The sequence below is a fragment of the Chiloscyllium punctatum genome, chromosome 41 (genome assembly GCF_047496795.1).
Source record: "Chiloscyllium punctatum isolate Juve2018m chromosome 41, sChiPun1.3, whole genome shotgun sequence".
In the NCBI taxonomy this organism is placed as follows: Eukaryota; Metazoa; Chordata; class Chondrichthyes; order Orectolobiformes; family Hemiscylliidae; genus Chiloscyllium; species Chiloscyllium punctatum.
The window spans coordinates 47,893,954-47,998,209 of NC_092779.1; the positions used below are offsets into that span (position 1 = coordinate 47,893,954).

General features: G+C 41.8%; 1 protein-coding gene across 2 annotated transcripts; it reads right to left on the bottom strand.

Annotated features, from left to right (window-relative positions):
- Positions 1-218: 218 nt before the first annotated feature.
- On the bottom strand, positions 219-57,720 carry LOC140465042 (probable 2-ketogluconate reductase). 2 transcript variants are annotated; one of them, XM_072560866.1, is made up of 7 exons: positions 57,655-57,712; positions 48,042-48,091; positions 16,634-17,012; positions 13,679-13,850; positions 7,565-7,743; positions 5,409-5,505; positions 219-5,299 (listed from the first exon to the last, which is right to left on the bottom strand). In XM_072560866.1, the coding sequence occupies exons 3-7, from the start codon at positions 17,007-17,009 to the stop codon at positions 5,143-5,145; spliced, it is 981 nt and encodes a 326-aa protein (XP_072416967.1). In that variant the 5' UTR covers positions 17,010-17,012; positions 48,042-48,091; positions 57,655-57,712; the 3' UTR covers positions 219-5,142. The 2 variants fall into 2 exon arrangements, with proteins under 2 accessions (XP_072416967.1, XP_072416966.1); XM_072560865.1 differs by lacking the exon at positions 48,042-48,091 and having other exon boundaries at positions 57,655-57,720.
- Positions 57,721-104,256: the final 46,536 nt, after the last annotated feature.

The following is a 104,256-nucleotide window of genomic DNA, read 5'->3' on the forward strand; positions in this document are numbered from 1 at the left end:
GGCTCGAGGGGCTGAGTGGCCCTTCCTGTTCCTGATCCTGTGTTTTAATCTACATCGACCTGCTGATCTAAGGGTCCAGCTGGATTTCCAAGCCATTATTATCCAGGATTCCTGTTTCTACTGAACTTCGAGGTTATAACCTTTGTGGATTTTAATGAGAAGATATTGGAACTGTGGTATTGCACTTGTAAGGGGGGGGGGGGGGGGGCGGGGTGGTGAATAACTTAGTTGGTTGGACAGCTGGTTTACAATTTACAATAATACTAACAGTATGGGTTCAGCTGCACCAGCTGAGGTTATAATAAAGGATTGTCCTTCTCAACCTCTCCCCTTGCCTGAGGTGTGGTGACCCTCAGGTTATACCATTACCAGTCATCTCTCTCTCATTAGAGAGCAGCCCTATGGTCCAGTAGGACTGTGGAAACTTTATCTTTACCTGTAAGTTGCTCCCTGCAAATTGTTTCCACAGGCTTCTGAACAGTTTGGACTGCAAAGTATTTATCAAACGAATATCGTGGAACCTCAAGATGCCAAATACCCATGCCAGCATTTCACTTTCAGTATTGGAATTATTTTCCTGTGCCATTGTGATGGGTTTTGGATCTGAATGTGACACATTAGTTGTCCTGCAGCAGACCCATACCAAGATCTTTTTGAGAGGTGTCTATTTTCAGAATGGTAAGGTTAGAGAGTTTACCGAAGTACACGTTGTCTCTTGATGTAAGACACAGCATTCTTGAGTGAAACAATATGTAGAGATGACCAAAATAAGGTGTTTTTTTCTCCAGTTATGAAACCAGCTGAGCAATGTTCAAGCATAGTGCTGTACCCAAACCTAGCAAATTTGTGTAGATCTTTCACTGCTCAACAGAGAGATGTCAAGAGGAATCCACCGAATGTCTACCTGAGTTAATGAGAGTTCAACAAAATTATCCAAAAGTGTGTTTCTCATGAACCTCAATGCATTTTGCCAGGTGCAATTGGTCACCAATAGAGATTGCGGCACGGTGGCACAGTGGCACTGTGGTTAGCACTGCTGCCTCACAACACCAGAGACCCGGGTTCAATTCCCACCTCAGGCGACTGACTGTGTGGAGTTTGCACATTCTCCCTGTGTCTGCGTGGGTTTCCTCTGGGTGCTCCGGTTTCCTCCCACAGTCCAAAAACGTGCAGGTTAAGTGAATTGGCCATGCTAAATTGCCCGTAGTGTTAGGTGAAGGGGTAAATGTAGGGGAATGGGTTTGGGTGGGTTGCGCTTTGGCGGGTCGGTGTGGACTTGTTGTGCCGAAGGGCCTGTTTCCACACTGTAAGTAATCTAATCTAATTGCTTGCCACATTCATTTGGAAAGTTTTGCTTCACCAGATTAACATTGGGATCACTTTGGTCCTCATCATTTTCCAAAGGAATACGTCCAATATCGTATAATGTCTTCAAATAGTCATATGCCACATGGTAACATATTGATACTTGGAAAACAAGGGGACACGATCAGAGTCCTAAAGCAATTACCTGTGGAAGGGCTCATCCAAAATGTGTATTTTCAAAAGAATGTATTTTCTTCTTGCAACATAATCAACAATGATGGTAGACCTAAAGAAGACTAAAGTCCTTTCAGGATTTTGCTACTTCCAACTCAGTTCATGACTCCCGAGATCTTAGAAGATGGTAAACCAGTTGGTGATTGCTTTTGTCTCACTTTGCAACTACCATAGAACCCTGACACATTCTGCAAGAAAGTGCATGAAAGAGGCTGCATCAATTGAATGCTTTTCACAGGATCAATGACATGTCGTCTTGTAGATGTCCTAGCTTAATACAAGTTGTCCTTTCCAATCATTACAGCATCTGAGGCTTTAGTTGCAGTCTTAGGAGCAGTGCTTTTCCAGTAGAAACCAGTTGATTGTCATAAACTGGTCGATTATACATTATAAGCATTATCAGTCACGGTAAATTGTGCGGGGCCACTTCTGTGGTTCTGGCACCTAACATCATCCTCTGAAGTAAACTGTCTCTCTTGCTTAGAGTAAACAGGTGGCCTGCATTTGCATTCCTACTGGTTCCAATCACCACACTCCTTTTCTTCTCTCTCTCTCTCTCTCTCTCTCTCTCTCCTCTCTCTCTGTCCCCCTTTCCCCTTTCTTCTGTTGGGGCCTTTCTCTCCTTTAGCTTCTGCTTTTAATCATAATTCAAAGTTCCATTTCCTTTTCTCTTCCTTTTTGTTCTGATCTGGCTATTATTTCCTTTCTTTTTCCCTTTCCATTGCCTTTAATTCCAGCTGCTTCACTTGCAATCAAATATTAGCCATTTCCAAAGATTCTGATTGTATTCCTGACAATTGTAAATCCTGTGCAATTGCCACAAACATCTCCACTTTCCTCACAGGTCCAGACAACCCCACCTCCAGCTTTTTTGCCAATTCTGGAAGCTTTGCCTTGCTCACTTTCTGTAAAACTTTTGAACTGACTTCTTCCACCCTGAGGAAACCCTTAGTGACTGAAAGAGCCATTATTACACAAGGCACACCCTGTTTAAACCAACGAAATACAATGCTTGAAATGAAAAAACGTCAATACTTACTACTCACTGCCTTTGAGTCCCATAATCTTAAATCCAATCTAGAAATAGAGATTTTGATCCCAACAAGAGTCACTAATTTGTTATGGATCACAATATATTTTGAATTTATATATTAAGAAAGTAGACTAGACTGTACCCTTTTCTTACTTTAAAGGCATTGTGTTCTGGGTGCAATTTGATTGGTCAAATTACCAGTGTTGAAGCAAAATGCACTTGACTCATACATGATAGTTAAAATACATTAGAAGACAAATTGTAATAATTTAACTCTAACAGAAAACTTAACAGAACAATATATTACTTAATGAATAAACAGTAACTGTTCCAATATAGTAACATCCCATAAACACACCCCCAATAAAGGTAAATTCAGCAAAATAGATTGTCTTACAGGCAATTGTCTAGTCTAGGAGGAAAGAAAAAAAACAAGAAGACTCTGTGTGTGTCTGTGTGTGTGTGTGTGTGTGTGTGTCTGTGTGTGTGTCTGTGTGTGTGAGAGTAGCAGGGAGAAATGTATTGCAGCTTCCACCCAGCTTCAAGAACCTAACAACTGCCACTGAAGCATTAACACTAAAAACAGTGCTGGTTCTGTGGAAACCTGACCCCACTCATTTCGGCTGCCTCCATTGCTCCAGCTTAAAAAAATTACCCAAAGCCTCATAAGCTCTTTACTTTACTGGATTCAAATAGCCAGCTTGTTGTCTCTGTCTTGAAACCTCTCTTCAAAAAAACACAGGACAATATGTACTTCTTAAAGCCACAGTATCATCACATTATCACCCTGTTTACCTCCCACTCCACTAACTGTGCACCTGCACCCTTTGGTCTCTTTTTTTCAGCCACACTCTCCAGGACTGTATCATTAACTGTATAAGTTCTGCCCTGATTTGCCATACCAAAAGGCAACACCTCACATTTGTCTAAATTACACTCCATCTGCCATATCCCTTTATTGTGAATAGCCTCTCCCAATCAACTTGTGAAAGTTCTTGCCTAATACTATCAAAATTGGCCTTACTCCAACTTAGGACTTCAACTTTTACATCAGGTCTGTCTTTTCCATAACCATTTTAAAACTAACAATAGAATTACGTCTGTTTCTAATACAGTGAGTGATGATGCAGCTTATTTCAGAAATGGTTTGGAGATGTCGGTGTTGGACTAGGGTGTACAACGTTAAAAATCAGACATCACCAGGCTATAGTCTAACAGGTTTAATTGGAAGCACTAGCTTTCTGAGCACTGCTCCTTCGTCAGGTGGTTGTGACAACCCCCTGGTAAGGAGCAGCGCTCCGAAAGCTAGTGCTTCCAAATAAACCTATTGGACTATAGCCTGGTGTTGTGTGATTTTTAACTTATTTCAGAAATGTGAGTGACTGCTAAACACTGTGTTTGCTAGCCTGTCAACCTCTGATATCTGGCAAGCTGATAAAGGAATGAAAATGATTGCGAAAATAGAAAATTTTGAGATGTATTGGAGTACATCATCCATGGATAAAATGCTAATCTGGCTTGTACAACAGTTCTACTCCCTTGACTGACCAAGGGAATCTAATGTTATCCAGTTGGTGGGAATGTGGAGTTGAGGCCACAATCAGATCCCCCACGATATAGTGGATGGTGAAGCAGCTTTTAAGGGGCCTACTCTTGCTCCTGCTTCATATATAGAATGTTGAAGTTTGGATCTAACAGTGTGAAATGTACCCATAACTTTGATGGTTTCCTTGAAGTTTAGTTCATCCATTTGCTTGGTTTTCAAACTTTGGCAGAAGGCTCGGCATCTGATTATCTTCAAATGCTTTACTAAATTAAGCCAAGGAGAGTTTGTTGACCCAGTTCTTCAATGGAATCTTGTTATGAATAGTTGGCTGACTTTCAAAACAACTGTTTGATTCTGCTCTGGAAGGTTAGTTCACATAGTGGTCAAACAGAATATGAACTTTCTTATTTTGACAGATTTTGACTTGGTCTGAGATCATGGTTTTCAAGTGAAATTCAAGTAATGTTTATTTATTTTGTCAGATTTATCACCTTCCCAAGGATTTGCAATTGTTAGTATAGAGCTTGTGAGTTATTTTTACCATGGATATTGGATGACGGCTCGGGGTTACACAGAGACGAGGGATGTCTTGAGGGCATGGGGTAGTAAAAGAGTGAATGTCAAGGAGCTGTACACATCACCAGACTGGGCTGTTATTTCAATGAACAGAGGTGGGCCTCAGTATTGATCAGCCCCTGTTCCTGTGCTGGGTCTGATGAATATAGTGTTGGTGGGCAGAAGTAGAATCACAATGTTTTACTTGTTAAGTCAATTCATTATTCATCTTGTCATATCTGCACGAAGATTCTTGTGCTTGAGTGTGAGAGCTGGCCTGAATTTTATAAATTAATATGAAAGGAGGGAAAAGGAAAATTCCAGTATTATTTTGGCTGACAACAGGATATAAAACCTTATTTCTTCACTAAAATGTTGACATTCTTGTTTTGAATGAACTGATGTTGAGGTGGTCATTCCTACAGTGTATTAGTATCAAAGCATCACAAATCTCTACTGCTTATACCCATCATGACAGCAGCACTTCGTCAGGCATCGGAAATCCACGAACAGCAGCCACAGCATTTTCAATCATTTTCTCCAGCATTTCATGAGTGGTCTTTTCAGTAGCACCTCCAATGTGGGGAGTCAGAATGACATTTGGTAATTGTAGTATAGGATGATTCCTTTTAGGAAAAGCACGAGATGGTTGTGATGTTAAATGGGTGTCTGTGCCAAGATTATTGATTGTTATTTTTGAAATGATAATATGAATAAATGTACGTGACAACATACCTCGGAAGGGGCTCTGGTTCAGAGACATCTAGTGCTGCTGCACGAATAACCCCGTTCTGAAGCGCTTTCACTAAAGCATCCTGATCAATCACTCCACCTTGAGATATCAAGCAAACTATGTTAGCTTGGTCTCATAGTCTTCTGTATATGGAACAAAGATTTGTAATATGCAGGCAAAGTAAAAGTTATATCATTTTAGCAACATTTATTTTGGGGAAATTTATCCCAAAAATGTTTTATTGCAGTTGTGGAGGCCATATCATTCATTTTACTTGAAATTAATGTCAGTTAGGGAAAAGTATTGCATCTAACATATAACTGTAATGTTAACTTTACAAAGACTTCATTAACTCAAAAATGATTGGTTGAGGTAACCACTATCTCCTGTTTTCTTGATTACTGTTCATTATGTTTCTCCATGGACAAGGCATTCTGGTTTAATAGCAGCACTGTTACAATGGTTAGAACAAGTCAGTAGTGGCTTGAAGACATAGGGACATGAATGACAAAACCAGACATGTTCACCTCATGTGCCTGGGCCTGAGTGGCTGCTGTGGGTAAATGTAGATGGGTTAGTTTTAGACTTGTGCAAGTGCAATTCCTTCTAGGTTGATGGGATAGACCACTGGTAAGTGGCTGTGGATATTTGAGGAGTCATGTTGAGGCTGGGAGAATATTGCAATAATGACGAGGAGGAAGAGTGCTTACTATTGCCTTCCATCTGGAAATTGTAAGTGCAGGCTAAGTGACTGGGCCTGTGAGGGAGGAAACTGCAGCATACACATCAGAGGGCTTTTAGAGGGAACCAACAAAGGTTACAAGCATGTGAAAGGTCAAGTGCAAAAGCCTGTATGATGTATACTCCCTGGTCATTCTCCAGAATTGACTGTCTCTGAAGGTGGCACCTCTCTGGCACAGCCACTGGTGGATAACTCTTTGACTGCTAAACTTCGTGCACAAAGGTATTTAGATTAGATTAGATTCCCTACAGTGTGGAAATCGGCCCTTCGGCCCAACCAGTCTACACCCACCCTCCGAAGAGTAACCCACCCAGACCCATGCCCCTCTGACTAATGCACCTAACACTAAGGGAAATTTAGCATTGTCAAGCCACCTAACCTGCACATATTTGGACAGTGGGAGGAAACCAGAGCACCCGGGGGAAACCCACTCAGACACGGGGAGAATGTGCAAATTCCACACAGACAGACGCCCGAGGCTGGAATCAAACCTGGGACCCTGGTGCAGTGCTAACCACTGAGCCACCATGCTGCCACCCTAAACAATTGGGATCTTCATCCAGAAGGGCCAAAGGTGTCAGCAGCATATAAAGCAATGTGCACACATTGTTCCCTCTGATTATAAGTGATGCTGTCAGCTCTGAGCACAAACCTCAATCCATGAAGCCCCTTCTTTGGTTATGAACTTCTGCTGGATGATATGACCAAGTATCATCACTTGCCTCTGCCACTACTTCAATGCATCTTCACCTGAAACTTATGCAGGATTTATTTTTCTCCAGACTCATTCTAAAACTCTTTCAATGGCTTCCAATTCTCCACTTAGCTTCAGGTCATCCTGAAGCAGATCCTGCTTACACATCACCACAACCAAGCTTTCTTATACTGATTTATAGTCCTTTTCTCAATATTTCATGCACTATAGATGAAAATTTCATACAGTTTATATACCAGCAGTACTGCTCTAATCTTGACCTTCGAGTTGACTTTGGGTAGTCCACTTTGTGAGGTGGTGAATGAGTTTAACTACCGCATGGAAAGCTCTGTTATATGTTCTTATATACAAGAAGTGTCTTGCCCAGTCCTGTTTGATCCTTACTATTTAGCTGACATAACTACATAAGTATTTAGGCTGCTCCCTGGAGATGCAATGCTGAAACCATCCATCAGTGGAATTCACAAGTGCTCCTGTGAAGAAGAGTATAAACTATGGAATCTTGGAAAACCCGTCCAAAAAAATTAGTTTTAATAATTTTCTGTGTTAGAAATGTGTCACTTTTATAAAAGATTTAATAGAATTACAAAATCAGAAACCTCTTAAATAAGGAACTTAGTCATAGCAAACAGATGGTGAAAACATTTTTGCAAACGACATCTATATTTGTAAAATAAGCAATCACATATATATTTTCTTACCACGGGAGATATTAATAAGAATAGCGTTGGGTTTCATTAGACTGAGCTCTCTTTCCCCAATCATTTTGGAAGTTTGAGGAGTCAAGCTTACTACAATCATCACAAAATCTGACTTCAGGAGGAGATCATCAATTTTTGCACAGTAACAAGCCCCAACCAGCCTCTCTTCTTCCTCAGTCCTAAAAATAGATGAAACAAGTGTTATGATAAAGATAGAGAATTTTTAGTACCTGGTATCCAGTTTAGTTTAGTATGCTGTTTTGGAAAATGTAGGGGATGATGGACTCTCAGGAGAGTGTAGCATGAAATGCCAAGTTTCTGGTATCGAGATTGGCTCTAATGTAATCAGGGGACATTGGGTTCCAAGCGATTGATTGTGATAGGGTACTCTGCAGTCAGAGGGACAGACAGACGTTTCTGCAGCCGACAGCAAGAAATCAGTATGGTGTGTTGTCTCTCTGGTGCCAAGTTCAAAGACATCTCTGAGAGGGTGCAGAATGATCTCAAAGGGGAGAGACACATTGGAACTAACAACATAGAAAGGGAAAATCATGAGATTCCGAAGGGAGATAAAAAAAGTTAGGCATGAATTTAAAAAGGAGGTCTTTGAGAGTAGTAATATCTGGATTACTCCCAGTGCTATGAGCTAGTGAGGATAGGAATAGGAGGATAGATCTGATGAATGTGTGATTGAGGAGCTGGTGCAGGGGAGAAGGGTTCACATTTTTGGATCATTGGAATCTCTTCTGGGGTAGAAGTTACCTGTACAAGAAGGACAGATTGCACCTGAATTAGAAGGGGACTAATATACTGGCAGGGAAATTTACTCAAGCTACTTGGGAATATTTTAAACTGGTAAGGTGGGTCAAGGGGTTGGGGGGGTTGGACCCAGGGAAATAGTGATGAAAGAGATCAATCTGAGACTGGTACAGTTGGGAAAATGAGTGAGTCAAACAGTCAGGACAGGCAGGGCCAAAGCAGAGAAGAAGGTAGGACTGATAAATTAAACTACATTTATTTCAATGCAAAAGCCTAGAAGGGAAGGCAGATGAACTCAGAGCATGGTTAGGAACATGGGACTGGGGTATCATGGCAATTATAGAGATGTGGCTCAGGGATGGACAGGACGAGCAGCTTAATGCTCCTGGAAACAGATGCTATAGGAAGGATAGAAAGTGGGAGGTGGGGCAAGAGAGGAGGGGAGTGGCGTTTTTGATAAGGGATAGCATTACTGCTGTACTTAGGGAGGATATTCCTGGGAATACACCCAGGGAAGTTATTTGAGTGGAACTGAGAAATAAGAAAGGGATGATCACCTTATTGGGATTGTATTGTAGATTGCATAATAGTCAGTGGGAAATTGAGAAATAAATTTGAAAGGAGATTTCAGTTACGTGTAAAAATAATAGGGTGGTTATGGTTGGGGATTTTAACTTTCCAAATGTAGATTGGGTTGCCGTGGCATTAAGGGTTTAGAAGTAGAGGAATTTATTAAATGTGTACAAGAAAATTTTCTGATTCAGTATGTGGAAGTACCTAGTGGAGAAGGTGCAAAACTAAGTGTGATTTGAAAGTGTGATGCCAACAGTGTGGGTTCAATTCCCATTACTGGTTTGAGGTTACCATGGTGGACTCTCCTTCTCAACCTCTTCCCTGGCCTGAGGTCTGGTGACCCTCAGGTTAAATCACCAATGAAGAGAGCGGCCACTATGGTCTGGTAAGAAAATGGCAACACAACAATGCCAAAAATGGCCTCAACAATATCTGTGCAGCTGCAACATGACCTCCCAACTCCTATACTCAATGCACTGACCAATAAAGGTAAGTGTACCAAATGCATTCTTCACTATCCTAACTATCTGTGGCTCTACTTTCAAGGAAATATAAACCTGCACTCCAAGGTCTCTTTGTTCAGCAACACTCCTCAGGACCTTGCCATTAGGTGTATAAATCCTGCCCTGATTTGCCTTTCCAAAATGCAGCACCTCACATTTATCTAAATTAAACTCCATCTGCCACTCCTCAGCCCATCGACCCATCTTATCAAGGTCCTGTTGTACTCTGAGGTAACCTTCTTGGCTATCCACTATATCAACAATTTTGGTGTCATCTGCAAATTTACTAACTATACCTTCTATTTTCATATCCAAATCATTTACATAAATGACAAAAAGCACTGAACCCACCACCAAATCCTTGTGACATCTCCTGGTCATAGGTCTCCATTCTGAAAAGCAACCCTCCACCACCACCCTCTGTATTCTACCTTTTGAGCCAGTTCTGTATCCAATTGGCTAGTTCTCCCTAATTTCCAACCTTGCTAACCAGTCTACCACGAGAAACTTTTTTTGAACGCCTTACTGAAGTCAGTATAGGTCATGTCCATTGCTCTGTCTTCATCAATCCTCTTTGTTACTTCTTCAAAAAAATCAATTAAGTTCATGAGACACGATTTCCCATGGTCAAAGTCATGTTGATTATCCCTAATCAGTCCTTTCCTTTCCAAATACATGGAAATCCTGTCCCTCAGGATCGCATCCAAAAGCTTGCCGACCACTGATGTCAGAATCACTGGTCTGTAGTTCCCTGGCTTTCCCCGTCGTCCAGCATCTCACCTGTGGCTATTGATGATTCAAATATCTGAGCAAAGGGCCCAACAATCATCCCTCTCGCTTCCAAAATGTTAGGGTACACTTGATTTATCCATCTTCAATCATTCTAAGACAGTCAGCACATCATCTTCTGTAATAGGGACATTTTTCAAAATGAAACCATTTATTTCCTCATGTTCTCTAGCTTCCATATCATTCTCCACAGGATTCACTGATGTAAAATACTCGTGTGGTATATTACCCCCATCTACTGCGGTTCCATATGTAGGCAGTCTTGCTGATCTTTAAGGGGTCCTGTTCTCTCCCTAGTTACCCTTTTGTCCTTCATTTATTTATAAAGTCCTTTTGGATTCTCCTTAACCCTATTTGCTAAAGCCCCTTTTTGCCATCCTGATTTCCCTCTTTAAGTATACTTCTATGGCCTTTATATTCTTCGAGGGAATCATTCAATTTCTGCTGTCTGTATTTGCCGTATGCCTCCTTTATCTTGACGAATACGTCAATTTCTCTTGTCGTCCAGCATTCCCTGTACCGAATAAGCGTACCCTTCACCCTCACAAGAACATACTCTCTGTGAACTCTCATTAAATCATTTTTGATGGCTTCCAACTTTCCAGTGGTCCCTTTACCTGCAGATACCCACCCCCAATCTACATTTGAAAGATTTTGCTTAATTCTATCAAAATTGTTCTACCTCCAGTTTAGAACTTGAAATTTAGATCTGGTCCATCATTTTTCTATCACTATTTTGAAAGCAAGAGAATTATGATCACTAGCCCCAAAGTGCTCCCCCACTGACACCTCAGTCACCTGCACTGCCTTATTTCCCAAGAGTAGGTCAAGTTTTGCTCCTTTTCTTGTGGGTACATTCACATACTGAATCAGAAAATATTCTTGTACATGTGTAGCAAATTCCTGTCCGTCCAAGCCCTTAACACTATGGCAGTGTCAGTCTGTTTGGAATGTTCAAATTCCCTAACATTACCACCCTATAATTCTTACCGATAACTGAGATCTCTTTACAAATTTGCTTCTCAATTTCCTACTGACTACTGAGGAGTCTGTAGTACAATCCCAATAAGGTGATCATCTCTTCCTTATTTCTGAGTTCAGCCCAAATAAATTTCCTGGATGGACTCCCAGAATATCCTCCCGAAGTACAGCTGTTATGATATTCCTAATCAAAAGCACCACTCGCCTTCCTTTCATGCCCCCCTTTCTATCCTTCCTATCGCATCTATACCCTGGAACATTAAGCTGCCAGTCCTGTCCATCCCTGAGCCATGTTTTTGTAATTGCTATGATATCCCAGTCCTATGTTCCCAAACATGGCCTGAGTTCATCTGCCTTACCTATTGGGCTTCTTGCATTGAAATAAATGTATTTGAATTCATCAGTCCAACCTGTTCTCTGCTTTATTCCTGCCTGCCTTAACTGAGGTACTCCATTTTCCAGTTGCAGCAGTCTCAGACTGATCTCTTTTCTCATTATCTCCCTGGGTCCATCCTCCCGAGCATCCCTCGCGAATCTCCCCAACAGTGTATTAGTCCCCTTCCAATTCAGGTGCTATCGTCCTTCTTATACAGGTCACTTTTTTACCCAGAAGAGATTACCATGATCCAAAAATGTGCATCCTTCTCCCCCACACCAGCTCCTCAGCCACACATTCATCTGTTCTATCCTCATATTCCAACTCTCACTCGCTCATGGTAGAGAGTCAATCCAGATTTTACTACCTTTGAGGAACTACTTTTCAAATTCCTGCCTAATTTCCTATATTGTCTCCTCAGAACCAAGTCGTTTACTCTTCCTATGTCATTGATTCTGCATAATCCAAGATGGAAGACAGGAAAACATTGTGGATGTAAGAGCTGCTCCTTATTTGAAATGTATTAGGTGTTGGAGGTGATTTCCTTGAATTCCAGGAGCAGCAATTACTGTTGTATTTACTGTTATGTTGATTTGGAACTTAGGGGGGAACAACAGATCAAAACATCAGCACTTTAAAAAGGAGGAAGACAGAGAAAAGCATTGACCACATGGTTAAAGAAAGAAACCTATACTGCTGTCTGACACAGCAGTGAATCTGCACAGTTACTACCTTTGCTGTTAAGTTCAAGTATGTCTGGACATCAGAGTGTGTCCATGAAAAATTAACAAACAGCGAAATTCAGAGCTGAACCTGGAGGAACCTCTGTGGGAGAGCTCACAGCATAGGAACGGATAAGTGCTTAGTTTTTAAGTGTAGCCTTACTGTAAATCAACAACAGTAAGTACAGTGGGTTATTTCTTGATTATATTAATTCCGATCTGTCTCCTGATTAAATTTTAAAAATATAAGCTATAAGTATTAAGTTAGCCTGGAGCAGTATTTTTATTAGAGTGGTACTGGAAAAGCACAGCAGGTCATGCAGCATCTGAGGAGCAGCAAAATTGATGTTTCGGGCAGGAGCCCTTCATCATTCCTGATTTTCCTGCTCCTTGGATGCTGCCTGACCTGCTGTGCCTTTCCAGCACCACTCTAATCTTGATTCTAATCTCTAGCATCTGCAGCCCTCAGTTTCTCCCAAAGTTTTTATTTAAGAACAATAAGACGGTGCTATTTTTTGGGCTAGTAGATTGTGAAGGAGCAAAGATGGCCTTTAGTAGAGTGATGTGCTCTTCCTGTCAGGTGTGGGAGTTGAGGGAGAGTTGCCATGTTACTGATGATTACGTCCATGGGAAGAGTCTTTGGTTGCAAATCCTATCCGAGCGCATGTGTCAGTTGGAGCAGCAGTTAGAGGCAATAAGGAATTTTCAGGAGCTAAGGAGTGTGATCAATGACAGTTATAGGAAGGGAGAAAAGCCACAGTTAGAGCCGGGATGATGAGTTAACTCATCATGGACTAATGTGCTAGTATGTCAATGTGGACCTCATGATTTAGAGGAGTCGGTGTGGACTGGGGTGGACAAAGTCAAAACTCACACAACACCAGATTATAGTCCAACAAGTTTATTTGGAAGCACTAGCTTTCAAGGCACTGCCTCTTTATCAGGTGTTGTGGAACATGATCATATAACACAGAAATTATAGCAAAAAGGTTACAGTGTCATGGCGTTGTAATGATATATTAAACAACTTCAGTTAAAAATCACACCATAAGACCATAAGAAATAGAAGTGGAAGTAAGGCCATTCAGCCCATCGAGTCCACTCCACCATTCAATCATAGCTGATGGGCATCTATCCACACTCTCCATGTAACTGTCTGAGCTGAGATTACACCTATTATTAAATAAGCTGACGTCACCTTGAGAATGTAATTCTGGGATTTACATACTAAAGAACCTAAACCACCATATCCCAATCTAAAAGATGAAAGATTTAATCTAAATTTGTTTAAGAAGTATAACCTGCTGTGGTGTGATTTTTTTAATAATGTGCACCTCAATATACTATTAACAGATAATATCTATGCACTGTTACAAAATGATCTTTATTTGGAACCTCCAATAAATCCTACCTCCTGTTTCTGTTGTAATACAGAATTTTCATCTCAAATCCTTTGGCTCTTTGAGCAACTTTGTATCCGATCCGTCCCATTCCAATGATCCCAAGAGTGGCTCCAGTCACTTCGACTCCGTACCAACTCAAAGGGTACATTTTAGTGTCTGGACAAGTTGTAATCTTCTGACCTAAAATTTTAAAATCAAACTAGTCAAGAGCAGACTAATAAATGTGTTTCAGAAATAAAAATATAAAACTGCTGGAAATATTCAGCGGGTCAGGCAGCATCTGTGGAGAGAGAAACAGAGTTACCATTTCAGGGTGATGACATTCACAAAGAATGTTTTTCAGAAGCTGGAAGAAGGTGAAAATTGAAGGCCAATATTGTCCAATATCCTCGTTGTCTGGCAATAAATAGGTCAACAATCTGTTGCAGTACTGCTTGCAGATTAGCAGATTATCTTGAGATGTCACTACAGTGCTATTTGGGTTATTTAACTTTTATACCTGCAACTATTAAACTTAGAAGCCTTGTGCACATCTTCAGCACTGTAGCACCAACAAAATAGTTGGTTTCATATGAAAACCAGGGAAGAAGTGTGCACAAATCTGATATTACCAATTGAGGCTCATGTGCTAAATTGAAAATCAATTTTCAGTCATTTTGGTGGGGGGCTTATGTAAAGACTTTCCTTTTATAACCCATACATCATAAATGCCCACTGTTTATGTAAAATACCACATCCACAAGAGAAACAATTCATATTGTGAAATGTAGTATCCCCATATGGTAAGACGTGGAGTCCCTGAGTGAACTGCATGGTTAAACTGAGATCAATTCTGTTGAATTCAGTTTTCAGATATTATTTTTATGAAGACTAGAACACTCAGAAGTTAATAATTTTAATCAGATAAAGCAACCAAATCTTTTCATAGTTTATATATTTTTACAAGGTACATTCCTTTTCCTGTCCATAAGACATAGGAGCAAAAATTAGGCCATTCAGCCCATCACGTTTGCTCTGCTACTCAATCATAACTGATAAGTTTCTCAACCCCATTCTGCTTTCTCCCCATAACACTTGACCCCCTTGACAATCAAGAACCTATCTATCTCTGTCTAAAATATACTTAATCATCTGACCTCCACAGCCTTCTGTGGCAGTGAATTCCATAGATTCACACTCTCTGGCTAAAGGGGTTTCTCCTTATCTCCGTTATAAAAGGCTGTGCCCTCGGGTCCTAATCTCTCCTAGCAGTAGAAACATCTTCCCAACATCCACTCTGTCCAGCCATTCAGTATTTTAGAAGTTTCAGTTCGATACCCCCTCATCCTTCCAAACTCCATTGCGTATTGAGCCAGAGTCCTCAAAAATTCCTCATACGTTAAGCTTTTCATTCCTGGGACCATTCTCCTGAACCTCCTCTGAACATGCTCCAGAGCCAGTACATCTTCCTGAGATATGGAGTCCAAAACTACACACAATACTCCAAATGCAGCCTGACCAGAGCCTTATTGAGCCTCAGAAGTACATCCCTGTCTTTCTAGTCAGGTCCTCTCAAAAGAAGTGCCATCATTGCATTTGCCTTCCTATCTACTGACTCAACTTGCAAGTTTACTTGAAAGAATCCTAGACTAGAACTCCCAATTCTCTTTGCACTTCAGATTTCTGAATTTTCTCCCCATTTAGAAAATAGTCCATGCCTCTATTCTTCCTACCAACGCGCATGACCTTACACTTTCCCAGGTTTTACTCCATATGCCACTTCTTTGTCCACTCCCTTAACTTGTCCAAATCTTCTGCAGCCTCCCCATCTCCTCAATGCTGCCTGTCCCTACTTTTGTATTGTCTGCAAACTGAACCAGAATGCCCTCAGTTCCTTCATCTAGATCATTAATGCATGAAATGAAAGTTGTAGTGCCAACACTGAGCCTTGTGGAACACTATTTGTCACCGGCTGCCATCCTGAGAAAGATGTTTTTATCCTCATTCTCTGCTTCCTGCCAGACAGCCAGGTTTCTATTTCTGGTAGCACCTTGCCTCTAACACCATGAGCCCTTATCTTACTCAGCCTGCTGTGCGGCACCTTGTCAAAGGCCTTCTTGGAGTCCAAATAGATATATCCATTGGTTCTTCTTGGTCTAACATGCTAGTTACTTCCTCAAAGTATTCAAACAGATTTGTCAGGCATGACTTCCCCTTGATGAAACCATGCTGACTTTGCCCTATTTTACCATGCTTTCCCAAGTTTTCAGAAATCTCATCCTTCACAGTGGACTCCATGACCAAGGCTAGGCTAATCGGTCTGTAATTTTCTGTCTTTTACCTTAAACTTAAGTTTGTGCCCTCTCGTTTTGATCCTTCTAGCTTTTTCCTTTGCCTATAAATTGGATACACAAGGGATGAGTGAAATTAAGTAATTCCTACAGGGTGAAAATGTGAAAAAAAGCCAAAGAAGCACCTCCTTCATCTAACTTCATCAATTCACCAAACTTCCAGCATCCCATTCAAGTTGCACTGAGGTGCTATGTGTAATAATTCTGAAACTGAACTCCAGTTACAGAAAGAAAGTTCAAACTAGCTTCCTTCATTTACTAACCTAGCTATCCTACAGTGATAATTTGCATACCTCTGCTTAGGCCCTGGTTCATAAATTTATGCATTAGCTTTTAGCTAACTGTTAGATATAAGCAAGTTTAAATTTTAAGAAAGAGATAAAAATACCCTCAACTCACCAACTCCAGCACACTGAGCTAGTTGTACTAACAGCCAGTAAATGCAGTTCGTCTATCTGACAGCATGTTTCTGTTGTGCATAATTTTATGATTTGAACCTCTGCTTTCTCTGATTATTATATGTTAATTTGAATGTTTATTACCACATGCTCTACTCCTTCCTTGGTTTTAAAGTTCAAAGTTATAGATTCCAAGTCATCATCTGTCTGTTTGCCAAAATAGTTTACATTTTACCTTCCAATATATTCCTGGCAGATGCCAACATTAACGCCATGCCCATTTCAGCAGTAGCATTGTCAACCACATGAGGAGTGTTGGCCACCTTCACCCCAAAACTGTTGATCATAGGTAAGTCGAGATGGTCCACACCGACTCCATAATTTATAATGGCCTTCAAATGAGGTAGAGATTTTAGAAGCTTTTCATCTATTTTGGGATAGTGTTTCCAACCAAAAATAAACTGGATTTTCTCAGCAAGTTCTTTTTCATTTTTCAGGAATTCTTCATAGTAGATGATGTTGAAATGTTTCTTGATGAGTTCTGCAAACCTTTCTGGAATACCTTCAGTTTCATGAAGCGCATAAGCTAAAACGTGAGGCTGATTGTTCATTGTCTGTGGAAGAGCAGAAATGAAAAGGCATTATTCTGTAAATTAGTTGCTACATTTTCTTCTCATAATCCTTCACTTCTGATGCATCATGTAGGCAAACACCACCGAGAGAGTTAAAATGGATTGAGCCACCAACATGTGGAAACCTCCTGGTCACACACACACAGGTTTGGAGACAAGTCAAAGGGCAGAATTGGAAATTTGCAACTCTGGTTGGCACAATTCCACCCTCAAGCACTCTTGCCAGAGGCAGCACTATTGTCACAGAGGTCTTCCATTTTAAAAAATATTCGACAGATTCTGAGAGCGCCTGCAGCTTGAGCCAAACTCACACTCTCTCATCTACCTCAACAACTCCACCTCAGCTGGTGGTACTTCTATTTTCCACTGCTGCAAGCCTCCCTAAAGGCTTTCCTGTCTTGGGAGCCCACCCATCGTCCTTCACTATATAGTGAATTTGAAGGTAGCCTATTCATTTGCTGCCTCCTGGAAGATTGCAACTGTCAGGTACCTCTGACCTGGACTGGGTTTGGGGCCCAGAAATAGATTTGATTCATGAAACTTTCCAAAAAGCAGGTGATCCCATCCAACGTGTGATTTGGTGACCAATTTGCTGAATTCATGACACATGGAGTGAGTCAACTAAGGGAAAATCCTTCTCTGTGATGGAAAAATTATTTCCCACAATACACTGCTGAACAAGCATCTGCATTTAACTAACTAATCCTGCAGAGTAAATTAGTTTTACTACCATTTTAATTTCACTGCTTTGTTCATTCAGTTTATTTCTACTTCTATTTAGTGTACTTACATTTTTCGCTCTCTTAACTCTATACAGGGCAAAGGAGTAAAGAAGTAACTTTTGAACAGAACCACAGGTTGGAAATTCGAAGAAAAATGAAAAACAATTTTTAAAAAATCTCCATGATTTTTCTCCAGGATTGTTTCAATTCTTTTAGGAGATTCATTTTTAGTTCCAGGACAATGCTGGAGGATTGATGTTCTGCACAAATTTGGATTATTAAAGTGAAAATCTAGAAAAATGAAAAGAAATATTATCGAAAAATAAGTGCAAACCCCTCTGAGTCATGCTTGTTGGAGATGCATGATAGGATAACATGGTATTCCATTGTATTATTGTAAGATCGTCTTGGTGTCTGTCAGCTAGCAAGATTAATTGGTTGACCAGCCATTATGTGGAAAGGTCAAAGAGAGTGGCTCATTCTGGTAATTGGAAGAGAACAGGACAGACAATACGTCTTCAGATTTGCAGTTGGGTGCACAGGTTTCGGAGTTATAGGTTTGAGGGAGGGTTTGTTTGATAACCAAAGAAACCTACTCGAGGAAACACGGACAACAGTCCTGATCCCCTGACTCGCCAGGGTGCATTTTTCTGCTCAATCAGGCTGCTACTATCTCTTTTTTGCTATTGGATTTATCAAGAATTAGGAAAGCGCACTTGCAGCCATGAAATCAGGCTTTCCGTCTCATTGAGGGAGCATAATGTAGTTATTATAGTGGAGTATTCCATTTTACAGGTTTGCTACACTGCATATTGATGCAAAATAGTGTGTATGCTGAGGGTTGGGTTACACCATTGTTTACTTTTACCTTCTTTTTCCTCCTCCCATACTTTCTTCCCTGTCATGATAAGGATTAAAATTTCCAATTCCACTTCCATGTAATCTTTTAAGTGGCCATGGTAAAAAGTTGAAGGTCGAGTGAAGAAGGCGTTTGGTATGCTTTCCTTTATTGGTCAGAGTATTGAGTACAGGAGTTGGGAGGTCGTGTTACAGCTGTACAGGACATTGGTTAGGCCACTGTTGAAATGTTGTGTGCAGTTCTGGTCTCCTTCCTATTGGAAAGATGTTGTGAAACTTGAAAGGGTTCAGAAAAGATTTATAAGGATGTTGCCAAGGTTGGACGATTTGAGCTATGGGGAGAGGCTAAACAGGCTGGGGCTGGTTTCCCTGGAGCGTCGGAGATTGAGGAGTGACCATATAGAGGTTTACAGAATTATGAGGGGCATGGATTGGGTAAACAGGCAAAGTCTTTTCCCTGGGGTTGGGGAGTCCAGAACTAGAGGACATAGGTTTAGGGTGAGAGGCGAAAGATATAAAAGCGACCTAAGGTTTTCATACAGAGGGTGGTATGTGTATGGAATGAGCTGCCAGAGGAAGTGGTGGAGGCTGGTACAATTGCAACATTTAAGAGGCATTTGGATGGGCATGTGAATAGGAAGGGATTAGAGGGACATGGACTGGGTGCTGGCAGGTGGGACTAGATTGGTTTGGGATATCTGGTCGGCATGGACGGGTTGGACCGAAGAGTCTGTTTCCATGCTGTACATCTCTACGACTGTGACTCTATCTATAAATAGCACACCTGATCCATGGTGCAAGTCACTTCCTGTTACTGCAACAGTTTGATTTGTTGTTTTGTAGCTTTGTTGGTTGTTCTTTGCTGTTAATGGATTTACAATCTATCTGGCAACAGCAATAATGAAACCATCAAATCTCAAATAAAGTCAGTAATGTGTGAAATTAAGAAGCCACATTGTGAGCTGACAGTGATCTAGGTTTTAATTGCATCCCAACTATATTCGCCACAGGGAGAGGACATATTCTGGTGTGAAGGAGAGACTGCTGAATTGTTGCAACTAATTTCTGCATTGCTGCAATCAGCTGCCAAGTTTATGGTCTTTGAAAGGGGAAATAAATGGTGGAAAATCAAAGCATTTATTTGCTTCCATGGTTTCTGTCAAGATCGTCTATTTAAGTGGCACTCAGAGGGATGTTTAGGGAGCGTGAAGTAAAGATTGTGCTTAAATTTGTAGTTGCAAGCAATGAAGCTGAACTGGATCTCTATGGATGGTTCCTCTCTCTGGTACACTATCCATCCTTAACTGGAACTCTCCAACCCCAGCAATATGCTTGTAAATCTTTACTGCACTTTTTCAAGCTTAATAGCATCTCTCCCACAGTAGGCAGACCAGAATTGAACACAATATTCCAAATGTGGCCTAACCAATATCTGCATAATGAATAATAAAATTCTCTTGTACACATATAACAAATTCCTTGCCATCCAAGTCCTTAACACTATGGCTGATCCAGTCTATGTTTGGAAAGTTAAAATTCCCTACCATTACAACCCTATTATTCTCACAGATACCGGAGATCTCCTTACAAATGTGTTTCTCAATTTCCCGCTGACTACTGGGGGCCTTCAGTACATCCTAGTAAGCGATCATCCCTTTCTTATTTCTCAGTTCTACCCAAATAATTTTACTGGATATACTCTCGGGAATATGCTCCCTCTAGTACAGCTGTAATGTTATCTCAAACCAAAACCACTCCCTTCTTCTCTTGCCGTCTTTCTATCCTTCCTGGAACATTAAGCTGCCAGACTGCCGTTCCCTGAGCCACATTTCTGTAATTGCTATGATATCCCAGTCCCATGTTCCCAACTATGCCCTGAGTTCATCTGCCTTACCTGTCAGGCCTCTTGCATTTTAGCTTATCAGTTTTACCTCATTCTCTGCCTTGCTCTTGCTACCTTGACTACTTGATTTGCTCGTCTTCTCAACTGAACCAGTCTCAGACTCACCTTTTTTCTGACTATCTCTTTCGGTCCCAGTCTCTTAATGGTTAAAGCCTCCGGAGTAGTGCTAAATCTCTCACCAGGATATTGGTCCTCTTCCAATCCAGAAGCAAACTGTCCTTCTGAAACAGGTCACTTCTATCCCAGAAGAGATTTCAATGATCTAAACATGTGAAAGCCTGCCCTTTGCACCAGTTCCTCAGCTACACCTTCATCTGGTCTATTCTCCTTGTCCTACTCTCACTAGCAGGTGTCACTGTGAGAAATCCAGATGTTATTATCTTTGAGGATCTTTTTAAGCTCCTGCCTAGTTTCACATATTCTGCCTTAAGAACCTAGTCACTTCCCATGTTGATTCCACTGTGTACAATGACCTTCTGCTGGTCATGCTCCCTTTTGAGAATATTTTGCACCCTCTCCAAGACATCTTTGACCTGGCACCAGGCAGGCAACACATTATTCTGTTATCATGTTGTTGGCCACAGAAACGTCTATCTGTGCTCCCAACTAGATAGTGTTGCAAAATAAAAAAAGGACATAGATTTAAAGTGAGGTGCAAATGAAACAAGTGAGGTGAGAAAAATGTTTATTGTACAGTGAGTATTTATAGAGTCAGACAGAATAGAAACAGACCCATCAGTCCAATTTGCCTGTGCTGCCCAGAGATCCCAATCTGATCTAGTCCTATTTGCCAGCAATTGGCCCACATCCGGGTAAATCCTGCCTATTCATATACCCATTTCTGCAGTGGTCATGAAAGCCAGGACTATGTACTATGCAGGATCCTTCCTTTATTTGTCCACATCCACCACTATGGTTAGTTTGTTAATTGTGAATCAACAATAACACTACCTCCTGTATGCATTTGTTATTTGGTGGTATCTACACAATCAGACTTTGTCATCTCCTACAGCACAGACCCACAAGCAAAAACACATTTCTGACTGAACTCCAATCGTCGTGTTCCACAATGTGGAGCAACCACAGCATCCGAGCTTCACCACTCAGTAGTTTCTTCCATTCATACCAAGTCATTAGTTATTAACAATTCACTCATTCCCCTCTACCTGCAACAAAATCAAAACAGTTGTTTGGTCATCTAAAATACTATCTGTACTACACCCATGGTCACTATGCTTCAGTCTCACCCTGCCCTATTAACCAATCAACACCTGTCTCCAATCTCTTTCCCATCATTTTGACCCTGCATGCACATTTTGAACATTTTTGTTGGTCTTCTGCTAAATATTAATAGGTATTTTATAGTGAACTTGATCTCCTAGCTCAGAGATAGGGACATTTCAGCCCTGAGACAAATGTCAATATAGCAAGTAGTCAAGCTAGTGTTTGAGAGTTAATTGACTGGTTAAATATTAAAGGGTGACAGGTGGAACAGTCTCTTGGTTTTTGGTTCATCAGCTGGCTTGGACTAACATTGCTATTGGCAGTAGGGAATGACTGTATAAATGTGAGGCTTGCAAACAAAAAGTTTTCTTTTCATACAGAAACTTGTTTTTAGAGTTTCTTTGGAGAAGAATGGCTGAATCCAAATGCAAAGAATTAATATGTGACTTCCTGTTGAAGCCAAACCTTATGATCGATGAGAAAATCAAGTGTATATGTGGAAGGGGTTGTTTCTTTACTAAGAAGACAACAAAGTCTGCTCCTGGTATTGTTGTTTACTGCTACAAGCAAGATCAGGTGTAATGTATTTTCAATTAGACATGGGTGGATGGCTTGAAACTTCTATTAATTTATAAGAAAAATGACACTAAAGCAATATGAAGCTTAATCAGATTCTGAATTTAGGAAAGCAGGATATTCTAAATAAGAATGCATAATGGGATTTAACAGAATATATGTAAGATTGCAAAAAACCTACACATTTCTAATTCTGTATTTGTCTTTAAACTGGACAATGCTGAATTTGTATAGACTTCTAGAATTGCCTAGAGTTAAGTTTTCAGTAAGAAACATGCTTTCTGAACAGATGTCAGAAGCGTGTGTGTGTTCTACAAACAAGTCGAAGTAAAGAATCTACACACTTCAACACTGGCACGCTGACAATAAAAATGTTCTCACACAATTTGAGGATGTAGTACATACAACTCCACCTAATGGGACAAACAATATCCACAATTCAGGACAGCTTTTCAGGAAGAAATTTCCTAGCTCAGAGATCCAGGATACTGTTAAGAACAAAAGAAAAATCCCCGTTCTAAAGAACTAAGATACTATTTTTTTAAAATCATTAGTACCACCTTCAAAAAGATATCTGACCTCTGAAGCAAATGCATGTGATTAATGGTCTCCAACAGACCAATGCTTGTTTTCAGCAGGAATTACTTTTGGTGAAGAAAATTCAAAGAGAGAAAAGGCATTCAGTTTAAAGGGCTTGGACCTTGTTCTGTCATAAACAGAATCAAAGTCAACAATCTTCAACACTGAGACTTACCAATCTTCCAAATTGAAACAGAACAGTTTCTGAGAAATAGAGATACTACAAGACTGTTTTCAAATATGAGGCATGGGGGGGGGGGGCGGAATGTGATTATACATTTTGTATGTATAATATTCTTATGATATTGGGTGAGGGGAAGCTTGGAGGGAGATATTGTAAAGCGTCTGAAAGGGTTCATGTTTAATTCATTAGGGTCTTTCAGCACTAATTAGAGTCCTAGAGCTATGCAGCATGAAACCAATCCTTCAGTCGAAATTGTCGATGCCAACCATATATCCTAAATTAGTCCCATTTGAGAGCATTTGGCTGTATCCCTCTTAATCTTTCCTATTCTTATACCCATTCCGATGCCTTTTAAAACTTGTAATTGTACCTGTCTTCGTCACTTCCTCAGGCAGCTCATTCCAGACCTGCACCACCCTCTGCATGAAAAAGTTGCTCCTTCGGACCCTTTTAAATCTTTCCCCTCTCGCACCTTAAACCTATCCCATCTAGGTTTGGACTCTGCTACCCTGGGGAAAAGATGCTGAAACTCGTTGGCAGGAATCCTAGTAACTTGCCTGCTTTGTAAGGTAAGTAGCTTGCATTTTTATATGAAATTTTGAAGTCCATCTCCGTCCTGCTCAGCAAAGCTAGAAAAAGAACATAATCCTCCCTCTGCTGAGCTCAGTCTCATTATTTAGTCCATGTGGGCTGCCATTGCCTGGAATGATGCTTGAGATAAAACATTTGGACAGGAGGAATTTCTTTCTCCAAGTACCTTCTTAAACAGAATTCAGATACTAACAAGGCCTTAATGGAAAAGAGACTGAACATTGGCAGGTAGGTCTTGGGAGTGTTACTGACTGAATATTTGCTGAGTGAATGTAGTGTAACAAGTAATGTGTAGATCCCTTGCTCAAATAAAACCAGTCCCTTCACTATTCCAAATACTCACCTTTTTTGGGCCTTAAAAATCCCTAATTCTTTTGGAATAGTTTTCCTCCTCTTCTACTATGTTTCAAATATATTGTTGCATTATTTTGTACTATGGTGCAGTGTATTCTGCTGAAGTGGAATTCTGTACCTCCGAGGCAATTGTGTCAAGTTATTTAGTTATTCAGAGAACATTATGATTTTTTTCCCCTGGGATCTTTAAAAATTGTGAAGTGCATAACAATTTTGGCTCTGGGCAAAGTATACTCAGCAATAAATAAATGGAATTTCCCCTTTTCTACAAGAGTTTTCATCTCGAAGTTGTGTAATGTTTGGAATGTGATGCTTGGGGCATGTTGATGTACTATTTCGAAGTTCCTAATTTTACTTTAAGGAAACTTGCCTTAAAGAATCAGAGACATTATAATTGCATTGACGCACTGGAGCAAACTTTTGCCCAAACTTGGGAAAACTCAACCAACTCACTTTTGTGTCTTTTTGCTCAGGGGTGTATTTGTTTGTAGTATATTTTGTGGATTATGATGGAGTGGACGAAGAATGTTGCTTGGTAGGTGGGCCGGTTAGAGACCGGGCTTTGTTCGTCTACAGAATATTGCAGCTCCTAAGATTGTTTAAAGGCCACCTTAGCCTCACTTCATGCCCCTTCACCCCTCGGTCCAATTTCCGTGCAACCCCTCTATGCCTCAATGCCACGTCTAGCCTTGCCACATTTCCCCAGGAAACCCATGTCCCCTGCTATTCCCCCATGCCACCTCTGTCCCCATGTAATAGTGTCACACAGTTTTTTTTTACAGAAGGAGCCCCTTGGCCCATCAGGTCCACGCCATGAAAAATCTATCCATTCTAATCACATTTTCCAGAACTTGGCCCATAATCTTCTATACTACACTATTTCAATTGTTCGTCTAAATAGTTGTCAACTGACTTGAGGGTTCCTTACCACCTCACATTTTCTATGCCATCTCATGCCACCTCTATGCCCATGTTTCCTCCAAAGCCACCTGCCTAGTCTGTGCAGTTTTCAAGAATCTCTGCATCACGCGCCATTCTTAGGAGATATGTGATAGTAATAACAGTTACTTTAAAATTACAAACCTCTAACAATCTCTGAAAACCATGAATTCAAACTCACTACCATTGACGTGGGACCAAAATAAAACCTTGAGAAAAGAAAATCCTGATCCTTTAAGCATCTATTAGATATGTAAACAGACAAGAAATCACACGTAAAAGATTCTGCAACTGAAAATTAATTCAGGTGACATACATATTCCAAAGGGATTCAACAAATGGATGGATATGGCAGAGGACTTATGAAGGTAGGCTAGCCAGTAATATTAGAGATAATAGTAAAAGTTTCTTTCAGTACATAAGAAACAAACGACAGGCAAAAGTAGACATTGGGCCACTTCAAACTGATGCAGGAACCCTAGTGATGGGAGATAAGGAAATAGCAGGAGAACTTAATAAGTACTTTGCGTCAGTTTTCACAGTGGAAGACATGAGTAATATCCCAAAAATTAGAGGGTGTCACGGGGCTGAGTTGAGTATGGTTGCCATTACGAAAGAGATAGTGCTAGAAAAGTTAAAAAGTCTTAAAATTGATAAATCTCCTGGCCCCGATGGGATACACCCTAGAGTTCTGAGAGAGGTGGCTGAGGAAATAGCAGAGGCATTGGTTGAGATCTTTCAAGAGTCACTGGAGTCAGGAAAGGTCCCGGATGATTGGAAGATGGCTGTTGTAACCCCCTTGTTCAAGAAAGGATCAAGGCAAAAGATGGAAAATTATAGGCCAATCAGCTTAACCTCGGTTGTTGGTAAAATTCCAGAATCCATCATTAAAGATGAAGTTTCTAAATTCTTGGAAGAGCAGAGTCTGATTAGAACAAGTCAACATGGATTTAGTAAAGGGAGGTCATGCCTGACAAACCTGTTGGAATTTTTTGAAGAGGTAACAAGTAGGTTAGACAAGGGAAACCCAGTGGATGTGGTCTATCTAGACTTTCAAAAGGCTTTTGATAAGGTGCCACACGGGAGGCTGCTGAGCAAGGTGAGGGCCCATGGTGTTCGAGGTGAGCTGCTGGGATGGATTGAGGATTGGCTGTCTAACAGAAGGCAGAGAGTTTGGATAAAAGGTTCTTTTTCAGAATGGCAGCCGGTGACGAGCGGTGTCCCGCAGGGTTCGGTGCTGGGGCCACAGCTGTTTGCATTATATATTAATGATTTGGATGAGGGAACCGGGGGCATTCTAGCGAAGTTTGCCGGTGATACGAAGTTAGGTGGACAGGCAGGTAGTACTGAGGAAGTGGGGAGGCTACAGAAGGATCTAGACAGGTTGGGAGAGTGGTCCAGGAAATGGCTGATGGAATTTAACGTGAGCAAGTGCGAGGTCTTGCACTTTGGCAAAAAGAATAAAAGCATAGACTACTTTCTAAATGGTGAGAAAATTAATAAAGCCAAAGCACAAAGGGATCTGGGAGTGCTAGTCGAGGATTCTCTAAAGGTAAACATGCAGGTTGAGTCTGTGATTAAGAAAGCGAATGCAATGTTGTCTCTTATCTCAAGAGGGTTGGAATATAAAAGCAGAGATGTACTACTAAGACTTTATAAAGCTCTGGTTAGGCCCCATTTGGAGTACTGTGTCCAGTTTTGGTCCCCACACCTCAGGAAGGACATACTGGCACTGGAACGTGTCCAGCGGAGATTCACAAGGATGATCCCTGGAATGACAGGTCTAGCATATGAGGAACGGCTGAGGATACTGGGATTGTATTCGTTGGAGTTTAGAAGATTAAGGGGAGACTTAATAGAGACGTACAAAATAATACATGGCTTGGAAAAGGTGGATGCTAGGAAATTGTTTCCGTTAGACGAGGAGACTAGGACCCGTGGACACAGCCTTAGAATTAGAGGGGGTCATTTCAGAACAGAAATGCGGAGACATTTCTTCAGCCAGAGAGTGGTGGGCCTGTGGAATTCATTGCCACGGAGTGCAGTGGAAGCCGGGACGCTAAATGTCTTCAAGGCCGAGATTGATAGATTCTTGTTGTATAGAGGAATTAAGGGCTTCGGGGAGAACGCTGGTAAGTGGAGCTGAAATGCGCATCAGCCATGATTGAATGGCGGAGTGGACTCGATGGGCCGAATGGCCTTACTTCCACTCCTATGTCTTATGGACTTGCAGAAGAACCTGTGAACAAATTGAGTGTTCATTGACTAATTCATTGAGTGTTCAGAATTATGGACAAGAAATGAGGTCAATGGATTAGTAAAATGGGATGAAACAGTGGGAATAAGAAAGCTGAGTGAAGATGACAATAGTAAATCTGGAAGTGACACTTACATTAGAAAACGATCACAAACTTGAGAAATAAACTTCAATACCATAAGATTGAGGATGGAGGAACTTCAGCAGGTCTAGAAATACTAGTATAAGCTGCAGCTTGAATCAATTAGATAAGAAATAGAGGCCACAGAACAGTCAGGAAACAGAACTAAAATCAGAATTCCTCACAATTATGAGAGTTTGATGGCTGCCAACAAGCTTGAGAATAGAGTAAATTTGATATTCGGACAGAGTTTGCACTTTATTCTGAGGCACTATTCATGGCCACCAACTTTGTCATGTTAGGGTATTTGTACTGAAAATGTTCTTTCAGGTTGGAGGGGGATGAATTGTTAGGGTTTTCAAGGATGACAGGATGAGATGGATGTTAGTGGATTCACCCACAGCTGGAAGGGAATCTATTAAAATTGTGTGTGTTCTTTTGGTCATATATATTCAAGGGTCATGGAAGTGGCATTTGTAAATTAATTCAGGTGACATACATTTTACAGAGGGACTAATAAATAGATGGATGTGGCAGTTAGAGGACTTGCAGAGAAAGATATGACTGACACTGCCTGAAGAGGCAATAGGTTCAGAAGGAAAATAAAAATACTAAACAAATGCATCTACAGCTTGAATAATGCTTCCAGAGAACAGAAGGATGCTTGATGGAGTGCAAGCCTGTGACTAGTGGAGTGCCTCAGGGTTTGGTGCTGGGCCCATTGCTGCTGGTTATCTACGTCAATGATTTGGATGAGAAATTACAAGGCATGATTAGTGAGTTTGCAGATGATACCAAAATAGGCGGTATCATGGACAGTGAGGAAAGTTATCAGAAATTGCAACAGGAATTTGATCATCTGGGGAAGTGGGCTGAGAAATGACAAATAGAGTTCAATATAGATAACTGTGAGGTGTTGCATTTTGATCGGGCCTTAAGGAGTGTAGTGCAACAGAGGGATCGTGGAGTTCAGGTGTATGGTTCTCGGAAAGTGGAGTCACAGGTACATAGAGCAGTGAAGGAGGTTTTTGGCCACAATGATCTTCATCAGCTCAGGAACTGAGTATAGAAGTTGAGAGGTTATGTTGCAGTCACATAGGACTTTGGTGAGGCTGTACTTGGAGTAGCATATTCAATTTTGGTCACCTTGCTATTAGAAGGATGCTATTAAACTGGAAAGAATGCAGAGGAAATTTACAAGGATATTGGAACTGATGGGACTGAGAGAAAGTAAGAGGTTGTACAAGCTAGGAATTTTTCTTTGCAGTGTAGGAAACTGAGGAGGGATCTTTTACAAGTGTATAAGATCATGAGAGGCATGGATTGGGTGAATGCACTCAGTCTTTTTCCCAAGGTTGGGGAAATCGATGAGCGGACATTGGTTTAAGGTAAGAGGGGAAAGAATAAATGGGAATCTGAGGGACAACTTTTATACACAGAGGATAGCAATCAAATAGAATAAGGTGCCAGCAGATGTGGTTAAGGTGGGTACATGAACAAAATTTCAAAGGTGTTTAGACAAATACATGGATAGGAAATGTTGAGAAGAACATGGGCCAAGTGCAGGGAAATGGGGTTAGCGTGGATGGACATTTTAACTGGCACGGACTAGTTTGGGCCAAAGGAACTGTCTCTGTGCTTTAGGACACTATGACTCTATGACTTCTTTACCCCCACTTAAAAAATGAACCATCAATTTGCAAAGATGGCTTCATTTTTAAAAACCTTTAGTCTTACATCATTAGACAGTACAATACATGTGTCATGTTGACTGTAATCACTTTCCACAATTATAGTCCATGTGTTTTTTTCCAACCACCAAACGCCTCCATCTTCCTTCATCAAAGTCGTGACAATGTGTCAGTAATTATATTCTCTCATCCTGCCATGCGTATAATTTTCAAATTGAATTGCTGCAATAATAAGTTCCACTCGAATAGTCTGGAATTTTTATCCTTAATTTTTCCAAAAACTTTTAATATGTTACAATCAGTATATACAATTGTGTCACTGGCAATATAAATGTTAAAATGTTCCAATGCTAACACCAAGCTCAAGGTCTCTTTCCGAATCATGGAATGTTTTTGAGTTCATGATTTTCGGTTTTTTGGAAAAATACCTAATAAGTCTTTCTATCTTCTTTTTGTCTTCTTGCAAGAATACAGCACTGACACCCACATCACTCGCATCGATAGCCACCGTGAATGGATTTACATAATTAGTTGTGGCTAATACTAGGGCAGTGGTTAACACTGCTTTCAGATTGTCAAATGCCTTTTGACAGTCCTCCATCCATCAAAGTTTTCTGCACTTCTTTAAGTCAGTCAGTGGAGCAACCACACTACTACAATTTGGTCCAAACATCCAATTAAAAACCACTCAGTCTGAGGACTCATAGTGCTTTCCTCTTCAATGGTATGGTATTCCAATGGATGTACCTTCCACGTGTGACTAAAAATCACCAGATTGTCAAATGTACTCCACAGGATTGGGTAATCTTGAAATCACTTTACGAGTTAGTCTTTGAAATGTGGCTGGTGCATTTTTTTCACATTAAATGGCATGACTTTAAACTGGTACAGACCATTTTGTGTCACAAAAGCCAAAATTTCCTTTGATTTTTCGGGTAAAGATATCTGCCAGTATCCTCTTAGTTGGTCTAATATTGAAATGTAAGTTGTTTTTCCCATCTTCTCAATACAGTCTTCCAAATGTGGAATTTGGTATGAATCAAATTTTGTAACTGGCTTTTGTGATAGTCCACACATAATTGTTGGGGATCATCTGGTTTTGGCACTATTAGTATGAATGAGCTTCATTTGCTGCAACTCACTTTCATTATATTGCCTTTGGGCATGTGTTCAACCGGAAGCGGCAGAGACAGGCCACTATAAATGCCGGAGGAAACAGCACAGAAGCGCTTCACAGGAGGCTCCCAAGCACTGAGGATGTCACCTAGACAGGGGACGAAACGTTTGCAAGACAAATTCCCAGCTCGGCGAACAGAACCACAACAAGCACCCGAGCTACAAATCTTCTCCCAAACTTTGAAAGAAAGAACAAATTGGAATAATAACTCCATTGGAAAATGTAACAGAATAGTGGATTATTTATAGGGTCATAGAGTTGTATAGCATAGTAACAGATCCTTCAGTCCAACTCATCCAGCCGCCCAGATATCCCAAATTAATCTAGTCCCAATGCATGTACCCATCCAAAATGCTATAGTTGTACCAGCATCCACCACTTCCATATACACACCACTCTCTGCAAGAAAAAGTTGCCCCTTTATTCCTTTTTAAATCTTTCGCCTCTGACTTTAAACCTATATCTTCTACTTTGGACTCCCCTACTCTGGGGAAAAAAGATCTTGACTATTCGATCTATCCATACCACTCGTGATTTTATAAACCTCTGTAAGGTCACCCCTCAGCCTCTGATACTCCAACTAAAATAGCACAGCCTGTTCAGCCTCTCCCTATACCTCAAGCCCTCCAACCCTGGCAACATCCTTGTAAATCTTTTCTGAACCCTTTCAAGTTTCACAACATCATTCCTATGGCAGAGACACAGTATTCAAAAAGTGGCCTCACCAATACCTGTATAGCCGCAACTTGACATCCCAACTCCTATACTAAATACACTGACCAATAAAGGCAAGCGTACCAAATGCCTTCTCCACTAGCCTGCTTACCTGCACCTCAAGCTTTCTTTGTTTGAGAACACTCCCCAGGACCCTGCCCAGATTTGCCTTACCAAAATGCAACATTTCACATTTATTAATTTAAACTCCATCTGCCATTCCTTGGCCTATCTGATCAAGGTTCCATTGTATTCAAATCATTATATAAATGACAAAAAGCATCAATCCTTGTGGCTCACCACTAGTCACAGGCCTCTGGTCCAAAACAAATTCTCCGCCATCAACGTTTATCTCCTACCTTCAAGCCAATTTTGTATGCAAATAGCTAGCCCTCTCTAGATTCCATGTAATCTAACCTTGCCAACCTGTCTACCATGTCAAATCTTGTTGAGTGCCTTGTTGAAGTCCATATTGACAATGTCCACCACTCTGCCTTCACCAATCTTCTTTCTCACTTCTTCAGGAAACTCAATCAAGTTAATGAGATGCCATTCCCCACGCACAAAATCATGTTGACTATTCCTAATCAGTCCTTGCCTTTCCAAATAAATGTAAATCCTATCCCTCAGAATACCCTATGTAATCTTACCCATCACTGACATCAGGCTAATTGGTCTATGGTTCCTGGCTTTTCCTTCAGACCTTTCTTGAATAATGGCACCACAATAGCTAACCTCCAGCTTTACAGCACCACACCCATGGCTATTCGTGATGAAAATATCTCAGCAAGGGGCCCAGCAATCACTTCCTTAGTTTCCCTCAAAGGTCTGGGATACACTGATCAGATCCTGGGGATTTATTCATTTTTATGTGTTGTAAAACATCCAGCACCTCTTTCTCTGTAATATGGATACTTTTCAAAATATCACTATTTATTTCTCCAAGTTCTTTAGCTTCCCTATCCTTCTCCACAGTAAATACTGTCATGAATTGCACGTTTAGTATCTCAGCCATTTCCTGCAGTTCCACACATAGATAGCCTTATTGATCTTTAAGAGGCCCTGCACACTCCTTCGTTATTCTTTTGCCCTTACTACATTTATGGAATCTCTTTGAATTCTCCTTAACGCTGTGTGCCAAGACTATCCCATGTCCCCTTTCTGCTGTCCTGATTTCCCTCTTGACTATATTCCTTCTGCCTTTATAACTGTCTATATCTGTTATCTGCCCCCTTTTCCTTGACCAGAACCTCAATTTGTAAAGTCATACAGCACAGAAACAGACCCTTCAGTCCAACCGGTCCATGCCGAACATAATCCCAAATTTACACTCGTCCTACCTGCCTGCTGCTATTCCATATCACTCCAAACCTTGCCTATTCATGTATTTATCTAAGTGACTTTCAAATGTTGTAAGGTGCCCATATTCACCAATTCCTCAGGAAGTTCATTCTAACTATGAACCTCCCTCTCATTTAGAAGCTCAGCCATATCCTCCACCATCTTTTTGGTCCTTAATTGGTGAAAAATCCCTTTGAATAAATTCTTCCGACCCGCAAATTACTAAGAGTGCTCTTGTGTTTCCTCTAAGACACCAGAACATCAGTTCTGATCCACACTTTGTCCTGTGTGTTTCATATTTCAGTTCCTCTATTATTTGTATTCAGTTTGGTTTTCTACTGAACAATGAGTCTAACATTTATCACACTATAACACATACAGTCATACATCATGGAAACCGACATTTCGGTCCAACCAGTCCATGCAGAACATAATCCCAAACTAAACTACTCTTCACCTGCATGCTTCTTGCCCATGTCCCTCAAAGCCTTTCCTGTTCATGCACTTATCTAAGTGTCATTTAAATACTCTAACCATGCCCACATCCACCACTTCCTCAGGAAGTTCATTCTATGCACAAACCACCCTATGTAAAATAGAAATTGTCCCTCATGCCCTTTTTACATAACTCACCTTAAGAATATGCCTTTGAGTCTTGAAGCCTCCCATCCTATGGAAGGGCTGCCTAGTATTTACCCCTCGTGATTTTATAAATCTCTATAAGGTCACTCTCAATCTTACACGGTCTAGTGAAACAAGTCTCGGTCTAGTGAAACAAGTCTCAGCCTATCCAGCCTTTCTTTACAACTCAAACCCTCCCTTCCTGGCAACATCCTTGTAAATCTTTTCTGAATCCTCTCCAATTTAATAATGCCCTTCTATAACAGGACAACCTGAACTGCACATAGTGCTCCAGATAAGGCCTCACCAACGTCTTGTACAAGCTCAATATGACTTCCCAACTCCTATATTCAAAAAACTGAGCAATGAAGACAAACATGTTAAACACCTTTTTATTTCCCTTTCTAAATGTGATGCAAACTCAAAGAATTGTGTTCATGAACGCCTATATCTCTCTGTTCTACAAACTACCCAAGGCCCTACTATTAATATAAAGTTCTGCTCTATTTGTTGTACCAAAATTTTGTTGTACCTCACATTTATCCAGATTAAACTCCATCTGCCATTTTTAAGCCCATTGACTCATTTGACCAAGATCCCTTTGTAATCTTATACTGTGTTTCACTCTATTATTCCACCAATTTTGGAGTCATCCACAAACTTACTAACCATGCCTTCTATTTTCTCATCCAAATCCTTTGTATTAATGACAAACAAAAGAGGACCCAGAACTATTCCCTGTGGAACATCGCAGGTGACACACCTCCAGTCCAAAAAGTAGCCCTCCACCATCACTCTGTCACCGACCATTCAGTAAATTATATATCCAGTTGACAAGCTCACCCTGAATCCCATCTGACTTAAATTTACTAATTAGTCTACCATGCGAAACCTTGTCAAAGGCTGTACTACGATCCAAGTAAACAATGTGTATTGCTCCTCCCTCATCCATCTTTTTGGTAACTTCCTCAAAAACACTCAGTTGAGTTTGTGAGTCATGATATTCCTTGCACAAAACCATGTTGACTATTCCTAAGTGTTGGAGCTGAAAAGTGTGGCACTGGAAAAGCACAGCAGGTCAGGCAGCATCTGAGGAGCAGGAGATGTTTCTGGCACAAGCCCTTCGTCAGTTACCGGGAGGGCAAAGGGCACTGAGGGGTAAATAGGCAGTTGGGGCTGGGGGGAAGGTAGGCGGGAAGGCACTAGGTGGATGCAGGTGTGAGATAATTGTAATAGGTCAATGGGGAGGGTGGAGTAGTTAGGTGGAAAAGAAGATGTACAGCTAAGACAGGTCAAGAGGGTGGTGATGGTCTGGGATGAGGTGGGGGAGGCAGATTTCGAAACTGATGAAGTCAGTGTTGATGCCGTATGGTTGTTGGATCAATTTTTGCCTCTCTAAATGTTAATACATCCTATCTTTTAGAATCACCTCCTCCAATTTACCCAAACCGAATTCAGGTTCACAGGTTTTTCTTTACAACTCCTCTCACACAAAGGCACAACATTAGCCATCCTCCAGTCATCAGGCACCTCACCCGTAGTTATAGATGATGCAAATATTTCTACAAGGGACTTGCAATTTCCTCCATTATTTCCCACAGCATTCTAACCTGTAAGACCTCTTGCATTGAAATGATTGCAATTTAGTTCTTTAGAGTAACTACGTTCTCTGACTTTCTCGTGTTTTCTTTTCTAATTGACTTGGTCTTTTCATATTGTGAACCTTTCCCATCAATCTGTGTATTTTCACTGCTGCTTAGAATTCCTCCATAACCCCCTCCCCCCACCCAAAAAAAGCAGGATTAAATCTCCCTTAATGAAACAAGGAAATCTACTACTGTGGTGCTCTGTCATTATTAGCGGGTGCTTGAAGTGTATTCCTTTGTCTCCACAGCTAAGCCAAAGCCCCAAGGGCAGTTTCACAACTCAGCGATACCAAAGCCACACAAGGAACAGGTCAGACAGAGAAGCACCACCAAGAGCATTGCTCCCAAAACAAGACAATGGAAGCACCTCACCACTTCAGAGGAGACATTAGCACCTACCTGTGAAGAGGGATGGAAGCTCCAAACCTATCGATACTGTCAGGATATTGCTTTGTGTAGAGAATCAAGACATTCCTCTGATAACCGTTTTCCGATTAGCATCACTGTAACTAGATTACTCCACTTCCAGATACATTGTAATTTCCCCATTTCTAATTAGCCTCATTGTACAGGATTATTACAAAGACTGGCTTCTTTCTCAGCTCAAGGAAGAGAAGTTCTGATCTACCTGTACAGACTGTCAGTTTTGGGTCAGCTTAGTCAATTTATCTTCCAGCGATATCGCTTGTAATAAACAGCGTGTCAATTTCACCCGATCTGGTTTGTGTGGTCTCTACTTTATTGGACAAATTTCTCCGACAGCAGCGTACATAGAAATCATTCCTGGTATTCAATAACTGACTACACCTTCTAATTTTGTTAGAATGACTATCTCTTTCAACAGTGCCCAGAGCTGAATATTTATTTGATAGAAGAATAACCAGCAGAGATTTTTGAACTAATGTCTTACCTTTCCTGACAGTCAACTTTCTATTGAACTTATACTGCCAAATAATCACTTTTCTATAACTACTAGCCATCTCACAGTGTGCCTCTTATTTGCCCTCATTAACATTAAGCCATAAAAGAAGCAACTTTCAATAAGAATTCGACGTTTAAACAACCTTCCATTACATACAGAAAGTAATGTTAAAATGCAAAAACATTTTAAAAAAACATCAAACATATAATTTTTAAATAAAATCAACCACGCTGATTAACTTAAGGTGAGAGGGGAAAGAAATAAAAGAGACCCATGGGGCAACGTTTTCACTCAGAGGGTGGTACGTGTATGGAATGAGCTGCCAGAGAAAGTGGTGGAGGCTGGTACAATTGCAACATTTAAAGGGTTTGGAGGGATATTGGCCAGGTGCTGGTAGGTGGGACTAGATTGGGTTGGGATATGTGGTTAGCGTGGATAGGTTGGACCAAAGGGTCTGTTTCCATGCTGTACATCTCTATGACCCTATGACTCTAAACAACTCATCTTCAACAAATTTCTCTGATTTAAAAAAAATCTTCTCCAGAGCCAATCATGCGTAGGACTGCCCAAAATGAAAACGCGACTCTGTCTAAAAAATACTGTTCAGCCACTCAAAAAAAACCTTTTACAATGTTAAAAAACTGCTTAAAATGTAGATGGTTTTTTTTAAGCTTCTAAATTTAGAATAATGAAACCTTTAGCCATTCACTACAGCCCTTTGAAAGGCTTGTTTTTCAACAAAGGTCCATTTGAAAACAAAACTCTTCTTGTTTGTTTTAATGTTAAAGAAACTAAATGAACAAAAATCTTTTACTGGTGAAACATAATAACTGTATTTCTCTAGTCATCCAGCATTCCCTACATCTACCAGCCTTGCCTTCATACTAACAGGAACATCCTTTCTCCAGACTCTCATTCTCTCATTTTGAAGGCCTCCCATTTTCCAACCATACCTTTACCTCTGAATACGCTCTCCTAATAAACCTTTGGAAGTTCTTGCCTAATGCCGTCAAAATTGCCCTTACTTCAATTTAGAACTTTAACTTTTAAGATCAAGTATTTAACTACTAAAGAGTAGCTGTGCCGATATCGTATAATTCTATAAACACACCCTTGTAAAGACAAATTTAGTAAAATAGATTGTCTCATGGGCAAATCTCCAGTCCAGGAGGGAAAAAAACATCGAGAAAACACTATGTGAGAGAGTGAGTAATGGGGAGAGATGTACTGCAGCTCCCAAACCCAGTTTCACGACCCAGCAATTGCTACTGAAAAACTAAAACTCAAACTCTGGGCTCTAAGGGGGTTCACCCCATCCAATCAGGCTGCTTCTCCTGTTCCAACTTTGGGAAAAAAAACCCAAAACCTCAGAAACTGTTTACTTTATGAGCTTTCAAGCAGATCGATTATCACCTCTGTCTCAACCCTTCTTCATTTAATAAAACAGCTGAACAAAATACAGCTCTTAAAGCCATAGTATCATCACAACAGGGGCAGCACGGTGGCTCAGTGGTTAGTGCTGCTACCTTTCAACACCAGGGATCCACGTTTGATTCCAGCCTTGGGTGACTGTGTGGAATTTGCACAGGATTTTAGCATTGCTAGCCAGGCAGCATTTATTGCCCATCCCTAATTGCCCTGAGGGCAGTTAAGAGTCAACCACATTACTGTGGGTCTGGAGTCACATGCAGACCAGACCAGGTAAGGATGGCAGTTTCCTTCCCTAAATATTTTTCAAATGTTAGTTTATTCTTGCATATTCTCAAATTTTCATACAATAAACCTTTTCAACTTTCTTTTGTATATCTCCAGTTGATTAGATTCCCTACAGTGTGGAAACAAGCCCTTCAGCCCACACCAACCCTCTAAAGAGTAACCCATCCAGACCCATTTTCCTCTGACTAATGAACCTAACACTATGGGCAACTTAGCATGGCCAATTCACCTGAACTGCACATCATTGTGACTGTAGGAGGAAACCAGAGCACCCAGAGAAAACCCACACAGACACCAGGAGAATGTGTAAACTCCACACAGACAGTCACCTGAGGCTGGAATCAAACCTGGGACCCTGGGTGCTGTGAGGCAGCAGTGCTAACCACTGAGCCACCCTTTCTTTCCTCTCTTAAAAACCATCAAATCCAAAATCTAATATGGTCTTAGTCTTAGGGTTGCCTGTTCTGAAGTACTGTACCTTTAACAATTTCACCAATGATTTATACTGGATGTGATTTGAGTTTATTATGTTAGTGTGCTATTAACATATAATCTTTGAACACATTGTCAGCAGTTCTGTTGGAATGTACTAGAAGTTGTGGATTATTTGTCAAATTTGAGTTGTTATGTAATGTCCTTCTTGACAAGCTTTTTATGGCTTAACGTATACTTTTGGGAAATAAATTCATCCTTTATCCCTGATTTTATTTGGTGTGCCATCACTCTCTATATTATTGAAGTAATCAAATTGCTATTCTAAATATTCCTAAAAGCTTAATTAAGCACTTTTTAAAGCCAGCATTTTTGCATTGTATTTTGAAGTATTGTAATTTAGATGGTGGGGAGATGGGATCTATGGTGATTAATTGTTGACATTTTTACAGCAAAAGCTCAGTGAAAGATTAGGAAGGTTGGTTGTGTGCAGTTTGAGATATACCTTGGGGTGCAAAGTCTAATATTTTAGTAGATTGGGAATTGCAAGGAAGAAGTAAAGCAGAGGATTTGGACAAGGTTAGTGAATGGGCAGTGGCAGATGGAAGATAATGTAGAAAAATGTTAGGTTGTCCATTTTGGTAGGGCAAACAGGTGAACAGAATGTTTATTTTAAATGGTAAGCAGTTGGAATGTTTAGGTGTACAAAGAGGTCTCGGTGTTGTTATCAATATGTTACTGAAGCCTAACATGCAGATTCATCGAGCTATGAGGAAGGCAAATGCATATTAGCATTTTATTGCAAAAGGATTTGAGTACAGGAATAGTGAAGTTTTACTTCAGTTGTACAGAAGCTTAGCCACACTACACCTGGACTACCATGATGCAGTTTTGATCTCACCTCTGGAAACATATTGCCGTAGAGGGAGTGCAACTAAGGTTCACCTGACTTGTTCCTAGGATGGTGGGTGTACTCAATGGAGAGACATTGGGCAAACTTGGCTGTATTCTCTCGCGTTTGAAAGAATGAGACATGATCGCATTGCAAATGCTTCAAGGGAAAGACAGGGTAATTGCAGGTAAAATGTTTCCTCTGGTTTGATGTCTAGAACCAACAGACACAAGTTTAAAATTAAGTGGAATGCCACTGAGAAGAGAATTTTTGTTTTTACCAAGAGGGTTGTTAACTTTTGGAATTCTAACTGCTGAGTTGATCTTTATAGCCTATTTGAACAAGGGATCAATCGTGGCAATTCTACAGTCCTCCAGCCTCAAGTCCCCAATCTAGAGAAAATTGAAAGATGATTGCCAATGCCTTTGTAATTACCACACACTCTCTCTTCCTTTAGTATCCTTTGCATCTCACCTGGTCCCCTTGTCTTATTAACTGAAGTACAGACAACTTGTCTAATACTGCCTCATTATCAATTTTAACTTGCTTGTGACTGAGTTTCCTCCACTGTTACTAAGGCCTGTTAAACAATCAGCCTCACAGATAAAGACAGATGCACAGTATTAATTTCAACACCTTTAACCATACCTTCTGCCTCTAAGTATAAATCTTCTCTTTTAGTGCCTAATTAGCCGTATTCTTTTTTAAAACACTTCTTTTACTATAGATGTGCTTATAAAAGACATTGGGATTCCTCTTTATATTAACAGCCAATCATTTTTTATAATCCCTCTTCGCTTCTCATTTGCTGTCTTGCCTCCTTTCTACATGTTCCATATTCAGCTTGGTTCTCAACTGTATTTACTACCTGACACATACCATTTGGCACTTTGTTTCTTTAACTGAATTTCTATCCCACTATCATCCAGGGAGAACTGGATTATTGTCACTCCTTCCCTCTTTTGAGGGTATGTACCCTGACTGTGTCCAACCATTTCCTCTTTGAAGGTTGAACCACTATTTTCCTTCCAACTCTTAGTTTCAGTCTATTCAACATTAGCTTCATTTTCATCCCATGCCTCTACTCTTCATTGACCAAAACAAATTTTCCTTCATCCTAAACCTCATACTACAACAATCACGGGTCCCTAAATACTCCCCAATTGTCACGTGATCTACTTATCTGACCTAATTGCCAAGAAATCAGTCTAGCAGTGACCTTTTATTGGGCTGAATAAGTACTCCTGTCAGCAACTGGCATGAACACAACCAAGGAATGCTTGTCCTTCACAGTCTGTTTAAGCCACCACTGTTGAGGTGATATCCAAATATTTAAAGTTCCCATTATAACTATGCTGTTTGCACCTCACTGTAATTTCCTTGTACATTTTTTCACGATATCTTTCCCACCAGCTATCAGTCTATATATTACAATGAGCAATATAGTTACACCTTTTTTTAATTCCTTAGCTCTAGTCAAATCAATTTTGTCCTTGAACCCTTTCAGACATCCTCTTTCTCTAGTACTCTAATATTCATGTACCACAATCATCACCTTTTCTGTTTCTCTTCCTTTCGTAACTTTTCCGAACACCTTAAGAACAGAAATAATTTAAAAATCCAAGCTGCCTTCCGTTTGGCCAAGTCTTTGTTACTACCTCAACATTATAATCTCAGAAAGAAACATGTGTCTGTAACTCCCCAGTTTTATGAACTATTCTCTATGCATTCACATATACTGAAATCTATCCACAATTTATAGACTTCATTATTTTCTCCATTACTCTGACTCCATCTATTAAGTTACTGATCTCTCCTTTTAATGTTATCTGCCTCTCCTATTATGTCATGCACTTTTTTAGTATTACTTTTTAATATTCTCGTCTGGTTCCCATGTTCCTGCTGAGTAGACTTAAATCTTCCAAATGTACAACAAAACATTCTCTCTCTCTCTCAGTGTGTGTATAAATAACTCAGTCCCGGCTCTGTTCGACCTGTCCAGCTTCTATAAGTGCCATCTTTCCCAGAGCTAGGTCCTGTGTCCCAGGAATCTAAAGCCCTTCATCTTGCACTACCTTTCCAGCCATACATTCACCTGCCTTATCTTCCTAGTTCTGAACTCACTTATAGGTGATACTGGGAGAAATCTGGAGAGTACTATTTCACAGGTCCTGCTGACTCATTTTCTAAATTCAATTGCAAGATCACCACACCCTTCCCACCTAGTCATTTAGTACCAATGTATGTTAATACAATGACCCCTGGCTGTTCACCCTCCCTCAGAAGAATATCTTGCAGCTGTTCCGTGACATCCCTATGTCTATCACCAGGAAGGCATCAAACCATTCTGGAGTCACACTGACAGCCACAGAAACACCTATCTATTTTTCGGAATTAAAGAATCCTGGAATAATAGTAGTGTTCTTCCTCCACTCCAGTACAGTTTAGCTTTTAGATTAGATTAGATTCCCTACAGTGTGGAAACAGGCCCTTTGGCCCAACAAGTCCACACCGACCCTCTGAAGAGTAACCCACCCAGACCCATTTCCGTCTGACTAATGCACCAAACACTGTGGGTAATTTAGCATGGCCAATTCACCTGACCTGCACATCTTTGGACTGTGGGAGGAAACTGGAGTACCCAGAGGAAACCCACACAGACAGTTGCCCAAGGCTGGAATTGAACCCAGGACCCTGGCGCTGTTATGCTGCATTCCTCCAAGGATCCATTGCCCTCACCATGATCAAGAATGGAAAACCAATTGGTGAGCAGGATCTCTGGACACTTTCTTATGCTACCTGTCAGTTTCTCGTGAACTGTCTGGTGGATAGGTTCAAGTTCCTGTGCTATATAGCATGGTGACTCTACAATCAATGAAAGGTTTATTTTTTATTTCAGAACTAACATTATCTGCTTGACAATGAATGCCCACACAAGCTTGAGGAAAAGCACCTCATCTTCCAGTTTGAGATTATAACCACTTTATGTCCAGGCAAGAATAGAGGATGATGATTTATTCTCCTATTTACACCTCCTCCCGATCTTTTTCATATAATTTTCTTTTCCCATTGCTGCTGTTTTTCTCTTTGCTCCATAGTTTTCAGGAAAAATGAAATCAATCCTGCCTTTGATCTTCACAGGCCTCCCCAGTTGTTCCATCCTCTCCTCCCCCACTTTCTGCTTAAAGTCTTTTCATATCATTCCTGGTTTTACTGAATGATGACTGATCCAAAACATGATCTTTTTCTCACACTCTGGTGATCCTGGACACTTCCATTGTTTTCATTTTAGATTTAGGGCAGAGTCAGCACAGCTTCACTAAGTACAGGTCACACCTGACATATCTGTTAGAATTCTTTTGAGGAGGTAACTAGCAAGTTAGACACAGGAGATCCAGTGGATGTGGTCTATTCGGTTTACAGGAAGGCCAGGTTCCACACAGGAGGCTGCTAAATAAGACACGAGTCAATGATACTGGGGACAAGACACTGGCATGGACAGAGGACTGATCAACTGGGAGAAGGTGCAAAGAGGAGATAAAGGAGTCCTTTTCAAGATGGCAGCTGGTGACTAGTTTTACAGGGGTCAGTGTTGGGACCACAATTATTCACAATAGTAATCCGGATGAAGGAACTGAGGGTATTGTTGATAAATTTGCAGAAGAAGATAAATTTGCACAAAGGTAGGTGAGAGGGACAGGTAGTGTTGAGGAAGCAGGGAACTGCATAAGGTCTTGGACAGGCCAGGAGAATGGGTAAAGAAGGGGTACATAGAGTACAACTTGCGAGAATGAGATAATACAGTTTAGTAGGAAGATTAGAGGGGTCGACCATTTTCTATTGGGGAAAGTCTATGAAAACCAGAAGCACAAAGAGACTGGGGAGTCTGAGTACAAGATTCTCTTTAGGTTAACATGCAGGTTCCATTTGGTAGTTAGGAAGGCAAATGTAATGCTGGCATTCATTTCAAGAACTGAAAATGTGTTGCTGGAAAAGCACAGCAGGTCAGGCAGCATCCAAGGAGCAGGAGAATCAACGTTTCGGGCATGAGCCATTCTTCATGCCCTTCCTGAAGAAGGGCTCATGCCCGAAACATTGATTCTCCTGCTCCTTGGATGCTGCCTGACCTGCTGCACTTTTCCAGCAACACATTTCCAGCTCTGATCTCCAGCATCTGCAGTCCTTACTTTCTCCTAGATTCATTTCAAGAAGTCTAGAATACCAGAGCAGAAATGTAGTGTTGACGCTTAGGCTGTGGTCAGACTGCATTTGGAATATTGTGAGAGCAGTTTTGGACCTTGTATCAAAGGAAAGATATGCTGATGTTGGAGGGGTCCACAGACAATTTACATGAACGATCCCAGGGATGAAAGGTTTGTCATATGAGGAGTGGTTGAACATCTGGGTCTGTACCTGAGGGAATTTACAAGCATGGGTTTGGTGATCTCATTGAAATTTATAGATTACCAATAAGCCTGGATAGAATGGATGTGGTGAAGGTGTTTACTCTAGTAGGACAGACTAGGACCTGGGGACACAGCCTCATGGTGAAGGGATGACCCTTTAGAACTGAGATGGGAAGAATTTCTCCAAGTGAAAATGGTTAATCTGTGGAAGTCATTGTTGCAGATGAATGTGAAGGCCAAGTCATTGAGTGTATTTAAGGTAGCGAGGTTCTTGATTTGCAAACGGGTTCGGGGTCACTCGGAGAATGGGGCTGAAAGACATAGTCATGATCAAATGATGGAGGAGATTGAATGGACTGAATGGCCTAATTCTGCTTCCATATCTTCTGGTTGTATTTCCAATATCCACAATAATTAGCTTTAGCAAGATGAAAAGCCATGGATATTTTAAATTTCATTTAATTAACATGCTATAAACCTTCTAAGGAAGGGAATCGTGGAAGTGTTAACATGTCTCATGATCCCAGCATTGGGTTGTGCTTTCCAGAGGGATGGAAGAACCACAAAAGGTGGCATGGTGGTTCAGTGGTTAGCACTGCTGCCTCACAGCACCTGGGTTCGATTCCTGTCTTGGGCAACTGTCTGTGTGGAGTTTGCATGTTCTCCCCATGTCTGCATGGGCTTGCTCTGGTTTTCTCCCACAGTCCAAAGATGTGCAGGTTAGGTGAATTGGCCATGGTGTTGGATGCATTAGTCAGGGGGTCAATGTAGGAGAATAGGCCTGTTGGGTTGCCCTTCAGAGGGTCGGTGTAGACTTGTTGGGCTGAAGGGCCTGTTTCCACACTGTAGGGAATCTAATCAAAGTTAGTGTAATCTCTTCAGTTCTGAAGAGCAGTCATATCAGATTCAACTTATACTATTACTTTTTCTCTCTCTCTCAACAGATGCTGCCAGACTAGCAGAGTTTCTCTGGCATTATCTATTTTTGTTTTAGATTTCCAGCATCTGCAGTATTTTGATTTTTATGTAAACTTGTGCAAGATATCCTCCTGCGTCTGCTCATATAATTTCTGTTTACTTTATTACTGATTTTGGAGTGGTTATAAATGGCAGACATTTATTCTGCATATTCTGTAGCCAGAGCTAGTCACAATTCTATGATCTGTCAATAATGTAAGAAATATGAGCAGGATTGAGACATTTGCTCACTCAAGCCTGCTGCATCATTCAAAATGGCTGATCTGCCCCAGCCCTCAACTCCTGGTGTTCCAGCTCTCTCCCCCAACCCAAGCTTTAATAATTATTTTCAGTGATAGCGACTCAGTTGCATGGACAGCTGGTTTGCAATGCAGTGTGATGTCAATGGCATGGGTTTAATTCCTATTTCAGCTGAATTTAAAATTCATGAAGGATTCTCCTTCTCAATCTCTCCCCTTGATAAAGCTCCCCAGCCATCTCTCTCATTAGAGACAATGGTAACTTTCCTTCTTACTTTCAGTGTTTAAGCCTCTACAAATGCCTGAAGATATTTCACAGAATCACAGAATTCCTCCAGTGCAGATAGAAGCCATTCGGCCCGTTCCAGTCTGCGCCAATCTTTGAAAGAGTATCCTGCCCAGACACTCACCCCGCCATTTTCTGTATTTCCCATGGCTGACCCATCTAACCTGCACATTCTTTGACACTATAGAGTTTTTTTTTACACATGGCCTTCCCACCTAAGCTGCACATCTTCGGACATCATTTAAAGAGGAGGTAAATAGACTTCTTTGTTCTTTCTCTCTTTGCTGTTCTCAAGCTTGACAAAAGGGTCTCCCTATTAAAAACGAAAGAACTGCGGATGCTGTAAATCAGAAACAAAAATGGAAGTTGCTGGAAAAGCTCAGCAATTCTGGCAGCATCATGTCTGAGGAAGGGTTACTGAACCCAAAACATTAACTTTGATTTCTCTGCACAGATGCTACAAGACCTTCAGAGCTTTTCCAGCAACTTCTGGATTTGCTGGATTTCTAGCAAATTCCTCTTACCTTAAGAATCTGCTTTCTAGTCTTGAAACCTCCCATCCTATGGAAAAGTCACCAACCATATATCCCTCATGATTTTATAAACTTCTATAAGGTCACTTCTCAATCTTCCATGGACTAGTGAAACAATTCTCAGCCTATCCATCCTTTCTTTATAACTCAAACCCTCCCTTCTGGCAACATCCTGGTAAATCTTTTCTGAACCCACTCCAATTTAATAATGTCCCTCCTATAAGAGGACAACCTGAACTGCACATAGTGCTCCAGAAGGGGCCTCATCAATGTCCTGTACAACCTCAACATGACTTCCCAACTCCTATACTCAAAGGACCGAGCAATGAAGACAAACATGTTAAACACCATTTTTTTAAATCACCCTATCTAAATGTGATGCAAACTCAAAGAATTATGTCCAGGAATGCTTAGGTCCCTCTGCTCCACAAACTACCCAAGGCCCTACCATTAACATACAGTCCTGCCTCTGTTTGTTGTACCAAACTTTTGTTGTGCCTCGCACTTATCCAACTGAATTCCATTTGCCATTTTTAAGCCCATTGACTCATTTGACCAAGATCCCTTTGTAATCTTAGACTGTTCTTCACTCTTTATTATTTGGAGTCATCCACAAACTTACTAACCATGCCTTCTATTTTCTATTTAATGACAAACAAAAGAACCAATCCCTGTGGAACATCGCAGGTGACAGACCTTCAGTTCAAAACGTAACCTTCCACCATCGCTCTGTCACCTGCCATGAAGTGAGTTATGTATCCAATTGGCAAGCTCGCCCTGAATCCCATCTGACTTAAATTTACGAATTAGCCTACCATGCAGAACCTTGTCAAAAGCTGTACTAAAATCCAAGTAAACAATGTATATTGCTCTTCCCTCATCCATCTTTTTGGTGACTTCCTCAAAAAACTCAATGGAGTTTGTGAATCATGATTTTCCTTGCACATAACCATGTTGACTATCCCTTAGAGCTGAAAAGTGTGGTGCTGGAAAAGCACAGCAGGTCAGGCAGCATCCGAGGAGCAGGAGAGTCGATGTTTCGGGCAAAAGCCCTTCATCAGTTACTGGGAGGGGAAATGGGACTGAGATAAATAGTGGGGTGGGGCTGGGGGGGAAGTATGTGGGAAGGCGATAGTTGGATGCAGGTGGGATATAATTGTGTTAGGTCGGTGAGAGGGTGGAGCAGATAGGCGGGAAAGAATATGTACAGGTAAGACAGGTCAAGAAAGAGGTGCTGAATTGGAAGGTTGGATCTGGGATGAGGTGGGGGAGGGGAGATTTTGAAACTGGTGAAGTCAATGTTGACGCCATATGTTTGAAGGATCAATTTTTGCCTCTCTAAATGTTAATAAATCCTATCTTTTAGAATCACCTCCAACAATATACCCAAACTGAATTCAAGTTCATGGGCTTTTCTTTCCAATCCTCACGCAAAGGCACAATATTAGCCATCCTCCAGTCATCAGGCACCCCACCCATAGTTAGAGATGATACATATATTTCTGCAAGGAACTTGCAATTTCCTTCCTTAATTCTGACAGCATTCTTGCATTGAAATGATTGTAACTTGCACAGACCTGTTGCATTGAAATGACTGCAATTTAGTTCTTTAGAGTAACTACGTTCTCTAACTTTCTCTTGTTTTCTTTTCTAATTGACTTGCTCTTTTCAAATTGAGAACCTTCCCCATCAATCTGAGTATTCTCACTGCTGCTTAGAATCACACTCCTCCCTCCATCCCCCCCCCCCCACCCCCCCACCCCCCCACTCCCCGCCAAAGCAGGATTAAGTCTCCCTTAATAGACTGAGGAAATCTCCCTACGAAGATAGTAGTTCCATCGTTTAGGTTAAACCCATCCTTTTTTGAACAGGTCTTTTCTGTCCCAAATGAGATTTCAATTATTCAAAAACTGAATCCCTGAGCAATGCACCACCTCTTCAGCCATTAATTTATATTTTTGATCTTTTTGTTCCTTCCCTTGTTTGAGTTTGGCACTGGGAATAAACCAGAGATGACTACTTTTCAGGTTCTGTGTTTTTATCTTCTACCTAACCTCTTTAATTCACTCAGTAAAGCTTTAATCTTTTTCACAAAAATGTCAGTCCAAAGATATGCGGATATGTGAATTCACAATGCTACATTACCCATAGTGTTCAGGGATGTGTATGTTAGGTACATCAGTCAGGAGAAATGTAGAGTAATAGGTTAGGGGAATGGGTCTAGGTGGGATGATCTTCGGAGGGTCTTTGTGGACTTGTTGGGCTGAATGGCCTCTTTCCATATAATGGGGATTCTATGATATATGATCTGCCAACCTGTACAATAATTTCTGGCTTCTCAATCTCTCTTTAATAATATGCTTAAAATGTTTAGTAATGTCATTAATCCCAGCACCAGGAAAGCAACATACCATTCTAAATTTACTCTCACTGTCACAGAGTTTCTGGTCTGTGCCCCTGACAGGACAGTTCCCTAGAACAATTGTTGTTTTAAATTTTGTTAAACGCAGCCTACATAGAAATCATTCCTGGTGTCCAAAAACTTACTACGCCTTCTACTTTTGTCAGAGTAATGATACCTTTCAACAGTACCAGAACTGAATATTTATCTGATAGAGGAATAGCCACCAGAGACTTTTGAACTAACTTACCTTTCCTGACAGTCAACCTTCTATTTTACTGATTCTACCATATAATCACTTTTCTAAAACTACTAGCCATCGCATTGTGTACCTCTTATATGCCCTCATTAACATTAAGCCAAAAAAGAAGCAACTTTCAATAATACCTCTATGTTTCAACTACCTTACATTATATTCAGAAAGTAATATTAAAATGTAAAAACATTGTTAAAAAAATCAAACATATAAATCTTAAATAAAATCAACCACTACTCTGATTAACTTAATTAAAACAACTCATCTTCAATAAATTTTTCTGATTTAAAAAAAAACCTCTCCAGAGCCAACCATGTGTCGTGCTCCCCAAAAGAAAACACAACACTGTCAAAAAAAACTGTTCAGCTGTTCAAAAAAAATTTACAGTGTTAAAAAAAACTGCTTAAAACATGTACAGCTTTTTTAAGCTTCTAAATTTAGAATAAAGATACCTTCAGCCATTCACTGCAGGTCTTTGAAACGCCTCTTTTTCAACAAATGTCTATTTGAAAAAAAACATGATGTTTTTGTTTGTTTTAATGTTAAAGAAACAAAATGAACAAAAATCTTTTACTGATGAAATATAATAACTGTGTTTCTCTAGGCATCCAGAATTCCCTACACCTACCAGCCTTGCCTTCACACTGACAGGAACATACTTTCATTCTCTCATTTTGAAGGCCTCCCGTTTTCCAACCATACCTTTATATCTGTATAGCTTTTCCTAATAAACATTTGGAAGTTCTTGCCTAATACCGTCAAAATTGCCCTTACTCCAATTTAGAACTTTAACTTTTAAGATCAAGTATTTAACTACTAAATAGTAGCTGTGCCAATACAGCATAATTCTATAAACACACCCTTGGTAAAGGCAAATTTAGTAAAATACATTGTCTCATGGGCAAATTTCCAGTCCAGGAGGGAAAAAATATCAAGAGAAATCAGTGTGTAAGAGAGTGAGTGGCAGGGAGAGATGTACTGCAGCTCCCAAACCCAGTTTCAAGACACAGCGATTGCTACTGAAAAACTAAAACTCAAACTCTGGGTTCTCAGGGGGCTTGACCCCATCCATTCAGGCTGCTTCTCCTGTTCCAATGTTAGAAAGAACACCCAAAAACTCACAAGCTGTTCACTTTATAAGCTTCCAAGCAGACCGATTAGCACCTCTGTCTCAACCTTTCTTCATTTAATAAAAAAGCTGAACAAAATACAGCTCTTAAAGCCATTGTATCATGACAACAGGGACAGCACAGTGGCTCAGTGGTTAGTGCTGCTGCCTCTCAGCACCAGGGATCCAGCCTTGGTCGACTGTGTGGAGTTTGCACAGGATGACAGTGTTGCTAACCAGGCAGCATTTATTGCTCATCCCTAGTTGTCCAGAGGACAGTTACGAGTGAACCAAATCACATGTAGACCAGATCAGGTAAGGATGGCAAATTCCTTCCCTGAAGGACATTAGTGAACGAGGTGGGTTTTTTTTTCAGACAATAGATTCATAATCATCATTAGACGCCTTAATTCCAGATATTTACTGAATTCAAATTCCATCATCTGCTATTTAAATCCAGCTCCCTACAAAATTATCTGGGTCTCTGAGTTAACATTCCAGCAATAATACCAATCCACCATCACCTCCCTGTGCAAAATGCCTTTTCTCATGCATCTTTGGGTCAAGTGGAGATTTTGTAGGGTCATTGTGCCAGATCCACACTCAGTGGCTCAAGAAAGGCAAATTAAATATTTTTCAAACATTACTTTATTCTTGCATCTTCTCAAATTTTCATACAAATAAACCTTTTCACTTTCTTTTGTATATTTCCAATTGAGTTAAGATTCCCTTTGTTTTCTCTCTTAAAAACCATCAAATCCAAAATCCAGCATGGTCTTAGTCTCAGGGTTGCTTGTTTTGAAATACTGTACCTTTAACAATGTCATCAATGATTTATACTGGATGTGATTTGAGTTTATTGTGTTAGTGTGCCATTAACATATAATCTTTAAACACATTATCAGCAGTTCTGTTGAAATGTACTAGAATTTGTGGATGATTTGTCAAATTTGAGCTGTTATGTAATGTCCTTCTTGACAAGCTTTTTATGGTTTAAAGTATACTTTTAGGAAATAAATTCATCCTTTTGTCCCTTATTTTATTTGGTGTGCCATCACTGTCCATATCATTGAAATAATCAAATTGGTAATCTACATATTCTTCAAAGCTTAATTTTTGCATTGTATTTTGAGGAATTGTAATTGAGATGGTATCTATGGTGATTCATTCCACCAGCCAAAACTTCAGTCACATTTTGTTCACTTTGAATTAGAATCATAAGAGTCATAGAGATGTACAGCATGGAAACAGACCCTTCGGTCCATGCCGACCAGATGTCCCAACCCAATCTAGTCCCACCGGCCAGCACCCGGACCATATCCCTCCAAACCCTTCCTATTCATATACATATCCAAATGCCTCTTAAATGTTGCAATTGGACCAGCCTCCACCACATCCTCTGGCAGCTTATTCCATACATGTACTACCCATTGCGTGAAAAGGTTGCCAATTAGGTCTCTTTTATTTCTTTCCCCTCTCACCCTAAACTTACTATGCTCTCTAGTTCTGGACTCTCTGACCACAGGGAAAAGACTTTGTCTATTTATCCTATCCATGCCCCTCATAATTTTGTAAACCTCTATAAGGTCACCCCTCAGCCTCCGACGCTCTAGTGAAAACAGCCCCAGCCTGTTCAGTCTCTCCCTGTAGCTCAGATCCTCCAACCCTGGCAACATCCTTGTAAATCTTTTCTGAACCCTTTCAACTTTCACATCTTTCCGATAGGAAGGAGATCAGAATTGCACGCAATATTCCAGCAGTAGCCTAACCAATGTCCTGTACAGCCGCAATATGACCTCCCAACTCCTGTACTCAATACTCTGACCAATAAAGGAAAGCATACCAAACACCTTCTTCACTATCCTATCTACCTGCGACTCCACTTTCAAGGAGCTATGAACCTGCATTCCAAGGTCTCTTTGTTCAGCAACACTCCCCAGGACCTTACCATTAAGTGTATAAGTCCTGCTAAGATTTGCTTTCCCAAAATGCAGCACCTCGCATTTATCTGAATTAAACTCCATCTGCCACTTCTCAGCCCATTGGCCCATCTGGTCCAGATCCTGTTGTAATCTGAGGTAACCCTCTTTGCTGTCCACTACACCTCCAATTTTGGTGTTATCTGCAAACTTACTAACTGTATCTCTTATGCTCACATCCAAATCATTTATGTAAATGACAATAAGTAGAGGGCCCAGCACCGATCCTTGTGGCACTCCATTGATCACCGGCCTCCAGTCTGAAAAAAAACCCTCCACTACCACCCTCTGTCTTCTACCTTCTAGCCAGTTCTGTATCCAAGTGGCTAGTTCTCCCTGTGATCTATGAGATCGAACCTGGCTAATCAGTCTCCTTTGGGGAACCTTGTCGAATGCCTTACTGAAGTCCATATAAATCACATCTACTGCTCTGCCCTCATCAATCTTCTTTGTTACTTCTTCAAAAAACTCAATCAAGTTTGTGAGACATGATTTCCCACGCACAAAGCCATGTTGACTATCCCGAATCAGTCCTTGCCTTTCCAAATACAGCAAGAGGCCCAGCAATCACTTCTTGAGCTTCCCATAGAGTTCTCGGGTACACCTGATCAGGTCCTGGGGATTTATCCACTTTTAACTGTGTAAAGATATCCAGCACTTCCTCCTCTGTAATCTGGACATGTTGCAAGATGTCACCATCTATTTCACGACAGTCTATATCTTCCATATCCTTTTCTGGAATTGTTGACATTTTTACAGCAAAAGCTCAGCGAAAGCTTAGTCAGGTTGGTTGTGTGCAGTTTTGAAATATACCTTGAGGTGCAAAGTCTAGTACTTTAGCAGATTGGGAATTGCAAGGAAGATTTAAAGCCATTTTAAGGAGAATTTGGACCAGGTTAGTGAATAGGCAAGTTAGTGACAGATGGAATATAATGTAGAAAAATGTTAGGTTGTCCATTTTGGTACGGCAAACAGGTGAAAATAATGTTTATTTTAAATGGTAAGCAGTTGGAAAGTTTAGGTGTACAAAGAGATCTCATTGTTGTTGTCAATATGTTACTGAAGCCTAAAATGCAGGTTCATCAAGCTATGAGGAAGGTAAATGGAATATTAGCATTTTATTGCAAAAGGACTTGAGTACAGGAATAGTGAAGTTTTACTTCAGTTGTATAGAAGCTTAGCCACACTACACCTGGAGTACCATGCTGCTGTTTGGTCTCCCTATGGAAAGATATTGCCATAGAGGGAGTGCAACTAAGGTTCACCTGACTTGTTCCTAGGATGGTGGGAGTACCCAATGAAGAGACATTGGGCAAACTTGGCTGTATTCTCTTGAGTTTGAAACATTAAAAAGAGAGATTAGTAAATTAATAGGTGGATTCAGAGTAATGGAGAAAATAGTGAAGTCTAAAAATTGGGGATAGATTTCAGTGTATGTGAATGCATTGAGTATAGTTCATAAAACTGGGAGTTACAGACACATGTTTCTTTCTGAGATTAGAACGTCATTGTAGTAACAAAGACGTGACCTAACAGAGGGCAGATTAGAGATTTAAGTATTTCTACTCACAAGGTGTTCAGAAAAGGTATGAAAGGAAGAGAAACAGAAAGGGTGGCGATTGTGGCAAATGAATATTAGAGTACTAGGAAAGAGGATGTCTCAAAGGGTTCGAGGACAGAATTGATTTGATTAGAGCTAAGGAATAAAAAAAAGGTCTAATTATATTGCTCATTGTAATATATAGACCAATAGCTGGTGGGAAGGATAGAGAGAAAAAATGTACAAAGAAACTACAGTGATAATGAGGGCTTTAAATACTTGGATATCAACTCAACAGTGGTGGCTTAAAGAGAGAGTGAAGGATAAGCATTCCTTGGTTGTGTTCAGGATAGTTTCCTACAGGAATATTTATTCAGTCCAACAAAAGGGCACTGATGTCTTGGCAATTAGGTGGGGCAAATAGGTCAGATGACAACTGCAGAGTATTTAGGGACCAGTGATTGTTGCAGCATGAGGTTTAGGATGAAGGAAAAATTGTTTTGGTTAATGAAGAGTAGAGACATTGGGATGAGAATGGAGCTACTGTTTAATAGACTGAAACTAAGAGTTGGCAGGAAAATAGTGGTTCAACAATGGGTGACCTTCAAAGAGGAAATGGTTTGGACACAGTTAGGATACATAATCCAGTTCTCCCTCGATAGTGGGATAGAAATTCAGTCAAAGAAACAAAGTGCCTAATGGTAAGTGTCAGGTAGTAAATACAGTTGAGAACCAAGCTGAATATGGAAGGTGTACAAAGGAGGCAAGACAAAAAATGAGAAGCAAGGAGGGATTATGAAAAATGACTGGCAGTTAATATAAAGAGGAATCCCAATGTCTTTTATAAGCACATCTATTGTAAAAATAGGTGATTAAAAAAAGTAGAGCTAATTAGACACTAAGAGAGAAAATTTATACTTAGAGGCAGAAGGTATGGTTAAAGGTGTTGAAATTAATACTGTGCATCTGTCTTTATCTGTGAGGCTGATGTTTAACAGGCCTTAGTAACAGTGGAGGAAACTCAGTCACAAGCAAGTTAAAATTGATATTGAGGCAGTATTAGACAGGTTGTCTGTACGGAGGTTAATAAGACAAGGGGACCAGTTGAGATTCAAAGGATACTTAAGGAAGAGAGAGTGTGTGGAATTTACAGAGGCATTGGCAATTGTCTTTCAATCTTCTCTGGATTAGGACTTGGGGCTGGAGGACTGTAGAATTGCCACTATTGATCCCTTGTTCAAATAGGCTATAAAGATCAGCTCAGCAGTTAGAATTCCAAAAGTTAACAACCCTCTCAGTAAAAATAAAAATTCTCGTCTCAGTGGCATTCCCCTTAATTTTAAACTTGTGTCCTCCATTTTATTATTATTTTCTCCATTACTCTGACTCCACCTATTAATTTACTACTCTCCCTTTTTAATGTTATCTCCCTTTCTTATTATGTCATGCACCTTTTTAGTATTACTTTTTAATATTCTCTTCTGGTTCTTATGTGCCTGCTGAGCGGACATAAATCCTCCCAACAATACAAGCAAAATATTCTCTCTATCTCTCTCTCTCTCTCTCTCTTCCCCCACCCCAGTCTCTCTGTGTAAAGAACTCAGTCCTGGCTCTGTTCTACCTGTCCTGCTTCTACAGGTGCCATCTTCCCCAAAGCTACACCCTGTGTTCTAGGAATCTAAAACCCGCCATCTTGCACTACCTTTCAAGCCATACATTAACCTGCCTTATCTTCCTAGTTCTGAACTCACTTATAGGTGATACTGGGAGTAATCTGGAGAGTACTAATTCTCCAGGTCCTGCTTGCTGGTTTTCTAAATTCAATTGCAAGATCACCACACCCTTCCTACCTAGTCATTTAGTACCAATGTATGTTAATACAGTGACCCCTGGCTGTTCACCCTCCCTCAGAAGAATATCTTGCAGCTGTTCCATGACATCCCATGACATGATCAGGAAGGCATCAAACCATTCTGTATTCACACTGACAGCCACAGAAACACCTATCTATTTCGGGAACTAAAGAATCCTGGAATAATAGTACTGTTCTTCCTCCACTCCAGTACAGCTTAGCTTTTAGATGAGATTACATTCCATACAGTGTGGAAACAGGCTCTTCGGCCCAACAAGTCCACACCGACCCTCTGAAGAGTAACCCACCCAGACCCATTTCTGTCTGACTAATGCACCTAACACTATGGGCAATTTAGCATGGCCAATTCACCTGACCTGCACATCTTTGGACTGTGGGAGGAAACTGGAGCACCCAGAGGAAACCCACACAGACAGTTGCCCAAGGCTGGAATTGAACCCAGGACCCTGGCGCTGTTATGCTGCATTCCTCCAAGGATCCATTGCCCTCACCATGATCAAGAATGGAAAACCAATTGGTGAGCAGGATCTCTGGACACTTTCTTATGCTACCTGTCAGTTTCTCGTGAAGTTTTTGTGCTGTATAACACTATGACTCTACAATCAGTTAAAGGTTTATTTTTTATTTCAGAACTAATATTATCTGCTTGACAATGAATGCCCACACAAGCTTGAGGAAAAGCACCTCATCTTTCAGTTTGAGATTATAACCTCTTTATTTCCTGACAAACATAGAGGATGATGATTTATTCTCCTATTTACACCTCCTCCCGACCTTTTTCATATAATTTTCTTTTCCCATTGCTGCTTTTCTATTTGCTCCATAGTTTTCAGGAAAAATGAAATCAATCCTGCCTTTGACCTATCACAAGCCTCCCCAGTTGTTCCATCCTCTCCTCCCCCACTTTCTGCTTATGGCCTTTTCACGTCATTTCTGGTTTTACTGAGTGATTACTTATCCAAAACATGGTCTTTTCTCACTCTCGGGTGATCCTGGACACTTCCATTGTTTTCATTTTAGATTTAGGGCAGAGTCAGCACAGCTTCACTAAGTACAGGTCATACCTGACATATCTGTTAGAATTCTTTTGAGAAGGTAACAAGCAAGTTAGACATGGGAGGTCCAGTGGATGTGGTCTATTTGGTTTTCTGGAAGGCCTTTGCCAAAGTACCACATGAGAGACTGCTAAACAAGACACGAGTCCATGATGCTGCGGACAAGGTGCTGGCCTGCACAGAGGACTGGTCAACTGGCAGAAGGTGTAAAGTGGGGATAAAGGAATCTTTTTCAAGATGGCAGCTGGTGACTAGTTCCACAGGGGTCACTGTTGAGACCACAATTATTCACAATAACAATCTGGATGAAGGAACTGAGGGTATTGTTGATACGTTTGCAGATGATACAAAGATAGGTGAGAGGGACGGGTAGTGTTGAGGAAGCAGGGAAGCTGAAGAAGAACTTGGACTGACCAGGAGAGTGGGTAAAGAGGGGGACATGGAATATGTGTAAGAGTGAGATCATAGAGTTTAGCAGGAAGAACAGAGCAGCGACAATTTTCTCGATGGGAAAAGACTTTGGAAATCAGACGCACAAAGAGACTGGGGAGTCCAAGTACAAGATTCGCTTAAGGTGAACATGCAGGTTCCACTTGGTAGTTAGGAAGGCAAATGAAATGTTGGCATTCATTTAAAGAAGTCTAGAATACCAGAGCAGAAATGTAGTGCTGAAGCTTAGGCTGTGGGCAGACTGCATTTGGAATATCGTGTGAGCAGTTTTTTTAAAAGATTAGATTCCCTACAGTGTGGAAACAGGCCCTTCAGCCCAACCAGTCCACACCAACCCTCTGAAGAGTCACCCACCCAGACCCATTTCCCTCTGACTAATGCACCTAACACTATGGCCAATTCAGCTGACCTGCACATCTTTGGATTGTGAGAGAAACCCCACGAGAGACGTGGAAAATGTACAAATTCCACACAGACAGTCACCCGAGGCTGGCATCGAACCTGGGACCGTGAGGCAGCAGTGCTAACCACTGTGCCGCCAATCCCATTTAAGCTGCACATCTTCGGGCATCATTTAAAGATGAGATAAATAGACTTCTCTGTTCTTTCTCTCTTTGCTGTTCTCAAGCTCGACAAAAGGGTCTCCCGAATAAAAATGAAACAACTGTAAATCAGAAACAGAAACAATTTGCTGGAAAAGCTCAGCAATTCTGGCAGCAGCAGGTCTGAGGAAGGGTTCCTGGACCGAAAAGTTAACTTTGATTTCTCTGCACAGATGCCGCAAGACCTTCTGAGCTTTGCCAGCAACTTATGGTTTTGAAAAGGTTACCCCTGCTCTTTTTGTGTGCGCAGCAACAGTTATTTATGTCAGCTTAACTTTTTCTGTTGACCGCTGGTATACGCAACTTGGAATTCGCCCTCAAGGGCCCCCTCACCTGAACTAAACTATAATCGCCAAACAAAGGCTAAAGGCGCGGTTTCAAAGGTATTGCTAGAATTCTGCTCTTCAATCCTCGAGTTTGAAGATGAACCTTTCACTTTTTCTCCTGCTTTAGGCGGGAGCTTCAATTGTGTAAATATTTCAACTGTAATCTAACTTTCAAACATCGTTGTTCATGATCGCGGACCAATCTGTCTCAAAACCTGCATATTCACATTGTCCCTCCGGCTCGCACTGGCGCTTCTCCCTCCTTTTTCACGGAGCCAGGACATCACTGTCCCTTGGGAGGGATTTTTGGATTTGTTGAGTAATTAAGGGCAGAATTGTACCGTTTTGCAGATATCTACATTTGGATGTACAGCGGGAATCGAGCTGTTTTTCTCTCAGTCCAATCCAGCTCAGCCCAGAAACCCTGCGGTAGTTACACACAGACACCACACTCTCACTCTGAGTGCTGGGCTGTCCTGCCTGCGGGAACTGCTCGCTTCAGCGGGAACAGTGCTCCGGCCTGAAGACATCAGCCACACAGACACGGTGTGAGTATTAACACCGCTCTTGGATTGCATTGGGTGAGGGTATCGCCCCATTGGGAGAGTGCAGTGACCGCGCTAAGTTCCAGCCTGCATCGTCTGAACTCGCCGTGTCCGGGATCCAGCGGGAAACCTAGTGCTTCAGTCGATGGGAGGACTTCGGCAAACAGCCTGCACGTTGGTGGAATATGAAGATATGATTTATTTCATTCCAAGTACAAAGTCAAGCCTTGTTTTGCGTGCAGTACAAGCAGAGTATACCATACAAAGTGCACAAGGATAACAGAACAGAGCGAAAAATACAATGTTAAAGCTGTGGAGAAGGTGCACAGAGAGTGAGATCAAGATTAGATTTAAAATTTGAGAGTCCTTTCAGATCCTGTGCTGAATTTTTTAGAAACCATAATAGTCTACCCTGTGAAGTAGGCTCTATAAGGACCTATTTAGAGGTAGCTTCACACTGCAGTCGGCATTCATCTCGCTGGCTCCTGTTGCAGCTCTTTCTGCTAAACATCCCACACCTCCACCACCACTGGAATATTTAACTTCTTTCAGTTCAATCAAGCCATCAAATTATTAAAACATCTTACCCAAGGTTTGATTCTCATTCAGTTTTCAAATGCTGTTTTCCACGGTCCAGTAACTCACTTCCTGAGTTTCCTAAAACTGGTGTCGAAATTACAATGTTGCATCATTTGACAACGCATACTGCCAGGGCTCCTTCAGCATTTGCCAATTTTGCAATCATTTGGCATTTGGGAAAAAAAAAGTAGTTTTTTGGGAAAGAAAACTGCCACGTGGAATATCCTAGATGTGGCATCAGCCCCCATAGTAATAGCATTGGTTCTGAATTGTCTTAGCAAACTCGATAATTCTGTGTATCAAACCATTAAACAGCCTAAAAAAAAGTGGTGAATTACCTAATGTTTATCTAGTCACTGGAAACAGCAAACTTAACTGTCAATCCTTCAGAGTCATCCTTACCAAAATCGGTTTACTCATTGTTAAAGTACAGATTTGAGACAGCCCAGGGAATCCCTTGTGGACTCAGACCTGTAAAGACTCTCTCTTGGTTCGTTCCAGAGATCGCACTCTTCGGAAGTCTAGAATAAAAATCTCCATTATTTTACCAATAGCATCACTGTTACAATATAACACTAAATCTTATAAACTAAACTAACCAGGTTCTAATAACTCAGGAGAGTAGGGTACCAGCTCTTCAAGTGCCCCAGCACGCTACTCTGATGTACTGATACAAAATAGCTTGCTTCATACAAAAGTTTACAAAAACATTGCATGTTCTTAATTAGACAGATTACAGTGAAAGACAATAATTCGTAAGGAAGAAAAGTTAATTGACAGTTCTGTGTGCGTTTGACTGATCACTCCTACAGGCCTTGAGCTATCCATCAGGTAAGAAAAACAAATCCAGCTGAGTTAGGCATCTGCTGGCAAGATACGTTCCTATAAGGAAGTACCAGTCTAAATTAAGTGGGAGATGACATAAGGCAACCTTGGGCAGCTCGCATGTCTGATATTATTGTTTTACAAAATGGCTTCTTAGCAAGGAGCTGAAAATGTGTTGCTGGAAAAGCGCAACAGGTCAGGCAGCATCTAAGAAGCAGGAGAATCAACGTTTTGGGCATGAGCCCTTCTTCAGGAATGAGGAAAGTGTGCCAAGCAGGCTAAGATAAAAGGTAGGGAGGAGGGACTTGGGGGAAGGGCGTTGGAAATGCGATAGGTGGAAGAAGGTTAAGGTGAGGGTGATAAGATGAGGGTGATAGGCCGGAGTGGGGGTGGGGGCGGAGAGGTCAGGAAGATGATTGAAGGTTAGGAAGGTGGTGCTGAGTTCGAGTGTTTGGACTGAGACAAGGTGGGGGGAGGGGAAATGAGGAAACTGGAGAAATCTGAGTTCATCCCTTTTGGTTGGAGGGTTCCTAGGCGAAGATGAAGCGCTCTTCCTCCAGCCGTCGTGTTGCCATGGTCTGGCAATGGAGGAATCCAAGAACCTGCATGTCCTTGGTTGAGTGGGAGAGGGAGTTGAAGTGTAGAGCCACGGGGTGGTTGGGTTGGTTGGTCCGGGTGTCCCAGAGGTGTTCTCTGAAATGCTCCGCAAGTAGGCAGCCTGTCTCCCCAATATAGAGGAGGCCAGATCGGGTGCAGCGGATGCAGTAAAAGATGTGTGTGGAGGTGCAGGTGAATTTGTGGTGGATATGGAAGGATCCCATGGGGCCTTGGAGGGAGGTAAGGGGGGAGGTGTGGGCGTAAGTTTTGCATTTCTTGCGGTTGCAGGGGAAGGTGCCGGGAGTGAAGGTTGGGTGGGTGGGGGGTGTGGACCTGACGAGGGAGTCACAGAGGGAGTGGTCTTTTCGGAACGCTGACAGGGGAGGGGAGGTAAATATATCCCTGGTGGTGGGGTCCGTTTGGAGGTGGCGGAAATGACAACGGATGACACGATGTATATGGAGGTTGGTGGAGTAGTAGGTGAGGACCAGTGGGGTTCTGTCCTGGTGGCAATTGGAGGGGCGGAGGAGCGGGAAGTGGAGGAGATGCGGTGGAGAGCATTGTCGACCCCGTCTGGGGGGAAATTGCGGTCTTTGAAGAAGGAGGCCATCTGGGTTGTTCGGTTTTGGAACTGGTCCTCCTGGGAGCAGATGCGGAGGAGACGAAGGAATTGGGAATATGGGATGATGTTTTTACAGGGGGCAGGGTGGGAGGAGGTGTAGTCTAGGTAGCTGTGGGAGTCGGTCGGTTTATAGTAAATGTCCGTGTTGATTCGGTCGCCCGCGATAGAAATGGAGAGGTCTAGGAAGGGGAGGGAGGAGTCTGAGACGGTCCAGGTAAATTTGGGGTCGGGGTGGAAGGTGTTAGTAAAGTGGCTGAACTGTTCAACCTCCTTGTGGGAGCACGAGGTGGCGCCGATACAGTCATTGATGTAGCGGAGGAAAAGGTGTGGGGTGGTGCCAGTATAGCTGCGGAAGATGGACTGTTCCACATATCCTACGAAGAGGCAGGCATAGCTGGGGCCCATGAGGGTGCCCATGGCTACTCCTTTGGTTTGGAGGAAGTGGGAGGATTGGAAAGAGAAGTTGTTCAGGGTGAGGACTAGTTCAGTCAGTCGAATGAGGGTGTCAGTGGAAGGGTACTGGTTGATACAGTGGGAAAGGAAGAAGCGGAGGGCTTTGAGTCCTTCGTGATTGGGGGATGGAGGTGTACAGGGACTTGATGTGCATGGTGAAGATAAGGCATTGGGGACCAGGGAAGCGAAAATCGTGGAGGAGGTGGAGGGCGTGGGTGGTGTCCCGAACGCAGGTGGGGAGTCCTTGGACTAAGGGGGACAGGACCGTGTCGAGGTATGCAGAAATGAGTTCAGTGGGGCAGGAGCAGGCTGAGACAATGGGTCGGCCGGGGCAGTCAGGTTTGTGGATTTTATGCAGGAGGTAGAAACGGGCGGTGCGGGGTTGTGGGACTATGAGGTTGGAGGCGGTAGATGGGAGATTCCCTGAGGAGATGAGGATATAGATGGTCTGGGAGATGATGGTTTGGTGGTGGGAGGTGGGGTCATGGTCAAGGGGGCAGTAGGAGGAGGTGTCTGCAAGCTGGCATTTAGCCTCAGCGGTGTAAAGATCGGTGCGCCAAACTACCACCGTGCCTCTCTTGTCTGCCGGTTTGATAGTGAGGTTGGGGTTGGGATGGAGGGAGTGGAGGGCTGTACGTTCCAAGGGTGAGAGGTTGGAGTGGGTAAGAGGGGTCGAGAGGTTGATGCGGTTAATGTCGCGGTGGCAGTTGGCTATGAAGAGATCGAGGGCAGGTAAGAGGCCAGTATGGGGTGTCCAGGTGGATGGGGTGTATTGGAGGTGGGAGAAGGGGTCGTCAGAGGGTGGCCGAGAATCCTGGTTGAAGAAGTAGGCGCGGAGGCAAAGGCGGCGGAAGAATTGTTCGATGTCTAGCCATGTGTCGAACTCATTAATCCGAGAGCGTAGGGGAATAAAGGTGAGGCCTCTGCCGAGGACTGATCTTTCATCCTCAGAGAGGGATAGTTCTGGAGGGATGGTGAAATTATGGCAGGGCTGGAAGCTAGGGCCTGGGACCTGGTGTGGGGCTGGAGCTGGGAGTGGGGGCGGAGTTAGGCATGCCGATGGAGATCGGTGTGGGGGCGGGGTTAGGCGTACGGAAGGAGATCGGCGTGGGGGTGGAGACGCATGCGACGTGGTCGTTATGCAGGTGAGTGATGTCACTGGGGGCGGAGGTGGTTGCAGCGACAGCAATCCCGGAGGCGGAAGTGTCTGTGGCGACGGCAGGAACGGTGTTGTTCCCAATCGCCATTGAGGCCGCGAATCTGTCGGCGATGGTCTTCCTGGCGATCGTGGAGGCGGTTGTCTGGACGGCGATCGCAGAGGCTGCATGGTCGGTGGGGACGGAAGTGACATCATGGTTTGCGGCGGCGGTTGCTGCCACGGGCGCTGCAGCAGCCGCGTGGTTAATGGTGCCCGAGTGATTCCAGAGGCCGATGGAAGATTCTGGAACAGTTGAGGAACCCAGACTGTGGGGGTAAGTACATGAAAGTTTTTGGTACTTACTGTCTTTAATTTCCAATATGGCTAGGAAGAACTGTTTGTTTAGTGTATGGATTCTTCTGTGGATGCAAGTCTGTGAGAGAGTGTTGTCCTGAGCTGCGGTAGGGCTGATTGCAGGGAAAGTAGGTAGCGGCGCATGGCTGCAAGCGTGGAGCGGAGGATCCAGAGGGAGGTCTGTTACTGGAGGCTTTGGATTTGTTGTAGGTACTGGTTGTCCTGGTTGGGTTCAAATTTTGTTGACCATAAAATGGCTTTCCAACAGATTGTGTCAGAATCTCTTCAATGTTAGGTTTAGAATAATTTTAAGCTGGGAGCAGATTCCTGCCTTTTATCTTAAGCACAGAATCATTCTGAAAATGAGGGTTAAATGTTACTGCAAAGTTGTATTTAAAACTATTAATTAGTCTCGAATTAAACATGCCTTCTTTTCAAGTTTGTGATTCAAATTCAAATAAGACATAAGGTCTGATTAGTTGGAATTGACAGTGGGGCAGTCTGTATGGTCTTAGAGTGGTCTGCAAGAACAGCAAGTAAGTTAAGGCTTCATCAATATTACCTTTTATAGAGTTTGTATTTGATAACTGGTAATGGCTACTCAATATCAAAGTCCCAAAATGCAATAAATTTCAATCCATAGCAGATAAGCACCAAGAGGTAACTTTCTACTGGCTTTAACAGCCTCAGCACTAAAATGGTCTCTCTCTCCAGTGTCCTTTTGAATTCTCGTCAGGGTTTTGTAACAGCAAAGATTTTTTTTCTCTCTGTGTCTGCCCCTCTTGCAAGGGGTAATAAGAATCCACTATAATTAACAGCATCTGACTGTTAATTACAAAGTTTTTGATTGTACCAAGTTTCATTTTAGGGTCAGAATCAAACACTGTCATTAATTTCACAAGGAACGGCTGTGAATATTATCACTTGGAGTCCTGTTCACACAGATTCACTGATGCCAAGGCAAATGTTCTTCATTGTCTTACAGCATCCTGTTATCACATGGTGAGCACAGGTGTCTCTATCTTTTGCATTTCTTAAGTTCTCCCTTTTTTTGAGCCTTCCTGCCTGTCTATTTTCTAGTGCAGTAAATGTGTTCTATAATTCAGCATTACATTTTAGTCTAAATGTTTAAAGACAAGTTTTAAGGCTATAGACTTCCTCATCATGACAAAATTGGGAGAGTTGTCTCACAGACTAGTTAAGCAACAGCTTAACATAGCTGTATTAATAAACTCTTACCCTTATGCACAATGGCCATCACCATCCATGGATTTGTCCTGTGGCACCACCAGAATGGATCTGACAGAGATGGCAAGACAGTGATTTACAGTCAGAATGAGATGTTGTGGCAGTCCTTTCCATTGACTGTGACCCCATGAAGCCTCAAAGGCATCAGGTCAAACATGGGTAATGAAAGCACCTGCAGATTGCCACATATTGCAACCAGATTCCTGCACCCCTATCCTTCCAATTGAGGCAAAGTCACGACAAGTATAACTAAACTCAATTTTGAGATACACCAACATAAATAGTGCAAAAAATAAGGCTGAAGCATTTTCATCAACCATCAGTCAGAGGTGTCGCGTAGATGATCCATCTCAGCAACCTCTGGAGGTCTTTAGCTTCATAAATGCCAATTTCATTCACTCCTCATCATATCAAGAAATGATTGGAGATCTTGATGCTTCAAAGGCAGGGGTGAAGAATTGTGCTCCAGAACTTGCTATGCCCTCTAGCCAAGCTCTTCCAGAACAGCTATAACATTGATATCAATGCAACAGTGTGGGAAATTTTGCAGGTATGTCCTGTTCACAAAGCAGGATAAGTCCAACCTATCCAGTCATTGCCCTATCATCTGTTCTCGGTCATCAGTCAAGTGATGGAAGAGGTCATCAATAATAGTGCCATCAAGCAGCACCTGTGCAACGATAAGCCATTCACTGACACCCAGATTGGTTGCTGCAAGAGCCACTCAGCTCCTGACCTCTTTATAACCTTGGTTTAAGTATGAACAAAACAGCAGAATTCCAGAGGTGAAAACAAACAAATGACTAACCAACTGAAACAATGTTGGCAACAATGAACCACAGCAAAACTAGAGTGAATGGGAATCAGAGGGAAAACTCTTCACTGGTTGGAGTCAATTCCTGGCTAAAGGGAAGATGGTTATGATTGTTGGAGGTTAAACATCTCAGCTCTAAGACATTTCTGCAAGAGTTCCTTAGGATAATGTCCCAATCATTTTCAGTTGCCTCATCAATGACTTTCACTCCATCATAAAGTTCAGCAAATGTTCAGCCCCATTCGCAACTCCTCAGATAGTGAATCAGTCCTACCCAAATGCGTCAAGGTCTGGATTATATCCAGGTTTGTGCTGATTGCAAGCACAATGGCCAAGTGCAAGCATATTGGTACCAATGACCTCCATCTGTGCTGTAATATATCTGTGATTCTGTCCACCGTGTACAAGGCACAAGTAAGGACTGAGATGGAATACTTGCCTGGATGAGTGAAACTTCAGCAATTCTCAGGAAGCTTGACACCATCCAGGACAAAGCAGCCCCCTTGATTGGCACAACATCCAGAACTGTTCATTCTCTCAACCACTGATGCTTCGTAGCAGTAATGTGGACTGTCTGTAGATGCACTGCTGAAATTCATCAAGGCTCCATGGACAGCACCTTCCAAACTCTCAACCATCCAGAAGGACAAGAGCAGCAGATACATGGGGAGCTGTCACCTGTAAATTCTGCTCCAAGTCCATCATTATCATATCTTGAAAATATGTCAACTGTTCCTAAAATGCCACAAATGCTGAAACTCCTTCCCTCATGGCATTTTGGATCTGCCTATGCCAAAAGATGTATTTAAAGAAGACAGCTGACCACCTCCAGAGCAACTTTCAGTGTGAGATTTGCTGAACTAGTTTAGTGTTGCACGATCTGCAGTTACATAACACTAGTTATTCACACATTTTAAGTATACTGATCTCTTTGCACAATTAATGCAAAGTGTAATGATTAGGTTGGTCAGAGTCTCAGACGAGAAATACATGAATTTATTAAATGGCCCTAGTGTTTTTAGTTGATGTCCTTTTTGTAAATACATTTAGTCATAGAGTATTTAGAGCATGGAAACAAGATCGTTGGTCCATTTGTGTCCATACAGGTCATCAAGCATCTCACTACTTCAAGGTAAAAACAATGACTGCTGATGCTGGAAACCAGATTCTGGATTAGTGGTGCTGGAAGAGCACAGCAGTTCATATAGCATCCAAGTAGCTTCGAAATCGACGTTTCGGGCAAAAGCCCTTCATCAGGAATAAAGGCAGTGAGCCTGAAGCGTGCAGAGATAAGCTAGAGGAGGGTGGGGAGAAAGTAGCATAGAGTACAATGGGTGAGTGGGGGAGGAGATGAAGGTGATAGGTCAAGGAGGAGAGGGTGGAGTGGATAGGTGGAAAAGAAGATAGGCAGGTAGGACAAGTCCAGACAAGTCATGGAGACAGTTACTGAGCTGGAAGTTTAGAAGTAGGGTGAAGTGGGGGAAGGGGAAATGAGGAAACTGTTGAAATCCACATTGATGCCTTGGGGTTGAAGTGTTCCGAGGCGGAAGATGAGGCATTCTTCCTCCAGGCGTCTGGTGGTGAGGGAGCGGCAGTGAAGGAGGCCCAGGACCTCCATGTCCTCGGCAGAGTGGGAGGGGGAGTTGAAATGTTGCACCACGGGGCGGTGTGGTTGATTGGTGCGTGTGTCCCGGAGATGTTCCCTAAAGTGCTCTGCTAGGAGGCGCCCAGTCTCCCCAATGTAGCGGAGACCGCATCGGGAGCAACGGATACAATAAATGATATTAGTGGATGTGCAAGTAAAACTTTGATGGATGTGGAAGGTTCCTTTGGGCCTTGGATAGATGTGAGGGAGGAGGTGTGGGTGCAGGTTTTACAGTTCCTGTGGTGGCAGGGGAAAGTGCCAGGATTGGAGGGTGGGTTGTTTGGGGACGTGGACCTGACCAGGTAGTCGCGGAGGGTACAGTCTTTGCGGAAGGCAGAAAGGGGTGGGGAGGGAAATATATCCCTGGTAGTGGGGTCTGTTTGGAGGTGGCGGAAATGTCGGCGGATGATTTGGTTTATGCGAAGGTTGGTAGGGTGGAAGGTGAGTACCAGGGGCGTTCTGTCCTTGTTATGGTTGGAGGGGTGGGGTCTGAGGGCGGAGGTGCGGGATGTAGATGAGATGCGTTGGAGGGCATCTTTATCCACGTGGGAAGGGAAATTGCGGTCTCTAAAGAAGGAGGCCATCTGGTGTGTTCTGTGGTGGAACTGGTCCTCCTGGGAGCAGATCCGGCGGAGGCGGAGGAATTGGGAATATGGGATGGCATTTTTGCAAGAGGTAGGGTGGGAAGTGGCAAAGGACTCACCTTCATCCCCCTCAGCCCACGCATCAATGAATTTAATACACGCCATGATGTCGAACAATTCTTCCGTCGCCTCCGCCTCCGAGCTTACTTTCACAATCAGGACTCCCGCCCACCTTCCGAGGACCCCTTCGCCCACCTCCAACATCCACCTGGACACCCCGCAATGGCCTATTACCTGCCCTCGACCTCTTCATTTCCAACCGCCGCCGGGACATGAACCACCTCAACCTGTCTACCTCCCTCCCCCACTCCAACCTCTCACCCTCACAACCGCAACCCTCCAATCCCTCTGCTCCAATCCCAACCTCACCATCAAGCCAGCGGATAAAGGGGGCGCAGTGGTAGTCTGGCGCACTGACCTCTACACCGCTGAAGCCAAACGTCAACTTGAGGACACCTCTTCCTACTGCCCCCTCGACCATGACCCCACCCCCCATCACCAAACCATCATCTCCCAGACCATACAGAACCTCATCACCTCAGGAGATCTCCCACCCACAGCTTCCAACCTCATAGTCCGGGAACCCCGCACTGCCCGGTTCTACCTCCTTCCCAAGATCCACAAGCCTGACTACCCTGGCCGACCCATTGTCTCAGCATGCTCCTGCCCCACTGAACTCATCTCTACCTACCTCGACACGGTCCTAATCCCCCCTAGTCCAGGAACTCCCCACATACGTTCGAGACACCACCCACACCCTCCACCTCCTCCAAGACTTCCGTTTCCCTGGCCCCCAACGCCTCATCTTCACCATGGATATCCAATCCCTCTACACCTCCATCTGCCATGACCAGGGCCTCCAAGCCCTCCGTTTTTTCATCTCCAGACGTCCCCAACAGTACCCTTCCACCAACACTCTCATTCGTTTGGCCGAACTGGTCCTCACCTTTAACAATTTCTCTTTTGAATCCTCCCACTTCCTCCAGACCAAAGGGGTAGCCATGGGCACACGTATGGGCCCCAGCTATGCCTGTCTCTTTTTTGGCTACGTAGAGCAGTTGATCTTCCGTAATTACACCAGCACCACTCCCCACCTCTTCCTCTGCTACATTGATGACTGCATTGGTGCCACCTCGTGCTCCCGCGAGGAGGTTGAGCAATTCATCAACTTCACCAACACATTCCACCCTGACCTTAAATTTACCTGGACCATCTCTGACACCTCCCTCCCCTTCCTAGACCTCTCCATCTCCATTAATGACGACCGACTTGACACTGACTCCCACAGCTACCTGAATCTCACTACTTCAATCCCACTTCCCAGCACTTGGCCCTCAGCTTTGAATGCGGTGATGTTTTAAGTATTCATCTAAACACTTGTTAAATGCTGTGATGGTTTCTGTGTCTGCCACCTTTTTAGGCAGCGAGTACCAGAAACCCATTACCCTCTGGTTGATACTTTTTTTCTTTAATCTCCTCTTACTCTCCTGCCAGTTAAAGCCGTGCCCTTAGTGAATGACCCCTCCACTAATGAGAAATGTTTCTTCCTATCTATCATGTTTGTTGCCCCTCATGATTTTGTAGACATAAATTAATCTCTTCTTGAGCCTCTCTGCTCCAAAGAAATTAATTCCATCCTGTCCAGTGTCTCTTGACAAAGCCACATTGACTGTTATTTATTAATTCTTGTCCTCCAATGGGAGGTTATTTCTGTCCCTCAGGCCAACCAATGGTAGTGATCGTGTGGGGCATGGTAATAATCAGTTGAATGAAGCATATAGCATGGGCAGCACAGTTATCATATATGACTTCAACCTGCATATAGACTGGGTACAAATGCATAGTGCAGTCATTGTTTTTACCACAAATGCATAGTGCGCATTCAAAGCCTCACATGCATCTTTGGGCTCTGTGCATAAATAGTGACTCTAGTTTTTGCCTGCTCTGCTCTTTTTCTTTCCTTTCTCCTCTTGCTCTAATTAAACTTACAAAATGTCTTTGGATTTTGCTTTATTTTAGCTACTTTTTCTCCACGCCTCCTCTTCATAATTTCTTTATATGTAATACCCTGCACTTTCTATCCTCCTCTTAGATCCTGCTGTTTCAGCTCTCAACACCTACCATCAGCTCCCCTTTTTGCCCCTTAACCAATCCTATACATTTCTTGACATTTCTGGTTCCCTGGACCCATTTCCCTGCCCCTCTCCATTTATGGGAATGCGTTAACCCTGCACTCTCACTACTGTCTTTTTAAATGACTCCCACTGCTCTGTGGATTTTACTACAAATAGCTGCTTCCAGTCCACTCCCCACTCTCATCAGAAACTGCCTTGCCATTTTAAAATCAGACTTTTCCCCATTTCAGCACCTTTTTAATTCCTTGTCAAACTTTGTACTTTTCTGTAACAATGTTTTAAAATAAAAGAATTATGGTCGTGATCACCTAAATGCTTCTCCACTGATACTGCTTGAATTTGTTCCCTAAAATAAGGTTGATATTTTTATTGAAAATGTAACATATTTAAACAGTGATATACAATTAAATCTTCAATAAATAATAATCAAAATTTTATCAAACAAACAAAAAGGACCGAGAAAAAAAACTCAACTAACTACTTATCTAACCTACAACTAACCAGAGTGTATAATTAAGTCTTTTACATTATTCAAAGAAGAGAAAAAAAACCTGATAGATAACACAGAAATTGGGTAGTGAGATATATGCTTGGAATGTATTAACATCAAATCGTAACAAAACCCCTATTCGTGCGGGATTCCTCTCCCAAGGGGCCCCGGACCAGCCAGGTTCGCCATCTCAATTAAATAAAAGCCCTTGTTAGGATGGCCGAAATATCTGTATTTATGTAATTCAAGAAGGGCTGTCACATTTTATGGAATAATGCGGTCTTTTGGTGCACCATATTTGTAAGGAAGTCAACGGGATTACATTCCATGATTAATCTGTGCCAATTCAAAAGTCCAGGGGGGCCCTCAGCCACCCAGTTTACCAAAATATTTTTCCTTGCACAGAAAGAGAGAATAGAAAATAATCTCTTCCTGTGCATATCCAGGGAGGGTATGTTCGAAAAGCCCAAAAGGAGAAATACAGGGTCCACTCTAATTTCCGTTCCTAAGATTTCTGTCAGAGCACCTGCTACTTTAGTCCAATATCTACGGATCTTATGGTAGGTCCATAAGCAATGTACAAGAGTGCTCATCTCTATTTTACATTTGGGACACATTGGCAAAATTTAAGGCAGGAGCATATCCAATGTGTTCGGTGCTGTGAAGTATCTTCAGCTGAATGGCCTGAGTACTGTTGCAAATGGTGATTCTTCTGGCATTTTCCCAAATGTCATTCCATGTTTCTATAGAGATTTCCAGTCCCAAATCCTGATCCCATGTTTTAAGCAGATTGTCCATATCTCCCGATACTTCATCATGTAATAAATGATAAATAGTGCTGACGGAAGATATCCCCATTGGCCATAGCACTCTACGTTCTCTATCTGATTTATAAAGACTATCTAATAACGTAGTCTTCTTCTGTATGTAATCTCGAATTTGGAAGTATCGAAAGAGGTCTCCATTAGGTAATCCAAATTTCTGATGCAGCTGTTCAAAAGACATCAGAACCCCCTCCTCAAACAGATTCCCTAAACAGGAGATACCCCTGGATCTCCAGAGTTTGAATGTGGCATCTGTAAGCCCCGGTTGAAATCTCCATGCTCCCACTATCGGAGCATAGGGGGATGTATTATGTGAGTTGCCCTCATTTTGCCGCATTATATTCAAAGCTTTAATTGTGTTTAGTATTATAGGACTTTTACAGTGATCCGTGATGATTTTCCTCTTGTCTGAAAATAAGAGGTTAATAAGTGGGCATTTTACTTGAGAAGCCTCGATGTCCAGCCAGATTGATTGCGGGTCAGACAAGACCCAATCAGCTATGTAACTAAATAGGGAACTTAACTGATATTTCCTAAAATCTGGGAAATCCAATCCTCCCCTTGCCTGTGGCAGCTGTAGTTTCTTCAGCTTAATGAGGGGCCGTCTATGATTCCAGATAAAGGAACCCAGCCAGCCATACAATTTACGTAGTGCCAGCCTCGGCAGCATCACCGGAAGCATTCTCATAGGGTACAGGAGACGGGGCAGGACAATCATTTTAATTAGTGCTATTCTACCTAGCCAGGAAATTGGAAGGTCTCCCCATCGCTGGAGGTCCTGCGTTATCCTTTCCAGTAAATGCACAAAATTAACCTTGTATAACTGACCAAATACTGGGGTAATAAAAATGCCTAAATATAAGAAACCTTCCAGGGGCCACCGAAAGGGAAAGTGGGATCCGTCCAATAAGTGGGATATACTAGCAAGGCCACCCATTGGCATACCTCCGATTTTGAGAAATTGATCTTTTTGCCTGAAAATACACTAAATGTATTAATAACTTGGATCAAGCGAGGCACGGACATCAGAGGATTACTGAGAAATAGAAGAACATCATCTGCATAAAGGGTAATTTTATGTTTAATTGTACCAATCCTCAGGGCCGTTATATTAGGGTCAGCCCTTATAGTTTCTGCTAGTGGCTCAATTATTAGCGTAAATAACAATGGCGAAAGAGGACATCCCTGACAGCAGCCCCTATCCACACTGAAGCTATCCGAGCCTAATCCACTGGTAATCACAACTACGTTGGGATCACTATACAACGCCAAACCTTTCCAATGTGTAAAACAAATAGGACCATTCAACCCTGTCGAATGCCTTTTCCGTGACTAATGAGACTACTACTCCTGGTATCTTTCACTGATGGCAGGCTTGAATCACATTCAAAACCCTTCTAACATTATTGGATGATCTACAGCCCTTAATAAACCCTGTCTGATCCTCCTTTATGATGTGTGGCAATACCCTTTCGAGCCTCAATGCCAATGTTTTAGAGAGGATTTTAAAATCTACATTTAGCAAGGATCTTCTGGGTCCTTTCCTTTTTTGAGGATGAGAGAGATATTCGCCTCTTTCAGTGAAGGCGGGAGACAGTCCTGACTGCATGTCCATAAGTGGACCAGCCAATATTCCTGTAAATTCTTTATAGAATTCAGCTCGAAAGCCATCAGGGCCAGGCGCCTTACCGCTCTGAAGTTGTCTGATTGCGTCAAGTATTTCTTGGCTTGTTAAGGGAACATTCAAGACCAATACCTGTTCCGGAGTTAGGTCCGGAAAGGTCAGGTTTTTAAAAAAATGACTGTATCCTCCTAGCTCTGCCTTCGCAATCCTGCAATTTACATAAATCAGAATAAAATTTTCTAAAGTATGTGTTAATCCTTTTATGATCATGAGTCAGAATACCCGTACTTTCCTTGATCGATGTGATAGTTTGAGGGGCCTTCTTTTTCTTTGCGAGAAATGCTAAGTATCTACCAGGTTTATCGCCAAATTCATATAACCTTTGTTTTGCAAATAATATTTCCCTCTTAGCCGTTTGGGTAAGCGTGGTGTTTAGAGCTGTCCTAAGGGCCGTAATCCTTTGTAATTTGATAATAGAAGGTCTGTCAGCCTATGCTGTTTCAGCCGCTTTTAAGCGAGCTTCGAGCAGACGCTGTTGCTCTCCCTTTAATTTTTTCTGGGTCGCTGAGTAGGAGATGATCAAATCTCGCGCGTAAGCTTTGATGGTCTCCCACATCATTGATGGGTTGCTAGCCGTACCTGAATTAATTTTAAAGAAGTTTTAAATTATTGAGAGAAGTACTCTACAAATTTACTATCTTTCATCAGGAAGGGGTCCATACACCAATGCCGAGGGGGATGTCTCATTGTTCCTCACCTTGATTTCCATATATATAGCAACGTGATCGGAAATTGCTATACTGCCTATTTTACAGGATGATATGGAATTTTAAAAACTCGAGGGGGCAAAAATCATATCAATTCTGATATGACATTTATGTGGATTGGAGTAAAAAAGAAAAATCTCTGCCCTGTGGGTGAAGGCATCTCCATACGTCTACTAGTCCTAATTCTTTGTTCAAATCCACCAATTGTCTAGATCTGGGAGATACTCCTGCAGTTCTCTTGGGAATCCTATCTATTTCCGGATCCGTATTAGAATTGAAATCTCCCCCTATAATTGTATGACGAGCACCGAGAGCCATCAAGTTTGAGAAGGCTTCCGTTATAAATTTAAAAGGATGTGCCGGGGAGCAATACAAATTTAAGATCTCACATTCCTCTCCATTTATAAGGGCTTTAATCAGAATATATCGTCCAGATTCATCTTTTATCTGATTTAGGATTTTGAAAGGGAAACTCCCCCTGCTTTTTGAGCTGAAAGAAGAAAAAAAGGCCTGATCAAATCCATCCTGTCGTAATTTCAAGTGTTCTTTATCCAATAAGTGTGTCTCCTGTAGGAGAGCTATATCAACCCTTTCTTTCTTGAGGTTTTACAATATTTTCTTCCTTTTGACTGGTAAATTATTCCCCTTGACATTCCAGGTGCACCATTTAACCGACTAATCAACCATAATCGTCCGGGCAAGTCCGAGACCCCTCGGGAGGGGAAACCCTATCCAGAACATCCCAAGCATAGAGCATATAAAATTCACAAATTTAAAGGCTCTTTAATACACTCACATCAATATAATAAAAATCTATTTCTAAATTTAAAAAAATAAAACGTATTTAAATGGAGATTTTCCTCCTTGTTCCCAGGGGGTATCACTTCCTTTCCAAAAGTCCATCATATCCTCTCCCAACAAGTGCCCCACCCTTGACCCAGGCGCCCCTCGATAGGATGAAGAAAATTCAAATAACTACAGAGCTAGAGTTAACAGTGAGCACCCTACCCACCTCCCCGCCCCCCCCCCCCACACCCCCGCCCCCCCCCCCCACCTCCCCCCCCCACACCCCCCCCACCTCCCACACCCCACCCACACCAACACCTGGATGTATTTGGTAATGTTAATACCATGTATAAAGATGTATAACTATAAAATTACAACCTCAACAAGTAATAATTAAATATAATAATACAAAATAACAGGGGAAAACAACTCCGCTCCTAAAGACAGAAATAAAATAGGATAAGGTAATCACCTCCCCCCACCAACATTAACTAGACCCCCCCCGGCCTATATAAATATATAAAAGGGGGAGAAAATCGCTAAGTAGAGAACAAATAAATAATTCCCTCTCCCGCCCCCCGAAGATAATATTAAAGAGTAAGGTAAAAAAAGGGATTAATATAAAGAAAAAGGGGGTGGATATAAACCGGAGTGGGGGGAAGAGCAAAACATCATCAGTTTATCTAAGAGAGTCCAAAAATTCCTTGGCCTTTTCTGGCGATCCAAAGTTATACACGGACCCCTCATGGTTAAAGCATAGCGTCGCTGGGTAGCGCAAGGAGTACTGAATATTTAAGTCCCTTAAACACTTCTTCGCTTCTTCAAATGCCTTCCTCTTTCAGACCAGAGCTGGGGAGAAGTCCTGGAATAACATAATCTTGGATCCTTTATAAATCATGGTTTGGGGATCTTTCCCAAGATTTCTGGAAGCTTCTAAGAGCATCTGCCTCTCCTTATAGCTCTGTTTTTAGGACCCGGCGGGGGCGCTGGTTCGAGCCAGGCCCGCGTATTGCAGCCCATTCCACCCTTACCTGGCCTGGTCCAACCTCCAGACTTAAAAGCTGTGGAAGCCACTGTTCGAGAAATGCTGTAAGCTGGCCTTCCTCTTCCCATTCGGGAAGGCCCAGCAAATGAATATTTTTTTGACGACCTCAATTCTCGAGGTCGTCAATGTGATTCTCTAAGGTTCGGACTCGCTGTTCGAGAGTCCAGACCCGATCCACGGCTGATTCTGCTGTAGTCTCGAAGGTTGTGGCCTTTAGCTCCGCCCCTCCGACTTGGTGCTCAATTTCCTTGATGTCTCGGTCGTGCTTTTGTAGCGCGGCTGAGAATGAGTCCCATCGGCTCCGGGACTCTTCGGATGAAGGAGTCAATCTTTGCATCGAGTTTAGAGACTATTTCCACGAGGCTCACCACAGGAGGTAAGTCCCCCGAGGTGGCTATGGATTCTTCTGCTGCAGCTGGAGAGGGTGGAGGAGGGGTTCCTAGCTGCTGAGAACTGCGGGCTCCCTTCTCTTTAGTCATTTTTACTGGAGATTAAATTGTTTAAATTCAGTACTGAGCAACTAATTACCTTAAGTAAAAACTATTTTGAATGATTTGGTGAGCGTAGTGTAGGCGGGTGGCCCACTTTGCCCAAATCTTGGGGGGAGCTCGAGAGACACAGACTTGCTGGGTCGCCGCCATCTTGGATCCCCCAGCATCCTTCTCTTTAATAATGTTCTATGTGTTGGCTTAAATTTTGAGAATTTTGTACCCTTTTCTTTTCATGCTTTGTTTATTCCAGTTAATAGTGGAAAAGTTGAAAGCCCATAATATTCCTCTCCGATTAGTTATACATTTGAGATTTCAAACGTTTTCAGATTTTATTTATTGTCATGTGTGCCCAAGTACAAGAGTGTAGGAATACGGTGAAAAGTGTACAGAGTTGCCACTCTCCAGCACCATCTCAGAAACCAATAGATGGAATTAAAAACAAGCTGAAATGAAAGAAACAGAAACAAAAAAAAAATCCAGATCACCTTCACCACTGTCACGAGTCTCAGACCAGACTCACCAACACTGCCTGTGCTGGGCATGCCAACGCCATGGTGCCACCATTGCTGCAGCCGCTGATGCCAATACCTCAAGTCCTGCACCAGACCCACCAACCTGGAAGTCACCACAAACCGGCACCGTTACTTATCACTGCTGGCACCTTTTTGATATCGCCCACTTGGAATCAATTGAATTATCAGAGTCCACAAACTTTCTGAACAAATGCAAGAGTGTAACCCTTTGTGAACCAGCACTGCCATTACAGAAGCTGTCAGTGCTGGTGCTGCCACATCTACCTTTCTATCTCTCTGTTTGGGAGTTTATAGTACGCTCCCAACAAAGTTACTACCCATTACTATATATTAAGTTCTCCCTGTTTGGCCTCAATTGGAGAAGTCTTAATGACATCATCTCTTCGTGCAGTAATTTACTTCCACACTGCTTCCCCTTTTCCACATCCTACACTTGTCTTGCCTAAAGTTTGGAATATCGAGTTGCTGTTTTGCCTCTCCCTCAAACATGTCTCTATGACAGTAACAAAATCATATCCATGTCTGTTAATCAGCACCCTCAACTGTCTGCCTTACTTCCAACCCTGTCATGCTCTTTTACTCCATATCTAGATAAGTGCTCTACCTTTCACACTGACTTGATAATTTTCTTCTACAACTTTTCTGTGCATCATCCCCAATGCACCTGCAGTTGTATCCTTTCCCCTTGTGAATTTAACTGAACCACACAGCCAGCCCCAGCAAACTCCTTGCATTGATGCTTGTCCAGTTTTGATTCAATTCACCCTATCAGATTTGTATACGTTCAGCCTTTCCTGGAATGTAAGGTCCTCCATTCTGCATTAACTATTCATCTCTCAATCAATCTGTTCTGTCTGCTTATTGCTGTACTCAGCACATGGTACATAGTGTAACCAAGATGTTACAACCTTTTGAGGTCCTCACAAACTTTAATTCTTTAATATTCCAAGAGACATCAATGGAATAAGAAGTGAGGAACTGATTACCCTTGGGAAAGTGATGATGAGCTGCTTCTTGAACTGTTAGTATAGGTTTGCCTACACCTATTAGGCAGGCAGTTCCAGAATTTTTACTCAACGACTAGAAAGGAACAGGTTCAAGATAGCATGGCATGTAGCTTGGAGATAAACTTGCAGGTGGTGGTGTACACTTGTGTCTGCTGCCCTTGTCTTTCCAAGTTGTAGTTGGTTTGAAAGGTGCTCTTAAAGGAACCTTGGTGTGTTATCTCAGTGCAACTTGCACAAAGAATGTACTATGGCATTGGCTGTCAATGGTGGAGGGTGTAAATGTTAAAGGTTTAGATAAGACGTTAGTCAAGGAGCTGCTTTGTCCCTGATATCATTGTGTTTCTGGAGTATTGTTGAAGCTACATCTGCCGACTTGTGCTTTGGAGATAAACGAAAACATTTTGGGGAGTCAGGAGTTGAGTTATTGATCGTTTCTTCTCTGCCCTTGTAGCCTACAGGATTTATAATGTTGTATTAACCACGTGAGTGGTTATCCCAATACCCTTCTTTTAAAACCCCCCCACTTTGGGCAGTCTAAAGAAACTTTAATTTTCAATAGCAGAAGCTATTGCAATTCAATTAAGTTAGTTAAGTGAAAAATGGGCATTTTAATCATCTAACAAACCTGAGAAATATGAGAAAATGACATTAAACATACACAAACAATAAAAATTTAATTAAAAATTTCAAAAGGATGGTGTCTGTACAGACAGGAAGATAAAGGCAGGTGCTGTTTATAGTTTTTAGAGTCTCAGTCATGAGACTGAAATATTTAGCTGATGTCTCGATGCCTCAGGAGTAGTGAAACTGAGTAATAATGTTAATGTCTTGAACAGTGGTTATTCTAAATTACCTTTTCACTGATGCTGGTTTCTGAAATTGAGAGGAGACAGAGAGAGACTTCAGTGTCTTTGCTGTTATCATTCCATGTTGCTGTCTATCACTTTTGTTCCTCAAAGGATGCTGCTGGTGTAGAGATTCTTTGCAGATTCATTTGTTTCAGTCAAAGCTAATCTAGGCAACATTTCTTCTCTCAATATGTGAATTAAAGTTTCACGCTAGTGTGAGTAAAACAAACAAATTTCTTGGGACCGAACTCTTTTTCAGTTTCAGGAGGAGTCAATTACTAGGGGACACTGGTTCAAGGTGATGGGGTGGGAGGAATGTTTAAACGAGATGAGTGAAGCAAAGTTTTCACACACAGAGGAAAATAATAGAGGGATATGGATTCTTTGAGTGAAGACACTTTTAGTACGGAAGAGCAAAGGGTGTTGGCACAGTTGTGGAGGGTCAAAAGGCTGATCTTGTGCTGTATTGTTCTTTGTTCTTTAGTTACTCTAAATTAAAATGATCATTCCAATGCACGTGACTTTATATTTTCTATGTGGGCTGCCTGAGATTTTTTAAGATAAACACAGCAGCCACATTTAGTCAGTAGTGTCCTTTTCAAAAACAATTTTAGCCGACTAAGATATTAAAGTCAAATGATGAAAATTGAATATTGATCATCCATTTTCACTATGATTGTAAATATATGGCTCATTTATTTCAACTCATGTCAATGATAAGACCCATAATTCACCACAGGTCCTTAGACAGCTTCTTCTAAACACACACCACTTCCATCTAGAAGGATAAGGTGATGTTGGAACATCACCGCCTGCAAGATCCCCAAGAAGCCACTCACCATCCTTACTTGGGAATATATCACTGTTCTTTCCCTGTCACTGGGTTGAAATCCTGAAATTCCCCCCGATAGCATTGTGTGTCGACCCCACAGCAGGTAGACTGCAGCGGTTCAAGAAGACATCTCACCACCACCTAGGAATGGGCAATAAATGGTGGCAAGCCAGAGACGCCCACATAGCATGTGTGATTAAAATAAAAAAAAGATGAATGTTGATGGTAAGTAATTCCGGGATAGTAATGTCATTGAATGATAATAATAGATGTTTAAATTATCTCTTGTTTGAGGTAGTGATTGCTTGGCAGTTATGATGCAAATGTTACTTACCACTTGTCAGTTTAAGCTTAAATGATGTCCAGATTTTGCTTCATGAGTAGCAAAGTTTTGTCAGCATCTGAGGAGTTACAAAAGGTATTGAACATTGTGGAATTGTCTGCAGACATCCTCATTTTTGTTACTTGAAGGCTATTGATGAAACAACTGAAGATGGTTGGGCTCGGAGATTACTCTGAGGAATTTCTGTAGCAATGTCCTGAGTGAAATATGAGCTAAATACAATCACAATCATCTTTGTTTTCTCCACAAGTCCAGTGAACTCCAATTTTGCTAGGGGTCCTATTGTTACACTCAATGAAATTCTACCTTGACGTCCGGTGCAATCACTCCCACCTTCCCTTTGGAGTTCAGCTTTTTGTTCATATTTGGGTCAAGGCTGTGAGATCAAATGGCCTAACAGAACGTTAAATGAGTGACAGGTGACCTCTGTGAGATCTTTCAGTTGTGCATCCACAAATGCAGCAATTCAGTGACCAATGCCATTTGTGCAAGATTGCACAGGTTCGTTTCACTCCCCAAGACAAGGGGTAAGTATTGGAACCATCGTGGGCAGTTAGATTCAGCAATGTAACTGTGTTCCTCGAGGTGCCATCAGTAGCGGACATGTGGCACTGAGAGATGTTTCATAACACTGGAATTCATCACAACAGGGAGAGACTCCACTGTATTAAATGTTCAGGTGATTCCCAATTACTTACTACTTCTTAGAGGTGTGTGCCCACTCCCCTGGCAACAGCCATGATTTGAATATTCTGGAATACCGGTCCGTTTGAGCATCCAGGTATGTAATAAAATAATTGAACAAGTTGAATAGATAAAACAGTTTTTTCAAAATTTAACCTGTTCTGAGAGGAATAATTCCACAGACAACTGACAGCTTAAGGTACCAGAGTTACACAGGAAGTGACATCAGGTAGTGAGCATTTTCTTTTAAGAAACCAATTAAACTCATCCTGCATTGCCTCATCATAGCTTAGGAATGCCACCGGTTATTGCACATAGTACTAGATCCTTAGTTCAAGACACAGCTAAGTTAAACAATTAAACTGAAAATGAAAAGTTTATAATTCCACCTAGAACTTCCACCAGTAAGCATTAAAGGTTCTGTGGGAAGTTCCCTAGTTGTCATTCTTACTGCAGCACTGGCACCGTGGAGGCTCAAGTAGAATACTTGCTGTAACATGGAGGTTATAAAACCTGCAGCAGATGGTCACTGTGTGTGTGTGTGTGTGGGGGGGGGGGGGGGGCGGGGGGGGGGAAATTGGAGAGGGGCGAGACATGGGAGGAGTGCTTCTGTTCGCTGAGAAAGTGGGCTCTCAATAACCCATTCGAAAGGACACAATAGAACGTCAGCCCTTATTTGGAGTCTACAACTCAATTCCATCACAGAGCACTAGGTAGGTTCCACTTCTGCCCTCATTGCAGTGCATACACACATGAAGCATTGATCAGATCTTAGTGAAAGCCTGAGACCTGGCCCTTCTGTTTGACAATGGCCAGGTTAGGGGAAGAAACAGCTTCTACTCTCAACAGTTAAAAAAGGCAACCGCAGGAAATTATGACATCGAGGTTGCAAACATTGAGAAACAGTTGCACTGCTTTTTGTTTTATGAGCCCTGAGATCCTACATCCGTGAATTTACAACCTTCTTACCCAAGCAGCTAGTGCTCTTCAAAATGTTTATATTATAAACAAAGGTTCTGCATACTTGATGAGAATTGTATGCAGAATCCAGAGTTCAAATATAAGAATGACTGAGGCTCCCATGTCATTTCAATGAGAAAGAGAAACTCACAGCAGCAGCATTCCAATTCACGTGATTCTTGAAACTCTTGGTATTACAAAAGTTCTGAAGAATGTTGTGTAAACGTGAACCGGGTGCTGGCCAAATTTAGCTTTTAATGTGGATACATTTATAGATTATGTTGTAAAATGCAGCTGCTCATTTATAAAGCTACTAAGACCTAATTTCTGGCCCAAGTGGTACCAAACGACAATATTCTCTGTGTACATAAAGTATAGTTTCAGCCTCTGCATACAGGCTTTATCTATTTTCACTAATTTAGACTGTATACGAAGTGTGTTGGTAACTACATGGGCAGATTATTCATTCTTTCTAGATTATTTTGAAGCAGTGGTTTTTAACTCATACCTAGATGGCACCCACAAAATCAGCACCCCACTACCTCCACCTCACACCTGCAGTATTAATGAGCGAGTTAACACTTTTGTATGTGCCAAGTACTGCATACTGACTCCTCTTGCACAGAACTGTTCTGGTCAGCACATCTTACAGCTTCATTCGTTCCTCTGTCTCTCTCGAGACACCAATCAACCAAACCGCCCCGTGGCCCAACATTTCAACTCCCCCTCCCACTCTGCCGAGGACATAGAGGTCCTGGGCCTCCTTCACCGCCGCTCCCTCACCACCAGACGCCTGGAGGAAGAACGCCTCATCTTCCGCCTCGGAACACTTCAACCCCAGGGCATCAATGTGGACTTCAACAGTTTCCTCATTTCCCCTTCCCCCACCTCATCCTAGTTTCAAACTTCCAGCTCAGTTACTGTCTCCTTGACTTGTCCGACCTGCCTATCTTCTTTTCCACCTATCCACTCCACCCTCTCCTCCTTGACCTATCACCTTCATCCCCTCCCCCACTCACCCATTGTACTCTCTGCTACTCTCTCCCCACCCCCACCCTCCTCGAGCTTATTTCTCCATGCTTCAGGCTCACTGCCTTTATTCCTGATGAAGGGCTTTTGCCCGAAACGTCGATTTCGCTGCTCGTTGGATGCTGCCTGAACTGCTGTGCTCTTCCAGCACCACTAATCCAGTACCTTACATCACCATCTGAGCAGTCAATGTTTTTACTCATTCTCAGTCTTTGACCTGCTTTGCCCAAGACTTACAGTCACCCTGAAAACGATGTTCTGCATGGTGGTAGCAGGACGTGGTTATAAAGTGCTAACATTCTCAGAAAAATGCACTGATCAGCACGCTACCACCTGACAATGGTTGAAGATTTTCAGCATAACTTTTATACCTTGTCAGTTTCACTGAAGAAATGTTTCTAATTATGCAGTCACCTTTTCCAATTACAGGTGGTAAACTAAATGTGAAGCTCCTACAGGCCAGGGAAAGAGCAAATCCATGTTCCATAACCATCTATAAGTGATTCAGTTATCTTCCCAACACCAGAACAAGAGAATCCTGGGGCATTCCCAACCCACCCATAGGAAAACCAGAAGGAGGCATGATCAAGTCAGGATCGCAAACTGATTTTAATTTTCTGCAGTTTTACCACCTTGCACACTGTCTACCCATTTTCCACTATTTTTATAGGAAAAATCCACCTGACCCACTGTGCTGTGAGGTGATAACAAGAGGACAGAACTTTTACAAAATTGAGAAAAGAATTTATAGGATGACAGAAACAAGTTTATTTATCACACAACACCAGGTTATAGTCCAACAGGTTTATTTGGAAGCACAAGCTTTTGGAGCACTACTCCTTCATCAGGTGCTCCTTCATCAGACAACCACCTGATGAAGGAGCAGCGCTCCGAAAGCTAGTGCTTCCAATTAACCCTTTTGGACTATAACCTGGTGTTGTGTGATTTTTAACTTTGTACACCCCAGTCTAACACCGGCATCTCCAAATCAAGTTTATTTATGGGGTGCTTAAGACTTGAAAATTTCTAACACAAAGCACAATGAAACAGAATTCATAAATTCTTCAAACGGGGAATTAGAAAGTGGACTAGACATTAGAGTTTGGAAAATAACTGTGTGGCCTTTTTACCACCTCCTGCACACTCCAGTCTGTCTCCCACTTATTAAGGTGGGCCTTAACCCTGTTGAGACTTTTCATGGTCACTTCAAGACTTCATTCTACCACTTTCACCATTTGTCTACACCGGGGAAGGAGAAGACAACTGAGTATCTCAGTAGCTTTCAATGCATAGGCTGCTGTTAGGCTGTAACACAACAGTATTTTCTTTTTAGGGGTGGAGGGAGGATACCTTGTGCCCTCAGAAGTACTCTCCCCAAGAGATGGTGTTCCTGCTTCTTGGACAGATGGAACACTCCTTCCCTGGCCTCCCAAACCAAGCAAGCTCCCCCTTCCCCATGTCTCTCGCCCAATTTCTTCCATTTACCAGGCAAGCCAACCCAAAATCTCACTTGTGTTTAAGTCTGGCCTCCAACAGACAGTCCCTGAGGAAATAGGCTGTTGTCCCAGTACTGGCCACCACATAATCTTGGGGCTGCAGGCCAATCAGATTGACTGACATTTGTCCAGTATAGGACTTCCTCCTGGACAGGAGCCAAAGTCCAGCTCTGAATCAATTGAACACACTCCCGACTGCCAAATCATTATGGGGCAGATGAGCCGATGACTGACTTCTCACTTGGGCCGTGGAAAATACAATGCCATCTGAAATCCAAGTTTCTTTTAAAAGATGCTTATTAAAAGATTTGGAGAACAAGCTCAGCATGTGACTTTGCAATAAATTTCAGATTTGAGCCAAATCTGTAAAAGTATTGTTACATTTTGTGTTATAAAAAGATAGAGGCAAGTTTAATTATTCTTATGACTTTTGTTTGTCCTTAAATGCCTCATTTTACAGTTGAGAATCACTGATGAGTTATTCTGGAAACAGAAACATGCAATTGCTCTGTTCATGAAATGGATATTACCAGATCAGCCAATTTCTCACCATGCCTGATATCCCTTCCACAGACATTCATGAAATGATAGTGCAAATTCACGCCATGACTAATTTCATTACCCTGCCATCTGTAAAGATGGCTGCTTTCTTGGCCTTCTCCAAAATTCTATTTCTTGAAGATGTCAGGGCTGATTTGCTTCTACTTAATGCTCAAGGACACTAACTGTTCATAAGCCAATCACATGTCATGTTCATAGACTTGTACTTTGTTTTCTTGAAGACATCATTATTAACTGTCTTTTTAAAAACCTGCAGAAGATGCAAGTTCAAATTTTTAGAAAAGTTGTATTTTGTTAACTTGGTGTTCATGATGATTCCTTCAAGGATTCTTAACTCCAGGGAATTAGTTTAGTTCAACTGGCTGGATCATTGGTTTACAGAGTATGATGCCAACAGCATTGGTTCACTTCCCATTATCGGTTTGAAGTTATCATGAAAGACTCTCCTTCCCGATTGCTTGACTGAGGTTTGGTGGTCCTATGGTTAAAATCACCACCAATCACTTCTCTCTCTAATGTGAGAGCAGCCCCTACGGTCTGGTAAGATGATGGTGACATAACTCTTACCTGCATTACCAGCCTGGTGTTTGCAGACATTTGGATAACCAGTCTGTTGTTAATATTCAGAGAAACAAATTACATTTTACTTTCCTAAAATAGCTGAGACAAAGACAGTCTTTAAATGAAATAGGTTTTTTGTAACATGTCTGGTCTTGGGATTTCTAAATGAGTCCACAATTCTGCAGATTGTTGATTTTTTTCCCATGTTTTATCAAAAGTGCATTCACTTCATTTAAAGGAGTTGTTATACAGCTAAAATGATAAAATATTGCAAGGCAATACATGCTGTTGTTTTTAAGATGATACATGCCCTCATAATTTCATAAACCTCTTTCAGGTCAGCCCTCAGCCTGCAGGGAAAATAGCCCCAGTCTATTCAGTCTCTCCCTATAGCTCAAACAGTTCAACCCTGACAACAGCCTTGTAAATCTTTTCTAACAAGTTTAACAACGTCTTTCCTATAGCTCAGGGATGAGAATGGAATGCAGTATTCCAAAATGGCTTAACCAATGTCTGTATAGCAGCAACATGACCTCCCCACTCCTACAATCAATGCACGCACCGATAAAGACAACTGTACCTAACACTGCCTCACTACCCCGTCTACATGTGACTCCACTTTCAAGGAATTTTGAACCTGCGTTCTTTGTTCAGCAACTCTCCCCAGGACCTTACTATTAAGAATATGCACCCTGCCCTGATTTGCCCTACCAAAATGAAGAGAGTGAAAAGGTTGTAGGTGTATACAGGAAATCTATTATTACCTGTGAGTGAGCTTCCAAAGGTGTAGTCAATCCTGATAATCAGATTGCACATTTAATTGTTTAAGGGAACATTTTTGTTCTCATGATGAAAATGTAGTAAATTAGACTAGCATATTTATATCCATTTCCGTTCACGTGTCATGGAATATTCATTGGAACATTTTAATACATTGCTGTGATATTCATATTGTTTCTCTCTAGAGAAAACGTATCTAAATAAGGTTTAAATTGTGATAGGTGAAAATGAGCCTGTTTCAAAAGAAGGAAATTGGCAAGCCATTAAAGGTCTTTTCCGACTATTACATTTTACTCGGGGTTTTATGTTGCAATATCTGAGTCTGTTCTTTTATTCAATTATACATTGAACTTTAATATACGCAGAAAAGGTCACTTTACAATTCAAATGGGAGTGGAATGCAGGAAGTGTGTTGCAATCCATCTTGGTCCTGTCAGAAAGATGAAGAATGGACAAATTAGGAGGAGAAAACTTTAATAGAAATAAAAATGTTATTCAAATTAAAATCGTATTTATGTGCACTCTATTTTTCATGACTGGTGTTGTTGGGTATCTGGGCGTCAATCCAGTATGACATGTCCTGGGAATCTAGTCCTGAAGGGTTACACCCGAAAAGTCAACTTCTAAACCTCCTGATGCTGCCTGGCTTGCTGTGTTCTTCTTTCAGCCTCCTGCCTGTCTACGTACTGGGAATTGAACACCCGTGTTTTACTGAAAGAGCCAAGTCATTTAACAGCTCGAGTCCTTCTATAAGACATTCTGTCAGGGAATCTTAGTCATTTCGATGTGAAGCACGTAAGATATCACCAATGTGACCACTAGGTGTTTTGGCTTACTATACTCCAAAATGAGTAAGTGTTAAAATGAACAGTCCTTTCACAGTTCTTACATGAAGCCTTTCCAAGTAGACAGTATATTCTTCAAGATCAATTCTTGGGAAATGATATTGCAGATGGCCAGTTTTTCTTCAGTGATCAATATGTGTCTGTGTGGTGAAGGTACATTCACTTTGCTGTTAGATCAGGAGTTCCAGGATTTTGACATAGTGGGAGAGTTGCTGTCAGAAACCAAGGGTTCTACGAGTGAATATTTCAGGTGAACTGGGAATCATGGCCATTTTAAGTTGCAAGCTGGTTAAGTGTTTCAAGACAATTGGTAACTGATATTCCAACAGACCTATGTTATGATTTGAGGATATTAGCAACAGTTTATTGACAATGTACGTATAATGATACAATGCACAAATATAACATGAGCCACATTAATTACTTTCTGTACTCAATGCTGTAAATTTAGTGGTCTAATACTTGGATGCGCACTAGTGGTAGTCCTGGGAAACATCTCAATTACAAATTGAAGTACAAATTAAAATCAATAACACTGAAGCACTTTACAATGGCCATCGTGACCCTGTGTCAAAAAATGTCTTTTCCACCCAGTGAAGTCCCATTTGTAAAGACTAATAAAGTACAGGGACTAGCATAAAGATACTGCCCTAATATAGGATACCCTGGGGATTTCTTTAATAAGGTTGGCACCAGCTATGTCTTGTATTTGATGTTATTGTCAATTCTTGCTGGATATGCTGTGGCCATCAGAACAATGTGAGAAAGAAATCTAAACAATTACTTCAATCTGGACCATACATACTGACTCATCCTTCACAGGCAAGTGTCAATGATTTTGACAGTTCCTTTTGCCCAGTTGTTAGGATTAGTGAATTATTTTTATTTGTAGCTGCTGTTACTATTTCATGTTGCACTGCAATAGAACAGTCTCTTTCCATAATGCGATTGGTAGCATTAGTTCAAGATTAGCACTTACCGACCTCTGAGATAGAATGCCAAGAAATCAAGCCCTACTCACGGGACATGAGAATAAGTTGATATCTCGATACACAATTTGAGTACAGCACTATTGATATTTCCTTTCAGATGATTTGAAAAAAAAACCCATGAAATTATTTGAAGAGCAAGGGAATTCTCCTGGTGACCTATCCAATGGTCATCTTAGTCATAGAGATGAACAGTATGGAAGCAGACCCTTCGGTCCAACTCGTCCATGCCGACCAGATATCCCAACCTAATCGAGTACTGCTTGCCAGCGCCTGGCCAAATCCCTCTAGACCCTTCCTATTCATATACCCATCCAGATGCTTTTTAAATGTTGCAAAGGTACTAGCCTCCACCACTTCCTCTGGCAGCTCATTCCATACACGTACCATCCTCTGCATAAGAAAGTTGTCTGTTAGGTCTCTTTTATATCTTTCCCTCTCACCCTAAACCTGCGCCTCTAGTTCTGGACTCCCCCACCCCAGGGAAAAGACTTTGCCTATTTATCCTATCTATGCCACTCATGATTTTATACACCTCTCTAAGGTCACCCCTCAGCTTTCAACACTTCAAGGAAAACAGCCCCAGCCTATTCAACCTCTTCCTATAGCTCAAATCCTCCAACCTTGGCAACATTCTTGTAAATCTTTTCTGAATCCTTTCAAGTTTCACAGTGATAGTCCTTCCAATGGGAAGAGAACCAGAATTGCACACAATATTTCAAAAGTGGCCTAACCAATGTCCTGTACGGCCGTGACATGACCTCCCAACTCCTGTACTCAATACTCTGACCAATAAAGGAAAGCATACCAAACACCTTCTTCACTATCCTACCTGCGATTCTATTTTTAAGGAGCTATAAACCCGCACTCCAAGGTCTTTTTGTTTAGCAACACTCCCTAGGACCTTTACCATTAAATGTATAAGTCTTGCTAATTTGCTCAGACCAAGTCCCAGTTTAGCCACTTATCTTTTGTAGTTGTAGTTTGAGAGAGATTACTGGCAGATGCATTCATTTACATTCCAATAGTGCAAGTTTTTTTCAAATTTCAGTGCATACAATGCACTACAAAAATGCATTTTCCTTAGTGTTTATTGTATAGTAATTTGAGCAATCTAAATACTGGCTCCAGCTAATGTTTTTCAGTATTGCTTCACGTAGTAAGTTACAGATCTGAATGTTCTATTTTACAGATAATTAGTTGGGGAATTACTGTATGTAACTGACATTGTTGTAATTATGGAATAAATGTGCAAGGTACATATGATTTGTTGTAGTAGTTATGGATTATGTTGATTGAATTGAATCCATTGTCACACCACATAAAACATTGCAAAATGCCAATGTGATTCATGAAGTAGCTGTTGCATCATACCAATAAAAAGCAAAGCTTAATACAATAAGTGGTTTGTAATTTCTGACACAGCTGGAGGTTTGTGCAGAGAATGTTATGTTTTCTTTATTCAGCCCTTAAGTATCAGCATACCCAAGTACACATCTTGGTAAACACTCTATATTTATTTAATCCAATGCAAGAAGGTTTTTGTACATTCACCTCCTCATTTGTTTGTTGATAGTGTGCTGGTTAGAATGTCATGCTTCTAGGAATTCTTGTGCATGTCTGTTTGGCTTATCCTAGGATGGGTGTGTTGCCCCAGTCAAAGTGGTGTCCTTCCTTATCTGTATGCAAGGATATGAGAGAGAGTGGGTCACGTCTTTTTGTGACTAGTTGATGTTCATGTATCCTGGTGGCTAGCTTTCTGCCGGTTTTTCCAATACAATGTTTGATACATTTCTTGCAAGGTATTTTGTTAATTACATTACTTTTGCTTGTTGTCTGTATAGGGTCTTTCAAGTTCATTAGCTACTGATTTAGTTTGTTGGTGGGTTTGTGGGCTACCATGATGCCGAGAGGTTTGAGTAATCTGGCAGTCATTTCTGAGATGTCTTTGATGTAGGGGAGAGTGGCTCAAGTTTCTGCAGTAAACCCACATAAACATAGGGAAAATATGCAAACTCCACATAGACAGTAGCCCGAAGCTGGAAGCGAACCAGAGTTCCTGGCGTCGTGAGGCAGCAGTGCCAACAACTGAGTCAGAGGACTTTACTATGAAAACACTAAACTCAGACCACATTTGAGTGTATTGTGCACAGTTTTGGGCCCCACACCTCAGGAAGCATATACTCACTCTGGAGCATGTTCAGAGGAGATTCATGAGAATGGCCCCAGAAATGAACAATTGAGGTCTGTGGCTCTATATTCAATTGAGTTTAAAAGGATGAGGAGTTATCATATAAGTTTCAATTACTGAATGGCTTGAACAGTGGATATTGGGAAGATGTTTGCGTTGGTATGAGACACCAGGACCCAAGGACACAGCCTTATCATAAAGGGAAGGCCTTTTAGAATGGAGTTTGGCTGAATAAGTTTCACTTTGAGAGAGTGGTGAATCTACAGAATTCATTGCCACAGAAGGCTGTGGAGGCCAAGTCATTGAGTGTATTTAAATAGAGATAGATAGGCTCTTGACTGTCAAGGGCACCAAGGGTTACAGGCAGAAGCAGGAGACTAGGGTTCAGAAACTTATCAGCCATGAGTGAATGGAGGGGCAGACTCAATGGGCTGAATGGCCTAACTTCTGGTCTTATCTCTCTCCAATGAGAACGTCCCATGGTCCTCTAGGACTTTGATAGTAGGCACAGATAAAGCCTCAAGGAACAGCTGGAGTATTGTAATAACAGTTAAAACAGGGTGAAGATATGCACAGTCAGCACAATGGCACAGTGGTTAGCACTGCTGCCTCAAAGCACCAGAGACCCTGGTTCAATTCCCACCTCAGGCAACTGTCTGTGGAGTTTGCACATTCTCCCTGTATCTGCGTGGATTTCCTCTGGGTGCTCCGGTTTCCTCCCACAGTCCAAAAATGCACAGGTTAGGTGAATTGGCTATGCTAAATTGCCCGTACTGTTAAGTGAAGGGCTAAATGTCAGGGAATGGCTCTGGGTGGGTTGTGCTTCAGCGGGTCGGTGTGGACTTGTTGGGATGAAGGACCTGTTTCCACACTGTAAGTAATCTAATCTAATATAACTTTTTACACCACATAGTCACACCTAATATTACCATTTTAATTCATTGCTTTTGTGCACTACAAAGAAGTATACTGCCCATTAAAACTCAGCTCATCAGACAGCATGGTGTGTAAGGAGAAACACTTAACATTTCCAGTCCAGTGAACCTTTATCGACTCATCCTCACGTGTTTTCTTCACTAATCGCAAGAATACAAAACTCTGGAGTTAGAGTCACTGATTATCGTTGGCTCGTTTTTCCCCCGAAAAAGCAACGGCTTGCTACTCAGCTCTGCATTGGTTGTTAGTTCATTAGTTTTTACAATACAATTTTGATGCATAATGCATAAATACAAAATCTATTTAAAGGAGGACATACAATATAATTGCAGCATCCGCTTGACAGGTACGACGTTGAGGTCTTATCACGGTGGTAACAGGTTTAAACCGCCTTCAAAATTTTAACCCGCAAATCTGACCACTTGGTATTTTGGATACCTCTTGCTTACTGGTAAATATAAATTGATTATGTACAAATACTCACTTTGATTTAGAGAGGAATTTCTTTAGTAAGCTCTTCTTTGCATACAGACAGCCGGTGCTGTGCACTTGCCTGCATTGACCTCCGGTCAGAGACAGACCCTGCCATTTGTACCAACCACCAGGGACCGCACACCTGCGCAGTGCGCTCAAAACTCCAACTGCTGCCATGAGGCCAACTGGGAAAACTCAGGGAAAGGTTCAGCCTAAATCCATAGACGCTCCTCCATCGCTGACTCTAGGGGAGCGAGAGGGGGAAAAAAAAGGACATTTACTTCTAACCAGAACTCTCGTTATATCAAAAACGCAAAACTATCGCTGAACTGCTCTTCACGAAGACAGCCGGCCATTGCCGCTCATGCGCGGTCTGGATCAGGTACATGGTCATATTGATGCACGTGCGAGTACCACCTCATGGGCACGCGGTTGGTGGTGCGCACGAGCCCTCTTAGCCGTTGGGTTTCCCGGCAAAGTGCTCGTGCTGCTGACAGCAACCCTTGTCCGAGATGACAATTGCTCTTATGGGATTTGTAATGTACTGCAGTTAGTATAAGACTTATATTCGAGCTCCTAAAGTTATTTCGTTTGTGAATAGCAGAAACATGTTGGTGCTGAAAATTTGCAATAAAATCAGAAACGACGGGAAATACCAGCATCTGTGAAGAGTTACCGCATAATTTCAGACTAGACAGGTAATGTAATTTCAAAAAATTGCAAGGACCATTATATATGACAGTGACATAAAGGTAACCACCTTTTCTTCAGTCACATTCTGGGTAAAATAAAGTCAGTGTTGTGTGTTTGGTCAGTCAATTATGTCTGTGTAATGTACAGCAACATTCAGCATCAAATCTAGACTATGTAGAGTGTGTGATGTTATAACAGTGGAAATGCTTTGTGTTAATTAAAGCTTAAGGCATTTGTCTCAACAAGCACGTGATATTTATCATATACTTTGCGTAAGCTAACATATATGCCAGTCTCATATTGATAGTAGTGCTTGACCCAAGAAACCATATCATGGTGACACATTATTTAACATTCCAGATCTTTTTTTTATTCGAACTGGGGAAAGTTAAAGAGCTAATAATAGACTTTGAGGCTGAACAGGCTGGGTGTGTTTTCCCTGGAGCGTCAGAGGCTGAGGGGTGCCCTTATAGAGGTTTACAAAATTATGAGGGGCATGGATAGTATAAATAGACAAAGTCTTTTCCCTGGGGTTGGGGAGTCCAGAACTAGAGGGTGAGAGGTGAAAGATATAAAAGAGACCTAAGGGGCAAAGTTTTCATGCAGAGGGTGGTATGTGTATGGAATGAGCTGCCAGAGGATTTGATGGAGGCTGGTACAATTGCAACATTTAAGAGGCATTTGGATGGGTATATGAATAGGAAGGGATTAGAGGGATATGGGCCGGGTGCTGACAGGTGGAACTAGATTGGATTGGGATATCTGGTCGGCATGGACAGGTTGGACCAAAGAGTCTGTTTCCATGCTGTACATCTCTATGACTCTAAGAGGTAAGGACAAAATGAAGATCTGTGATAAGATGGAGGACAGGAGAGATTGAATGATAAAAAGTTACTTCTATGGGGTAGAAGGGAAATGTGGTAGGGCAAGAACAGAAACAAAACAAAAGAATGTCTGGAGCAGGTGTGCTACTGGAATTAAAGGCTAAAACTCTCAACTGCTTGGTTATGATCTGTTGTCATCACAGCCTCCATACCCACTTTGTTGGCCAGGAATCCACATTGAACATCAGTTCTCCAACTCTTCTTATGAGGATTATGACTTCACCGCTGACCATCAAGCCACCATTTTGAAAGCAGACGCTTCCCTCATCTCTTCATAAGCAAGTTCCTATTTCTTATGATCTTTATGGGGTTCTGGAATTTTCCCTGAACAGCTTTCTACCTGCCTCCCAAGCTCAATAACCAGCTCTGTTCTGATGGACACAACCTTCCTGCCTCAGTAAATTAATTTCTTCCAGTTTTGACTCCATTTATCTCTCTCCAAACTATCTGCATTAGGGGATTGCAAGAGGAGAAGAGGGAGCTGTGGGGTCATGTAATTTACTATGTACATTTAACCCACTTCTAACTATCCCATATGCCACACTTCTAAACATTTCTTAAATTTTATTATGTCAAAAATGTATCAGTGTTGGGACCTTTGCATTTTATGGTAAATATAAGCGACTTCAATTTAATTGTAGGATTATGTGAAATTTGTTGGAGTGTTAAATTGTGAAGAGGATCACCTTACATTGCAGGAATGTATAGATTGGCTACTCAGATGGTCTGATCAGTGGCAAATGGAATTTAATCAGGATAAGTTTGAGGTGATTCACTTGGGCAGGACAAGTAAGGCAAGAGAATATATGATGAATGGCAGGACCTTGGATACACCTTGACATGCAGGTCTATGGTCTTTTAATGTCGGACAAGTAAAGTTATTGCCTTTATTAGCTGAGGCATAGACTTTAAGAGTAGGTAGGGTGTACTGCAATTGGATAAGGCATTGCTTTGGCAGAGACTACAACACTTTGTGCAGAGGGGAATCCATGTTATCAGAAGGATATGATGGCACGAGAGAGGATGCACAAGCAATTTACCAGAATGTTGCTTAGACTGGGCAGTTTTAATTATGAAGAGAGATTGTTTACCTGAGAACAGAGGAGACTGAGGGGAGCCACTACTGAGTTGTGTAAAATAATGAGAGGCATAGTTAGTATAGACAGAAAGGAACTTTTCCCCTTGGTGGAGGAATCAATTCCAGGGACATAGCGTTAAGGCAAGGGGCAGGAGGTTTAAAAGGACTGTGAGGAAAAACCTTTTCACCCAGAGCGTGTTGGGAATCTGGAACTCAGTACTTCTAAGGGTGGAAGAGGCAGAAGCCCTCATAATTTCAAGAAATATTCAGATGTGTTGTTGCAGTGCCAAGACATTCAAGTCTACGGGCCAAGTGCTGGATTTTGGGATTAGAATCGTCAGATGCTTGTGTTTGACTGGCACAGATTCAATAGACAGAATGGCCTTTGTTCTGTGCTGTAGATTTCTGTGACTCTATAACTGTTCCAAACCTGTTCTAACCTGGGAATGCTGTAAGTTCATAATTTACTGTCTGTGAGGGCATTTATGTATCATTATTGTTTTGTGTTTTGACTAAAAATGTCATAAGAAAAGCATTTTTTAAAAAATCATCTCCTGATGTGGGAATCTAGACAGTGGCTCTGGGAATAAGAGACCTCGAAAATTAGCTAGCTGCGCTGTCCAAATATTGGGATTTGCCGATAACTGGCACTTTTGCCAGTATGTCCCACCATTTCAGATGTCTTTCTGGTTTGCATCAGGTGTTACAATGTTCACGAGAGGCCACAATTTGTTACTGTTTCATAAAACAAAATTTAATTGAAACTGATAGTAACATCAGCAAATTGTATTGCTTTCTCATCGAGCCTCAAGGGAGGAATGAATGTTGACCGGCCTGCATTGGAATATTGAACTACCAATAGACTTCAATAAAAAAGGCGGTTCCCAAGACAGGTTTGAAAAAAAAATCCTTGTCAAGGTAACTGTTGATGAGAATGCACGATTCACATCAGTTCCAGTTTGGCATAAAATCAAAGCTGATGGTGGTATTTCAGTGCAAAGCTTTTCCTGAGGAGAATTTTTTGATTTTATTGTCACATGTATTTTACAGTCAGAATGCAATAGTACAGGGTGAAAATTTTTCATTTGTCGTCACTGTGAGATATTGTATTATAGGTCTCCTTACTAACCCACTCACAAGTGCCTTGTTTATTCATTCGTAACTCCTTTCTTACCCACTCTCAAGCAAACACAGTGTACCCGTTTCATTCATTCATAACTCCCTACTATAATAAAATTTCATTTGTTTGTTCATAAAACCATGGTTATGTCGTATATTTTTACTATCATAAGATAGACCAAATTAAAACAATCCTTTCTAATCAAAATAACCCTTTCAAACCCATTACTGCATTTTCACACCTTATCAGCCCTTGCTCTAAGCAGTGTTTAGGCCTATTTAACTCGGAATAAATGTAGCATATTCAGAACGATACCAACCCCACCATCAAGTCTCCATGAAACACTATAATATTAATTAGCCTTACCAACCGTCTCTCGGACCTGATAAGATTACAGAACACCAAACATTTCCCCCAATTAGTATGTACCTGTTAAATACCCTTCAACTGGGCTTTTATCTCATTAAGAAACCAACTGTCATAACAGCGCTGATGTGAAATTGCATGAATGAATGAAACTCACACCAGCAAATAGTAAACAAATCTCACATCGTCTGTGATAATCAGTTTAATATCCTTTATTCTTTTCTTAAATACAGGTACAATTTCTAACTTATTTAAAGCGTGTCAGCCTGGTAAATGTTTTAGTAATGTTTACTAACAGTTAAGAGAAAAGGATTAACACCTCTTAATTATACAAGCAGACAGGACAGTCCCACTTAATCCTATCAGGAGTAGCAGCTAGTATTTAGCACGTTTTAATCAATCTCCTGTCTCCCAGGACAGACTCCTGTCAAACCATTGTGTATTATAGATAAAACAATGTAACACCAGAGTAATGGAATTTTAATATATGTAAGAACTATGCATAAAGAGGCTAGTGTAAGATCTTTATTTTAGGATTCTGTTGTCACCTTGAAATTATTTTTTTTAGATTCTGCTTCTTGTGGTTGCTGAATAAAGAGGCTATTTTGTCCACTCACCAATTTCGATCATTATTTGAACACAATCCCACACCAAAAATTGGCGCCCTTTTAAATAATTTAAGAACAGAGACAAAAAAAATTCAGAAAGGCACTGTGATCCACATGCACAAGAAAGATTTAATTGAAGAAATAGATCAAATAAGTGTGAAATTTGAGAATAGGGGACTATTGAAGAAAGAACTTTGCTTCCCTGGGATTTGTTCATATCCCACCTTGTCAACAGTGTAGTCTGTGTTATACAATCAACCAAAACCAATTTAGCAGTTATACCTGGCCTTATGAATGTAGTTCAGCCCTTGGAAATGTGCAAAAATAAACTTATCTAGGACCGCATCTGAAATATTTCCAAAAACTGCAAACACCTGAAGATAAACAATTTCACTAAGCGCAGAAGTATGTGACCATCCTTGCAAGCAGTTGTGTCATAGCGTCATGGAAATGGAGAATGAATTTGATCCTAAATTTGTAAAAAAAAGTTAATTTCTAACATTGAATATCAAATGTACCAAGAACGATTACTTATGCAACAATAATGCCAAAGTTAATGGGGTACTGAAGATGCCAAGCTCAGGGACGAATCAAATTTTGATATTATACAACAAAGCTACTCATGTTGTATATTTTATGGATCCATGCAGAGACAACACTAGTTTCTATGAACATAAGTTTCATTTACTGTGCTTTAAAATACATACATTACTGTTTTCTGAGACCCCCCCCCCCCTGCCAATTAAGCATAAAGAGCATCAAGAGTAAACAGACCACAACATGATAATCAAACACTTAACAATTGAATACTACATTTTTTTCCCTTTGGAAAACTCAAATACCTCATTTTAAATGAAACCATCCAAACGAACAGATATTTGTATATAAAGTTATTTCGTAGAATTCAATTTGCCTAGTTTGACCAAGTACAGTAATAATATTTGTATCGAGACATCAAAGTTTCTGTTGTCACTGTTGTGATGAGCAAATTTGAGGTTGGAGTTCTGTGTGATCGACTAATGAAAAAGATAGTCAACCTAATTGCAAGGACCTGCAAGATATTCAATCTTGAAGTTATTACTGATGATCCTGATTCCTACGATTTGTCAATGACTAGATCCTAAAATGGCCTAACCATGTAGTGAGCACTTGATAATCGGTGCAGAGAGTGAATCTTCTACCAGTGTGGTACATGTGTCAGTGTCGACAGGTGTACGTGTAAACTAATACTTCCTGCACTTCAGTAAAATATTTGCATTCAGTTTCTGACATCATATATGATGTGTAAGTGATTTTTTCTTTGCTTCCTTTGTGTTCTGTGTTAGTACAGCTGCAAGCATATTTTCAGATGTACCAGTTGTGATAAACATTTCCACAGGTGAAGAACTGTGAGGACTGGTGCAAATACAGTCTTCACCTTTAATGTGCCAAGTATGGTTGTTGTGCAATTGTTAATTTCCATTGGGTGTCTTTGCACAGTAGCTTCTGATGAGTCTCCACCATCTCTGAGAATTTGGAAGGAATTTATGACAGAAGTGACACTGTAGTTAACACTGCTGCCTCACAGTGCCAGAGACCCAGGTTCAATTCCCGCCTCAGGCGACTGACTGTGTGGAGTTTGCACATTCTCCCTGTGCCTGTGTGGGTTTGCTCCGGTTTCCTCCCACAGCCCAAAAGTGTGCATGTTAGGTGAATTGGCCATGCTAAATTGCCCGTAGTGTTGAGTGTAGGGGAATGGGTTTGGGTGGGTTGCACTTCGGCAGGTTGGTGTGGACTTGTTGGGCCGAAGGGCCCGTTTCCACACTGTAGGTAATCTAAAAAAAAGTTTTCATATCCTATGACAAAATTAGCTCCAACACTTCATGTTGAAATACTTCAAAATCATTCTAATCACTATCTGAATCACCAAACAATTCATCCCAATTTTAGTTTTCTGTTGTTCATTATTAGATTATGCGAGTTTGAATACAGGCATTCTACACTGTGCTTAATTGGTTCAGAAAATAAATTTTTGAAACATTGCCAGGTAATTACCATCTCCAGTAAGAGACAATCTAACCACCACTCTTTGACATTTGATGGTGTTACCATCACTGAATCCCTCACTGTCAATATCTTGGGGATTGCTGTTGACCAGAAACTCAACTGGACTCACCATAAAACTCCATTGGCATGTTAACAGGTCAGAGGTTAGGAATACAGCAGCAAATAACTCACCTCCTGCCTCCCCAGAGCTAGCCCTCCATCTACAAGGCACAAGTCAGGAATGTGATGGAATACTCATCACTTGCCTGGATGAGTGTAGCTCCATCAACACTCAGGAAGTTTGACACCATCTGGACAAAGCATCCAACTTGATTGGCACCATATCGACAAGCATCCACTCCCTTGGCCACAGATTCCCAGTAACAGCAATGTACTATCAACAAGATGTCTTGTCGAAATTCCCTAAAGATTCTTAGACAGTAGATTCCAAATCCAAAACCACTTCCATCTAGAAGAACAAGGGCAGCAGATATACAGGAACAGTACCACTTGCAAGGTCCCCTCCAAGATATTTACCTCCTGACTTGGAAATATATTGCCATTCCTTCACTGTCCCACCAAAGTCCCGAAATTCTCTGCTTAATGGTATTGTGAGTCAATCCATAGCATGTGGACTATGGTTGTTCAAGAAGGCAGCTTCCCACCAATTTCTCATGGGTAACTCCGGATGGTCAGTAAATGCTGGCCAAATGGCAACTCTTACATTCAAAAAGAGAATAAAAAGATTGGGTGTGGACCTAGCTAAGAAAACAAGCTGTTGAAAGAGATGGAACCCGGAGGTGAAGTGTGGAGAAATCATTTTAAAACACTACAAGTAGTAATGATGATCTCTGCATGGTTAGGAATGAATTTAGAGTCATAGAGTCATAGAGATGTACAGCATGAAAACAGACCCTTCGGTCCAACCTGTCCATGCCAACCAGATATCCCAACACAATGTAGTCCCACCTGTCAGCACCTGGCCCATTTCCCTCCAAAACCCTTCCTATTCATATACCCATCCAAATGCCTCTTAAATGTTGCAATTGTACCAGCCTCCCCCACATCCTGTGGCAGTTCATTCCATACACGTACCACCCTCTGCGTGAAAATGTTGCCCCTTAGGTCTCTTTTATATCTTTCCCTTCTCACCCTAAACCTATGCCCACTAGTTCTGGACTCCCCGACCCCAGGGAAAAAACTTTGTCTATTTATACTATCCATGCCCCTCATAATTTTGTAAACCTCTATAAGGTCACCCCTCAGCCTCCGACACTCCAGGGAAAACAACCCCAGCCTGTTCAACCTCTACCTGTAGCTCAGATCCTCCAACCCTGGCAACATCCTTGTAAATCTTTTCTGAACCCTTTCAAGTTTCACAACATCTTTCCGATAGGAAGCATGCCAGAATTGCACGCAATATTCAAACAGTGGCCTAACTAATGTCCTATAAAGCTGCAACATGACCTCCCAACTCCTGTACTCAATACCCTGACCAATAAAGGAAAGCATACCAAATGCCTTCTTCACTATCCTATCTACTTGCGACTCCACTTTCAAGGAGCTATGAACCTGCACTCCAAGGTCTCTTTGTTCAGCAATACTCCCTAGGACCTTACCATTAAGTGTATAAATCCTGCTAAGATTTGTTTTCCCAAAATGCAGCACCTCGCATTTGTGTCAAACATTGTTCGTGCCACTGTTCACTCTAGCCAGGGTTGTCATGACTTTAATGTTGTGTTTCGGCTTTGCTCCAGACTGTGATCACAACTTAAACTGATCAATGAAGGAGTTTTTATTCAAGGCATCCAGTAGGGATCAGAATGGCTGAACTCAATATTGGTTCCAAAGACTTCAGAAAGCAGAAAAATGGAAGTGAGGCTTTGTTTTAATATTTCAAGGAGCATAGCAAATGTACAATTATTTTAAATGAACTATATTTTGTGAATAAAAGCAAATTACTGCGGATGCTGGCATCTGAAACCAAAAGAGATAATGCTGGAAAATCTCAGCAGGTCTGGCAGCATCAAAGGGTCAGTTAGACTCAAAACATCAGCTCTTTTCTCTCCTTACAGGTGCTGCCAGACCTGCTGAGCTTCTCCAGCATTTTCTCTTATATTTTGTGAATTTTGTTTACTGTTTGTTCTGTTGTTAAATCATTTATTTTCAGTTATCTGGGAGCATGCATCTTTTGGAGGGTAAATGTTCATTATTGAGGAGAGTCAGATGGTGGCTAATGTTCCCTCTAAGTTTTCTTTATTTTGGCAGGCTCGAAGCTCCTGTGAACACTGTGTTGAATTTTATGGAGTGAGAGGGGCAGCTATGGTACATATTGTTTTCCAAATCCAGAAGTAAAGTCAGTCCCAAATGGACATTTTATAGAGGCCAGCCCACAGCCAAAATGTACAACTTGGGGATATGAGGATAGATATTTCCAACCCTTAGCACAAGGATGTTCTAACTTCAAGAGCTGTCCAGTTCCAACAATGCCAGAATGTGGCAATGGAAAGGTTTGGAGCTAGAAGCAAACCCACAGAAGTTGTCAATTGGATCTAGCTAGGACCCTGGCATTTTTGGCAGGGAGTTAGCAAGGAGCCTAAGGAGGAGGGTGAGACATAGGATTTGGTGGTCAGATGAGAATTGGCAAACAGCAGTTACGTCGGAATGTGCTCCTGACACATACAGGGTGCACGTACCGTCTTTCATATATGTTTATGTAGGTATGTTGGACTATCATTTTAAGAGTCCAATCATGTGATGTTCTATGCCTATATGCATCATGTCACTGCACTCCAAAAATGTTTGGTGGGCAGAAGCCAAATTCAAAGGGCTGAGAAATGATAAATGATTCTTTCAATTTCTCTGAACCATTGATTATGATTGCAAATACTGTACATGTTTTCATTGCATTTTATTATTTATTGTGTGTTTATCTAAGTTTGTTGGACTATCCTTTTAAGCATCTGACATTGACATTTTGGAGGAAAGCATCTTAATATGAGCATTGCCTGCAGAGTGGACACATTGTAATATAAAGCTTCTGCTGTTGTGAAACACTTTGGCCTTCCATCCTTCTTGAAATGTTGACACTACTACCTCCCACATCCTTCCCACCTTTCAACCAGCTGAATAAAAAAAGTGCTTTTAAACTCGTACCTGTCTGCTGTAGCTACAGTATTATAGCATGGCAATGTAATATTGCGATCATTTGGCTTGTTAAGAATTTCAATTTCCATTAGTTACTTTTGAAAACATGATTGGTGGGTAAGTTGTCGGTTTCAGCACCCACCAGCCTATGGGGATTTGTCATGGATGGATGGGAAGGCAGTGGACTAGCCACCTGACACTTTAAATGAAAACATGTCCAGCAGAGAGCCATAAAATTCAGCCATATATATTTGACCGTAAACAGTTTTCATTTTAAAAGAAAAGCAAAATATTGAGAATGATGGAAATCTGAAATAAAAAAATGCTGGAGAAACTCCAGAACAAGAGAATGAGAGGAAGTCATTGGATTTGAAATGTTTACTCTTATTCTCGTTCCACAGATGCCTCCAAATTTGCCAAGCTTATTTGCATTTTCAGTTATTATTCCATTTTAAAGATCATGACTTATGCTGGAAATTTCTCCTGAAGAAATTGTGAGCTGTCTGTCTATTTCAGTTTTCTGACTGCATGGCTGCACATGTGTGTATCTGAGAGAAAACATAGTGATGGATTGTGATACTTTTTTAAGCTAGAATATGGTGGCCAGGCTATTACTTATCAGAAACCCTGGCTACAACTTAGATCTATTTAGATACTAGGCATATTATGGTACATTGTACTCCTCTACATTGGGGAGACAGGCCGCCTACTTGCGGAACGTTTCAGGGAACACCTCTGGGACACCCGCACCAACCAACCCTACTGCCCCGTGCCTGAATACTTTAGCTCCCCCTCCCATTCCACCAAGGACATGCAGGTCCTTGGCTGCCTCCATCGCCTGGAGGAAGAGTGCCTCATCTTCCGCCTAGGAACTCTCCAACCACACGGGATGAATGCAGATTTCTCCAGCTTTCTCATTTCCCCTCCCCCACCTTATCTCAGTCCCAACCTTCGGATTCAGCACCGCCCTCTTGACCTGCAATCTTCTTCCCGACCTCTCTGCCCCCACCCCCTCTCCAGCCTATCACCCTTACCTCCTTCCACCTATCGTATTCCCAGCACCCCTCCCCGAAATTCCCTCCCCCTACCTTTTATCTCAGCCCACTTGGCACACCAGCCTCATTCCTGAAGAAGGGCTTATGCCCGAAACATCGATTCTCCTCCCCTCGGATGCTGCCTGGCCTGCTGTGTTTTTCCAGCACTACATTTTTCAACTCTGGTACTCCAGCCTCTGCAGTCCTCACTTTCTCCTATATTATGGTACATTCTGAGTTGGGGACATGGAAATTATTTGCAAAAATAGTGTTTGATCCAGAACCTGAGCAAGACATGTAGTGGAACCCCAAATTAGTGGAATCACTCTACATATGCAGGTTTGCTTGTAGAATTCTAAAACCTACAGTGTGAAAGGTGTCAATTTTGCGTGCTGTGCCTCTGTTTGCTTTTTGTACTGACTTCCAAATTCCCTGTTTATGTGTATAACCTTGAAAAGAGTTGTGTTCACTGAGCTGGAAATTTGTGTTGCAGACGTTTCGTCCCCTATCTAGGTGACATCCTCAGTGCTTGGGAGCCTTCTGTGAAGCGCTTCTGTGATCTTTCCTCCGACATTTGTAATGGTTTGAATCTGCAGCTTCCGGTTGTCAGTTCCAGCTGTCCGCTGCAGTGGTCGGTGTATTGGTTCCAGGTCGATGTGCTTATTGATTGAATCTGTGGATGAGTGCCATGCCTCTAGGAATTCCCTGGCCGTTCTGTTTGGCTTGTCCTATAATAGTAGTGTTGTCCCAGTCGAATTCTGGCATGGCAGTCTCCATAGTGACGGCCGCTGCCCTGGGAAGTTAGGTCCAACAGAGAAAACAAAGGGAACTTCACTCTATTATTGAAGCTACAGGTGCATGGATGAATTCATTCAATGGCGAGGTGAGGCCTCCCTGTAAGTGTCACATTCCTTCAAAGTGTGAAGGTGGTGCCGTTGTGCCCCAACAGGGAGGAGGTCTGACAGCCAGACATCCAAGAATTGTTATCCTAGGATACTTCAGCAGTGAAGTGCCTCTCCACCTTCATCTGCCTGTGACCTAATAACCTCAGGGAGGGTAGGCCAAGAAGATTACACCTGTGCAGGCTTCCCACAGCAGGCCTCACTGCTCTAGCTCTTAAACCACTAGAATTCACCCACCAAAATCACCTGAGGCATTCTGTTAAAGTGGTCAGCAGGCTTCCTCAAGCTTAGCTGCAGCTGTCAAGGTAGCACCCAGATGTAGCAGTAAAAAAAGAAAGAATAAAGAACATTAACATTTTCTTTTGGATGCGCAGCTGTCTATGTTATGTGGAACCAAGTATTTCACAAACATAGCACTTTGCACTACATTAATGAAGTTTCTTTCTCACTGTTAAGGCTTCTAAATGTTTCTGTTATGTGCAAGATGGATTAGCCATGGGAAATGTTGGATTGCAGTGATAGGGTAGCGTATTGGGTCTGGAAGGGATGATGTTCAGAGGGGCAATGTGGACTCGATAGACTGAATGGCCTGCTTCCACACTGCTGGGATTCTGATTCTATGAGAGTCATGATTCTTTGCAACTGTCTCCCTGAAAAAAAACAGTGAAAGCGGAGTCTTTGAATATTTCTAAGCAGACATGGACAGATTCAAATTAAGTAAGTGGTGAAAGGTTAAAAGGCTGGAGGGAATGTGGACTTAATCATATAATCAGATCAACTGTGATCTTCTTAAATGTTGCAGCAGGCTCGAGGGGCTGAGTGGCCCTTCCTGTTCCTGATCCTGTGTTTTAATCTACATCGACCTACTGATCTAAGGGTCCAGCTGGATTTCCAAGCCATTATTATCCAGGATTCCTGTTTCTTCTGAACTTCGAGGTTATAACCTTTGTGGATTTTAATGAGAAGACATTGGAACTGTGGTATTGCACTTGTAAGGGTGGGGGGGGGGGGGGGGGGGGGTGGTGAATAACTTAGTTGGTTGGACAGCTGGTTTACAATTTACAATAATACTAACAGTATGGGTTCAGCTGCGCCAGCTGAGGTTATGATAAAGGATTGTCCTTCTCAACCTCTCCCCTTGCCTGAGGTGTGGTGACCCTCAGGTTATACCATTACCAGTCATCTCTCTCTCATTAGAGAGCAGCCCTATGGTCCAGTAGGACTGTGGAAACTTTATCTTTACCTGTAAGTTGCTCCCTGCAAATTGTTTCCACAGGCTTCTGAACAGTTTGGACTGCAAAGTATTTATCAAACGAATATCGTGGAACCTCGAGATGCCAAATACCCATGCTAGCATTTCACTTTCAGTATTGGAATTATTTTCCTGTGCCATTGTGATGGGTTTTGGATCTGAATGTGACACATTAGTTGTCCTGCAGCAGACCCATACCAAGATCTTTTTGAGAGGTGTCTATTTTCAGAATGGTAAGGTTAGAGAGTTTACCGAAGTACACGTTGTCTCTTGATGTAAGACACAGCATTCTTGAGTGAAACAATATGTAGAGATGACCAAAATAAGGTGTTTTTTTCTCCAGTTATGAAACCAGCTGAGCAATGTTCAAGCATAGTGCTGTACCCAAACCTAGCAAATTTGTGTAGATCTTTCACTGCTCAACAGAGAGATGTCAAGAGGAATCCACCGAATGTCTACCTGAGTTAATGAGAGTTCAACAAAATTATCCAAAAGTGTGTTTCTCATGAACCTCAATGCATTTTGCCAGGTGCAATTGGTCACCAATAGAGATTGTGGCACGGTGGCACAGTGGCACTGTGGTTAGCACTGCTGCCTCACAACACCAGAGACCCGGGTTCAATTCCCACCTCAGGCGACTGACTGTGTGGAGTTTGCACATTCTCCCTGTGTCTGCGTGGGTTTCCTCCGGGTGCTCCGGTTTCCTCCCACAGTCCAAAAACGTGCAGGTTAGGTGAATTGGCCATGCTAAATTGCCCGTAGTGTTAGGTGAAGGGGTAAATGTAGGGGAATGGGTTTGGGTGGGTTGCGCTTTGGCGGGTCGGTTTGGACTTGTTGTGCCGAAGGGCCTGTTTCCACACTGTAAGTAATCTAATCTAATTGCTTGCCACATTCATTTGGAAAGTTTTGCTTCACCAGATTAACATTGGGATCACTTTGGTCCTCATCATTTTCCAAAGGAATATGTCCAATATCGTATAATGTCTTCAAATAGTCATATGCCACATGGTAACATATTGATACTTGGGAAACAAGGGGACACGATCAGAGTCCTAAAGCAATTACCTGTGGAAGGGCTCACCCAAAATGTGTATTTTCAAAAGAATGTATTTTCTTCTTGCAACATAATCAACAATGATGGTAGACCTAAAGAAGACTAAAGTCCTTTCAGGATTTTGCTACTTCCAACTCAGTTCATGACTCCCGAGATCTTAGAAGATGGTAAACCAGTTGGTGATTGCTTTTGTCTCACTTTGCAACTACCATAGAACCCTGACACATTCTGCAAGAAAGTGCATGAAAGAGGCTGCATCAATTGAATGCTTTTCACAGGATCAATGACATGTCGTCTTGTAGATGTCCTAGCTTAATACAAGTTGTCCTTTCCAATCATTACAGCATCTGAGGCTTTAGTTGCAGTCTTAGGAGCAGTGCTTTTCCAGTAGAAACCAGTTGATTGTCATAAACTGGTCGATTATACATTATAAGCATTATCAGTCACGGTAAATTGTGCGGGGCCACTTCTGTGGTTCTGGCACCTAACATCATCCTCTGAAGTAAACTGTCTCTCTTGCTTAGAGTAAACAGGTGGCCTGCATTTGCATTCCTACTGGTTCCAATCACCACACTCCTTTTCTTCTCTCTCTCTCTCTCTCTCTCTCTCTCTCCTCTCTCTCTGTCCCCCTTTCCCCTTTCTTCTGTTGGGGCCTTTCTCTCCTTTAGCTTCTGCTTTTAATCATAATTCAAAGTTCCATTTCCTTTTCTCTTCCTTTTTGTTCTGATCTGGCTATTATTTCCTTTCTTTTTCCCTTTCCATTGCCTTTAATTCCAGCTGCTTCACTTGCAATCAAATATTAGCCATTTCCAAAGATTCTGATTGTATTCCTGACAATTGTAAATCCTGTGCAATTGCCACAAACATCTCCACTTT

What these genes read in the sequence shown, in the direction of transcription:
- LOC140465042 (XM_072560865.1), bottom strand. An exon ending in TGCCAGGAATATATTGGAAG is followed by an intron (nt 13,851 to 16,633) that starts GTAAAATGTAAA and finishes TTAAAATTTTAG; the next exon opens with GTCAGAAGATTACAACTTGT. An exon ending in TATTACAACAGAAACAGGAG is followed by an intron (nt 7,744 to 13,678) that starts GTAGGATTTATT and finishes ATCTATTTTTAG; the next exon opens with GACTGAGGAAGAAGAGAGGC.